This window comes from Glycine max, chromosome 4 (assembly GCF_000004515.6).
Source record: "Glycine max cultivar Williams 82 chromosome 4, Glycine_max_v4.0, whole genome shotgun sequence".
NCBI classification, from domain to species: Eukaryota; Viridiplantae; Streptophyta; class Magnoliopsida; order Fabales; family Fabaceae; genus Glycine; species Glycine max.
Genome location: NC_016091.4, coordinates 4,719,427 through 4,863,605, shown reverse-complemented (window position 1 = coordinate 4,863,605; position 144,179 = coordinate 4,719,427). Strand labels below are relative to the sequence as shown.

The following is a 144,179-nucleotide window of genomic DNA, read 5'->3' as shown; positions in this document are numbered from 1 at the left end:
CATCTCTCAATGTTACCGTCCAATAGAATAGAAGTATCTTAAAACGACGCAAAAGGTACGTTCTATTTGCGGTTTGATTCTCAAAATTAACAACCTTTGTTTATCAATGATTTGGACTTCGGAGGAGTTATGAATCATAATAAAACCAAATCGCCCGCTCCATTGTAGTATTTATTGGTCAATACAGAACCACAATTTTCTTCAATCAAATTTCTTTTTCTATTCAATTAAAGAGCACAACAAATAACAGTGAGTCTCACAAAATATTAGTCTTTTTCAGTAAAACTTAACTAATAAAAGAGAGTATATCTTACCAGCATCTTTGTCCACTAGAGAATGTCCAACATGCGTTGCGGTTTTCATTTCAACCCTTGAAAGCAATAGAGTGTTGCGTTTAATGCAACTTTTCCACACCATGTGCGGTTCCATTCACATCCACCACATTTCTTCACTAGCCTAGATGCCCACCAACCCAAAAGATTCACCGACCAAACCTATCCTCTAAATAAATGTCATAAACACCAACGTGCACAATCACAATGCACTAATAATGCCAACAACCTTCTTAGCCCTTCCCCACTTCCAATTTTCTAAACACAAACAAAACATGATTACTACGTTAAAGTTAAAATTAAATTATTTTAGTAGTTTTTGAGTTTATCTTCTTGTTAAATTCTAAATTAGTCGTCATCTTTTTCTCTCTTGATGTACGGGGAGGGTAAAAAAAACTCACACAAAACAAAAAATAATAACAATAATTCCAATGGACCGAATTGAGTGAATATTTATTACTCCCCGAAAAAAAAAAGCCTAAAATTACACCAAGAACGAGGACCAAGCAGTTGGTGAAATCAAATTAAGTAATCTAAATAGTAATTTTTATGTAAAACAAAAAAAAAACTCATTGTTATTATTTTTCAATTAGTTACTCGTCGTTACCGCTTAGGTGATTGACCTTGTTACCGCGCGGCGCGTTGGGGGCATCGACGACGGTGGCGGCGGACATCTCCATCTGGCAAACCCTAACCGCTCCGATGAGCCTCTCCGGCAGCTCCTCCTCGCTCTGCGCCTCCACAACAAACCCCATATCGATGGTGACGCTGGTAACATACCCCAGCGCGAGGCGCAGGATAGCGTTGGCGATGGCGCTGCTCCCAATGTCCACGTCAATCTCGAAGTAGTTTGGTCCTCTGTGATAGTTGCACGTCAGCGCCTTTCCCAATAAGCAAGCGCTGTAATTCCCCACAGCCTTTTTCACGATCCATGGACCCTTCACGATCCGGTTCACGAGCTTGAACCGCTGGTTTCGGAACGCGTCGTCGCCCTCGATGAACCGGGAGAGGAGCGAACCGGAGGTTATCGGTTCGTCGGTTGAGAAGTAGAAGACCGCGCTGTGATGTTCTTTTCCAGGGACTTGAAGGTTGACTGCGAAGATGAAGCTTTTGAGGGATTTGCCTTGGGCCTGGGCCTGGCGGAGGGCCTGGGCCATGCGGTTGTCGGGCCGGGAGAGGACGTTGTCGAGTTTGGATTGGGATTTGAGCCAGTCCATACCGGAGGGGGAGAGGAGGTAGTCGCCGGCGGGTGATTTCTGGCGTTTGGTGAAATAATTGGGGGAGCGGAGGAGGAAGAGGTCACCGGGAGGGGAGGCCCAGCCGTTGGTGCCGGAGTCGAGGTCGACACGACGGAGGGGTCCGCCGTGGATGGCGTCAGAGGTCCAGTGGGCGGTGGCCGGAGACATAGCTAGGTTTGGGATTGGATGCACGCGGTCGTCTGTCATCTCATGTTACTACTATCATTTGGGATTTGGGTTTTTGCTTTGGGAGTTGTGATTTTGGTTTTTGGGGTTTGTGTTTAGTTACACTGAACAGAACACAATTAATGCTAGTGTTGCTTGCTCCTTTTATTTGTTGTTTAAGAAGAAAATGCGGAAATACCGAAAATAGCCTCGCTTTTCCTGGAATCTACGAGAAAGGCTACACGGAATAAACGCAATGCTTTTTCCTTCTTTCGACTATCACCACTATCACGCTGATTATACAAGTGACGTTTTCAACTTCTGAAAAGAAATTCATATTAGGTATACGTATTAAGCAGAATTAAAAACATCATAAATATAATATTCTTACCATAGTTTTTTTTAATCTATTTTTAATAAATATTCTCTGTTAATAGTGTCTTAATTACTATTAAATTTAAAATCATGAATAGAAGGGTTTCATCCTTTTTTTTCTAATTTTTTATTATAAATAACCAAATTTATCCTTAAAATTAAGAGGCTCTAATAAATTCATGTTTGAAAAATCATAATTTTAAATTTAATATCTGAATATGTAAAAAAATATAACAAATTAATTATGCATGTAATTTAATGAAAAATTAATGTGTACATTTTATAATTTAATATTAAATTAATCTTCAAAAACTATACTTTATTATTAAATTAATCATTAAATATTAAATCCTAATAATAAAATAATCAACATAACTAATTTTTTATATTTTTTAGATTTTTCATCTTTCCCTGCTATAATTTGTCACCCTATTAACTAAACTTTTCTTTATTTGTTGGTGGGTGTCTTTACTGATCCAAGTGGGTTTCCATTTTTTGGGTATATATTAAGTGATTTTCAATGTATGTAGTATATATTGTTGGCATCATTCATAGAATTACTATTATTAATTATTTCTGCATTTTCTTTTTACTTTTTTTATGAGAGAGTTTGACTTTTCTTTTCTTATAAAATTGTGCAAATATTTGAGAAATTTGTTACTGAAAATCAAAGAATGGATATGAAATATTTAATAAATATATTAATGTTTTTAAAGTATTATTTTAATGTGTTATTTTTCTTGTATCGCAGACATCCTGTGACTAATAATAAAAAATTAATTTGTTTCGAGATTTAGACATCATTAAAGTTGATTTTGTTTCTCTAAACAAAATTTTTTCCATCTTAATAATGAAATAAATGATAATATACTTACAAAACTCAAATGTGTTGGACTTTACTGGTTTAATGTGTTTTTTTATTTTGCCTTTCTCCGTGTAAAAAAACAGTTCCTATATTATAAATTTAAGTTCTCATTATTAAATGTGACTATCTTTTCTATTATGCATTTTTTCTTGTAGAAAGCAACTTCATTGTAATTTAACAAATAGTTTATATATTTTAAAAAATTAAATCTCATTTTGCATTGAGGTTTTATAAATTAAATTTGCTTTTACATTAAAATCTTAACTTTAATTAATTTTTAAATGGTTTATATTAACTTTTTTTTTTCAAACCTTATTTAATCGGAATCTAAAATTGTTCTTTTCAATTTTTGAAAATTGAGTTTTTGTTCATTGTTTTTTTTTTTTGCCTTTATTCTTTTTGGTTTAATCATTGATCAGGTTATTAAAGTTATGTTATAATCCACTTGACGCCTTTTGTAAAAAAAAAAAAAGACTCCATGATTTCCCTAAAAAAATATTACTCCACAAAGCATTACTAATTTGGTGCAGCGATCAGCAATATACATAATTCACATTATTAATTATTTCATTCTTTTGCTCCTTTGCACGTGGATTCTGGTCGCATCTTATTCCTACATATTTCAAACTATCTTTTTTCCTCTATAAAATTTGAGAAACTCTTACACTACGTATGACACAGATCTAACACATCATTTTTAACACAATTAATAAGAATTTTATAACTAATAAAATATAATAAATAAAAAATAAGATTATCAAATAAAATTAAATTTGATATTCTTTCAGTTTTTTATAATCTTCTTTCTGATTTTTTTGCTAAATTAAAGATATAGGTTTTTTTTAAAGATAAAGATATAGATTATGACTAGAACGTCTTAAATAAAAAAAATAAAGCCAACAATTTTTTTATAATAAATTTTAACCAATATTAAAATGTGTCAAAAATATTATTAATAATTCTTTTTTATGATAAAAAAAAGCCTAATCACGTACACAAATAATATAATAAAAGAATTATTTAATTTAAATTATTAAAACAAACACATGATTTAAATAAAGGAATTATAAGGACAGTAAATTAAAATAAAAAATTCTTTAAAATTATTTCCTTAATATATAATATTGATGTTATTTATTAATGTTTATGTAAGTCAAGTTTTTCAAAGAAATTTGATTTTATGAAGTGCCTAAGATGCATAAACGGATAATTATTTTGAAATTCAAATTATATTTTCTAAATTAGAATTACAATATATCATAGATATATTTTAATTTTCAATGCAATTTTGCAAAAAAAAAGAAGAAAGTTAAAAAAAAAACAGAAAGAATATCAAATTTACATTTACTTCATAATCTGATTTTTTTTTGTTTTATTAGTTGTTAAAAATGTGTCTAACTATGGGTTTTTCTATATTTTTTTCTGGTTATACCAATTTTTAAAAAATATTAATGTGATAATATATATATATACTTCCAAGTCACAAGCTAACTTAAACTAATGATAAAGCAGTTAGATTCTCATTCATGCACCAGGTTCGTCCGTTCGTTCAGTTGTGGAAGTCTACGTTATCTAATGGCAAATACGAACATTCAGCAATTCAGTATTTGTTTTTTTTTCTATAATAATTATTCATGCATTATTTTTTACATATAATTTTTTTTTGTTAGCATCACATTTTTTTATAAATTTGAATTATCTTTCCAAATTCTAATAGTTAATTGATGACATTACAATTGAATGATTAATTGAATTTTTATACTTATCGTGTATCTCCACTTAGTGAAAAATATATTAATATTTTGAAATATGGGCAAAATAAAAATATTTTAATGTTTATTTAGTATAATTAGCTAAAAATTGAAAAAAAAATAGTAATATATATATCATGCTTAAATTGACTCCTTAGGCAAATTCATCAAACTAACAAGTTGAACCTAAAAAAAAAGGTTATAACCTTTGATAAATTTGACTTTTGCCTTGAATAATAAAAGTTTTATGATATCTCAGTAGTCAAAAGAAGATTAAATTATGTATGTAACTTTAATAATTATTTTATCATTTTATAACTTTGAATTGTGTAATATTTTCTTAAAATTTATTATTGGAATAAAAGTTTCTTTCACATAAATAATATATATAAAATTTCATATTAATTTAAAATCATTTGTTATAATTAAAATTGACATAATATAAATATTTTAAAAATATATTAAAATATAAATAATTTGATTACCTTTTTATTGTAGTTGTTTAATTTAAACAAAATTTGATACAAATGATTTTGATATATATAAATATAATTTAACAGTTGAATTAATAAAAATCACATTTTATATTAAATTATAAAAATGATATAATAATTATCAAGATTACACCACTGTAATTTAATCTATCGTACTTAATTAATTGGAGCATGCATTACACTATAAGTCACTTTGTTATTGTTTTTTTTTTACAAAAATTACTTCTTTCATTTATTTTTTTTTTCTTTTCCTTATTTACCAAATTACTTTAATTTAAATCTTTAATCTCTTTTCCACCATCTTTCATATCAACCTAATAATCTAACTTAATATTCTCTTTTTCCTCTCTTCCTTTCCTTTTCATCCCCAATACTTTCATTCTTTTTCATCTTTTTCCATTCCTCAATATCAAACACATCCTAAATGACAAGCATTTTTATTTTTCATTCTAAGGCTGTGTTTGGTATAGACAAAAGAAATAGAATAGATAGAAATAAAATAAAAGAGTAGAAATAGGTGAGAAATAAAATAAAAAGCATATATATTTGAATGGAAAAAAAAAAGAAATGATAAGAAAGATAAAGATAAGAGTAAAAATAAATAAAAAATAATACAAATAGAAATTTCAAATTTATTTCTCACCTATATGTCTGTAACAAATAACCTTAACTCATTTTTATCTTCACAAATTATTTCCATCTTTCAAAACAAACACCCACTGAATGTTGTAGTTTCATGATAAGTCCATGGATAGTATCTCATAGCAAAGTAATTTAAATTGAATGGGAGAATTTCAATTGTGTGACTCACTAAGACAGCGACACGTATGAAGAGAAAGGATAAAGGATAAAGGATAGAGGATGGAGAGTACATAAATAAAACATCTAAAATATGTAAGACAAATGTTAAGCATAAACAAGAGTATTTATTAAGAAACTTAAAACAAAAATATTTTTATTAAGAATTAAAAAATTATATTATTCATGATATTTTTAATTTTTTTTTATAAATTTTACAATATTTTTAATTTTTTTTAACTAATATCTTAATAACAAGATCTAATGTCTAAAATATTGAAAGCAACAAGCCTAACCGTTGATCAGAATATTTTAGACCACGTGGCACTTCACTCGTGCCGCCATCCACCCTTGACTCTCCCATGTCCCATGGACAAACCAACCAGCTAAGCATGACGTCATTACGGAAAGTTTCTTTGTCTATGCTTCTTTTTGTTTTCTTTTTTCATGCAACCATCGTTCATCATGGCCTTTCTAACATTTTTTAAAATATCTTACATATCAAATTATTTCTAAAAACGTACATATTTCTTCAAATTGTTTTTCCGCACACATATATAAATATTGGGTTTAAGAAAAATATAATGGGTTAAACATTTTATTTTTATAAAAAAAATGATTTAAACATGATTCTGAAACAAAATTAAAAAACTTTATCAATATTAAATTTAAGCATAATTTATTATGCATGTTTTTTAAAAAAGTATACAGTAAAGGATAAATTTTTTTTGGTTTAACTTATAATATAGTTAGAAATTTACAAAAAAAAAACATTTAAGTTGAGGGAATAAACATCTCTAAAATTGTTTAGCTGTATCAACCCATCATGCTTAATTTGGATGAAACTTGTAGATATAGAGGAATATGTCTCAAATATAAATACTGAATGTAATACTCTCAGAAATACAATTAAGTTATTAAGTGATTATTTTATCAACCACAACGCGTGATTTTTTTAATGGAGTTTTTTTTTTTTTATTCTGTATCCTTAGGTTAACGTGAAACTGAGTAATTAGTTACATAAAAACTAATTTTACCAAAACAAAATCTCTAACCCTTTTTCCAGCGAAAGGGAAATAAGATAGAGAATAGAGAGTAAAGCAATGGCTGCAAAAATATATATGTATGTTTGGTTAAAGAGAAATCACAGAAGAGATAAATAAAAGGATGTGAGATTTATTGATTATTTATACTTTATTTCTTACATATTTTTATTCATTTATTTATTTTTTTATATTTATCCTTTATTACTTTTAAATCAAACACATTTATTTTTATTATATTTTTTTACTTATTTCAGACAATTTTATTTGAATATGATAGCACTATTATAAGTAACAAAAATTTTCCTCTCACTATTTAACGTAACTATATTTCTAAATGTCAAACTCGGGACTCTACAGGAAACAATCCCGCACCTATTGGTTATCTTTCCTATTTTTATTCACCATATTTCTCACATATTTATTATATTCTTACCATACATAGAGAAAAGAAATAAGAGACTCCAGATCAAGATGACATAGTATTCATGAAAGATGACATAATATTCATGAGAGATTAATATTTAATATTATGTGCTCTACATAATAAATTATGGTTGCGTTAAAATACTAACCATTAAATTTTTCTTCAACAATTGAAATTACATATTTAGTAATTTATACATGCTCACTTTAAATCAATTAAATTTTATTAATAGTCTACAATCACGAGCTCAAGCCAAACTCTGAAGGTATCACATACAACTTAGTCTATATTCTTCAAATCTACAAAATCCAAAATAGAGTATGGCTAAGGGCACTCCCTCTTACAATCTCTCTCCGACACTCTATTTATAATTGATCGAAATTAATTAAAAATTGTTAACAGATTAATAAGTGTATCAATTTTATCACAAATAATAAAGATTAAAATACTGAGTATCAAGTTCACAAAGAATTTTGTTTGTACTTGCTTTAAATACTCAATTTGTAAAAAGAAGAAGTAGAAGAGAAAATGATTTATAAGTGTGAAAATTAAGGGTAAAAGGGAAAAGAAAAAGATAACAAGAAAAATAAACAATAATTTAAATGAAAAGATAAAGTCAAGATGTGATAATGTTTTAGAAGCAAAGATATCATGATGTTTTGATGATGCTAAAGAAACGCGTTTCTCAAGTTTGATCCAAATCAAGACTCCAAGAAATCCAAGATAAATGATGAAGTTAGTCTTTAGAGTCTTAAAAAGAAGTTTCCAAATTGATGATGCATAAGTTATGGCCAAAGGTTTTTCTCCAAAGCTTTTAAAAGAGATATTTACTCTCTGGTAATCGATTACCAGTAACTGTAATCGATTACTAGTGGCCAAAATGCTTACTAGAATGTTTTAAAATGTTTTTAATATTTTTGAAAGCTTGTAATCGATTACACAAGGCTTGTAATCGATTACCAGAAGTTTTGAATGTTTTAAAACAGACTTTAGAAATTTGAATTTAAATTTTAAAGTCTGTAATCGATTATAAAGTGTATGTAATCGATTACTAGAGTTAAAATTCAAATTCCAAATGTGAAGAGTTACAACTCTTCAGAAAAATAACTCTGTAATTGATTACACTATTTTGGTAATCGATTACCAATAAGGAATTTTCAAAAATAACTCCCAAGAGTCACATCTGTTCAAGAGATTTTTGAATGGTCATCAAAGGCCTATATAGATAACTTGGGTTACGAAATTGCTTACAGAATTTTTCTGAACTGAAATGTCTTATCATCTCAAAAAGGATTCCTTGGTCTAACACTTGCAATTCAATAAGAAATCTTGATTAATCTTCAATTATAATATTTTTCTCTTAAAGAGAGAAACTTCTTCTTCTTCTTATTCAAAGGAAATTGTTTAAGAGACCGATGGTCTCTTAAGTTGTAAGGATTCTTGAACACAAGGGAAGGGTTATCCTTGTGTGGTTTAGACTTTGTAAAAGAAGTTTTACAAAGAGAGTGAAAAATCTCAAGTGAGTTGTTTGAGGACCGGATGTAGGCACGAGAAGTGGCCGCACCAGTATAAATCAAGTTTGTATTTCTCTCTTCCCTTAAACTTTTTTTATTTATTGTTATTTATCTTTTTCTTTAAAGAAGTTTATTTTGAATTGTCTTTTGAGTAATTCATATTAAGAGTGCATTGTTAATCCAAAAAGAGAGAGTGAAATTTTAATTGGGGAATAGTTTTTGCATCTTAATTCAACCCCTCATTCTTAAGATAACTGATGTCATTTGTCCAACAAATGTTGAGGCCTAACATGTCTATCTACCCTTGATGTAATATTAATGTTTTTCTCTATGAACTGTTTTCCCAATTTTCACCCACACCTACTAATATGCTCCCTCGCAATGAAGAACTTAATTTATGTATTCTCTTTCACAAATCTCTTTGCAAAGATTGAACCATAAACAACATTAAGTATGAAGATGTATGCAGAGGCACAACAAAGCCACTATATCCTTACTTAGTAATGCAATATTGAGATGCCCTTTCCCGGTTCTTTAGACATTACCATTTCTCAATGTATAATTCTTAAAAACAGATGCATGGATGGTCAAACCACACAACAGAGATGAAAAGTAAAAAAGAGACAATAGAATTTGAAATTGCATTAATAGATAAGAAGAATTACATTACAAGGGCATTTACTACTAGACTCCAACAAAGGGGGTTTAGCCTCTCATAGCCATGAGAGACTTTACACTTGAGAGACTAATATAAGAAGGGGTTGGATGACTAGTAGTAAGAAAAATAGGAAATGACTAAGAAAAGAGAGGTTTCCCCTAAGGGACAAACTCAGACTTTGGATTTTTTCACTAGAAAGCTCTAAGATTCGGTGTGTCTTTCATTTCTGCTTCCTGGCTCCAGGTAGCTTAATTTTCTCGTTAAATTCGCACTAAGCGCAGATTTGGGCTTCGTTGTAGGCTTTCTACGCACTAAACTTGCAGTGCACGCTAAGCTTATAGTGCGCACTAAGCCTGCAGTGCACGCTAAGCCTACAGTGCGGGCCAAGCCTGCACTGTGCACTAAACGAACTGCCCAATTCTTTCAACTTTTCTTCAAGGTCTTTTTTTTCCCTTTTTACATCAAATTTTCCTCTAAAACACTTGAAATCTTCTTTTTTTGAATTCTCTGCTAATAAAAAATTACAAAGATGTTAATTTCTTTATTATTTCCTTAAAAACAATGATAAAGTAAAGAAATTACACTCATTTATTAGTCAAAATTGACTATCAAATTAGCTCATATTTCACAGTTATCAAAAACATTATTTTTTTGGTGGCTCCTGTATTTAAATTAGAAAAAAAAATCATTAAATGAGAAGTAAAACTCTCTAAAATTAATGAATTTCAATAAATTTCAATGAAGGTTAGAAAGAAAATGTATGAAAAACATTTCTATAAAAAAATATAATGTACTTTTACGACACCCAAGATTATAAGGGACAATTATACCATAAAGAAATCGTTTTCTCATATTCCCTTACAATACAATCTTATATATAAGGACACTTAAAAACTATCTAAGAAATCTTTGACAATAGTAACGTGGATTGTAACTTAGCCACTAGACTTAGACTTTAATGGCAAGATCCATTTTCAATTATCCATCATCTGATTGCATCTGAATGATGCTATACTTTGCTATATTTGCCTATTGCACGAATGTGACCGACTATAATATACACAAAATAAGATGCAAGCCAAATACATGGAGTTGAAAATACATTCAACATGTGCATGTTGGGCAATAACATATCCAATAACAGCTCCTTTTACTGGAACTAGTTGCGTTTTGATTTTGGCTTCCTTTCGAAAGTAGGTTCCTTGAAAACTGAAAACGCTGTACTGTAGATTGCGAATGCCACAAAAATGAATGAGGTGAGGGTTAAGCGCCTAGATATTTTGAGGAAACATTTCTCTAACGAAATCTGTAACTTCAAAACTTAGCTTGACTGTATTCAACGTTAATTATTTTGAGGGATTTGGTTCCTCTAAAGTAAGCGAAGATTAAGCACTCTAGAGAATTGAAGTACTCATTCTCACATTAAAGAAACCAAATCAAAATACTTTTCATTACCTTTGGAATCACATGGAGGCGTACAACCTCTAACAGTACTCGAATTGAAACACTCGCGAAAATCAAATGCTTAAAATTCAGGGTGCACACAAATTACAGGGAATAAAGCAAGTAAGGAACCTTCAATACTTTAACAAGAGAAAGATAGACAATGTCCATCCTCAACAAATCTACTCTTTCATTAATCTCTCCAATATATTTTTCCTCTTTTATCAGAAAAATGTTTAGCATACCCAAAACATTACTCGAGTCACACTCAGCTATAGTTGCAAGTTTTATAAACAACATTGAACCTTATTTCAAACATGTTCATATCCATCTAATGGTATAACTATGGTACTATGCCCTGCCTATAGTCTGGGATTTCCCATTCCATCACGCATGCTTCCTATCATTAAACAATACACATTCATGCAAAAAAAAAAAAAAAAACAAAGGATCAGCTGCTGAATATGGAACCAGATAATCATTTCACTGCTCCCAACATGCTCGCACTATCCCTATAGGTGCTGTAAAATTATGAAGAGGCCGAGCAAGAAATAACAATTACAGGAAATCATTTTAGTTAACCATTTGGTAGATTAAAAAAAAAAAAACTAATCTTCGTCAAAGAGTAATTTACTCAGTAAAAAAAAAAATACTATTTTTTGTTAATTTATTTGTTTCTGAGATATCAAAACGCAGAGGTATACCTCACACAGGAACGGAAAATAAAAATAAAAAAACCAATACACTTACTAAATTCAAAGCAAGCTCTAAAAGAGACCACAAAAAATCATGTGATTAACCAACGCTATGCGTATGAATTGAATCCATTTGCACTAATTAAAATTGTAAATGCTTTGATCGTTATCAAACAAGGCCTATAAAACCAAGATTAAGGACATTTTATAGCTGCTAAATATTTCGTAGGAGGTAAATTAGGGTTCACCAATGAACCTTCTCCTCCTTCAGTGAGTCTTTCTCCTATGCTGCACCTGTTTCTGGGTGGCTAATCTATAAATCCAATATATCTGCAGTGAATCGAATGAACATAGAGTGGTTAGACATAGAGATAAGGGATTTTGTTCTTTGAAATTGAGAGGGATGAGTTGAGAGAAAAATCACCATAGCTAGGACATGAGCTGCTATTAGAAGAACCACTAACAAAGGCACTGCATCCTGGATCCACGGTCGCGTCGGCGTGTGTTGTTCGCGCGCCATTCCACACTGAAATTCCAAAACGCAAAGAAGCGAAACAGTGAGGATTGCACCAAATAGTGTTTACCCTTTCCCTTCTTTTCCAACATAACCCCAAATGAACCCCTCAGAACTACAATGATATACTAATAACTAGGGATTTGATGTTACATATATGCCGTATATTATAATTTTAATTCATCAATTTCAAAATTATTTATGTTTTCAACGGATTTAATTTAGTTAATTAAATAAAATTAAGTGAGTTATTATAAATCTTTTTTAATGTTATTTTTTATTTTTATAAATAAATAAAAAATTACATCTAACGTGGGCCACCTGACCAACTTTATAGGTGGTTGATGGTGCACCATTGGATTAATTTTGTGTCTACCTTATGACAGTAGGCCATCAATACCATATAATTTCTCAACCCTCTTTTTTTCCTCTCACGTCCACACTTTCACTGCCACCGGCAACCCATAGTTGCGTCGCCAAACTCCTCACTCTCCCCAGCAGCCCCATCCCGTTGAGTCACCGCATCACGACCTTAGACGTGATAGTGAATCCTCGCCTCAACTCTGATACGGCGTCTGCCACACCGCCAAGAACCTCGTCGCCCTTGCTCTCAAGCAGCCATTGGCCTCTCTCGCATCACCTCTTCCTCCACTACCTGCCGCTGTCGAACAAGTCTTTGCGCATGTCAACCGCACCACCCTTTGTGTCGGCAAGCTCCTCTCCGGCGTCGGCTCCGTTGCTGGATGCGACTTCTCATGCTCGAGCTCATCAATTCCACGCAGATCTTGATCAGAACCCTCGCCTACGAATACACATTTACGTCGTTGTCGTTCTGCTTGTGATTATTATCCCCTTTGCACTCCTCATCTAGTCTTGTTCGTTCTTTATGCTTTCACTCGCTAGGTTTCACATGAATGTAATTGCGTCCAAACCGATCGGGATTGCTTTGTTTGATGCAACTGATTTATGTGTCTTTGTTGCAATTGCAAGGTTTAGATTGGTGGTGAATTTTGAGGTGTTAGGTTTCATGTGTGTGATATTGTTGGAATCATGATTCTAAATTGCTTGTGTGATAAAGTGTCGCCGGCAAGGGTTTACCTGTTGCAGGTTCAGCAGCGACGTGTCTGTCGGCGTTAGCGAAAGTGTGGACAGGAAAGTGAAAGAGGATGATTGAGAAATTGTAAGGTGTTGATGGTGTATTGTAATAATGTAGGCACGAGATTGATCTAATGGCTTAAAAAAATGGTACCTCTTGGACCAGTGTAGATGCCGTCTTTTCAAAATAGATAAATTTAGTTCCTTCATCTTAGAAAAGAATTTTGTTCTAATTTTCAATTTATACTATATTTATTTATTTTCTAGTAGGTTATAATCCATCTTTGTAAAGCTTCACATGTAGAATCTCAATTCTTGTTGATGTAACTTATATATTTATTAAACAAGTTGACTTAAGTCAATTAATTTTAAGAATAAATTTAAGATGATATTAGGACTTATTTTAGATGTATTAAATGGGTCATTTACATATTAAATCTAAAAGTATTGAGCTTAAGAGATGTATTAGGAAAAAATTAATTTTTACATTGGTAATAAATAGTGTCAACGTAAAATATATAAATTAGAAATAATCTTCATAAGTTAATTTTTGTTATTGAATTAGACACAAACTCATTTTATATTTTGTTTGTCTTTAATCTTCAAGTTCATCAAGAGAAAGAGAGATTGACTAATCTAAAATTTGATTAAGAAGTAAGTAAAGACTAAATAAAAATTATTTCTGTCAATAATAAATCCGAATAATATCCAAATTATTTAATTTTAATTTTAGTATATTGATCACTTATGTCCAATCACTTGATTATATTATATGTAAATGTTACTAGATATATGAATTTTTTTCTTAATTATATTTGATTCCAAACTAGTGAAACTGCAAAATTTATAATAAATAAGAAAGGGTGTATTGAAAAAAGTTTATGGAAAAAAACACCCTTCTTACTATTAAAAAAATTGCAATTGTAAATCATTATTTTCTTTATTCAAGTTTCAAACTCTTATTTTTATTTTTTTTTATAAATTTAGAAGTTTTTATATCTTAAATTCTAATACTACTTTATTTTTCCATTAGAACATATACATTGTCAGTGTACAAATTTAATTCAGAAAATGATTTTTAACATAATATTTTAAATAATTATAAAAGTGACAAGTTTACTGTAAGTAACAATCTATACTTAAATTATAATATAAAAAATTGAGAAAAATAGTTATATATTGATAGTAAAAATTTTTAAATAATTATCCAATCATAACTTATTATATATGATAAATTTATTAATTTTTAAAAATTATTTTAAAACAATTCAAATGATAATTTAAAATTAAATGATAATATAAAATTATGTTATATTATATATTATCAGTGTATAAATATTAAAACTTAAACAAATTTAGAAAGTGAGCTCATATTATGTTATTTATTAAACCAACAACAATTGACATAAATGATAATAATTTATATTTTTTAACTAAGTGATTAAGGGTTCAAATTTTAGTGATAAAATGATCATAATTTTTTTAATTAAAAAGTAAATATGAACTAGTTATAAAAAAATAAACTAAGGTGTAAAGAAGGAATTTATTCAATAGGCACTTGCAGAGGGTTCCATTTGGCATTAGGGCCATGAAAGGTGAAAGGAAAATGTTTTATGAATATTATTAGGCTTTAATATACTTGGAGGGAAAGAAAAAAGAATTATATGATTTATGATATGGTAATATATATATTTGTATCATTGATGAAAGTGAAAACGAACAAACTGCCCAGGTCGTAAAGGGTTAATCCAATCCCAAGAGGTGGTTCGGTGCCAACTGTCAAGTGCCTTGCGTACTTAACACCAGACGTGGCACTTTCCTCTGCATTCAGCTTCGCAAGAAAGTCACTCACTCACCGCTGCTGCTACACATCGAATCAAACCCATGACTTATTGGTCGCAGCAGCTATGCATTTTCTCAAACAATTGGTGTTCACCGTTTTCCCATGCTTTCCACTGAACTTGCTTGCCCTACATATCAATGACGAGGAATGCCTCCGCCGCTCTCTTCCGTCATCGCGCTGCCATTCTCAAGTCCGCACGTACTGTTTCCTCTGATCACTACACCCTACAAATTTTCCCATTTCTATTCAATTTAACTTTAGAATTGAATGGCGCTTAGTTTATTGTACTACTATTGCAGTGATATTTTTTTTCTTCTTCTTGCAGATTTACATCACGAATGTTTCACTGAAATTATCTTACGCAAATGCGTGCCGTTGGATTACCGTTGCTCGTCTTTCTTATGGCACCGCAATTCGTGAGTTGATGATCCGATTAATATGAAATCGAATTTTGGTCCGTTTCATGTTTTATGATATTCATTTATTGTTTGTTCGTCGTGGATGCTGGTGCAGATATTCAACTGGTTTCACCAGCGTGCATGGCGAAACGCCCTCTGCTGAGTATGCGAGGATGAGGAGGGAATCACTGGAAAGTAAATTCGGGCATGCTCTTGGAACTTATAGCTCTAAGAGTTTCAATGCTATCTACCGATTTGGCCCCTTTTTGGCTTTGTACAGGGCAACAATTATTTCATTTCATGTGTTAAGGCTAATGATATGGCAATTATTCGTTCAAGACATGGGAAAACGAGCAGTTAAGGTAACATATTATCTTTTGTCAATGCTTTTCATATTCTTTTGCAGATACACTTGGGGAATGAAGACGCTACTTTTGGTTTGGGGCGTTAGGTTAATTTGTTTAATTTATCATTTATTTGACAAAGAATTAGTCATTGAAGAAAAAAGTTCAGGAGTTATAAGGTTGGCTTGGTGGTTGGAATGGAGGGTTGAAGGGTTTTTTCAATTTTGGTCCCGGTAAGCCTGAACTTACAGGGACTAAAAATAAAAAAAATGGAATCCTAAAGGGACTAAAATTGAAAAAGCACAAACTACATGGATAAAAACATATCATTAATGATTAGATAGTTGGTCATTTTGAGATAAAAGATTTTTTGTTTTACCATTAACTGTCTGACCTTTTGTTCCTTTGATACCTGATGGATTTCATTGAAAACAAAGAATATCAATCAATTTGACCGTTGTTGCAATTTTTTAAATGAAAATTGTAGCCATGTGTAACTTCATTCTATGAGGGGATTGGCAATATAAAAGAAGTCTTTTTACTCATTTTGTATGTAAAGTTCTTTCAAATGTGAACTGTGTATTTGAGCATCATAACAAATACCAAACCACTTAAATTCTTCCATTAACAGTTCTTCCGGCAGTAGAAAATGTGGATTCGTTTTGTTATAATTGTTAGGGAAAACTGCTCGAATGAACAGTGATATATATGCAATTTTTTGCAGTTTCGTGAAACTCTAATACGCTTGGGTCCTTTCTACATTAAGGCAAGTTTTTCTCACAGGCTATTTCCTATTGGTTTCTGCTTTCATCATCTATTCATTCTTTGTGTTACTCTTTTTATACTATATAAATGTTCTATACAGAGGTTAGTTTAAGATATGCACTTTATGTTAGCATTATTTTTTGTTTCTCATACAGTCATGCAACTTCTGCTCTTACTCTAAAATAAAATTTTCTGGTTTCTGTTGTGAAATAGCTTGATGACTGTTTCAAGGGCTTTTGATACGTTTCCTGGATCATAATCTTTATTTTGCCCATTATTTGTTTTAACTGTAGATATATTGTTTCCCTTATCCACTTTTGCCTTTACCATAGAAATGAAATAGTCATGCTTCCAATTCTTATGCTCTTACTCTAGGTAACTTGTGTTTTATGTTATTAGATTTTTTATTTTTTGAGGTTTCATTTTTTCTTTCGTGAAAGCAATTGAATATAGAATTATAGATAAAAAAAGTTTCTCTTATTTTCTTCTTTCCTGCATCGACATTATGGCATTATATATACTGAATGGAGCAATAATTAATATTTAACATATATTAAATATATCATCAGTACAGTTCTTATGTTTGACTTAATCCATTCATGTTTACAGCTTGGGCAGGCATTGAGCACCCGGCCTGACATATTACCAACAGTATATTGCCAAGAACTTGCCAAGTTACAGGTACAGTGACATCTTCCATTATACTTCAGTGCATGTAATCAAATGCTGCAGGTGCATCTATTGACTATTGCTATGCTCTTGTCTTCTGTCAAATTGTATTGATAAAACCTTATAATTTTGTTTTCCGTGCTATAGGATCAAATACCTCCGTTTCCAACTGATGTTGCAATCAAATCTATTGAGAACCATTTGGGTGTTCCTATTAATGAAATTTTTAAGGATATCAGCCCAGCACCTATTGCAGCAGCATCCTTAGGGCAAGTATATAAAGGTGAGTTGCCGACAATAATAGCTTAAGTTTTATTCTGATTTGAATATTTCACATTTGCTTGGTTTCTTGTTCTTAAATTTGGAATTTTAGAATAATATCTACATGTTTGAGGAAGATTGAAGTGTTTACTTTTGTTGCTTCAAGTGTTGCAGCTCACCTGCATTCTGGAGAGCTTGTAGCTGTAAAAGTACAGAGGCCTGGTATGTCACTTTCATTGACCCTTGATGCTTTGTTATTCAATATGATTGGGGGTCAATTAAAGCGGTTTGCCAAGGCTCGAAAAGATCTTTTGGTGGCAGTAAATGAAATGGTAAATTCCTTGATACAGAGCGCAGATTTCTCGTCTGCTTTGTATGACATATTTTTCAGCCAACATTTTCAGAAATATAATATTTTACTTGTGTATGATCATTATACTAGCTGACTATTAGGGACTGTTGTATTTCAGTTTACATTACAATTGCTTTACGTGTTAGTCATTGTAGATTAATGCAACAGGTCAGGCACATGTTTGATGAAATTGATTATGTCCTAGAGGGCAAAAATGCTGAGCGCTTTGCTTCTCTTTACTGTTGGTCTGCAAGTAAGTTCAACATCTGCACCAAAATCGTTTAGTTGCTATTTTCTTTGACGTGGCATGTCCATAATTCAACCATGTTTGTTAATCCCGAATTCAAATTTTGGATAATGCTCAATGCTTTGATCTAATGATATTAAGAGAGAGAAAATGAGAGACATATGATGAATACTATGTGTTATTACACAGCAGTACACATATTTAAGTGTTGTAAGTACAAGGATAATTAAACATAATTACAAGAAATATACTCCCCATCAAGTTGCTTGCTAGATATACAACTAATCCAAGGAACTCTGAATGCCTTGGTGAAAACATCTGCCAGTTGATCGTTTGAATTGACAATGCTAATGGTGATGTCCCTGGATAAACATTCTATCTAATAAAATAAACATTCTATCTCAATATGTTTGGTCTACTCATGGAATATCAGATTTGAGGCTATATGTATGCAAATGCTGGCTGATTATCACAAATAAGTGTTATTTGTGTAACTTCCCCAAATCTCAACTCTTTGAGCGATTGTTTGAAACTAAAAAAGTTTACAAGTGGCCAAAGACATGGCCGAATACTCTACTCAGGGCATAAAACTACTCTCCTCCTTGACCTAGGCTTGGGATCGACTATGAGATCATAGGCTAAGTTTAAAAAATAAAATTGTTACTATGTATAATTACAAAGATAATTCAATTACACATAAGAATATACTGTTACTCTTAACCAATTCTATCCTATTTACATTATTACTACAATTACATTATTTTTAACAGTTGTATGTTGTCACTTAAGGCATTTCCCCTGGAATTATAAAATTTCACTTTGGTTGAGAGCTGATAATTATTTCCTCAAATGATAGGGCAGTGTGTAATGTCTTAAGTTATAAACATTTTTGTCTCTTAACTTGATGAAATAATGCTTAGTTTTTTAGCATGCAATTTAAATTGGTGACTCTTTTCAAGAGGTGGCAATGAACAGACCAACAAATATGCAGGTGGGGTTAAGCAAAAAAAATCAAATTCCGTCAAAGCTCCAAAAATATATTGGGATTACACATGCTCCACTGTGCTAACTATGGAGTGGATAGATGGAATTAAGCTTACAGATGAAACAGGTTTGAATAAAGCTTCTTTGAACCGAAGGGAACTCATTGACCAGGTATAAAGTACACAAGTTTTGTTGGTCACAAGCTTCAACTGTTTACGTGTATGATATATCTCTTTTATGCCATTGTGTGTCTTAGTATGCTTTCATGTTTTTGTAATAGTATTGAATGCTAATTTATGTTATCATCTGTCTACATATTAAGTGCATGATTACTTGAGATGCTAAGCACTGTCAATTGATGCCCCATTGCCTCTTTCTTATGGCTTTGTAGGGATTATACTGCTCTTTGAGACAAATGCTTGAGGTTGGTTATTTCCATGCTGATCCTCATCCAGGAAACCTTGTTGCAATAAATGATGGATCTCTTGCGTATTTTGACTTTGGAATGATGGGGGATATTCCGAGGCATTACCGGATTGGACTTATTCAAATGGTGAGAAATGTCTAGATATTACTCATTTTAAAGGATGTAACTTAAATTGGCTAGTTTTAATTTCCACTAAATTTTACGGCAATGTCTTAATTCCAAAAATATGTTTGAGAAGCTCAAATCGCATTAAAGATGTTAAACTGACAGAAACTAAATTCTGGATAATATTCAGCAAAAGGAATGAAGCTCAGCTCCTTACACCAAAGAGAATATACTCTGATAAAGCAGAAAAATGATAGCCAAAACAGAGAAAACAACAGAAGAGAAAACTAGAAAAAAGCTGGAAGAAAAAGATGAACATAAACAATAGTGCTTGCTCCTCCCATGTCCAGCACCACCTTCACTACCTAAATTCTCAGATACCCCCTCATGTTCCAACCCTTTCCACATATGATTTTCCTCGTCATTAAACTTATCATTCTCCAATTCTCTCCCCCAGTCTTCTCTTGGCAGCTGTCCAGTCTGTTTGGCATTTCCCTCTCCCAACTATTTCTCCGCTCCCTTTCATCAAATTTCCAGTCTTGTGCATTTTTTTTCTCTTCTCTCATACACCAACAGGTCTTTGCTTCTGTTGACCCCATTTTTTCTGATGTTTGCTTCCTCTCTCTTATACGTGGGTCAATGGCTAATCAATGACATAAATTGGCGCTTGACTCATATTATTTCTTTCTCTTCATAAGATGTAATACACTTATATTTTAAGGTTTACATCTAATATGCATGCTTTATGCCAACTTGGCGAATGAGCTTCCTATTTTTGGTATTGCTGGAGAAGAGTCAAAACTCAAAAGGGTGTGTTAGATTTTGACTGCTTTCATTTGCAAATCTCTTACGATCTCTCATAAGATCTGACTTAACTCCAGAGTCATGCTATGCGTTACATATTTACTGGGAACTTTTTTTATGATGCTAATATATATGATATCCTGAAATATAAGAAATCCTTTCATTCATTGGATTCAGACATCAGTTTCTCTTGGATGAAATGTTCCTGTACATGCATTGTCTGAATTTTTTTTTCTTTTAAAGTTTCTCCTCTTCATTATATTACAATATATGGGGGAGATACATAATTTCCTTTGTTGTGTGTGTCTAGTACTAAGTTTTTCTCTCTTTCAGATTGTTCACTTTGTTAATCGTGATTCTCTGAGCTTGGCAAATGACTATCTTTCTTTGGGATTTATTCCTGAAGGGATTGACATACATTCAGTTTCTGATGCGCTGCAAGCATCATTTGCTGATCGGACCACTGAATCTCAAGATTTTCAGGTTTGCTTTGTGTTTTATACTGCTTTTAACTTTTAAGGATCAACTTTGGCCATGTAATAGCTGTAACTGGTGTTGAAAATATATTTTGGTCATCAGCCTGAGTTATCCCAAAGCAGAGTTTTGAGCATTTTCAAATGTCACTTAGAGGGAGGGGGTGACTACAGAGGGAAACACTAGTGTGCACAATTTATGCACTGTTTTGGTGCTTATTGCCAGATGGGAATGCCTAAATTATAAATCTTTGGTGCAATCTATGCTTTGGGATTAAGTTGATCTTATCCTCATTTCATCCTTTTTCTGGCTTGTTTTATTCTTTTTTTTTGTTTTGGTGTTGGGCTTCAAAGCTTCAAGTTATTTTTTAAAGTTAATATTTCATAGATTCATTTTCTGCTAATGTCTTCTACAACAAGATATATGTGTTTATACCTATCTGAAGCACAATTACTGGTTATAATGGCACTTTGTATTTCAAAGTTCAATCTTGCTTTGGATTTCAGGGAATTATGAACCAACTATATGATGTCATGTATGAATTTAACTTCTCCCTTCCGCCAGACTATGCTCTTGTGATAAGAGCATTGGGATCACTAGAAGGCACAGCTAAAGCTCTGGATCCTGATTTTAAAGTCATTCAGAGTGCATATCCTTTTGTCATTGGGAGACTTATTGCAGACCCAAGCCCTGATATGAGAAGAATTCTGAGGGAACTTCTCATTCGTAACAATGGATCCATAAGGTGGAATCGTCTAGAACGCTTGGTATGATCTATCTTGGCTTTTCTACCTGGCCATACAAAATTGTGATGTGAATATGTTCATTCCAGTATTGCTTTAAATAAGCCGATAAGTTATTCACAAGGTTACCAAATGGTAACTGTATCATTTGGGTCATAACGTCTCCAATTAAACAGAATTGTTTGCTATTTAACATTGACATAAATTTATAGACTACTTTATTTGTCCACTGGTACTTGAAAGTTTAGAACCTTGTGGCCCTATATGAATCGTTTCACAGTTACTGCCTAGGGACAATTACATTATTAGTTTGAGAAATGCTAGCAAGTAGCAGCACACTCCATCACACTCTTTCCAATACCCTCTTTAATAATGGGTGAAATACGAGTGGATCCCATTAAACTGGGAATGGAACTTACTAAATAGGGATTAGGGAGTAGACACGCATCATTTAACTAATGCCATTTTTGTTTCATCCAATAATGGAAATAGAGTAAGTTGCTGGCATTTCTCTATTAATTTATGGGTGGAATTATGTTTTTTCTTAGAAGTAAATGTGCTTTATTAGAGTTCAAATGCGTAATTCTTTCGAGTAATTTTTTTAGAAATGCAAATGTGGATCCTTTTCATTTCTGCCTTCAAATTTGAATACTCTTGTGGATAAAATTATTATACAACTTTGGACTGTATGTAATGGTAATATGGATATGGATGTCATTCTTGTTTCAGGTAGCAGCAATCTCTGAACAAGCTTCTGAGATAACTGGAGACCCTAGTTCTGAAAAGTTTTCAAGTTCTTCTGTTTGGAAATTATTTGACATGCATGCTGTTGTTGATTCCACTGAAGATCTTTTATTATTCATATTATCAGACAAGGGTCTTAGAGTGCGTCTTTTCCTTCTTCGGGATATAGTAGAAGCAGCTGATGTGTTTCTGCAAGATGAAGTGATTGATTGCGCATTAAATGAGAATCCTCAAGGCCAGAGGACATTACTATTTGAGGTATTTTCTTTTGTTAAATATATTCTATTCTATATGCGTATGCACATCTCTAGGGAATAAGTAGTTTCTAAGCTCCTCACTTTCCATGGAGGTTTGCTTCCTTATTAAAATTTGGAGAATCCTCGTTTTAATTTTTTCCGAATATCTAAAAAATAAATTATTGTTCTGTCTGAGTTTTTTTTGAGTCTTGTACGTTGCAGGAGCGTGCTATCCTTAGTAGGATTGGAAAAGGCTTTGAATACTTATGTGAGGTGGTGAAGTTGGCGCCAGGGGAGTGGACAGCAATGCTTATTCGGATGGCAGGGAAGCCCGAGGTTCATAAATTTGCTTTAGACATTATTTCAGCTTTAGCTTTGCATTCTAGTCACAAATTACAGGTAGCTTGTTGGCTCTATTTGTCGAGACTTCTTCACAAATTTACAAATTGAGGTAGAAATATAGCCGTTGCACTAGTGAATTAGAAATGGGTGAATGGCTTTTTTGATGCTTAGAAATGGGGAAATGGTTTCCTCTACATTGGCATGAAGATTCCATTTTTTACATCTACACTCGTTATACATGCTTCCCAACTTTTACATCTTTCAGATTTTTCAAAGGTTAATCAAGAATTTTTTATGTAATTTTGCGTTGTTGACGTTTTTTCCCCAACTCGTTTTTTCATTGAACAAAGTGGGGAAATTGCGGAAATTTGGTTATTTTATACCGGCTCGCTACGTTTACCACCTTTGTTTAAATTTATGATTCATTACTGTAAAAATGACGTATTAATAAACTGTTTATAATTTTCATATTAAAATGAGTTTGTTTTTGCCAAACAAAGTGATCGGGGATGAATTATGATTAAATTGATAGTAATTTTTTTTACTATTTCATGATATGATATATTTTGTTATAGAATAATGTAAAATAAAAAACAAAGTTGGATAAAGTTATGACTTAGCATAAAAAATACATTATGGATTTTATGCGATAAATAATAAGTTACAGTTCAATTGATAATTGAGAAATGAGTTAAATCAATTGAATATTCTTAATGTACAACGTATATTAATTTAAATAAAATACAGTTTGGGAAATAATATAATAAAAGTTCGTATTAATACTAATTAGGAAGAATTTGAAACAGTAGTATGTTTCAATAACAAAAATACTCATTCAATCTAAGGATATGTATTTCTTATATTCTGTCGGAAAAAAATACCAGGTTTAATTATTTTAACCATTACTTTTATTTGGTTATTGATCGGGTCTTGTATAGTTCGATTTTGAGGGTTATCTAGATCGATTACTTCACTAATTCATTAGTTTATTGGATTGATTGACCCTATAATGTAATAAAGTGTCCAATAAAAAAGGTTAAAATATATTACTATACGTGGATGATTGGAAAGCCCCACCTCTTACCCCTTTTGTTTGTCGAGAATTGAATGCCGGACATTTAGAGTATGACAAATATATTGGGAACAAAATATAGTAAAATACACGTGTAGAACTAGCAATAGCTTTTTTTTTTTGGTGAATACTAGCAATAACATTACTTAATTGGAAAGAGTAAGCCATCGTAAAAAAAAAATGCATAAAATACATATACGTTTAGGAGATATTTTAAACTGTAAAATCTAGAATTATAGTCGTATCATGATAAAAAAATATATGTACGTAAGTAAGAAAATACAAATTAGAATATAGCTTATTATTTTTAAGTGATAATTATAAATTTTGTATTTTTTCTTTTAAAATAATAATTCGCTTTGAAAGAGTCTAGTAAGATAATTCAAGTTGGTAAATTCTGAAAATGTCAAATGAGATATTTTGTTTAAGAATAGTTGTAAACTCCTATGCCTTTATTTTATTTTATTTTTAATTCTAGAGTTTTGATAAACTCTGAAATTGTCAAACGGGATATGTTTACTGATAACGATTTAAGACAGTACTTTTTATGTTTAACAATACAAAGTTACATTTTTAGCTTGTCACTTATCTCATCTCATGATAAATCCGTGGATAATTCTCAATAGATTCAGTTATACTATTTTGGTAATTTTACAGTATATATATATATATATAGGGAGTGAAGTACTACATAATGTTTTTGCACTAAAGTTATAAATAACTCGAACTTTTAAGAGTGTACAAATGCTATCAATGATATACAAATGTATACCTACACCCCGACTTGCAATTTTGTTCATGCGTTTTTTAAATAAAGCTACCAACATGTTCTTAAATCATTTGAAAATTTAAAGAAGAAGAAACAACTTGCAGTTAATGACATACGAGTTTTCTATCAATCATCAAATGCAAAGTAGGAAAATGTCAAACTAAGTTAGCCAAAGCAGTAATTACTAAGGTATCCGTTCAACTCAAAGATTCCAACGTTTCTGCTTATAGAATTCTTAACCATCAAAATCCAAATCTTTTAATAGGTACATAGGCAGGCAGTGACAAACACCAAATTAATCTCGTACACTAAACGACAACAAAGCCAGAGAATATAAATCCTAACAACAACAATATTCATTCAAGTTCAATGGTATAAAGAAGAACATAAATCTAGGAAACATTAACAAGGAAAGTTATAACAAGAATTGAATCTAATAGAAGGGATTTAGTATTTTATAACATAGTGAATTAAGATACGAATTTTCATCGAGTGAAATATTCACATATAAATTTTAAATGTGTCTAAAATATAATTGCCTAAACAAATATGAGAGAGAGAGAAAAAAATCTAAAATTATTTATAGAAGTGTTCACAATTGAGTTTGATTAAGTTTTTGGACAAAAATTAAGTGAATCAAACATAAAAATAACATGTGATTTAGTTTAAATATAATATCATATTTAAATTAAACCAAATTAGTCTTTTTGCGGTTCAGTTTGAATTTATTTAGCAGTTTTTTTATTTTTTATAAATTATTTTTATATAACTTTCAAAATTATTTGTAATTTGACAACTAATGAGATGAATTGACAAAATGTAAAATTTAATTATTAATTGAGTTGTGACTAACTCTCAAAAATAACATTTACGTAATTATAAAAAATATTTACAAAAGATCATACATGATAACAACTAAATTTTAAACTTCTTATTAATAAAAGATACATTATAAATCATTCATAGTTAATTAGCCATGCACTATTAGGATTATGATTTTATAATTTAACATAGTTTAAAAAATGTCTAATATATATGAGTTGACATATTATCATTATCAAAATTGAGATATAATTTTTGACAATGCGATTTAAGAGTGGAAATTAAAAATAATAATTATAATACGTTGTTGGGTTTGGTTTGATTTTTATATTAAGAACTGAAATTTAAATCAAATTATGATTAAAAAATGTTTTTTTAATGAATAAAGTTAGCAATACTTTTTTTACACTTTTTTTCAAGCAAAATCTTTATGAATAACTCAAATTTATAAAAAAAATCCATTTTTATGGGTTTTATTTCTGAATTAATAATTTTAATTAATTTTATTTAATTATAAAAAAGGGTTAGAGAGAGTGTTGTTAGTATTTTTAAAATATTTTTATCTAATTGGTTTTTTTATTTTTCTTTAAATGAATTTAGTGTTTGAAATGATCCATTAGTTGGATTTTTAACAATCTTACCTTTTCTGCTTTATTAGAGAGAAATGAAAAATTAACTCAACTACCTAAGATGTGGCATATGTCAGGCTTAAAGGCATGTGTTTGGTTGTGCATGCATAGCACATAGGTGACACGTGTCAGAACATGGATGAGTAGATGAGAGATAACAGTGTTTATTTTTGGCATTTGACTAGGTCCCACCGAAAGCTTTGCTCATCCTTGGGCGATGCGTATGCAACGCTAATCTTAGTACACCATCAATCATTAATTTCATGCAATCACCAAACAAAAAAACCTTTGAGCTTCCAAGGAATCACCCAAAAAATATTAATAAATAATTTCCCCTTTTTTTCTAATTGACTTTTCTTTCTCTCATTAATTCTTGTTGACCCAATATTCAAAGTAAAATGTACAATTAATTTTCAAGAAGACTATGATATTATTATTGTTGAACATCTAAAATTGTGCAATTGATTATGGTTGCACATCTAAAATTGTTGAACAAACCAAACCGTGTGATGTGAGTTCCTTGAACTAAAATCAAACAGAATACAATACCCTCTCTCTCTCTCTCTCTCTCATAGATTATTTCTCTTCTCTTCCCTTTCTTAGGTACTCTCTCTCTCTCCTCTTCTCTCTCCTCTCTCTTGTAAGATAATTCTTCCCGAATTCAATCTTGTTCAACCATGGATTCGGCATCTTTATGCCTTTAGCTGTATTATCAATAGCAATATCTATGTACAAAGTTTATGTCTTTTTGTGCAAATTCTGTTTTAGTCCCGTGAAATTAATAAACTTTCTTGGGGTGTTCTGTATTTATGCAGGTTAAAAGTTGGAACTGAGTGATTACCCAACTAATGTTATGATCAGTTGGAAGCGTTGGCAAGAAAGAATACGTAATAGTGGTGTTGTTTGTTCATTTTGGTCAAAGAAATAGTATCTGGGTACCCAGGATATTGTAGTTGTAAGATGGGTTATCTCAATTCAGTTTTGTCATCTTCAAGCCAGGTTCATGTTGCAGATGATGCAATTGTGAGCGGCGGGGGTCTAAGGTTAAATTCTTTCTCAAAAGTCCGTCTTTCTTTATATCAAGAACTGTTTTTTTCTTTTCGTGTGTTTTTTGTTTTTCTCATGTTCTTGCATTTGAGACATACCAGTATTTATTGGTTAGTTTTATTCAGACTTGCTGGTCGTAACATTCATTTTCATTTTCATAATTCCGTTATTTGTGATTCTTGTATTTATATGGATTTTGTATTTGTGATTCATGAAACACGTGTTGGAATTGTGATGATTTCATTGTACAACAAAATTCTTTGACTAGGTCTTTGTTAAACTAGTATGGTCTAGATATGATGATTGTTTCTCTTGTGTTATCATATCGGTGAGCAAAAACTAAAGAATGAGGCCGCATGAGATGATTGTGACACAGTTTGTTTTGATTTGTATTTATAGTCACAATGGAAAATTCAGCTACGGGTATGCTAGCTCTCCTGGCAAGAGATCTTCAATGGAAGATTTTTATGAGACAAGAATTGATGGTGTTGAAGGTGAAATTGTTGGCCTTTTCGGAGTTTTTGATGGTATGTTTATACCTTCCTGTCTTCTTCATCTCCAGGTTGTACACTGATTGGAAAACATGCCAAAATATTGCACGTAGAACTCATGCTATGTTACTCCTGTTAATATGTATTATATATATTTTTTATTATCAATCTGCTTCTTTTCTGGATTTTCCATTTCTTAAAATATTGAGTAACTAAGTCTCCAATGTAACTTATTGCTGTCATATGCAGATGCTTGTGTGCCTGTGCACTTATATTATATAATAGATTGCTAGTTTGTGTATTTTTGTCCTGCATTTTCAGTCTTACCAGCTTTTGTGCTTCTGTTTTCTCAAATATACATAAAATACATGGAGAGGAACTTTTAGATTTGTTTACAGTTGATGTTTTCTCAAATATACATAAATACATGGGGAGGAACTTTTAGATTTTTTTACAGTTGAGGTCTCATCTCACCTTTCACCCCATGTTAATCTTATTGTGTGGATGGTTTGATTAGTCTGTTTGGCTGTAGTGTTATTTTCTGCACACAATGAAGGAAATCTCTTTGAAGGTTTATGATATACAATCTTCCTTTGGGTGTAATTTCCAGATTCTTCAACCTCCTTTTGAACTCAAATTTCTCTTTGTAGTATTCTCATTTGTAACTTCAGAACCTTCATTTTATTCCTCTATGTGAACAATTATAAGCTAAGAGTTATTTTTTGGTTTGCCATCAAATATTTTTCCCCATAAAAATTTATTCTTATAGGAATCATTTCCTATCGGTTAAACCTATTCTTGATAAATAGAAGTAGCTGCAAGTTTCTTGTTTATAACTCCTTCCAGGTCATGGTGGTGCTCGTGCTGCTGAGTATGTCAAGAAAAACCTGTTTAGTAATTTGATCAGTCACCCAAAATTCATTTCTGACACCAAATCAGCAATAAGTATGTTGACTCCTACCTGTCACTTCCAGATCCTTATGTCTGATGTTCTCCGATTTGCTAAATCCAAAGAATAACTTTTTTTCCTACCAAAATTTTCTTTCCACAGCTGATGCATACAATCATACTGACACTGAGTTGCTGAAATCAGAAAATAGCCATAACAGAGATGCAGGATCAACTGCTTCCACTGCTATTTTAGTTGGTGACCGCTTGCTTGTTGCAAATGTTGGGGATTCCAGAGCTGTTATATGCAGGGGTGGTAATGGTAAGGGTGTAAGCTTTATACATATATGCATGCATGCATGCATACATCTATCTATTTATCTTTAGACATGTGTTGTTAATTATTAATTGTGTTGTTATTGAATTTTGATTATTGACAGTTTTTATTGTATAATTTATATGTGTAAATGTGCTTATATGATATGCTTTTTTTAGGATTTAATTACACTTTTGATCCCTTAGATATTGCAATTCTGTGATTTCAGTTCCTAAGGTTTCAATTGTGCTAATTGGGTCTTCCAGGCATCGCAAATGTGCGATTTTAATCCCCCATGTTCCAATTGTGACAATTGGGTCTCCTAATTATCACAATTGTACAATTTTAGTCCTCCATTTATATATTTTATTTCATATATATTAAAAGAAGGATGTTGGTCTATTAAATTAAGGGACTAAAATCGCACAATTACATTTGCGATACCTGTGGGACCAAATTGGCACAATTGAAACTAAAAGATTAAAATTGCACAATTGTGATACTTGGGAGACCAAAGGTACAATTAAGCCTTTTTTTTTAAAACCATTATTGAGAATTCTTGTCTATCCTTTTGAGTCTTTGGTAAAATGGCTATCTTTATATAATTTATTATTGATAAAATATGAAGGGCATTCATTTGTTTTTAAGTATGTAATGTAATGCTAGTATAAAAACGGCATGGGTGTATGCATGCATGGCATGTTCTTGTGCATCTACTATGAGGTAGTTGTTTTAACCTTCCTATGTTTAATATTTACTGAATATTATTCTTCCAATTGTGGTTTCCCCTAGCCATTGCTGTTTCTCGAGATCACAAACCAGACCAAACTGATGAGAGGCAAAGGATTGAAGAAGCAGGAGGCTTTGTTATGTGGGCAGGTAATGTCATCATTAACATATAGTCAGCTTTAGTTTTATTTATTTAATTCTAAAAAGATATAATGTTTATCTCTGTTGATAACATTACATATACAGGAACTTGGAGAGTTGGAGGTGTTCTTGCTGTTTCTCGTGCATTTGGTGATAGACTCCTGAAGCAGTATGTTGTTGCTGATCCAGAAATTCAGGTATGTCTACTATGGTTAGTTACGTCCATTCTTGAATATCTTATATAGTTATGGATTCATCTCAACCTGTGCTCATATAGGGTGCATGGTTAAGTGTACAGTTCACATTGTGTGCTTACAAGATGATATTAAGCAATCTGATTTATATTTAAATGTTGATTAAAAGTGAGTAGTGAGTCAAAGGCACATTTTACTTGAGAAATGAATACTATAGACAATATAGACTGAGCTTCCTACCGTGAGTTTGTGATTATCACTGTTTCTGGAACCTTGAATTTTCTGTAAAATGAGCAGTCACTGCTTCATCATACTGTTTCACTGACATAGGTTGTGACAATTTCAAACACTGATAGACCAATGTGCGCAAACAATCACAAAGGCACGCATGATCAATGTGTAGTATAACAATTAACAAATTGTAGCAGTGATGTCCCCTGTTCTGACTGATCTTCTCTATATTCTTATTGATGTGCCCTTAAATCTTATTTTTCTTTTCTTTTTCATTTGTATATTTAAGTTGCATGTTTGCCATTTTGCAGGAAGAAAAAGTTGACAGCTCCCTTGAGTTTCTTATTCTGGCCAGTGACGGGCTATGGGATGTTGTCTCTAATGAGGTTTGTACTGATGTTCATTTCTTCTCATTGATGACTAAAACGCATCTTCATCATAACCACTAAAAGTAGGAGCAAAATGGAGCAAAAAGGATATAAAAACAAAACGAAAACTCATATATCTGTAAAATACTTAGGTTACAAAACAAATAGAGTCAACTGCTAAGAAGTCTTACTTTTTCCTACTCACCTAAGTTTTTAAGCTTTCTTCAGGAAGCTGTTGCTATGATAAAGCCAATTGAGGATGCAGAGGAGGCAGCAAAGAGGCTGATGCAAGAAGCATATCAGAGAGGTAGTGCTGACAATATCACATGTGTTGTTGTTCGTTTCTTGATGAACCAAGGTGGATCCAAAGAGTTAGTAGCTTATCCTCATAATAGTAGCTCTGCGGGTAAGAATCCTTCAGTAGAAGGTTTGTGTGATATATAGGTATAGGTGAGTTGTGGATCCAAAAGATGCTGAGACTTGGTAAAAATCGGTTTATAGTTGGGTTCCTGATAAGCAATCTAGTAGTTGTGTTGTACTACGTCATGCAAGAATTTATGGTCCTCTTGCATAAAACTATTCATTATTTGTTAGCTAGGAAATGTATGTAAGGAGTGTGACCAGAGTTCTCATTGCACCTGCTCTGCATGTAAACATGGTTCTTTTATTAGTCCATTTAATTTCCTTAGGGTTATTAGTTTATTCAGTACTATTTGTCTATTGTGAATTGTGGCTTGTATTAAGTGTAATATATAAATATAAGGAACACTGATTTTTTTTCCCCCACTTGAAGCTATGTGTAATTGTGTTTATCCGCTTGTGATGTTAAAACTAACTTTAGAATTTGGATGGACGTGAAATATAGATGTGAGTCCATTTGTCGTGTACAATATTATATACGATTTGTAATGTAATCATGGCAAAAAAATAAATAAATTATAATGATTATGATGGCAAAGACTGATTTACGAAACAAGTCAACGACTGGGAGAATCAGAAAGTGGGAGAAGGTGTGAAAGGCACGAGAAGGGTTTAATGGTTGAATTCATTTAAGAAAATTCCAACACTTACGTTTGGTTGGGTATAAAGTGACGGGGGAAGGGAGAGAATTTCGAAATGTAAACTGAATTGAAAGTGGAAAGAAGAAAAGAAAAATTTAGAAGTTTTTTTTTTTTTTATGTTTTTCCACTTTCTCTTAAACTAAACAGAAGAGAAAAAAAGAATTAACTGTGTTTGTTTTTCTCTGTTGTTTTTTCTTTTTTTCTTTTTAGAGAAATCTGAACCAAACATTATTACGAAGCATAACTCAAATATAAATTTTAGTTGAAGCAGACGATAAACTATTGATCATGATGGGGGAATTTCAAAGCACACTGAATCATAAGCTGATAGAAAGTCAATGAATGAAAAACCAAGGAATAGAAGGAAAGAAGCATGATACGCATTTATATTAATTCGGCCCCAAGAAACATTTGGTGCTAGCTCAAGGAACTCGATAACTTTATTTATTATAAACATTATTAGATTATAAGCATTCTTTGCTTTATCACAGTTGTAGTTTTCTTTTACAGTAGGCTCTCTCTAAGCAAAATAAAATATTATTACGAAAGGTTTTAATTGAACAAACATTTATTGAATAAATGTTAAGTACTTATATCATATAAAGCGTTGTTTCTATAATTAAAGGAGAGATATTGTTCAATTGTCTTCATATAAATTGTAAGTTGTTTTTATTAATTAACTTGGAGAATTTACTAAAATAAGTTGAAAATAAGTTATACACATATATATCGTAAACTATTTTAATAAAATTTTCAAACATTTATACAATTAATGCTTATATTACAAAATTAAGTAAAAAAATGCTTATGTATTACAAAATAAGTCCAAATAATAAAATTGTAAATAATCTCTTTCAAATACATCGCTCAAACAAGTGCATTTTCCCTTTCAACCACTCAAACTCTACAATTTTAATCTGATAGAACAGAGAATAATAAGCAGTAGGAGTGGAAAATATTCAAAATAGAGTTATATCATAAGAATAAATGAGAATAACAGCATATTTGCATCAACCTAGCTCTACTCCTCAGGATGTCATTGTTTGTCAAGCATATCCTCCTTAAACTCGTCCAATGTTTAACACAACGGTCACTTCTACATTTCCAATCAAAGTATGATCGTTGCCATGTCTCCTTGCCAAGAACAGTTTTGCTGCATGCTTTTGTTCCAAACAGAAATGAGGATAATGAAGAAAAGTGAGGTAATGAAGTTAGAATCCTGAACTTGTTCACGAATATATGTATATATTCTTGAATTTTCATTCAAGAGTTTGTTGTGGAAGATTCTTTTCGCAAAACTTGCTGCATGCAGATTCAATGGAGTGCATCTGACTGATCCATTTTTGTTCGATTTCTCTGTAATATATAATAACCATTCTAGATTGTTTTGGCAACTAAGAGTCAAGTGAATTAAGCATTAATTTGTGAATATATAAGAATAAGGCTCATTAATCATTAATAAAAAATAAAAAGAGAGAGAGAAAGCTTGGAGGGAATACGTGAAGCATTGGTAGGAGGATGATGCAGAACTCTGACTATTACGTGTATCAGTGACTGCCTGAATTTACAAATTTTCATTAACTCCTACACTCCAACATTAACAAATCATGCATGCATCAATTTTTTTATGTATGTCCTTTTTTTCTTTAAAAATGATGATTATAATGTTTAAAAAAAAGAAAAAGTTCCACCTGAACTGGCATAAGTTCGGAAAGTTAATGTGCTGTGCATGTCAAACTCATGGCGTCTATGCATCATAGATTGTCTTGCTTTTAATAAAGCTGCTTTAGATAATGGTAAGCATGCATGTTGTAAGGATATCGTGACGTAGAACATGAATCACAAAACGACTTGAAACAAATTAAGAAGAAAATTCTTTTCTTAAATTGCTAAACATTGCACACCAAAAATTGCTAAAGATTGGACTTAGGATTTAGTTAAATAAGGAAATAAAGAGAATGAACTTAATATATGGCATTCAATAAAAGAAAAATAAATTGTACGCATGTGATAACACGTACGCATGTTATCCTATCCAACAAGAGAATATATATGCTCAGGTGTGAATTAGCATACTCCATCGAATAGAGAATACGAATTAAAATGTCACTTACTTCGAGTTGAAAGGGATATATATGCTTAAATGCATGAAATGAAGTGATAGGAGATGGACTCAGAAAACATTTCGTCGACAAAGCAACTTATGCTCTTACGCACGAGAGAGAACCAAAGTGTAATCTTCATTGTCATCATCTCCACGATAATAAGTAATGCAAAGCAAAATAAAATGCAACAAACAAGAAAAAAAGAGAAAAAAAATATGTTGATCTTCGTGTTGCGGAAGGGGAAAGAGACATGCATGGAGAGGTGAGTCAAGAGTAGTACTTGCTAATAGAGAGCTTTGAAGGATGAATTAATGAACAAAATTACAAGGCAATCCGAAGCTTTATATGGAGTAGAACATATATTAGTTCTCTACCTTTTTTGGTTTAATACTTGCAATTATAATAGGAATAAATTTGCATGTCAACTTTCATGTATACTAAAAAATGTATCATGTATTCATGCCTTGCTTATCAAGTGATGTACTAGACAAGAAAGTGAATATTATATTAAGTCATGATTTTCATATTACTTTCTGAATAGCTGGAAAACCATTATAAATTTTAAGTCAACTTAATAAGCTAGGTAGTAGGCATAAATTATTAACATTATCATCTAAATTGATTTATTTATATCTTTGACTTTTTTTATTAATACTAGGATACAAGCCAAGTATTCCTAACTAATATCAAAACATTTCTTTTTTGGAAAAAGATTAAGAACACATACTATTTAAAATGCGTAACAATTATCTAATCTTTTTCTTTTTAGCGTTTTGAATACTTAATTACCTATTAAAATAACCTTTGTGCTTAAGTAAGCCATGCTTCTAAATATTTTTGTTCGGCATAAACATTTAATAAACAACTCAAATGAAAAAAAAAACTCAAGCTCGTATATATGTTTTACTTGCACATTAAATCAAAGCTAAGAGATTAATTTTTCTGTAATTAGCTGAAACAATGGCTAAAACTTCACATCGATAAAAAAAAAAAAATTGTTTTTATTCCCGTCCCAAATAAATGAAATTTAGACAAAATGGATAATTGTTTTTAAATGGTCATATATATAGTGAGGTAAGAAGTTGTGATTTAAAAGGTAGAGATTAGAAATTAGAAAATTGGAAATTAGAATTGTGATTCCAATTCTAAAAGGACTTCCAAACATTCGTATAACAAATCTAAGGACCTATTTCAATTTTAAACTTCAATTTCATACCCAATTTTGTATGCTAGCTAGACCTACAATTATTGTCAATTATTACACGTGGTTGATTAAGTTTCTTTAAAATTGATTAGAGTTTGCAAAGTTATTAATTACTTTGTTTAGTCTCATTCGCTCCATCGAACTGTTCTCTTTTTTTCATCCAAACTATTGATTTGTTGCACCCACTTTTCACCATTTAATAAATTATACTAGTTATATACATATGCATGTATTTTGCTAACAAGTAGAGGTGAATACGGGTCACCCTAATTTAATTTGGTCCAATTGGTGTTGATAGCAAAATTGGAGGATGGAGCCGGAGCTCTTGCTAAATACATCTCTCTGTTTGCTAAGTTAACCTTTTTCTTGTCGTTAAATTTTTTGTTACCAATTATACCATTTTAGCCGTGTTTCTGCACCCCCTCTTCACTCACACTCATCCTCCTCCTCATCATCATCATCCTCGTTTTCATCTTCTCCCTACATCCTCTTTCCCCCGTTTCTAAACGTAGGTCACTTCTTCGTTCCAACGAATTCGAGGAGGGGTTGGGTGAGGGAGAGTCTTTTGTAAAGGTTGGTCGGTCGAGGAGGATAGTGGTTGGAGAGAGAAGAACATCTTGGTTTTGGGTTCGGAGTTATGGTTGGGAGTGGGTGGTCGGATGGTGGTTGAAATCGAAAGAGACGTCATTGTTTCTTTTTCGATCTAGACTTAGGATTTCTTTTGATGCATTACACAAGGGAAAAACATGAAACAAAAAGAAATAATACTACTTCTTGCTCCTCTTTTCCACTACGTTGAGGTTGTTTTGTGTTTTTTTGAATTTCTTTAGGTGTGGGATCGACTGTGAAGGGCATAGCGTAGGTAGTGCCAAAGCCGACAATAAGGGCGGAGAGGAGGGTAATGACGACCAAGCTAGGGGAGAGGCAAACTTTGTGATGAGGGAGAAGCTATTATTGTGCGTGGTGACGAGGATGTAGAAACGGAGGATTTAGGGAGAAGAAGGTGAGAATGAGGATGAGTGTGAGTGAAGAGGGGTGTAGAAATAGGATTAAGAGGGTATAATTAGTAATAAGCAAGAGCCTGTTTGCTAAAGCGCCGGTCAATATAAAAAATGAGCTTTTATTTTCATGACCCATGCGCCTGCTCTGCGTAGCTTATATAGTTGGATGAGGATCATACAGTTTAAATTTTATATGTATATCTTCAATTTGATTTACGAGATAAGATGTCCATCCAACTGTCATAATTAGTGGACTAAGTAAATGTATTAAATTTCCTACCGCGGGAATTAGGATCCTATGGATTTTTGTTTTAATTAGTGAAAATTGTTGATATATGTAATATTAATTCATTTCTTTAAGTCATTTGAATTATACAATCTCACACATATATATCTCTGAATTTCTCTCGTTACAATAATTGTGGTATCTCCTTATCGGTTTGAAAATTAAGTAGCTACTCCGTCCCATAGAAACCCTTTTATTTTTGAAATGTGGACTTCCATAAATGAATATATGGTTCAATTATCAAACATAGGCCTGCTTGAATGCAGTTAGCCGACGGAACAAGAAAAAATAACCTCCACATTCATTGATCATTTGATTTATTCCATAACAAAGCTAGCCCATCAGACAAACCCATAGGCTCAACATAATTAATAACCATTAGTTCTGAAATTTCAGTTTGACTCTCTCACCTTTCCGATTTTTTTTCCCTCTTTCCTTTTGTTTCTCATAGGAAGTCAATGGTACGCTTGAGCTTTTTACACAATTGTAATTCTTGAATTCGCCACCACTCAATGTTATTGGTTTAGTTTAAACATTCTCCTTTTACCCTTCTTCAATATTCTGTCATGATTTGCTAACTCCTAATCCTCTCTTGAACTCTCCTTTTTAAGGTTAGGAAGTTGCAAATTCTTATAGCTTTTCTCCTCCTCTCCTTTCAAAACCACTAGCAATTTATTATCCTCATGCAATGGCAATTGCATGCACAAAATAGTCATGTCCTTTTCCAATTATGGCATTGTCCTTTACAAGGTCATTTTGCTTCGGAACAAGTAAATTCTTTTGGGCTCTTGGGCTTTTCTATTATTCTGCCTGAAAAACCAAATGCTATGGGAATCTCTTGTGACAGGAAAAAAATGGAAAGTTCTTATTAATAACATAGTTGCATGAAGTTTGAAGAACGTTCTGGTAGCATTTAGAAGATGCCAGGCTTATTTCGAAATAAGCAATCCAATAGTGAGAGATTTGGTTGAATTTTAAGACATCTAAAATTTTAAGGAATAAATCAAAGCACGATGCAGCCCAACTTTCCCTTTTTACGTTTAATAATTATGGTCTCATTTTCTTGGACACAAACTCTTTACTTTCTTGAGTTTCAAACGCTACACTAATTTTACTAATTAATACGACAATCTAAATTCATATATGAATAGTCTTGAAATGAGAGGGATCAATCTAAATTCCTCAAATCCATTTTGCACGAGTAATGGTGAAGATACCTGTAAAGGTACTTCACGATCAAATCAGCCAAAAAATCTCACACCACACAATCTATCAGAAATCCACTTTTTATATTCTACTTTTCCATTTTTTGCAATTTTTTTTATGAAAGTAATTAAGCAAAACCTTTGATTAACCTTAACAATGACGAAAGTCCGCTTAATTTGAATTCTATAAGACCTAATAAAATGACCTAAACACATCCACTAAATGACCCACAAGCTCAAGTAAATGTTCAGCGTTATTACTGGAGCAAGCCCAACTAAATTATTAACCTAATTAATCTTAATCCGCAATAAAATAAATGAAAACTAAAAAGAAAAAGGAAAATGAAAGTTGAGCTAGCGATCCTTTGTGTTGGTGGTGTCGCAGGGGGACCTAGCCCTTGGCGCAACGTGAGGAGGTTGTTGGTGTAAATGTGTCAATGAATTCACGATAGTGTGTCTGACCCGTGGTGAGGTATGTGTGCGTGTGCATTTTGTTGTAGGACAAGAGAGAATAAGAATGCAAGAGTTTCTTATATTATGGGTGCCAAATTTTGAGTGCTGAAACGTGTTATTTTGAATGCAAGAGAGAACAAAATGGTACAACTGCATGTAGTGGCGGACCTACGTTGGACTCAGCCCTCATTTTTTAAAATTCACTAAATATGTAAATAAAATCTTATATTTTTATATTTTATTTTATTTATATTTATATAATTGAACCTACTGATTTTATTTTTTATAATTTACACCCACTAACTCAGGATTTTGGATCCGCCACCGCATGTTATTTAGTTAGGCAAAAACAGTGACATGTGGTGATTAATGTGTGTGTTGTTAAAATTTGGTGAAGGTGCATCCAAAAGAGTGACACTCTTTTTATACGTGTGAAACAACTCAATACACTATCCCCTATAAGAGGTGGAAATGATTATGAGATTATTAAAGGACAACATATATAAGGGTGATACCCCCACTATCATGTTAGATAACACATAATAGAACTTGCTTGGATTTTTTGGGTCTCTCCAATGTTAAAACTCTTTAAGGTGTGTTCTCTAACATGAACAACTTTTATGCACACTAATAAACAAATTCTAATGAATAAATTATCATGCATAACTTGAAAGAAAAGTGTTAGACTTGATTAAAATATAGCTTAATAAAGGGCAGGATTTTGGTATATATACATAACAAGTGGTAAAATAAGCTTAAAAAAACAAAACAAAAAAAGTTGAACTGGTGACATATTACGCTGTTAAAATTAGATGGACTATTAAAATTAGATGGACTCGTGGGATAACTATCCATCAATTCTTAACTTTTCCTTTTTATTTTATACAAATAAATACCTTTTACATTCTTCCTTAATAATTTTTACATAAAACAACTATTAAATTTTATTACAACAGTCGTTAGAGATTATAAATAATTTTTTAATAAAAAGTATATCATTTTATTCGGTAAAAATTGTACTCCTTTCATTCCAAGATAATTATGGTTCTAGATTATTTTACACATGAAAAAAATGGAAGAGAATAGTAATTTTATAAAATTAACCTATATCATCATCAATATATTTATAGATTTTATTATCTACCATTATAAGAGATATAAATGAAAAAAAGATAATTAATATTACATTAAAAAATTAGAATGACAATTATTTTGGAATAAATTTTTTTCTTACGCAACAATTATAATGGGACACAGGGATAGTATATTTCTTGACTTTTAAGAGCAATGATTAGGTTATGTTGGACAAAACTAACTGAAAGTAGTTTAAAGTTGAAAAATTATTTTATTAAATTATAAGTGTTCGCATAACTAACTATTGAACTAGCTAAAAAGTATAAAATGATAAAAAAAATAACAAAATCATAATTTATTTAAAAAAGATAACTAGAAAATTGGATAATTATATTTGAGGATAAAAATGAAAAAAAAATATCAAAAGCTAGAAGCTAATGTTTTAAAAAATATTATTTCAAGTAGCGTTTCAAAAAATGCTAGTAGCTAATAAGTTGTGTTCGACAAGACATTTCAGTTAATTTTTAAATTTTTTACTAATTAAAAAAATTTGTTTGACTGCTGTACACAAGCTTTTTTTCAATAGCTTTTGACGTTTTCTGAAGTGCTACGAGTAATATTTTAAAAAAAAAAAAACTAACTTCTAAGCTCTATTTTTTTTATATTTTTTTACTTTTATTCTCAACATATTTATCCAATTTCTTAATTATCTTTTTAAATAAATCATGATTTTATTATTTTTCTTTCATTTTACACTTTTTCAACTATCTCAATACAACTAGTTTTGTCAAATACTTATAATTTAATAAACTAATTTTTCATTTTTCAACTAATTTTATTACACATAAATTTTTTTTTAAAATTATTTACTAAACATTTAAACAAAATTTTCAGCTAATAAAAAAAATTAACCGTAATATTTAATCAAATATAACTTAAATGTGTAAGAAGTGCAAATATTTCCCGACACATTATTTTCAATACACTTTTTACTAGTAAAAGAATAAGATAAACAATTTTATTAAAAGATTCCTATAAAAATGACAATAGGTAATATAGCTTTCAAGAACACCTTTGAAGAACATATTAGTCTAAAATATGTTCCAAAGCCACGTTTAATGAAAAGTAAGAATTTATTGTTTTGCAGACCGTTAGTTGAATGATTCACTAAAGAATAAATAAGCATACGGTATCTAGTTAGTTTCAATGGACAGAAGGAAGCATCACTGGAGTGGCCAGATTAAAAAAGAACCCTAATATATCGAAACATGTTTTGGATATAATTTTAGAATTTAATATGTAAAAAGTAGCTCAAAAAAATTCATCACATGATATCATAAAATATTACTCGCGTATTTAAATATATAGTATAAACATATCTTCATAAAAAATAACTCAAATTTTTTTTTTTACATGATGATATTACTCATAAACATTAATACAATACAAAAAAAACATTTTATTTGTTGATTCTTACAAAAAAAAAACTGATGTACTTATCTTGTTCTTAAACATACGCATGCTCTTTATGAGGCCGCGAAAGTCGAAATACGCTCCTCTGCTATATTTACTCACCAAACATACAGCGCGGGACAGCTCAGTCTACAGTGAGGGTTAATACTGTTTACAAATATCAAAGATATGATTAAATATAATCTATGATTAAAAAATATCTTAATCACGTCATGCCAACATCAACATTGCCAGGCTTTCATAAGCTAGATCTGAACGCAGTCATAACCGAAAACGAGGTGCTATTAGCATCGTTCCCTAAAAGCTGTCAAAATTCATCCAAAAACATCCAACAAACTACAAAATCTATCACAAATGTGTTTTTGCAACTTTACATTGCATAATTCAAACAAAAAAGAAAAGAGCATAGTGTATATACAGCAAAAACAACAGCATCATTCATATTCATATAATGATATATATGATTAACATCATAGCGAAATCAACACGACGGAACGACGCCGTATCCAGCCAGAGGGTCCGGGTCAGTGCGTTTCGCAAACCTCCCTTTGATCCTTGGCCTCGCCTCCGCATATGCTTTTCTCGATGCGTAACGAATCGTCTTCTCGAACTTACGGTTCTTCCTCTTCTCCCTGTACCTCAACACTCTCGCCTCCCTATCCGCCGCCGAGAACTGCGCCGTCACCGTCACCGTCACCGGAGGCACCTTGCTGTAGCTGCAGTTCGATGTCTCCGACATTGTGTTCCCGTCCGGCACGACTCCAACCTCCATCGACGACGACGATACCTAAAAAAAATCACAAGAACAAACAAATTTAGGTTAAGCGTTGATCGATTCCGAAAAAATAAAAAGGAAAACAAGTAAACAACAGTGAGAGATCGTTCTTAAGACTTACACTCTGGCTCATCTGAGACTGTGAGAGAGTGGTATTGTACTTGTAACCGTAGGCGAATGGCTCGAAGTTGCTCTGCACGGGAACGACGCCGTCGGCGGTGGCGGAGCTTTTCTGCTCCGCCTTAGGATCCACGGCAGCATAATCCAGATCTATGTAAGGAACCGGCTCGGTTTCGGAGAACAAGTACTGAGAGGAATTTAGATCTGTCTTCGGATTAGGAAGCAGCCAGGAGGCGGCCTCGGCCTCCTCGGTGCTGACGTCAGCATCGGCGTCGGAGAAGAAGCGGTGGTCATCTAGGAAGTTGATCGGCGAGGAGGCCTTGACGGAGTGTACGGACTCGAAGAACGGTGAGACGGGGATGCGCTCGTGGCGGCTGGCGAGGGGGTTGGCGGAGTGGATGTCGCGGTCGCAGGCAAGGCAGAGCGCGGCGGCATCAGCCTTGCAGGTTACGTGCGCCGGGGCCTGCTCGCACACCTCGCAGAGCGCCACGCGCGGGTGGCGCGACGCGAGCTTGTTGGCGGCGTGGACCTTAGAATCGCAGGCGCCGCAGAGGAACGCGGCGTCAGGGCGGCAGTACAAGGTAGCAGTGGCGGATTTGCATGAGTCGCAGAGCTTGGAAGCCATGGTTGGTGGCTCCGTGATGTGTTGTTTTTGTTTGGGAATAGGGTGTGGTGTGGAAGCGATGAAAGAAAGAAGGCTGATTACTTGAAACAAGTCCAAGTCTATCTGGTGGGGCCAGGGAGATCTGAAGAGGAACCAATGGAAGGATGACACGTGGATGAATCTTAGCCAAGTCGATGGTGCAGTAATGGAGGCTTTTGGGTTTGAAGTTTGGATGGTGCGGTGCCATGCCAATGGACCCCACTTTATGTCTTGTGGCTGGGGCTGACACAATTATCGGGCCACCTCCTCCAAAGCTTTTTGGCATCTTTATATTATTATCATTCCCTTGTACTTTTTATTCTCTAAATAATTTTCTAGTATTTATTTCCACCTACCAAAAATAAAAATATACTATTTGTTTTCGTATTAATATACTCTCCGATTTGATGGGGTATCTACTAATAAAGAAAATGGTTTCATATTGTGCATTGATTTTGCGTTGCAGTTGCTGTCACCTTTTAGGGTATGTTTAAAAAACGGTTTACCTTTCCTACCTATGATAAAATCAAGACTAAGGTTGCACATGCTTTCTGTTAATATATATCTTCATTTTAGAGTTAAATAAATTGGTTTTTTTTTCTTTCTCTTATATCAAAAGTATGATTTTATCGTGAAAAATGATGTATGGACATCATTATGTTACTTGTCATAAAAGAAGAGAAAGAGAAAAAAAAAGAGAGATAGAAATATGTTTTTTTTTTCCAATGCTGCCAGAAATATAAGAAATAAGAAACAAGCGGCTAAGCCCTGCCTCATAAAGCAAAACAAAAATGTGGATAGCTAGATTGATCACATACATGATTTCGATTGGTTATTAGGTAATATAATGCAATAATAAGATACATATAAAGGAAATACCATGTGTCAATGGAATATATGTGATATTAAATTATTTACATGTAATTATCCTTTTATCATTAATCACAAGAGCAAACACTTTATTACTTTAGTGTTAAAAAGTTAATTAGTTGTATTGATAAAAAATATTTTTAATAATTTAATAAAATACTATGAAATATGAATTAAATTATGTTTACATGTTATCAATAATTAATGATAAACTTTTATATTATCATATCACTCTTTATGTCATTAAAACTTTCTATTGCATCTATTTTTTATATAGCTTAAATATATTTTTAATTTTTTAAATTAGGGGTATGTATTTTTCAGTCCCTCAAATTAAAATTTATTTCTTTTAGTCTTTTAAACTTGAAAAATGTTTATTTTAATTCTTCTCTCCAACTAACATTTGACATTAGTGTGTCAAAGTACATATTGATTATATAATTTGTGATGGTTTATTGTTGGGATTTTAAATTTTCTTAGATTTCGAAGTCTTTTTACAATCCCGATATGATATGATGTTAAAAAGAAAAAGAGGAAAGGAGGGTGGCAGCTACAAATTGTGGAAAAGAAATAATAGTTCAAAAATTAACAAGTATTAACATATCATATTACTAATTCTAGAGAGATGATTGTGGCAGCTAATGCAGAATATGAAATGTCTTGAGTTTTCCTCATATCAAAATATTGGCATTTTGTAATCCTCATTCCCGTTCAAACAAAATAATAGTGCCTTGTTTTTTTGTTATCAAATTCAGAAAATACCAAATTCACAATCAAGATAACATTTTAATTTAAAAATATAAATTATTCAGTTTTTCAGGACCTATGAAAGAGTCTATATGATACTGGCCGGAAGTTAAAAATCTTCTACAGTAATAAATCACTGTAATTGACCAAAAATCAAGAAAGTTATTCCAACTTGAATAACCCACACCGCCATTCACATCAAACAGTTATACAAACAAAAAAGGTGCAAGACATGAAACATAGAATCCGACGCTCGCCGAGGACCTTGATGTAGTTGTTGTAGCACAAAGGATGAGGTTGCTATGCATGCAAAGTGGTATAGGTTAGATTTTGCACGAGAGTTGTTTGAGGAAATGCGTATGAAGAACGAGGTTACTTATGAATGTGATTGTTGCATTTTTTTTTTTAATTTGTGGCATGCTTTAAAATTTAAATTAAAAATCAAATTATGATGATAAAAAATTACTACAAATTACACATTTAATATGTCATCTACTTGGAAAGATGGACTGAAAAAAGTATTTTATAATTTTAGAGGACTCAAAAAAATAAATTTTAATTTAAAAGACTAAAATAAAATACTATTGTATTTAAGAGACTTAAAACATATTTAAGTCTTTCTTTATATATAACTTTATTTGTATTATTTTCCTCTTGTTTGATATTTATAAAAGTATAAATTATTAATTATTTTCAAATTTTTATGTTAAAATTTGTTATGTTAAAATTTTGAATTTTCATATCTCAATTTTGATTACTTTTATTTTCAACCTTAAATTTTATTGACTATTTACAATGTGAAATTAATTTTCTTCAGTTTTTCTATATTTGCTCATTTCTCTTAAATTTGAATTATTATATTTTTATTTAAACTAAAAAAATACAGTTATAATGTTTGAAATAATTGCTAGTTAAATATAATTTAAAGGGGTGGGGGATCTGAAAATGAAACATAACAACAAACACACCTGCAAAAAAGTTACTTTATATGATGTGTCGTATTAATTTTCTAGACCATGCAACAAAAAAATATATTAACTTTATCTTATATAATTGTTACAAAAAAAATCAGAATTTTCACACAATTTTCAAATTATATATATCATGTTAACCTTTTATAGAAAATGATAGATTGTATAAAAAAAAATATAATGATTTGAAAATATAATAATAATAACAATTATTATTATTACTATTTAAGAAAAATATAATAGAATTCTTTGTTCAAAAGATTTAAAAAACAAACTTATCACAAAGTTCTTTTTACCCCAAAACTTACCCATAGCCTTTTATATTTTTTTTATTATAATATAAACTTAAAACAGAACTTAAGAATTATAAAGCCTGGAGATGGGCTTAAGCAAAGCTGCTTCAGAACTTTAGGTCAATTAATGTCCAGAAAGTATATAGGCTCACCATTTATATTGTCATTTTGGATAATAAATTAGTTGAACCTCTAAGAACCTCGAGTGTGGACTAAAGCTAATAGTGACTTAAAGCCATACGAACCTTTTTCTTTTGTCACAATTTTTTGTTTCCTCCACTTTCTCTTTACTTCCCAATCCATCTATAGTATACTCAATCCAACGCCATCGATTCCACCCAAACTTAAGTATCACTTTCTTCCCATAATTTTCTGACAGCTTCTAGGGTGCACCACTACCTCATATGCTCTATGGTGCACTATTTATAATACCCTTTAGATTAATCACGGTTTATATTTTTATAATAGACTCTCCACATGTGATCACAACTCCTCCTTCACCGATGTCTCTGTTGTGTGACGTCCGTGGAAGCAATTTCTACACTGCCTTTAACTACACCATTGACTACAGGAAACAATAATGCAGGAATAATAATTAAACGGAAATTAAAAAAGCTTTCCTAAATTGGAGTTCGCACGTTGATTTGCTAATGGATTAATTTCCATTCATAAGTGTTCTAATTGGTTGACTTTGTCAATTCATTTGATCTCGATCTATTTTCCTGTTAGTTATGCTCAATTAGATCATTACATTCTTTGCCAATTTATTTTATCTTTAGAGGATCAAACATATTTTTGTGATTTAAAGCTTAAGTTTCCTTCCACATGATTCCAACGATTAAGTTTACTATTTCCTTCTTTCCTAAGTATCCAAGGTTATAAAAAATGGTTATCAATTACGTCACATGAAGAAAATCAATAAATAAAGAATCAAGAACAGAACTTAGTAGAATACCAAAATTATTCAATTAAACATCCATTATCCAATCAAGGGTTAAGCCCCCGGTCTATAAAAAAAATCTAAAGAAAACACTCAAACATAGGGAAAACAAAATCAAAGAGATAAGAGAAGAGCATCCGAAAGAAGAGAAGGATCATCCCCAAGGCTAGAGATGTCACTTCCTATCGACATAACATAAAAGTCTTATGCAAACAATGGACTAATATAAATCTAGACCCCAACAAAATAAAAACATAAAAATTGATTTAAAAAAATTGTCGCAGGTGACATTTCACAAGTAAACTTTGTTTTATGGGTTGCTTATAATTTTGTTGTTTGGTGGTGTTCGAACAAGTTGTAAATTGACTCATGGTTAACAGGGAATCCATGAACTACTTGTGATCTTTGTTGTCTTGTGTCAAGAAGCATTGCATATTGGTTCAGGAGCAGATGGAAATTTATAGGTTGATCGTGAACCTTGTTGTCCTATCACGAAAAGTTCATCTTTTATTCATTTTATTTTAATTCCTTGCATCCAAGCTTCCATTGATTCCTGACACATACTTTCTTGCTCTAAAGCAAACTAATACTTGCTCCTAAAACCAAAACAAGAACCCAAACTGACAAATTCCAAAAGGAAAGAAAAAAACATTGAAGTTAACTATAATTCAACCTATACGAAGAGAAAACATGTAATTTGTCCTAACCAAAAATGCTATACAACATGAATGCATCACCAAGTTACAAGCAAACATTTTTATAATGCTCTAATCCTATAAAATACGAATAAGCTGATTAGGTGAAATTTAGCAGCCGATTGGACTCGTGCCTTTAGTTTGAGACAAATGACAATAGTATCGAATCTTTTCAGTAAAATTGTTAGTGACTATGGTACAATTCAAGCATAAAAACGTCGTTTCCGTTGTTTATAAGTCATGTCATACTTTTATAATTCCATGGCCATCTATGTCGCCTACCTTCATTTCATCCAGCCATATTATATTATAAGGCAACAGCATATATATTAATATATATTACCAGAGTACGTGCAATGCTCCAGCATATTCCCATAGCGCGCAGTTTATATCCTCCATATATCTCATCTTTATAATTAATCCTTGCTTTATTACTACATGCATAAACACGGCCCAATAAGAAGTCTAACATTAGCCAATTAGGACCTATTTATAAGTTTCTTTAGAAATAATTTTAAGAAAAAAAAATAAAGAGATTATTTTTTTTACAAATTGAAATAAGTTTTCCATCAATTAATTATTAACTAATTTATTTAAAAAATGAGAGGATATTCATAAATTAATTAATGATTAATTAATAAATAAATTATTTTAACTTATAAAAAAATATATTTCATTTTTTTTTTATTTTTTTCTTCTAGAAGTGCTTTTAGAAAAATTTATCCAAAATGCTTTTAATGGAAAATAAAGAAAAAGTTGTCGAAAAGGCTAGCCAAATCCACGGATTAGAAGCACTGTTGCAGTATTTCTTTCTTTTCCCATTTATCTTTAGAAGGGTACATTTTCTCCATATAAAAAAACAAAAAGTTGAAGGGATGCATTTTTTGTGATGTATTTATTCACCCAATCCGATTAGAAGTGAAAGATGGAAGGTGGGTAGAAGGCATATATCTACATGTCTTATAAAGATTTGTTTATCGATCAGTTCATGTCTTATAAAGGTTGAAGAAGTTTATTTTCCCTCAAAGGGCTAAAATTTTTTCAGCATAACTTCATTCAATCTGATCATGATAATCTATGAATGTACGTTTATATTCTTGTCAGAGGTCATAGATAACGGTCACTGTGGTGACAAAGCAAAAATGAAAAACAAAACTGAAAGAACAAATATTTTGAGTTTAATTTTCTTTTTTGAAGGTATTTTGAATTTAATTTTTATACACACATCACTAATGTAAATTATCAATCAATTAGATATCACCATCAATATGACTATCAAATAATAATAATAATAATTATCATAAAAAATTTTAAAAAAATATGATGATTTGTAATTATAATAATATTACATACAAATTATACAAAACTATTTTTTCTCGCATTTTTGGATTCAAACTTTGATCAAAGGTAGAAAAATTTAACTACAGGCTGCTTTCCTGCTTGGGTCAAAATTATTCACCTATTCTTTTTGTTTTTATTTTTTCACTTCTTGCTTTTACTTCAAATACTTATTTTTATATTTTATTTTATTTAAGTTTGTGTTTTATTTTATTTTTTGAAACCTTTATAAACAGTACCATAAATAAACAACACAAAAAATTAACATAAATAAAGAAATAAATAATATCATTTATTTTTTCCTTATTTTATTATGTTTATGTTTCATTTTTATTTAAAGTTGTCAGGTGACTTATTACTGTGAGTGATGTGACAAAAATAGCCTCATTTTAATAAAATATTTTAAAATAAATGTGCATAATCTTTGGTTTAAATAATATGAACTCCATTGTGCAATAATTTATAGGTGTATTCAACCGCTTGACAGTTTGATTTATGGTTGTAGAATTAATTTTAAATATATTTTTACATATTTATTTTCATGTCAGAATAAAATTTGAAATTTATGTTTTAAGTTAAAATAACTTTAGATCATTTTTACATCAATTAAAAAATTTATACCGAGTATTATTTTTTAAGTTACTTTTATTCAAAGTTAATCTTATAAACATTCATTCAAATACACATTTACAATATTCAAAATTATGTTAGCAAATTATTTTTTATATTTATACACTTTATTCATATTTTTTTTATTTTTAATATTTTTTATTCTATTACATGATATCATCTCAGTATTTATATAATTTTTTTTTCTCATTCTAGATATCAAATAACACTCAAGTGTCTATAGACTATTTTCTATTCCTTTATAAAATAACCTAAACATTGTAATTGTTTGATTGGAAACTACACACCCTGCAAAGTTTCGAAATGATATGTAGGATTGGAAACAACATTGTAATTGTGGGATCCATTCGCAGCCTGATGCATTAACAAATACAAGACTCTGGCAGCTCTTTTAAATTCTAATTCATCTCGTTTAAATTTACAATTTCCGAACAACAATAGAATACAAACAAACAAGGAAAAGAAAGAAGAGGGAGGGAATGCTAGGAAACAAAGAAAGATGCTCCCCTGTTTCTCAAATCTAGCCCACGATAGAATCATAGACTTACAAACCAAATGACAACTTATTGTCGTGGCAGGCTCTGTTGTTGCGTTGTTTCTTGTGGTTGCGGAGACGTAGGTTGTTGAACAGGGTTTTTCTCTAATTTCTCAGAAGTCACATGGTTTTCGAGGTTTTCCTCAAAATGGTTGGGAACACAGCGAGTAACAGAGGAGGCTTTCGGGGTGGCCAAGAATGTGGGTTTGTCATCTCCGGCCATAATGACGAGAATCTTCTCCTCGTACACCTTAACAGAGTCCTTGTTTGCAGAGTCACCCTGTTTCTCACCAGCAACACTTTCCAAGTCCCTTTCGGCGTTTTCTTCGTTCAGTAACTGGCCGGAAAGTTTCCAGTAGGAGCAGGCTAAGATCAAGAGAGCAAAGGCTATGAGACCGAGCATCGCAGCCAGTCCTCCAAACAGATACGGAACCGGAGAGTGCCACGTCGAGTGCTGAGAATAAGGACTTATGGTGGTGGCTGCGGGTGCTATTGGAGTTGTTGTTGTGGTGGGGATGGTTCTCATTTTGTTTCTAGTGTGTGTGTGTGTGTTGAGAGAAGAGAGAAAGAAGGTTAGCTTGTAAGGGAAGAAGTGGGGTGGCGGGGTATTTATAATGAAAGGAAAGTGGGTTATTGGCTTTCTGTTTTGTGTCACGGACTTGGCCCTGTTTTGTTGTTGCAACATATAACGTGCAGGGTAAGAGTTGCAGCAGCCACAGGTGTCTTAGGAGAACTACAATCTTAAACTCTTTATGCTATTCACCAATTTTCATCTCATAAACACTTTATTAACTTTTCTTATAAATATTTTCAGTTATATGGTTACATGAAAATTATAATTGAAATCATAAATAAACATAATAATAGTTTGCGATTATGTAATTCCAAAAGATATCACTTAACATATGAATCAACTGCTACTAATTTGTTTCGATTAAGTTAGTTGTTTTCAATTTCAATTAAGCTAATAATTTTGAGTTTAAATCTTAAATATATAATACAAATTTACTCCTTTAATCTCGAATATGAATAATAATTTTTTTTCTTAAGTATAAATAAATTTTAATTATTTATGTGTTATTCAACTAGATTATCTTTAAAATATCATTCATTTATTCATTTATTAAGGTTAGTTTTTAAAAATATTTGATCAAATTCCAATGAAAAATATAAATATATATTTTTAATTAAAAATAAGATAATTTAATAAAATTAACTGTTTTTTCCTAATAAATATGAAGTATTTTTTTTTATGATCGATTCCGTAGAAAATATATATATCTAGCGCTGCTGTACACTAAAATCTGCCATGAGATATTATGTAATGATTTTTTTGTACTAGACATGGTTTTGTTCATGAGGGTTTTCTGTTTTGCTTAGAGTTTGCACTTAAATGCTACTGGGGGCCCTCTGTCGGGACTGATTCTTTCACCCCGGCAATTGAGAATGGAAGGACAGGGGAATTTTTTATCTAAAGAAAACTTAAGTATATTTTTTAGATGATTTTGATACTACTTTTCAATTAAATATGAAGGTTCATTTTAGTATTTATTGTTCACTATAAAATTTAAATTGTGAGATTTGTTAAGATGAAATCTTATTTTTTCTTTTTAATTAAATTTAAGGTTCATTTTAGAAAACATTTTTTTTTTGAAAAAAAAAATAGTCTCACCGAGTTCATTATGAGTTTATTTTTGACTAAAATATAATTTTAATCCCTCTTTATAGTAATTTTGATCTCTTAATTTTAAAATTAAAATATTTGATTTTTTAATTTTAAAAAATAATAAATTTTAATCTCCATCCCAATTAAAATGTTGACCGCGTTGACTAACATTAAAATTTTACTATTCGTTATTTTTGTTTTGTTCCCGAGACTTTTGGTATATTTGGAACGACTTATGTAACATGAATCTCATATTCTCTCTCCACCTCCAATACTCTCATTATGAAGAAGTATTTGTCGTTTTTGTTTCGACGTGGTTAATCACGTTAAAGAATTGAAAGGATTTTGATGGGAGTAGCGGTTTGTGATTTGTGGGAGAAGCAATGGTTTGTAGAAGAGTGCATTATGATGTTTCTGACCCAACATTTCTGCAGCAAAGCATGCGCTAACTTTTCAAGATATCAGTAGCCAACCAACTGAATCTGGGAATTTGGAAGTTGTTAAATTTTGAAAAGCCAATTTTGCTTCTTCTTTTGGCCTGATTGTTTGATGAACTCCGGCAGGAGGTCCGGTTGGTCTCCGGCAAAGTCATTTTTGGAGAGGTTCAAGAGACAATGAGGGGAAACCAAAATTAACGTTAATTTTTAACAGTAAACATGTTAATTTGGACGGAGAAACCAAAATTACAGCCTTTTAAAATTAGGACTAAATGTCTTTGGTTCCAAAATCATGAATAATAAAAAATATAAACAGATTAAAATTACATTTTAGTCTTAATTTTTTTCTAAATATATGCTGAACTACTTGAATTACATTTTAGTCTTTATTAAAATTACACTTTGACACCTCTATGCCTTTAGGCCAATCAATTCCCTTACCAATTGATCGTTGCCACTGTGAAAATTCCATGCTTACCGTAACCTATAACTAATTCGAACCGATTACTTTGGATATTTTAACCTGTTCACATTGATGGAAAACTAACCAAACCCTTCAAATTGTCGACTTTGGTTCCTAAATTATATGCTACAAAATCTTAGGATCGTCCTCTGTTTAGTGTCGTCGTAGACTTTCTGTTCACAGAATCAATGTCGTTGTTTCCTCATGACAGCAGAGTGGGGACCTTTAGCTTGAATCATAGATCGGGAACTGAGAGAAGTAAAGGTCATATATAATAATAATTGAATAATATAAAACATGTACGAGATGAGAGGTGGAAGAAAAAGAATTTCAAATTCGAGTAATCACTAGTTGGCAACTTGTGTGTTAACGAGTTACGAGTATGAATGAACTAATTAATTGATAGGGAATTTTTTTTTGTCCGGTACCGTATTTATCATATGATGAACATTCTTGTTCTGTTGAAGCTCTATTAGTTATTGCAACTTCGGAATTATCTTTGCACACAGAGAAAGGGAGGAAGGAGAACATGCATTACAACAGAAGTTTGTGTTTGATGGAGACATGGTGCATGATGTCATTTGGAGAGTACGATTTGCACTTTTTTTAATTTTTAAAATTGTGGGGTTTAAAGAGAATAATTAGCTACATTAATTGATGATATTGCTTTATAGATACCGTGGTAGTATTTAATCTTCTCCACTAGACCACAAATAATGCATCTAGAATGGCATATCTCTAGCGGGATGATGTAATATTTTTCAAGTTCTATCGAACATAAAAATAGAAGGAAAAAAAGAAACTCTTATCCATTTGAGGAGAGCCACCTTCCATTGTGGGGTTTTTTTGGCTTTTGGGTTGCCATCTAACACCACAGTGAAAGCGCACTATGTGCTGTATGATGAGACGTTTGTATAATGAAAGTAGCCACAATCATCAACGAGGGATAAAAGAGAATAAGCAATGTGGGCAAAGTGGAAACAAAGCTGCTGCGGTTTTCCTTTAGTTTCATCATTTGCATTTCTGATTTGATCTTTTTGTATGATGAATTTAAGGGTCTTTATCAATTATATTACCATTGCTGGAACTGTTGAGCACAGGAAAGCCCCCATCATACTGTTGATTATTCACTCTTTGTTTCAGTGTAACGATGAAATTTAGGACTAGGTGCCAATGGTTGTCATTTCCTCTTGCTGCACGTACGAATGTGCTTGAGGAGTATATTCGGATTAATTATCCCATGTGATGTATTAACACCCAATTGATGGTTCGACACTCTGCATAGCACATTGCTCCATTGCAAATTCCCCATTGGTTTTGATATGCAATCGCTCGGGTATACATGATGAGACATGCACGAGAATATATCCAAGTCAAATATGTAACAATTGCAATGGTGAATGCATATGCGTTTGCGTCTATGTGCATCAAAGTTTCTCCTTAGTTCTTACACATTTTTTCTGACTGCCATAGGTTTGTTCTCCTGTTCAAATAGTAAAAATTCTTTTATATATCTGGCTCATGATAAAGAAAAAAAAAAGTTTTATGTAAAGGAAAGAAAACAATTAAATTTCATGTAGACAACTCGTTCGTTTAAGATAATAATTCCCTTAAAAATATAATAAAGATAAATATTTTTATATTTTCCATTTTCACCTTTCTTTTGAAAGAATTTATTTTCTTCTTAATTTTTTTATCAGTTATTAATATTTTACTAATGAAAAATTTAAATTCATAATATTTTTTCTCTTTATTTTTGTCGTCATTTTATAATCTTGTTCTTTTTTTTTTTTAAATCAAGTCAAATATTGCCATCGTACAAAGTTGACTGACTAGTTCAAAAGCTTTCCTTTAGAGCGGCTCTCACTCTTCACTCGTGAAATTCAGTTGGTCATAGGTTGTTGAAGTTAACCACAATACCGCAATAATACGCATGAGGTAGATTTAGTTCTTCCCATGGTCTCCATAAAAGGGGGGACAAGTTTGATGCAAAAAAGAGAAAAATTTAAAACCAATGTCTCATTAAGTATGTACATATTATTCATGCGATTATAAAATATCGTTAACAAGGAAAAATAAATTTAACAGTTTTTTTATTGTTAATAAAAATATAAATTTGTATCATATCACGAAAAAAAAAAAGTAAATTTGTTAATAGATAGGGACAAAGTTTGGGAGAGAACAATGCACAAGAGAGGAAGAGGTAGGGAGATGTGCCAAAAAAAAGAAGAAAGAGAGGTGAGAGAGGATCACGGGACCTAAGATTAAATGTGTGTTTGAATTGCTGGTGAATTAAACTCATCATAATTTTTTGAAATGACAAATAGATCGTGATTGTACGTGTATGATAATTTTTTAGTATCAATCAAACATGCCATAAAAGATTCAAAAGAGACACAGAGAGATCACACCAAATCATGAGATTATGGAAGGAAAAAATAATCTAATGTTATTTGAAATTCTTTCATTTTATAAGAAAACAAATCTCGTATAAATTTTCTATCCTTTTAAAATTTCTTTGAAGTTGATATCTAATTAAATCATTTAAATATATGATATTTTAAATCCAAATAAAAATTATACTATTTTCTTACAACACACTATTAGGTCTTCTAGGTTACTATTTTCTCTATTTTTGTGTTTTTAGTTTCGGCTGTTAATTTAGACCGTTAAACTCAAAAGAAACGGTCAATTTTTTAACGACTAAAAATAGTTAAACTTTTTTTTAGGGATTGAAACAAAAATTGGGAAAACAAAATTTTGATAGTTTTAAAACCACTAAAAAGGGTAAAAAATAATTTTTAAAAAATTTATCACATAATTATTATGTCAACAATAATCATCCACATGACACGTGAAGTTTTATATCTATAAGAATATCTTTGTCATCACTCGATCTAAGTTAATGATAAAAATTAGAATTGAATAGATAAATTTAGGAAAGATAAAATCGACCAAAATATTTTTAAAGAATTTAAAGTGAAAACCCATATGTAATACAGAACCAAAAAAAGTTAATTAACCCTATTTTATATATATATGAAAAAAAAAGGTCAGCACAATTTTGTGCCCGCTGCTCTTTAATTTGTACGTCTCCAATGTTAGTGGGAATATTTGTAAATGCCCCAGGTGCTGTAGTCCTAATTGCAATCATGGGTTAGAGATAATATCATAGTGGCACCATGGACCCAAATTGTGCACTACTGCACTCATTGAACAAGCAGCCATCATGTCTGTAAGCCCTTGTATTTGTTTTTGTTTAGACTAAATTTCATATTTGTCAGTTTTTTCTTTTCTTTTGCCTTCATATTTTGGCTAGGTATGCCCCTTTGGCCGTAAAAGATCACCAGACAAAAATATAAAATAAATGAGTTTGTTACTTTAACTCCATCGAATATAAGTGCGAAACTTTCATCTTGTCTAGTCTATGTATGTGGAGTCCCACTATTCTTTGTTCTTAGACACGGTATAGATAAAATGAAGTCACATTCACTCTCGTCCAGTGGCGGTGGCGTGATATTGGACATGTAAGTATATTTATTTTGGTTAATGGTATCTTCAATGTCACATCGTGAGTCAAATTAAACGGGCTAATTAAGGATGGTTTTGAATTTTGTGTGCATTTTGTCTTTGCCCAACTTAGATCTGCGAATAGAAATTAGCATATTCTTATTTGTAATGCTCACTCTCCACCCCCATTGCCACCTGCACTTGTTTGTCACAGGGCATGACTCTACTTTGTAGCTATTTTCATTCATCCCGTTCAACTATCTGAGCTGTGCCTTGGTGCCACCATGGAGGAATATTCTTCAATGCTAAGTATACTTAGTATCAAAGTGATGGTATGGTTTGCAAATAATCATACTCCTTTAGTATGTTGTCAATGAATGGTGCCATTTCAAAATCTAAATATATATGAAGAGTATCATCAGTTGTTGAAAGATGTTAATTAACTCCTTAAATGGATTGAAGTTTGGAAGAATTAGTCTCTAATTTTTTACTAACTCCGTGTTTGCTATGTGAGAAAATTAAGAAAAAAGAGTGGATGAAAATAATTTTAATTTAAAAATTATGTAATTCATTATCCTATTTCTTTTATTATTTTTTTCTTCAACTAAAAACATCTTTAATTTTTTTTCTTTTTCTCTCATTTATTTTCACTTATCCTTTTCGTTTTCATTCATATTATTTCTTTCATCTCTATCAAATAGGCTCTTGATTAAAAAAAGTATAATTATTACATAGTACATGTTTGATTTATTAGGGAGCTCCCCAAAACAACAATTGAATAAAAAATTCTGTAATTTTATTTCTTAGAAAGTGTACATGAAAATGTATGTTTATTCATGGGACATTAAACTAAACATGCTTGTATATGTTGTAAATGGGGAAGAGAAAAAAAAAAAAGAAAGAAACTAATTGAAGGCTTTTACGAAGAGCAAGTGCAAGTCGCTGATGTCTAATGGCCGGGATGCATATCCCCATATATATGTCTCGCACTTTCATCATCCTCCAACTCAACAACAAACGTACGGATGCAAAGGACGTATCGTAATAGCCTCAATGTCCTTGTTTGCTTATAGGACATAGGCATAGACATGTACTAAAGTTATCTTATTCTGAGGTTTAAAAAAGTATATTTTATAAAAAACATAACTGAGATAATTTTTAAAATTATATTTTGTTTCCAAACACACATTTAGTTTTATTTATTATAAATAAATGATTAAAAAATCTCAAAGATAACCCAATACCAAACATGTCTTGGTAGCCTGCATCACATTTCATGTAGCATCATTTTTAGGTAGGAGGTATACGTCTTCTTCAACCTTGTAAATGTTTGTGGAACATGCATGCAAGTACAAGGAGTTAATGCATGTCTGCTGGCTTTGTTTGTTTACTTAGAGAACAAGCACAAAATATTGATACAATAATTATTTCTTTCTTAAAATGAGAAGGATTATATTAATTAAATGTACAACAAATTTTGTTTCAATGATCAAAATTGTACAATTGTAAAATTATGGGGACCAGAAATATTTTTAATGGTTTGTTTGGTTTAGGAAGGAAAATGAAAAAAAAAAGAGGAGGGAAAAAAGGAGTAGAAAATACGATGATTATTTAGAATGTTTGATATGAGAGAAGGTGAAAGTAAAAAATATTTATTAAATATCTTTAATAAAAATATATAAAATAATGATAATCTTGTCTTTTAAATATAATAAAACACCTCTCTCCTTTTCTTCTCAATTTGGAGAGAAGCAAAAAGCACGACCAATTTTTTCTTTCCGTCCATTTTGTAAAGATACCAAATAAGGAAAGGAAACGTATTTTTTTGTGTTTTAAAAAAATTGAGGAAATTTCATTTTAAAATATATGCAGCTGTGAATATTAATTGATTGGAAAATTAACGCGAACGAGAGATAACAACTTTATAATTAGTTATACATATGCTTGTAATTTATCAAAAGCTCAACTGTTCATATTGCAGTAGGGTTATAAACTTATAATTATACTTCAGATCCTTTAAAATACACTTCTTCATATCAGAAAAGTGAAATCAAATTGTTAATTTTTTTAAAGAAAAGAATCTAGCTAGATCCAAAATAGACAGGAAGTTCCAATTTCTGCATTATAATTAGCACAAACAATCATATAGTTCCTCCCAATTAAGATAATTCCAGTGATTATTTATCAACAGAATATTGTTAATCAGTTCCCGATTTATTAAAGAAATAACTTCTTTTTAGATTTGGAAGCGTGAAGCATATGTTCTGCTTGCGCGTACAACCAGCTTTTAATTTGTTTTTTACTTTAATATACTTAATTAGCTTAGAAAATCTCTATTTTCAATTTAAAATTTTTAATCTCTCGCGCGTTTGTTTTCCATGTTTCTTTTTCCACCGGTCTTTTCCATAAAATGTCTTACAATATTATTATTATTATTATTATTATTATTATTATTATTATTATTATTATTATTATTATTCCAATTGGATCGTTGCTTGTTTCCTTACCCCCTGATTAATGTCAGCATATAAAATTTTTCTGGCAAAAATATGCTGTTGACAATTTTCCTCTTCTTATCTCTAAAGAACATAATCTTTCTTTAATTCATTATGGAATTCAGTAGTCGAGTCTTTTCAGCATATTGACACATGTACTTGTTTAAGCAAAGATTTATTTTTTAACATATATGAATATAAATATAATCACATAACCTCAATATTTTGATTTTATTATAGAAGACTCAATTATTCTTTACCTCCTTGTGACGCAGCTGATTCCATATTCTATCTACCTTGATTGATTAATGTCTTTTACATAGCAAACGTAGCCCAAAAATAAAGAGAACAAAATATGAACAACTTTTGCCTTTGGCAATTGGCATCATGTAACGTCCACCTTGATGCTTCATTTATTAATCGAAATATATTCTTTACCCATTCTATAATAGCCCCACCCCCGGAGTTGAAAATTGAATGCTCTCTAACTTTGATTCTTCAATTTCTTAGAGTCACTTTTATTTGTACTGATTCATGGGTTCAATTTGTGTATGTACTCAATCATTGTTATGAGCTAATCCACCTCAAATCTCTCTCTTTTGAGCTATTTTATTGGATTATGCTCTTAATCACTCATTAACCATAAGTCCACGTAATTAGAAAGGGACGTTATCACATTAACCACTAGAAAAGAAAGCCCCCATATTATCTAGCTAAAAGAAAAAGGGAAAAATCCACTAAGCAAGCTATATCTAGTGGTAGAACCACTACATCAATATCTAGCCAAATTGAACGTGGTCCGATGAAAAAAGGTTCTAGATATTTCCAAATACTCTGAAGATATTTGAATTTGTATGATACCTGGTAATAGGAGAAAGATAATTAGTACAAAAACTCTGTTACAAAAATGCTGAATTTTTAATGCTGAAATGCTACACAGTACAAAACGAAATCAGCTTGCTTAATTAGTTCCCTAATTAGTTGTGTCATTTTTATTTTATTTTAACCAACAATATGCATGATGACAGATAGAGAGATAAGATCAGATCAACCTTCTGAAAACATTCCTTTGGCTTGTAATTGAACCAAAACTGTTTGTTTATCTATAGTGGCATAAACGTCATGAGTATCTTCGTTTCTATTCACAACCTTAATCATTAACAGATCGTGATCAGTAGTAATCTAATAACTATATGGTGACCTCATTCAATAATGACAGTATTCTTATGATAATTAGTTAGACCTAGATATTTAGAACATTGAATATATTTTTAATATCAGCGTCAAAAGTGGATATATATAGCACTATGAAATTTCTTATGTTTTAATCCGGAGTTAGCGTCAAAAGCAATAGGAATTTTCTGTTGCAACGCTGCAAAATTAAGGGAATACAAGTATTGGGTGGATGTGAGACGTACATCATCACTATATTTTTCGCACGTACGCCATAATTACGGATAAGGTAACTAGCACTTCAAGTTCAGGTTCATCCATGTATTTTTTAATGAATTACTATATTAAATACTTGGGGATGACTGAAACAGCCGCTGCAACAAATTATAGTTAACTTTTTATCTTTTTCATTTTCAGAAACTTTATAAAAGTAACAGTCCCTTTGTCTCTCTAACTAGTGAATGGTTTATCACTCCACAATATATAATCCTTAAACCTGAGACTTTTTTTTCTTTATGAATCGTATACACATACACGTATATTGTGTAATAAGTATCTAATATATATATATATATAGCATCAGCCAAGGCAAAAATTAAAATAAGGTTAATTGGAAAAATTCCAAGCTGAATGAGCAGCTATAAGTTTCATGTTCATATATATCTGTCCGCCAACAGGCACACCTGAAGGATCCAATATTCTGGTTGTCTCCCTCTTAGACACAATGCACGCTGAGCTGCACAAAGCTTTTTCACAGCATCTAATTATTCGTCTACGTACATAGTCCTCTTTATCTTCCTTAATTTTATAATTTCTTCAATCATTCATGCTTGTTCAATTTCCAACTTGTAACAGCTTTAATTTGGCATCTCATGCACTCACTTTAGTCAATTCCAGCACGAATTAGTCTCTAAATTCCACCTCGTATCGTATGCATTAATTGATTTGGAATTTCTGTAGGCGTCAACTTGGCTCAAGCAACAAATCTGCAAGTTATCAGAGTGAGTTTTCTTCTGACATTGCCTGGCCATGAACAATGCTGCATGTAAATAAGGATCTATGAATCTCTTGGAACCTTATTGTAAATTTTGAACCATATAATATAATTAGACTTATCAACACGATAAGGTTAGCGTTTGGAGAGAGGAGGATCAACATTATTCTTTTAAGCTTTATTTGTGGCTTCGTCGTGAATATTCTATATAAAATCTGATTTAAGAAAAATTTCAATTAATTGAAAACTATTAATTGATATCACTTTTAATATAATTATTATAAAACACGATAAATATATTATGTATGGTAGTCTTGGGATCAAATGAAAATATAATTATTTTTACATTATCATGCATAAGTTATTTAATTTTAAAATAATATTTGTATTAATTATTATTATATATTTTAAAAATATATTTTTTAAAGATTAATTATTTTTTATGATTCAAAACAGTTTAATTTAGTTTAGTAATTGCTTAATAAAAGGTTGCGAGGGCACTAGAATGTTGGAACAGGCTTGGGCTTACCTGGTTGGGCCTGGTTTCCATTCCAAGTTGGATTCTGTGTTCTGGGCGAAGGCTAAGTCACGTGGCTCTCTTAGAATAAAGTATGCTATTATTACCGGGCCGGTGAGGGAGGTTGAGGTTGGAATAGAGCCACACATAGGGCGAAGAGGTGTCAGCGGGAAGAGGTGCCACGTGTAGGATTTTGCCCTCGCTCATTGCACTTCCCAGTGAGTGACTTGACTCTCTTTCTCACACCTCCTTTTTTCCCCGATGCTAACTCTACAAGCTTCGTCTCGTAAAGAAAATTCGAAAGCTCAATAGAGAGAACTCAATTGAATCATCAAATGAGGACAGTGATTTCGCGCTTGATCCATTCCACGCCTTCCATTTCCAGGCTCAAGTATGCTTTCTCTCTTCTCACTTTTATTCCTTTTTTCTTTTTAATTTTAACCGTTACGTTCCGTCCCGTTATCGTGTCGTTTTTCGTTCTATACTCAATTCGAGACGTTTACTTGTTGTTAATATATTGATATTGATTTTATATTCATATAAATATATTATGACTTTTTTATATATATGTTTTGATTTTTGGTAACTACATGAATGAAATGGAATTGAGCTTGATGAAAGTAACAATGTTGCGCATGATATGCTATGGAGCGTAGTCGGTGCAAATTCTAAGTGTGTCATGAGTTTAATTATTTATTTATGGAATTCACAGTGTTAAGTTCAATACAAATGTGTTTTGAATTGCATGTTGATTGTCTTCATGATTTGTAAATTACTTATTGTGTTTTCCCATTTTTCTTGCGTTGCAGTGCCACGGTAGTGTCAATCAGCGGGAGAAATCTCTGCACAGATTCTAACAAAGTTGATGGGCCATTCAAAGTTGAAGAAGCAGAGACTGTAAATGTGCCTCCACTCCCAACAGAAAAGGTATTCTATTTCTACCAACATAACTGTATGTGAAACATTTGTGTATGCGTTTTCTAACCTATAACTTGTGTTGAATGTTATTGAAGTTGCTTGTGTTGGGAGGGAATGGGTTTGTTGGATCACACATTTGTAGAGAAGCCTTAGACCGTGATTTGTCTGTTGCGAGTCTTAGCAGGTTTGATTTTTTTTTTTTTTTTTTTTTTTGTATTTGTACAACTATCTGTCTATCATGCTTTATGTATTGGAACTCTTAATTGTTACCTGCTTTTCATATTTATTATTTAACACTTTTCTTCTTGTAATGTATCCGCATTGTCATTCACTCTGTGTTTTGCTCCCAGGTCTGGTAGGTCATCCCTGCATGATTCCTGGGCTACCAATGTTGCTTGGTATAAAGGTCTGCATTTTTATTTTTTTTTGGCGTTTTCTTGTTGACAAAGTCTTTGTGGGATATTATGATAGTCTAATATATCTAAACTGTCTTCTAATAATTAGGGAATCTCCTTTCAACTGATTCATTGAAAGAAGCTCTGAATGGGGTCACTGCTGTTGTAAGTTTCCCCTTGTCTTGTTATATTGCCTGGTAAAAATTTAGTTGCAAGTTTCCCTTTAGTTTGTTATATGCCCGGTAAATATTTTGCAGCTAAGAGAAAACCCAAAGCCAAGTTGCTTTTACTTTTTTTTTTTTTTGTTTCTTTTGCTATTACTAGATGTTGCTTTAGATTTTAAACAACTTGCTTGGTGAGGGTCCATTCTTTGATCAGTTTTCTGTGGCAATATATGTTACTTTTATGTCCCATCTTGGGGTCAGCTAGGTAAAGGTGGTTGGAGCCTTGCCTCTATCACTGGTGAATTTAGATAATGTTGATGAGAATGATTTTACAGTTTGGTTGAAAGTCGTGATGCTAACAGATTGGAAGGGAAAAAAGGGAGTGTTTGTGATTGACTGCAAGATAACTTGGCTTGAAAGAATCATAGTAAGCATGCTGCATGCATGGCACTAGCTGACCTAATGTGTCTGAACTTTGTTGCTTAGGATACATAATTATATGTAAATATTTATCCCCTTGTGATGATAGGCCTGTTGTGCTAACTTGTGTTTCTTTTCTAAGATCTCATGTGTTGGTGGTTTTGGCTCCAACTCTTACATGTACAAAATTAATGGGACTGCTAACATCAATGCAATTAGAGCAGCTTCAGATCAAGGTAATTGAGGAATTCACACATCTATTCTTGATAATCTAATTTTTCAATTCTTACCATCCTTATTTTTTGGTTCTACTGCTTAGAGTAGCAGGGCAATGCCCATACTCATCTTTCTTTTTGAGCTTACAATAACAGCAACCGAGCTTTATCCCACTAGGTGGGATTTGTTGAATAGATCAAATGATAAGACTAAGCTTAAGTTTTTTTTGGAAAAAATGTTGTACAGTTAATGACAACTTAATTTCCACTAAAATATTTTGTGAGGGCTATGCCGTAGGGCAAAATCAATCTCATCGATATGGACGGTGGGTAGCTTTGACTAACTCTATATGGAAGCATAGAAACCAGCTGGTTTTCGAGGGCAATCACTTTCAACCATCTAAAGTGATGGATGATGCTTTATTCCTCAATTGGTCATGGTTAAAGACCAGAGAGAAACACTTCAGTATTTCTTTCAACCAATGGTCTTCTAACCTTGTGGATTATTTTAGTTGATATGGGCTGGGTATATTGACTATCTGTATTGGGTTGGATATTTTATCCTTTGTAGTGGGATTATTGGAGGGTTTGTTTTGGTTGGGAGGCGACACTTTAAGTGTCATGTAATTATGTATAATTCATCAGTACTTCTGGTACTGATCTGATATTATTAATAATATATATATATGTTTGCCTTCCAAAAAAAAAAATCCACTAAAATATAAAATCCCTTTTAATGATTAAAAAAAAATACAAATATGAGTGCTAATGTTAGGCTTGTCGAGATCAGAATATCTTCATACTTGGTGGTGTTGCTATTCACAAGTTCTCCCCTATGTGAGTCTAGGAGATGTTTGTATGCTGCATTAAAATAATTATTTAGTCTTCCACAAACATATAGGGGTTAACTGTTTAATCCACTTTATTGCAATCAAAGATACAGATTTATACAAGTGTCTATGATAAAACATTTTCTTACCAAAAGCATTCTATACTCCCAAAATTTTACAAATGGAAATGCCAAATTGTAAACTCATACTGCAAACTTGTTAATTTTTGGGATTATTATTTACCAGAGTCAATATATCAGCTCAATATCTCCTTACCTGTGTCACTATGGCAGTGTAAAAGCTAGCAGCAGCAGCAATAAGTGTGTTTTTCCCCCTGATAGATTACTAGCCACCCCTGTCCAGAAACAGTCATGAGGTAGTTACAGCCGTAGAAGTACAAATACTGCACAAATCTTCTATTTGGATAATTTCGAGAACCCCTGAGAAAAAGTAATGAAAGGAGTCAATGCTTTGTGTCCTGAACTAAAACATATCTCCTGTCATCTAATGATTGACACAGGACAATAAATCTATTAAAAAAAGTTACTACAAGTTATGAGAAATAAACTAACAGTGGCAAAGAGGATTGATGGGAAAAGGATGGATGGTACTGTCAGTGGGGGGAAAGAAAATTTCTTGGGTGGCTGTCACAATTGTCCATCTTATTATTAGAAAGTGTTGGTGTAGCAATTCAGACCAAAACTTTAGGTTTAGTTTTTATATACATGCAATTAACACTTAATTAATCCAGGAATTGCTATACTTGGTTTTAACAGGTCAAATGAAGAAGACTGTTGTCAAGCCATACAAGGCTTAGAAATAGGATAATATATGTTAGACACTGTTGTCCTTTTTGTATTATATAATTATAAGTTTTCTGTTTTGTGAAGCCTCTAGCACTTATTTGTCATGTGTATGAGCTCAGTTATAAATTTCTGTCTCTCTGGCAAAGAAATAGTGCAATATTCAGATACTATTCTTCTATGTTATTTCAGTTGTTTTGTGAAATATGGAACAAGTCTAATGACAGAAACTGGTGTTTAGTTGAATGAATTCAAACATGAATTTATTTTGTCTCCTCATCTAAATTATTGGGTGATATTTAGCCAAGGAGTTGATTATTGGAAACTTTTTGCTGTTAATTGGTTTACACGATTTTTTTTTCGAAAAAAAAAAAAACAAACTGGAGTTGATTTTGTTGTCCAGTGATGTATTAGTGATCGTTTCCTCCTGTAGAGTTCTCTGCCACTTACTGTTGGATGATTTGTCCTTGGTCCCACAGGTGTTAAAAGATTTGTCTATATCTCTGCAGCTGACTTTGGTGTAGTAAATTACTTACTGCGGGGGTATTATGAAGGAAAGGTAATATGTACAACTCTTTATTGTGAGGATATTTTGAGGAATGAATCATTAGTTGATGAACTTTGCCAGGAAATATGTGATGGAGAAGTATCAACACTTTAACATCTTTTGGGCACATTAACTCTTGTTGATAGTTTTATCTTGTTAGTCTTTTAAAATTTACAGTTTACCATGTAGAACAATTTGCTTTCTTGATTGTCTACTATTAACAGAAAAACTTATAACCGGAATTCTCTCTTCAACAGACTGGTACTGAATAAGATACCTTGGAGAGTATCATGTGTTATATAATTCTTGCCTCCAGCTAATTAGCTAAAAATTGAAAGAAACGGTTATACCTCCCTAAATCAATAAATTTTCCTATATAAAGACTGCCTTCCTAACCAGCCTTTCTAAATGATTCTCCTTCTCTTGCTCCTCTCTTAACAGAATTGTTATGTCCTATGTGCGATTGTGCCTCCTGATTCTGGAAGATTCACCTCCTGATGGTTCTTACTGATCAATCTCCTGCAATACCCATCCCTTTCTTTCTTTGAGTGAACAAGCCACTGACATGGTCTTTCCTCAATCTGGGTTGGGTCCAAGTCATTGTATATAACAGATCATTTAAAGAGATACATACTGATTTAAATGATTGGCTGGTTTTCTTCTTGTCACTGCTAATAATGATACTTAACTTCTTCAGTCACTAGTTTGTGTCCTTGTGATATTCTGAAATCTCTCTCTTTGGGCTGCAATCTTTATCATGTATACATGCTTCTACTTCTATGAAATAAAAAAATTGTAAATTTGATGCTGAAATATTTTCTATTGTAATCTCGTGAAATTCTTATATATAGTGTCTTAATTGATGCAGAGAGCTTCTGAAACAGAGCTCCTGACCAGATTCCCATATGGAGGTATGAATTGAGTCTCTTGCATTGCTTCTGAGGAGGTCTGAATTAAATCTAGGCTAGTTGATAATAGGTGACACTGTTCATTCTCGCCAGTTTTTTATTCTCTTTTTACAAACTATTGCAAAGAAGTTTCTATAGTAAAAGGGAAGAAGAAAGTTAAATTTTTCATCTAACAATGAGAAAAATGTGAAGTTAGTCGTGATGCTTGGAATTATGGAGTATTATGCTCGTACATGATTTGACTATTACATGCTTTTTTCAGGAGTAATTCTGAGGCCAGGATTTATTTATGGTACTCGAAGTGTTGGGAGTATGAAGATACCCCTTGGTGTAATTGGATCTCCATTGGAAATGGTAATTTGAAGTGATTCTCTAATATGACACTGACATTACTTTTTTCCATCAGGATGTGCAAATAACTTTGCTCCTTTGATGACTTGACATTAGTTTTTGTATATAACCTGACTAAGCCAATATCTTTATCTGTAAAAGTCTCCCCATCTTTTCATTCTTCATATTTATTACTAGTTTATAGAGGGGATTAGGAATTTTCATGTTCAACAATTTTGGTTGTCTAAGCTGTTTAGTAGTTGATTGATTGGTTTTGGGTGTAAGAGTCCTGAAATTGAAGTTTGAATTCGTCTTCCTCGCCATCAAAGTTCTGACTTTTCTTGAGTATTTGTTTTTTTGTGGTATACGTTCATGGCATATAGCTCATTTTACTTTTATTGGTTTTTTGTTTGAATGTCTAATTCTTGAAGTTGCATTAGTTTGTCCTGAATATCAGCTTAAAAAAATTGTCGTTTCCTATGTCTTTTTACTGTAATTCACTTGAGTGTTTGTAGGTTCTCCAAGTTGCTAAACCATTGAACCAGATCCCACTTGTTGGGCCTCTATTGACACCTCCTGTCAATGTTACTGCGGTGGCAAAAGTTGCTGTTAGAGCTGCTACTGATCCTGTTTTTCCCCCGGGGATCATTGATGCTTATGGAATACAACGTTACAGTCAGCATAAATCAAACTAGAAAATTATCTATATTTTGTTTTCTGGGTAAATCTAATATGGGGCGATTTGCCTCTGAATATCTGTGTTTTAGTATTGTTAAACTGAGAATATTTCTTCATTCCATATCCTTGAGAGAATAAAATCTGAAAGTGCGAGCATGTAGCCATAGATCTACCTTTCCAATTTTTTAACTTCAATACATCAGAATCTTTTTGGCTGATTTCTTTCGCCTTATGTAATTAACCACTTAGGTGGGTTCCAATGCTCGTTGTGTAATTGATTTCTTTTGAAAGATGGAGAGAGATTGTGAACAATGGTTTCGTGAAATCACGTGATTTTCAAAGCAAATAATATAATTCCATTCGAGTTAAGTTGTCGTAATTATATTATGGTTAGCCCGAGTCCATTGAGTAAAGTAGACTGCGTTTGGTAAAGTGATTGGGAATGGAATAATTGATTGGTAAATTGATCCGCGTTTCCTGATTCATAAAATTTGACTGGAAGAGCATGGACCCAAAAAGTAATAACAAATAAAAAGCAAGACTGGACTAATTCCAAATAGAATTCTTCCTGTTAAGTATCGATTCAACAAATCTATCAGTAAATGATTAAGACTTGAATCTCATTCTTTCCAGGAGACCTTAACCTTAGAATTGAACAAGTACATACAGATGCATAAGCAAAAAAAAATATATATTTAATTTTAATAAACTTAAATTCAATTGTTCCTAGGTAAGAATTATGATAATTGCAAGTCAAGCAAACTTCTACGTTCGCATAATTAGGGCACTGTACTAAGTCTTTGGAGACGGGCATTATGAACACGACAGTATATACATATATATATATATATATATATATATATATATATATATATGTGTGTGTGTGTGTGTGTGTGTGGCTGGAGGCCTGGAGCAAAATAAAAGACTTTAATTTGTAAGAAAATTGACTTCCAAAAAAACAAAAAAGGTCAACAGCCAATTTCCTTGTATATCATCCGGAGCGAGGAAGAAGAAAGGTTCACCCTTGACAGCTGACTAAGGTACGGGAAAATGAAAAGAAATTTAAATGAAAAGGAAAGAAAAAAGAATGGTAAGTTGATAACCTTAGAAAGTAGAAAGAAACAACTTTAGAAACACGCTGAGGAGAATAAGTAATTAATTATGTATAAAAAAGCAAGGAACAACTATCGTGGTGGTTGGTGTACATGTTGACCATATATGGTTCAGGGTGACCGCAAATTGCTATAACAGGACCATTAAAACACTAGTTTTCCCCTATACGTACCAACCCTCTCTTTTCCTTCTTTTATGCTTAAATTATCACCATGAACGACTCATTAATTTCAGCTGCGCAAGTCGGTGACATAGACTTGCTCTACAAATTAATTCAGATGCAACCATATGTGTTGGAGCAAACAGATTTCATGCCATTTGTTGATACACCTTTGCATGTTGCAGCTGCTGCTGGCCATGCAAGTTTCGCCACTGAGATCATGAGACTCAAGCCTTCATTTGCATGGAAGCTGAATCCGTGTGGCCTTAGCCCCATGCACCTTGCTTTGCAGAACAAGCATTACAGAATGGTGTGTCGCTTTGTGGACATCAACAAAGACCTTGTTAGAGTCAAAGGGAGGGAGGGTCTCACTCCTTTGCATATTGCAACTCAAACCGGGAGAACTGATCTTGTGGCCAAGTTCTTGTCGGCTTGTCCTGGTTCCATTGAAGATGTGACTGTTCGAAGTGAGACTGCGTTGCATATTGCTGTGAAATATAATCAGTTTCGGGCTTTGGAGGTCTTGGTTGGATGGCTTCAGAGAAACTGCCAAAGACATGCTCAGGACCGGGAAAAAAGAGTTTTAAATTGGCAAGATGAAGCAGGCAACACCGTTCTTCACCTTTCAGTTCTCAAAGGCGTCACACAGGCATGAGGCATATCCTTCAATTCTTTTGTTTTACTTAAAAGAACAAAAGGCGTTTTTCTTTTTTCATTGCCTCAAAAGAGAAGACTTGTGGAAAACAAAGAAGAAAATGTTTTTATAAGACTTTATCATGGAGTTCATTTGGGTTTACAACATTAGCTTTAATGACCCTTTCTATAAGCTTTATTTTTCTCATGTTACCATCATATGTTGCAAAGCGTATCTCATTTTTGTTGATAATTAATTTTTTTTGAAAAATTTGAGTGACCAATTTTAGTGAGTTTTTTTTTTAGTCATATTTTTTTTTTCGTCCACAATGTTTAAATGCAAGATCTTGCTTATTCTAATGTTAATTTATTTAATCATAGGTTAATATGAACCAAAAAAACCATAGTTTAATTTCAATGTTGTGCTTTTGATGTTCTTTGTACAGGCAGTTGGGTTGTTGATAGACAGCAACATAAACAAAAATGCGAAGAATTTTGAGGACTCAACAGCGTTGGACATGGTGGAGATTAATCAAACTACGGCTCAAAGTGCAGAGATCAGAGATGAGTTAGTTAGAGGAGGAGCTTTACGTGGCTTCTCACTAGCTAATGCTCCACTCCTAGAAGAAGAGCTAAGAGCAAAAATCACATTCAATGAGAGAATAGCAATCTTCGTTACTCGGCTCAGAAAGAGAATATCAATCGACACACGCAATGCTTTGTTGGTGGTTGCTATTCTCTTCGTAACAAGCACATACGGGGCAGTAATTAGCCCCCCAGGTGGAGTTTACCAAGGTGAGGGTAGTAGGGTCACAACCTCAAAGAAGACTAGCGCATCATTGCATCCCCGTGACTACGCAACCCCAGAAATTGTAGGAAAAGTGGTGATGAAAATGCAAACCTTCTTCTGGTTCTGGTCCTTCAATACCTTGTCCTTTTATCTATCAATTTTGATGATATGTTTGCTAATGCCACGAGGGCGCATAAGCGTTATAGTGACTTTCCCACTTTCTATCTTTACTGGGTGCTACGTGTTCTCCATGATGGTGATATCACCCAGTCTCAGGTTAAACACTGCCACTGTGGTTATGCCATGCATATTTATAGTATTTTACTGTTGGGGAAGTTGGATATACATTAGGTTAGCCAAAAAACTTAAAGGATACGGTCATAAACAGAAAGACACGTTCAAGTTTTCAGGAGGAAACAGATGGTAATGATATCCAAATTGAAAATTTTTGTTACTACTGTTCTAACAGATTCAAGTTGGGGGATGTTATTGGCTATTCATGAATATTGATGTTAATTAACAATGATATGTGCAAGGACCACATTGGGAAGAGTCAGCTTCGATTTTAATTATTGATTGCAACTTGGACTATACTTAAGTTAATCATAGTGTCCGTCCTTAACCTAGTGACGACCTAAGGGAATTTTTCAATTAAAATAGCTCCCTTGGAAGTGTTGGTGCAATTTCACTTTCCTTGACCTGTACAGCTAGTAGCGGATAAATTCACTCGTGAAATAAAAAAAAGAGAGCGTAATATCGAGGGAAGAACCAGTCCCCGACTAACTAATAGGGATTGAGGCAAGGGAAGCTGCTCTTAAGAACCCTTTAGTCTAAAAAAGTTTCAAAAAAATGAAGTTTTTGTGAGGAGATATATAAGATAAGTTTCGAAAATGGATTTGTAGTATGCTTCTATTTTTTTTTTATCTTTTATTCTTTAATCTTATTAACAAAAAAAGTTAAAGAATAAAAGAATTCTGAACTATTGAATTACAGTATTTTATTTATACTAATTAATTGAGTTCAAGTTCAAATATAAACAAATATAAAATAAAGAAACTTGTGAAAATGCAGGTATACTATCCAAAATAAAACAAAGGAGAATCTAAGTGGGTTCTGTCAAAATGTATCATGTAAATAGATAATTTTTTTTTTCTTTCTTATGTCTTCTTGTTCTTCCTTGCCAGTATAGTACTCAGACAATATTTTTAAAAATAATAAAACAAGAAAATGTATATTTTATAATACAGTATGTATTTTATCTTTATTTTACAATAAAGAAAAAGCAAATATATAATGTAATAATTATATATATATATATATATATAGTGTGTAAATAAAAAAATAAAAAAATATTAAGAATTAAATTGAAAATCATAATTAAATGACAGGTAATGAGAAGGAAGAAAAATAAATAGAATATAGTGTTCGCCTAAAAGATATTATACTTATTGGAAAAATATATAGAGATAAAGAATAATACCATTCTTTGAGCTAAGAGGCAGAAATTGGAGCTAAAAAAAGAATAATATCATTTTTCTAATTAATGTACAATAGAACATACTTTAATTTAAAGTATGTTAAACTTTTATGTATTGCACAAATATTTTAAATATAAGTAAAATATAAAAATGGTTTAATTATAAAAAAATAGTTATGAAAATTAAAATAAAAAATAATATACTTTTTAATTCTTATTTTTAAATTTTTAAAAATTAAATTATAAATTATTTTAATGATAAATGTCAATTAAATAAATTTAAGTTATCGGTTATATTTAATAGCTTAGCTTATACGTGAAGTACTAAAGATAATAAGTTAAATTGTTGTAATTAAGTTTGATAAGTTTCACTATAAAATTTATTAAAATAAGTTAAAAAATATTCATAAAAAGATTATATGTTCTTATAAACTTAATCAAATATGTATTGTCATTTTTAGCTTACGTATTTATATGATAGGCCAAAATAACATTTTTACTTTTAAAAATGTCTCCTAAATTTTGTATATCATTCTTATATTAGTAATTAGTATACAAATAACTAATCATTATATAATCCGAGGCACCTAGTTAATAATTATTAGAAGAGATTCCTGCACTCCCTTCATAACTACAGAAAATTTTTAGGAGATGAAAAGAATATTGTAGATCTATACAACCTAATTAAGCTGGTAGGCAATAACAAAGTTGGAGAACATTATGCATTCATTACAAAACTTTCCTAGGCTTTAATATATTCTTTATGGTCTTCTTTTATACACTAGCTGAAATTTACAAGGTATTGTTCAATACATTCTTTCAGTTTTTGGAATGCCACAGGTTTTGACACAAACGAGTCCATACCATTTGCAAAACACTCTTCAGCACTCTCTGACAAAGCATTTGCTGTCATCTGCATTAAGATGAGATATTTAGACAATGATCATCTACTTCTCAAAAATTAATTTTGAAGAAGAGGAAAATTATTTCAATATTAAATTGAAATCAGCCAAAAGATTGTTTAGCTAGCATTAGTTTTGAGCAAAAACAGCTATTGGGTTACTAGCAGAATTTGAATTAGCAGTTTAGCACAAAGGAACTTATTTGCAAAAATTGTACAAGCAGGAAAATCAAGGCTTCTGAACAAACTATAAAGGATGGAAATAATTTTATAATAGTCTAATACCTGTTTAATTATTTGAATATACAACTTACACATAGAAGTTATTTGCTGAAATGAGAAATAGTGAAATACAAACAAGTACAAGACAGTCTCTGATACTTGTACTCTCTTTTGAACATACTTTTTACTATTCGCTGAAATTTATTAAAAATTACAATTTTGTTGGTCACATTTCTTATTTAATGAGTCAAACTCATGATTTTGGAGTTAATAAATTCTAACCAACAGTAAAGAGGATGCTAGAAAATGTGTTGCTACCCATCCTTTTGCTGATATATTTATAGAAGTTAACATGCATGTTCGGGGTTCTTCTAGTCTAGATAGAGTAGTCACACTAGAGGGAAACAGGAGACTAAGTAGTAAGTACGTACCGCAACAATGGGGATCCGCTTTGTAGATGGTACAGAACATTCACAATCTGGATCTTGTACACTTTGCTCGATTCCAGCATTTCTTGCAGCATCCCAATTGCCTGTTTCCTCAAAAGTCCGAATCAGTTTTGTTGCCTGAAGACCATTCATAACTGGCATGCAGACATCCTGCGAAGTGCAAGCAGCAAATGATTAGTACATAGTAAAACTTATATCAAGCTTAGATTTGTATGGCAAAATTGCCACAAGATACTATTCTGAGATCTCTAGAAATTACCATCAGAATCAGGTCATAAGTGTGACGCTGAACTGCACGTACGGCTTCCACTCCATTGTTCACAACATCTATGCTATGGCCTAATTGTTTCATCATGGACTGTGTCACCATGACATTAATCTTGTTATCTTCAACAAGAAGGATCTTAGGTATTATTGTGGATTTGGTTACTTCAGATACACTGCTGTTTGTAACGCATTGGAAAGTTGTGTTTGTCTTCCCATGACCCTGACATGTTGTTTGTTGTAGTTCATTTGACTTTGCTTCAGACATTTCTCCATTTGACTTAGTTTTTTGGCTGTGACCAGATGAACTAGCCGATTCAGACATCTCTGGAACCTCAACCACAGAAGATGCATCATCAGCTGAACATGTCCCTTTTGACATGATATCATTGGAGGGGAATGAATACAAACTCTCAGAAAATCCACCAAGCTTATGTGAGCTGGTGTAGCCAATTTTGTGTGTTAATAACTTATGTGTCCTGCTAGATCCATTAGATGAGAAAAGAGAGCCCAAAGTGCGTGGTTGGAATTGGAAGAAACTCTCTATTGTATCATCAGATGCAGCATCATTATTCTCCACGTCAGAGAGCTCATCCAGATCATCAGAATGATCACAAGCGATTGAAACCTTGTATGGAAGTATGAAAGTGAAAGTAGAACCATAGTGTTCTTTGCTAGAAACTGTTAGTTGACCCCCCATCAACTCAACCTATTCCAAGTGCAAAGAAACATTAGCAATTTAGCTAGTTAAGAAAACAAATGAAATGTGATTTTCAATTTACCAGTTGTTTGCATATTGCTAGTCCTAGCCCTGTACCACCATACTTTCGAGTGTGGTCTGCACTGACTTGCATGTACCTTTTAAACAAGGTTGGTATAGCATCTTCTGTCGCATTACAACATGGAAAAAATATTCATCTGATGAGTACTTTTTTTCTGTAAGAAAAATCACACTGGTGAATGCAAAATAGAATTCTAAAACAGACAGAAGAATAGAGATCAGGGTTGTGATGAATAAAAGATGAAGTTCACTATATAGTATATACCTGGTATTCCTATGCCTGTGTCATATACATCACAACGTATCCACACTGTTGTTTCAGCTGAATTAGGTTGCTCCTCAGTGTCTCCATTCATTGAGCATTCACTTTTGACAGGAGATCTACATTCTTCATGGAATGCATGGTTTTGGCTGGGATGGTCATCATGTTTTTGACAACCATCAAGAAGATTTCTATCACTGTCACTTTGAGGTTTTGAGAGATATTTCTCTTCCTTTACACCATTCACTGAAATAGTTGAATGGCTTGAAGTCATCTTTTGGATGCATTCTGCTTTTGCAAAAGTAGGCTCTGACACAACATAAAGATTTATTCCAACTTTGCCTTCATGGGTGAACTTGATGGCATTGCTGCAAAATATTAGCAATAATAAATGTTGAGCAACAGAACTACTTTCTTTCTAAATTTTTTGTTTTCCTGTTATATATTATGTGCAGCCAAGTACAGAAGAGAGCACTGCTCCCTCAAAAGAATAAATGGAAATGAAAAAATGCATCATTTATGTGACAAACTAATTGGAAATAAGACTAGCCAATCACGTGAAGCTCAGTACCTAATTAAATTTGTGAGAATTTGCCGCATTCTTAAAACATCACCAATGACCTGCAGTTATGCATGAAGCAGATGAAGTGCAAATAGTTAGCACTAATCAGATGACATTCTCCAGTATTTAAGGACAATAACGATGCTAAATATGCGACTGCATAGGATGCAAATATTACTAAGTCCCCACCTCAATAGGCACATCATCTGCTACATGTCCTTCTAAGGTTAGTATTTTTTGCAATGAGGCCGCAGCGATCTGGAGTACATGCCTGACTACCTCTCTTGGCCTGAACTTTGTAGCTTCCAATTTCATCACTCCTACATAGAAACAGGATTTTGGAGATTGTGTAATATCGGCATCTAAAATGAAAAATCTAAAGAACTTTTTTGTCTTAATCATAATTCATAAGCAACTTCCAAGTTGCTCTCCAAATGATTAACATTATTCTTTATATTATTCACATGTTATATCTCATTAGTAAGAAACAAAACAAGGATAGATTTCCAACCTGACTCAACCTTGGAAAGATCGAGTATGTCATTTATAAGTTGAAGAACCAAATCTCCAGAAGATAGCATGACATCCAGGAGTTGTCTTTGCTCCCAATCGAGTTTCGTGTTAGAAAGAATTTCAGCCATGCTAACAACCCCAGACAATGGAGATCTTATCTCATGAGACATTGTTGCCAGCATTTGTTTTGCTCGCATAGTTTCCTCTATTAAAGGAGGAGGGAAACATAATAAGCTTTCTTACTGTAAAAACAAATTGAAGTAAATTTGATAAATGAGATTTGACTGAGTGATTGAACCTGTAATGTGAATGGTTTTATTCAGTTCTGTTTCCTTGGCTTTCTGAACAGCAATCTCTTCCCGAATCTTTGCCATCCTTTCTCTTTTTCTCACCTGCATTTTATTAAGAAATATAGATATTCTCTTTATGAATGCAAGTACGACGGCCACAACAATAACAACAAAACCTTATCCAACTAATTGAGATTAGCTACATGAATCACATGACGTCGTTTGACTCAGTTAAAAAAAAAGGACAACAACATTTACCTGATCTGTTATATCCATTCCCATGTAATTTATTCCTATTGTCTCCCCTGCTTTGCTAAACACAGGTTCTACATATATCAAAAATGTCTTTGACCCAAATAGTTCTGTCTCAAAAGTGATTTCCCTTTTTGCAGGTAATCCTTTTTCCAAAACCTCTCTCTTAAACTCTTGAGCTTCCTTAACACCAGCTCCCGTGAATATTTCAACATCGGTTTTTCCGATGATGTCCTGAAAAAGATGAATAAGTTAAGGAGCTAAGATATTTCAGCTTGCTTAAAAATCCCTTGCAAAAGAACTAAAAGAGAGGAAACAAGCTTCTTCTGAGTTTTCGGAAGCTTTTAATAGAAAACAATTAGAATAAAACAAATTGATGCAGCATTAACCATATAGCTTGCAACAAGAGTTTCAACAGCAATCATTACCTCCTCTTGTAAACTTGGAAAATGATTATAGATAAAGCAATAGCGCAATTCTTTGTCCTGGAAGAAAAATATCAAGCAGATTAAAAGAGCTCACTATGGCAAGCAGTAACTACATGCTTGTTACTACTCAAAAGTCAAAAGAGTACTCAAAATCTCACTATCAATTTCAAGTCATATAATATGCTAAGATTATTCTACAAGAAAAACTCAATATACTCAGTGATATACCTGATGGCCAATAACAATAGGTGCATTTTGGAGTATAAAATGCAAGAAATTATCTGCCCTCTTCAGTATCTGGGAGAGTTCTTCCACAGGTGAGGACTGCCTTTCAATGTTTGCTATTCTTTCTTGCAACTTTTCTTCGAGTATCTGTTCTCTTTGGATACTTGCCTCCAGCTGCTTCTCTGAATGCAACGCTCGCTGTTTCCAGCACATGACAGTGTCATACTCAGCATCAATCTCACTCCTCTTGTTTTCAACCACAACATCACTTCTCCTGCAAGGTATGTCTTGCCATATACCATCATAAACATCATCCAATATAGAAACTGGACGTTTATCTGCCCCATGTCGTTCTTCCTCGAATCGATGCTCTTCCAATATCTCCAACTTCCTGAGCTCAACATCCTGCCTTTGCTTGCTTAGATTGTCAAGTTCTTCCCTGAGGAGACGCACAACATTGGCCTGTTTGTACTCCCATTGTTTCATTAGGTAGGCCAACTGAGAAGAGCCCTTTTCTGTAAAATTTGTAAGCTCCATGAGGCGCTTGAAATCAACTATAGTTGGCTCCTCTATGATTGTAACCTCCTCTAACATGTCTTGGTCCCTTCCAGGCTTTTCTATGTTAAATTGCTTCCCAACCTCCATTCCAATATCTTCAGGCCACATTGAAGGAACGACCTCAATGTCCATGTCCTTTATACAATCATTCTCCATCTCGAGGAGCATGAAAGTACTAGTCCAAGTTTAATATATCACTATGACCTTTTGCATCATAAGAGCCTGCAAACAGCACATTCGGATGGAAGCCAAAGCACTGCAATATGTTAGGAGAAGATCAGTCTCACATAAGTTAGGTACTAAAGTGCTGGTTGAATAAATTTCTCCATGTGCACTTACAGAAGATAGAAGATAAAGTGAGTTTGCTTAAGCTTTTAAAAAAATAACTTTAAAAGAAGAGTTTTTTTAAAAGAAGATTGAAGATTTATTTCTTAAAATAACTCAAATTATTTTTTTAAGCATAAGCAATTTAGACAAACACATTGAAAAAACAGAAAGTTGTTTTTTTAAGCGCTTATATCATTAAAATAAACATTTATTTTAACAAATAAGCTTAAACAAATTATCCTAAATGAATTGAATTTCTCTCATAAGCTACAATAAATTAAGTTTATCTCGTAAGTTAAAATCAACTTATATGCTTAACTCATATAAAAGTTCTTTCATCTAACTTCTTCAAAAAAAATGGAATGCATAGATTAATTTTAATTTATAAAAATTCAATTCATTTTACCTTGTTATTTTCTTCTCTTAAAAGAACTTATGGTTTTTCCAGACAAACTGCATTGGAATACACATAGAATAACAGAACTCAGTGTCCAGGACAGATAAAGTAAATTGATATGAAAGGGATAAAAATAACTAACTCTAAGTTTAAAAGATCATTTGCATCATTGTATCCAAAAAAGAAAAGAAGGGTCATTTGCAGCCCACCTCAGAAATTAAATGGGAGAATCAAACTCTGAGAAGAATCTCTTCCACTGAGGATTCAAATGCATCACAAGAAAAGTAGCTGATCACTAGAGAGGATAGAGGAGTAATTAGCATATGGAGAGGACAGCATGAGTTTATAAATATGTGAGGTACAAAGGAACAAACTTTAATAAGAAAATTGATAAAAAAGGAATTCCAGATAGGTATGTGCAATAGGGGGTGCAAAATGATGGAGAAATGTTTGGATTTCTTAATTGTGGTTGTGTTTCTTTCCTGTGTCTTGTGAGGCAACAATGCTATGTTACCTTTCAAGGTCGAGAGTTTTCTTTCCTCTGCAAAAAACAAAGTCTCAGGTGTTAATTAAGCAATCATATACTAGTAGAATATTTTGTGATGTTGTTCTTCTTTTTCTCTCGCCCCAAAAATGGATTCAACCGTAGAGAGAGAAAATGGATGTGTATGGGGACACTGAGTTTTTTAAAATCCAGACGAAGCCGTTGCTGTTCCCCGCCATTTCCCAAGTGACGTGGGTGATGCTTCCCATAATGGATGTACTTTTTTCATCACCTCTAATTAAAATAATCATACATCAAACCAATATTTTTTATTTTTTTATTACATCATCATAAATTTTATTATACATATATTTTTTATTCTTTTTTTTAACATATGAAGTGTCCTGTCAAATATATTTCTACTTTCTATTAATTTTGCTTAAAATCCTTATTATAAGTTTTAAATTAAAATTTAAAAGTGTATCTTGATTTTTTATAAGGTTAAGATAAAATTTTCCTTTTATTAATTATTTTTTACAAAATAAATTAAATTAAAATTACTTCTAAAATGTAAGAAAACAAAAGCAATCATCACAAAAAAAAATTGAAAAAAGAAAAAAAAAGGCCCAAGGAATAAACTCAGCCGTGAACACAAATCAAGTCTAAACAATTTTCAAACTTAGCTACAGGAAGTAGTGCCTTAGTCATCATACCAATGAGATTATCATGGGTGCTAATTTTGGCTGTAATTTTAGATGGGTATGCTTGATGCTTCTACACATTTTTGTTATAATGTGGTGAGAGATATTAGAAGTCATGTCGGCTCAAGAACAATCGTATATCCTTTTTGCATATCTATCACAAAGCAAATCAGGTGACAAATGAACTAGCTAAGCACAGCTTAAACATTAGTGTTGATTGTAGAATTTTTGTCAAACTTCTTAGTCTCTGTGTTTGTTGGTTGACTCTGCTTGAATTTTGTTTAGTAGAATTTCTTGTTTGGGAATTTAGGCTGCTTTTGTTATAAAAAAAAAAAACACTTTGGCTCTTTTTTTCAAAAAACTAATAACATGCGTATAGAATATAGTTTATAATTTAAAATGTTAACCAATGTCTCAACGAGATAAGGTTGAAAAAATATTGAAAAGATATTATTATTATTATTACATTTTTATTATAGTTTTAATGCAGTGTTAATAAAAATTATTATTAATTTGTTAACTAATATTTTTAATAAGAACCTCAATAAAAATTATTTTTATAATAGAATATTTAAATAAAAAATGAAATGATAAATTTATTTTATTGTATTTTATTTCATTTTAACTGAATGGCTATTTGCATTTGGCATACTATGAAAAATAAAACATTTCTTTAGTCATCCCCATTAAGTTCCAAGTTAAAATAAAATGAATAAAAGCTGGAGACTGGCTTTTTCTTAATTTTGCCATCAACAATTGAATTTATTGCAAACCAAACAATCTAACAACACTAATTTAATAGCAACTTGCTCGTTTTCTGTTAGATAATGCGATAGAGACAGGCAAATGATTCTATGAAGAAGTATATGGGGCCAAAGTATTGTTAAACTGACCAGGCATCATCCACAAATCCCGGGAACAAAACCTACACCCGTCGTGCAAACTTTGGAAGCATTAATTTGTAGCTAAAACAGCTTATAAACAAAATCGAAATATACACATAGCTTTGGGCTCATATTCTAAAAATTAGTACTCATCACTTTATATTAGAGTTTGTGTTTTTTTTTTTTTATCAATTTCCGAATATCCCCCCAACTCAAGTTACATCCACTTTTGCTAGGTTCACTTGAAAGTCTTGAGGCCTTCTTAAACATTAGATCAGTTTTTTTTTTTTTTTATTTACAAATATCAGTTGTTAGTTTTTCTTAATGAAATAATTCAAATTTATTACTTCTTTTCCTCTCTCATCTCCCTTCATGATTAAATCAATCTTATATTTCCATTATATCAAGTATTTAATTCAAAAGAGTTTAAGTTTTACAGTCAATTAATCTGGAATCATGTTGACTTTTAATATAAGTATGATTAAAGTTAATAAAATGATTGTGTATGATTAAAATGCATCAATATATTTAAATTAAATTCAATTAAATAACTGTTTATTTGCAATAGGAACGTGCAGATGGTCACGATTAGCTACCTGGTACCAATCGAGAGACTATACATAACAACTTAACACGAAGATTTTGCTGGAGAAGAAACTAATGGATATTAGGGGCATGGAAAGGATTCAAATCCACGAAGATTTTTCTTCTAATTTTACATATTTTTCACTTTTAAAAAAATATTTTTTTCCAAATTATTATTTGAGCCGCGTACTGATCCGTTTATTTGCTGACTTCTAGAGAATAAATACAAATTAAAAAAAAAATCATTTATTTCACATATCAAACTTGGCTGAGCTGTTTAAAACACAAATTTCATAAGTTGAATCTTAGACAGACTATATTATTCCTAATGAATATATCATATATGTAGTGGAAAACACCACTCCGGTTTTTCATGCATAAACTAGTAAACTTTCCCTTTGTCCTAACCCTGTGCATGAAAGCGCATATAATTGATCAGACTTGTGTCTATCGTTGTCAAAACATAGGACAATGCTAATATCATTCTCAGTTAATTCTGTTTTTCCCATGCTTTAAAAGGCACAATATTTTTCCTATGTTTTAAAAGGCACGATATGTACAAAAACAATTATAACTGCAACTTGGAGCTAAAGATTGACCATACACATGAACGAACTTAACCATGATTTGGATTTAATAATAATCCAATTAATTTTGTTTTTGGGAATCAAGCTGCGCGAGGGAAAGCAATTTGACCCAAACTTAAGGTTAAGATATACTCGTACAAGCTTATTATAATTTATATATATAAAAAAAAGTTTGATTGATTTTAAATTTTTTTCTTGTGACTGTTTTACTTCAGATGAAACAACACTTACTAAAACAAATATATTCTTCGTATGCATATAATTAATTTAGGTCAGTTCAAATGAAAGAGAGCCTATATATTGAATCACTTTATTCAGAAAAAAGTTCGCTCCCACAGCTGATTGTGCTTGCTCAGACCTGGAAACAAATTGGATCCACTCAATGGTCCCCTAATTCCATTGTTGTGCGTAAACATTAGAGAAAAGTGTTCGTTTCTATAAATAAAAACAAGAAAAGGAGCAGTGATTGTGTTTTGGTGTATTTTAAACCCAAAGAATGATCTCACATTAAGCCAGCCATTAAAATTGAATCATTCTGCATTTTGTCGAAAGCTTCTTCCACTAGTGGTGACTAGTGTTAGTGTAGTAGCTACCATATGAACGCCTTTAATCTACTACTTGTAGATCACGAGGATATATATAGGTATATAATATACTTGTGCTGAATTCCATTATTTAGTGCAAGGAAGTAAATAATATAATTTATTAATATATGTGTGTGTTTTAATTATTTAATTATAATATAAGTTATCTTTTCTTAATAATAATCGAATTAATTATAATATAAATAATTTTAAATTGAATTTAGAATTAAAGATCATATAAGTTGTCCTTTTTAATTATAATCGAATTAATTGTAATTCAAACTAATATCATAATTATTTCAATTACTATTAATAAGGGTAATTTGCATAATAAATAATTCAATTACTTTTATAAAGAATATTTTTTATTGTAATTAATTCAATTTTAATTGAAAATGATAAAAAAAATATGATATGACTCCAATTAAAAAGGATAAAATGTATCTTAATTCATTTTAAAAAATAATTTATATCACTATTAGTAAAAAATTAACACATCAATAACACATTTTTGTTGGACAAAATGTATAATAAAAATGTCATTCCATTTTGTATTTTGATTCAAAAAATATGTGTTCAATTTTGTTATAAGGTGCAAATTCATTACAAAATAGAAATACAATTTTATAATATATTTTAATTCATAAACTAAAAAAACGAGGTGTTAATACAAGGTGAGAATAGTAGTTCCTATTTCTTTCTTGGGTCCTTAAGCACAAAGCACTTAAACCATCAGCTCTTCCTATTTCTACCCCTGCTTTTTAAGTACACCCCCATATCCCATTTTATCTCTCAATTATCCATTATATTTTTTTCTTAAAAAAGTACACCCCTTTTGTTTTTCGAAATATATTTCCAGAATTACATATACCTATTTTAGAAATGTATCTCCAGAATTATGATTCATAGTTCTAGAGATATACTTCTGGAATACATATATATTTTTCGATAAAATATCACTTAAGAATTAAGATGGTTGACGAGAAATAAAAAAAAATGATAAATGCTTATTTTATACCCATGTTTCTTAGTCTTATTTTTATCCTATCATTAATGTTATTTAAATCCTTTCTAAAATTTTATTTTCATCTAATCTTTATTATTCTTTAACCCTAATTTTAAATTATATTTACCATATATTCATTATATAATATTGTGTTTTCATCATTATTATGCAATATTTTGCGTTTTTCTTCATGTGACAATGTGTTTCAAAATACGTTCATCACTAACTTCATGTGACACTAAATTGTTGACATGGGCTTAGATTAAAAAATGAATGAACGCAGTTAAAGGAAAGAAATCATTGTCAAAAGCTTTGTTTTGTAATTAAGGTATATAATATATGAAGTTAGTGATAAACGTACCTTGAAATATAGTGTCACATGAAAGAAAACAAAAAATATTGTATGATAATGATGAAAACATAGTATTATATAATGAATATATGGTGAAGATAGTTTAAAATTAAGGTTTAAGAAATAATAAAGAAAATAAAAATAAGATTTTTGATAGGATTTAAAAAATATTAATGATAGGATAAAAATAAGACTAAAAAATATGAGTATAAGATAAATATTTATCATTTTTTTATTTATTTCTCATCAATTATCCTAATTCTTAAGTGATATTTTATTGAAAATATATACTTATTCTGAAAGTATATCTCCATAACTATAAATCATAATTTTGGAGATACATTTTTGGAATATGTATATGTAATCCTAGAAATACATTTCTCAAAAGCAAAAAGAGGTGTACTTTTTTAAGAAAAAGGACATAATGGGTAACTGAGAGGTAGAAAGGGGAACGTGGGTCTACTTAGAAAAATTGGAGGTATAAATAGTAAGAGCCTAAACTATCTATGGAAAAACATCTGGCCCAGGAAGTCCAATAATACCAGGTTTTGTCTCACAAAATGTCCAATAGTAGATGCTGAGGAAGTTTCTTCGTACAGCTCCAATTTTACTTCCTGCATATCTTTTAAGCTTCCGAAACACATAATCCCAAATGTAACTGTGGAATGTAAAAATTTACATTCTGGAATGTAATTTTTTTACATTCTAGAATAGGTGTAGAAAGAAAATGGGAGTGCAGGAAATAATTTCCTGATTATGGTCTGTAATCTCAAAACAGGCATGCAACGATGATGTTCCAGAACAAACAGAACAAAAGAATTCACTCCTTTCTCATTCATTTCATTCTCCCTCATTATTATTTTTCTTTATTTTCTTTCGGAATAATTCTTTTTCATTACTTGTATGGCTAGATTCAATACTTCAAACGCTGTTAATTTTGATTGAATAAACTATTAAAACCTATAAAAACTGGTAAATACCTTTCCTAATATTTTCCATCCCCGTGTTAAAATAAAGTTAATTATTATTAACTTACATTTCAAAATTGAAGCAAAATGATTAACAATGTCGAATTTCATTTGCCAAAATATCTTGGTTGAAATCTATTTGAGACGAGTGTGAATCTAATTCAGTCAAAATTTAAGACCGGATAAAAAATAATTACAGCTTACCTCTAGCTTGGATTATAAACTAGACATTGGATCATTTCCTCTCACAATAAATAATTAGATATCATCACAACTAATCGTATCAGAGATTTAGGTAGTAATTATATCTAAGTAGTTGGAGAGTAAGGTTTGTCTTATTAATTATTTTCATTTCTGTCCACCCAGAAGATAACAGCTTGTTGGAATTTTCAAAACAATACCTGCCATTTGAAGCTTAGATAAATCTTTATGTCATTCATCCTCAGTATCCACCTTATTATTATGGGATAGCAAAAATCAGCTAAAATACTTATTTTTTAAATGTTTGTCTTCTATTTCTTTTGCAAACTCACCGAATTAGATAGAGTTTGAAACAATAACAATATATAGTTAAATAAATTGTTATATTTTATTTTTTTTAAGTTCATTTTTTTTGTAAAATTAAATATATTGCATTTTTTTATTATAAACTAAATAGGTAAATAGAACACATATTTTATGTTCTATTCTTTTCTAATGCATCTGCAAATGCTGTCTTTAAATACATCAATTAGTTTATTAGACAAGTCACAAAGAGGCGTAGGTGCAACTGTTAACAAATGAGTGAGGCCGTGGAGGAGACAGATCTATTCACTTAATATATAGCTACACTTTTTGTATAACTACTGGGTTAGTTATATTTGTTAAACACTTGTAGAACAAGAAAAAAAAATGAGTTAAGATTTTCTAACAAGTTAAAATTAATTTATGTATAAATTAAAATTAACTTTTAGAAAAAATAAACCAATTTTTTTTTATAAATTAGTTTATATAATTGTATAATAAGTTAATTTTAACTTATTAAGTAAGAAGCTTATTTCATTTTATATTTCTTTTTTTTATAAGTGTTTACGAAGAAGTTAATTTAAACATGACCTATAATTAACTTTTAAAATTAATAGTTTTCGTCCTTATATTTTTGGAAATATCTAAACTTCAATCCTTTAGTCTAACACTTTTCCCTTGTACAAGGACTGAAATTTAGGTACTTTTGAAAATATAGGGGAAAATCAATATTTTAAAAGTTGATGTGAAAAATCGAAATTTATCATTTTCAAATACTAAACACCATTAAACCTATTGAATAAAATGTTGCGTAACTCAATTATTATTAGATTGAGTATATCTTTAAAAAAAATAGATTGAGTATCAAACAGTACATTCTTAAGCTCATAATAAGTGTTTGGATAAATAACTTAATTACATGCTTATTTAATAGGTTTTATCACATAAAAACTTAGTATATTATACATTTGATCATACAACTGGAATAAGCTAAAATAAGCTTTATTTTAATAAGTTACTCCAAGAAACTTGTTGAAACAAATTAAATAAATCTTATGAAAATTATGTTATTTTTATAAGTTCAAAATAAGCTTTTTATTAGCTCTTTCAAACGTATTCTAAATTAGTAAACTAAACTCATCTGATTACCATAGTTTATTTTAATTTTTTTTTCTTATACTTTTATTTTATTTAAAAAATGTATAATATAAACTGAAGCTTTCTTAAATGCTATTTTATTTTTTACAAATATTACTTTTTGTTAACAAAAATTAAAGAACTAATTGGTCTTGAGTTTGGTTGAATTGTTTTAGGTCACGTTTGTTAAAAAGTTCAACAAATTCAATCAAATCTAAATTAAATTCAATCGGTTTGGTTGATTTAACTCACCTACTATCACCATATTTTTAAACACAGTTTAATATTATTTTATTAATTAAAATTTATGGAAAATCCATGAAATAATATTGAAAGCTAGAGGCAATGCAGTCACCAATCTATGAAAAGTTAATAATGATATCTCTTTTCCTACCTCTTCTATATCATCTCTGCATCACAACAAATCCTCGATCGTATATAAATAATTAAGTTTTCCATACCACTTAAAATTAAAAATTATCTGTATATTTCTTTTAATTTACATATGTAATTGAAAAGAGAATAATTACACCTACACTGGAATAATACAAATATACATTTTTACAACAAGTTTATAAATGAAAATTGAAAACATAATACAGTCACTTTTCAGCTTGAAAGCAAATAAGTGATGAGATGCTCTTTGTATTCATTAAAAAACATCCTTTTTTTTTTCTCTCACGATGAATGAAGTGGAAGAAAAGTAACTAAAGAAAGAAAAGAGGTGATGCCTACGGTGAAGTCTCTTAGAAAATGCACAACCAGTTAGGAAGTCAAAATTACATGCAATAACAGGTTACTTACGGGAAGAAAAAAATAAATTTTTTAAACAACACATTTTACTTAAAATGTAGACTTGTTCATTTAAAAGGTGATTTATTATTCAGGTATCCGGTTTGTTCTCTGAAAAGGGAGACTTATTTAACCAGTTTTTTTTTATTTCATTTTAAATTTTTTCTGATAATAGCAAAAATCTTTTTTTTTTCTTCTAATTTCATCAGTTCATCCCTACTTTGCTGGTGATTTCTTTTGTTAATTCTAAATTGGGAGCAACTGAGGTTCAAGAAATAATAACAATAAAAAAAACAAAAACTCCATAAGATTAATCAACAAAAAAACCTAACCAAAAACCAACAAATAAAATAATACAAAAGTAGCTTTCTTCTTCTCAACCTATTTGCTTCTCTAACAATATGAGTCATAATGCACTTTTGAAAAGTAGCTTTCTTCTTCTCAATTTCAGCTACCAGTTCTGCAAACTGACTTCCCGTAAAGTTTCCACTATCAAACAACTTAATAGCCTCCACATTATCCGTTTCAACTATTAAGTTTGTTACCTAATAGTTCCCCACCATATTTAGACCATGAAAAATCGCCCAAAGTTCAACTTCTAAGATTGAGCAATGTCCTAGTCTCCTCGAGTACGCTTGCATGAAAACACCATCGTCATTATGAAGCACTGCACCACACGAAGCTATAGCAGCTATATGATGAAGTGCTCCATCACAGTTAACTTTTGCAAATCCCTCCAAAGGTCTTTTCCACCGCTCTGCTTCCTCAATACTGACATTGATATAATCTGGAGTAAGGTTTTGCTGGAGCTTCTTGTTGTTATTCCAGTCACAAAGAAAGCTCTTAACATTCATGACCACTGCATTAGTGTCCCTCAATTTATTGCGAAATACCCATTCATTGCGCCTCCACCATAAGCGGTCCAAAATAACACCAAAAACAGTGTTCCACATTATATTATGCAGACTGAGTTTTAACCAGGTTTGTAGCAACCCAGTTACCCACATCTTGTTGGAAAAGCAAGGAATTAGGCAAAACATTAAAGGCTAACCATATTTTGTTTACCCACTTGCAGTCCCTAAGAGCATGATGTAGTGATTCTGGGTGAAGATTACACACGGGACACTTATCATCCATTGCCATATGCTGATGCACTCTCAATGCATTTGTAGGGAGAATTTCTTGACAGATCTTCCAGAGATGGAACTTTATGAGATCAGGCCCATCCCAATGCCACACTCCTTTAAAAAGCGTTGAGAACTTGCCATCAACAACCTTATCCCACTCCACATAATCATGGTGTGCTGAGCTCTAGGGGGGCCTCAAACTCTTAATAATTTGAACAATATTCAAAGGAATCTCTTTAGTCATTCGATCCAAGTTCCAGTCATCATTTGCATTAACAAAGAAGCACACTGGAATATTCTCCCTAACATTGGTTTGAATAATCCAATGATGTTTGAGATTTCTAACCCCTGGGACCCAATAATCTTCCCGAAACCGAACTTGCCTACCATTGCCAATCCTCCAAATTAAGTTTGGCTTAAAATGTTCCCAATTCTTTACAATCCCTTGCCATAAATTTGTCCCTTGTCTATGCTGGTCAATAACAGGGAGTACGTCATCCTCACATTTATACTTTGAAGGCATCATTCTGACCCATAAATTGTTGGGTCTCGTACACATATTCCAGCTAACCTTCATCAACATAGCTTGATTCATTACAAATGCTTTCTAAAGCTCAAAACCTCCTTTATATTTAGGGATACATATTAAGTCCCAATTGTGCCAATGAACTTTTGTAGAGGTTGTAGTATGGCCCCACACAAAACCACGACACTTTTTTGTCAATCTCTTCACACGCTGTAGCAGGGAGGAGGGTAGTCTGCATTACATAATTAGGTAAAGCTTAGATCACAACTTTGGTGAAAGTGACTCTACCTGCTAAGGATAACTGGGAAGCTTTCCAATTACTCAATCTTTTGTTAACTTTGTCAAGCAAGAATTGGTAGTTTTGCTTTGAGACTCTGTCATGGTGGAGGGGAACACCTAAGTACTAATCAAGATCCGTCATCCTTTGATAACCAAGCTTATTGGCAATTCGATCTCTAGTACTCTTAGAAAAAAATATTCTGGTCTTATCCACACTCACTTTTTGACCTGAGCTTCTACAGAAAATATACAGGGTGTTGCTCAAACCTTCTGCCTAATCCAAAGATGCTTCTGCAAATAGGAGGAGGTCATATGCAAAAGAAAGGTGAGAGATCTTCGGACCACTTCTTGATAGTTGGATTGGTTTCCATAGACCCTGCTCCACCTCATAATTGATTAAATGGAAAAGTCTTTCAATGCATAAAACAAAGAGGTAAGGAGAAATGAAATCCCCTTGTCGGATACCTCTAGAGGGAGAAACATTTCAAGGGCTTCACCATTCCAAAGCACCTGAAAAAGAGGGAGTAGAAATACAAAATCTTACCAAGTTAACAAAGATGTCCGAGAAGCCAATATCCTTCAGGGTGTCTATAACAAAACACCATTTAATTTTGTCATAGGCCTTTTCCAAATCTATTTTAATTGCCATCCAACTTTGTTGCCCCTTTTTATTCTTCATAGAATGGATCACTTCTTGTGCAATGATAGTGTTGTCACTGCTTTGCCTATTAGGGATAAAGCTGCACTGACAAGGATCAATAAGCTCCTTCATTACCCTTCTAAGTCTAGCAGATAAAATCTTTGTCACAGTTTTGTAAGATACATTGCATAGACTTATCAACCCGAACTGCTTCATGTTTACCACAGATTCCACCTTTGAGATGAGTGAAATAAGGTTAGCATTAAGGGATTTAATTTTTTAGCGGGGTCTTCAAAAATACTCCAAAAAAGGTCACAAAAGAAAACCCCCACCACATCTCACTGTCTTTTATAGAAAACTTACTGGAAACCATCCACACCAGGAGCTTTGTAATTCCCCATAGAGAAGAAAGCTTTTCTGATTTCTTCATTTGTAATTTTCTACAAAAATCGATCCATCTTGTGGTTTCTAATCTCTGGGAAAGCTCCTCTAATAACATAAGGATAGTAAATAGAAGCATCAGTAAAAAGATTAAAAAAAATACTGGGTGACTAACCTTTCTAGAGAGATAACATCTCCCACCCAATTATAAAAAAAGAAAAAAATTATGAAAAAAAACCACTTTAATTGATTAATTATAGAACTTCACGCCCAAAAAATTATGAAAAGACCACAACGACGACCTAAACAATAAACAAATGGAAAATAATCTCATTTATTTATGAATATCCAATATGCTATATGACAACCAAATGAGAAAAAAAAATGAATAAATATATGTAATATGTCATATGATAAGAGAAGAGAGATAAAAAAATGACAATGATTAGATGTTTAAAAATATGGATGGTGATGTATCATTATATGACATGAGGATTTGAAAAGACGAGTGAATGATGACTTCGCAATAGATTCATAATCACAAGGGAACCTTGGAAACTCACGTTTAGTGGATTCCATACACCAAATCTTTGGAGTTGGAACTTGGAGTATCTTCCTTTCCTCCCATCTCTCTTATCATTAAGGACAACAAATTTTTTCCTTAGTAACGTGAATTAAAAAATGTGATGGTTTTCATATTTATTTACAAGTTTAATTTTTTCTAGTAGTACTGCATTATTTTATATATTTATATATAAAGAGTTTATGTGAGTTAGAATTTGGAAAGGCTCATCAAGACCACGGTATAACCTCAAGGCTCATTTGAGTAGTTAAAAGGTAATTACATATCCTTCACTAATAAATATTAATTTAAGGATCAAATTTATATCCACAAAAAGGTAATTCCATTACCGGTGTGTGGACATTAGAATATGAAAATAATTTTTGAATAGTATTATTTATTTTTAAGAAAATAATTTATTATATTTTATTTTATTTTTATTCTCATAATATGTGAGAAGTTTTCATATAAATAAAAGAGTTTAATAATTATATATGGGTACTGTATAATAGTCTTACATAGTCAATCGATTAAAAATATTGGTATTATGAGTTTTAAAATAATTATTATAAAAAGAAATAAATTTATCATCTATAATAACTTATGATTAAATGTTGACAAAATAATTCAATAATATTTAATAAATGTTAGATTTTATCAATCCAATTGTTACATTAAAAAATGTATTAAATTATTTAAAATATAAACCTAATAATTTGTTATACATTATTTTTTAAATGTTTAATATTGATACCTTGTATTGTGAATTAATTAAAAATTATTATAAATATAATATTTAAAATATTTATTATAACATGTGAATTAATTGATGTGAAATTATTTCGCCTTAATTAAATATATTGAAAATATTTAAGGTTTTTTTTTTCATCTATAATATTTTTATCTGATTCGATCAAAAATGTTTTCGGCATAGGAGACTTGTGATTGTAAAAAAGAAAATTATAAAATTAATACCACAGTACTATATTTAAATTTTACTAACATTGATGATTACAAATTACAATGTAAAAAATAAGTAATTAGTAATATGTTCTAAAAACTAATTCCTTAATTTAAAAAGTTATATAATTAAATGTTAATTAGTAAAACATATTGCAACATTACAATATTCGTACAGTGTACTTGGAAACACATTCCTAACATAGATTATCACCTTAAGAAGCTAAAAGACGTAAAAGCTATAATTGAAAGCTTATGTTGAAACGTGGAATATCCTTTAAAATTGAGTACTACCCAAACACGCACTAATCCAAACAAACAGAAAGCACCGTCCATGTGCAACGAATAATTGCTTGTGCTTCGAGAAAGGGAAAATGAAAAAGCAAGATTGAAAGAGCAGGCAAAACAAAACAGAAAACGGCAGAGCACGTCACTCACAACGACATAAAAAGGCCAAGAAAAAATTGAGGTTGCTTAACTCAACTTTCTCTCTCAAGAAACAAGTGAAATGCTCCAATCCAACCTTATTTACATCAAAAAAAAGAAAAAGAAACCGCTTCTCCTTAATCCCTCCCACTTGTTCTGTTTCAGAATTAGAAAACTAAAGAACAAGAAGAGAACAACGGAAACTAAACGTAGTACACATCACTAACTCTAACAAGAAGGAAGGAAGGAAGGCAGAATCAGAAAGCCCTAATCGATTTTCGGTTATTATGGAGAGATGAAAATGAAAAGGCGTGGGATCAGCGCGGAAAGGATAATCGTATTCGTAGATGCTTCTCTCGGGAGGAGTGTCCGATCTCAAATGGATCCTCCAATTCGTATTCTACGCGTTCGTCTTGGCGATTGGACTGCACGCGCTTCTCAAGAACACCGCCTCCAAGTACTTCGACCTTGACGCCACTTTCCACGCTCACGCTATTCCTGGCCTTCTCATGGACCATTCTCTCTGCGCCGTTTGTCGCAACCCCGCCAACAAGAAGTGTTCGCGATGCAAATCCGTTCGATACTGGTTCGTCCATGTTTGTTTGTTTTGGTTTTTGTTGTCGAGTTTTTTTATTTGATGGTGTTGTTTGTTTTTTGTTCAGTGTGTTTGTGTTTCTTTTAGCTGAATGGAAAGGAGAATTTACACTTTGGGTTGGTTTTTCAGTTCACAAGCATGCCAGCAGATGCACTGGAAATCCGAGCATAAGGTGAGATGCAAGGAGTTTCAGGGCAGCAGCACCAGTGTGATGATGAATTTGGCTCAAACTGAAGTCACTAATCGAGTTTTCAAGGCTTCTTCTGCTGCTGTGAATAGGAGTACATGTACTTCTTCAATTGCCCTCATTCCTGAATGCGGTCGTGGAACATCCAGGACTATCAAGCAGCCTAAAAGTGTAAGGGCCTGTTTTTTATTGGCTAATGTTAGTTATTAGTATTGTTAGTTTTTGTTCAAGGGGGAATCCGAATCCACAACCTCTCCCCCCTTCCCTTCTCTCTTCACCACTACACCGACCTTATATCTCCGTGTAAGGGCCTCTTTGATTACTAAGTTGTAAAAATTGTTTCCAAACCAAGTATTTTAGAAACCAAAATACTGAAACAACTAGGAGATGTTTGCTCATTCTCTTCTGTTATCTTTAAAGTACTTTGTTCAAGTGCTTAGGAGATGGCTGTTTGTTGTTGTATTTTAGAAAATAGAAAACTGTTATTCAAAACAGTAGACTAACAACACCAAAGTTTTTCTCTCTCTCTTTTTTTTTTAAAAAAAAATTATGAATATATTGGTAAAATTACATGATACATTCCCTACCAAGTTGAATCTTTATATATTTTAGTGCCTTTTGTGCCCAAATAGTTTGTTTTTGGTTTTCCAGGTTCTCTTTCCTTATGACGAATTTGTCAAATTGTTTAACTGGGACAAACCAGGATTTCCTCCTTGTGGACTCTTAAATTGTGGAAACAGGTTTGCCTTTTATTGCATGCTACCATTGATAGATTGCAATGAGAGGGTTCTGGCGGAATTTAACTTACATTGCAAATTTGTGCAGCTGCTTTGCGAATGTGGTTCTCCAATGTCTCTCATTCACAAGGCCACTTATTGCCTTTCTATTGGAGAAGGGTCACCACAGAGAATGTAATGTCACAAATTAGACCTTTTCATTCTTGGTGGACCTTGGTTATTCCTTGTACTTACCTTGGTTAGATATGCCTTTTCAGGCTGCCATAATGATTGGTGCTTTCTGTGCGAATTTGAAACCCATGTTGAAAAAGTAAGGCTAAGTTCTCAGGCGTTTTCTCCGATGAATATTCTCTCTCGTTTGCCCAATATCAGTGGCACACTGGGTTATGGAAGACAAGAGGATGCTCATGAGTTCATGAGGTTTCTTTGTTGTTGAAGCAATGTTATTTGACTTTCTATAGTGAAATTTGCATCGACTATTTGGAATGGTGTCTATCTTATAATTAATTTGGTATGACACTAAAGGTTTCTTCTCCCTCCAATATTTTATTGCTGTTGCAGGTTTTCCATTGATGCTATGCAATCTGTTTGCCTTGATGAATTTGGTGGAGAAAAAGTTGTCCCCCCTAGGAATCAGGAAACAACCCTTATCCAACACATTTTTGGTGGCCACCTTCAATCTGAGGTTAGATGACTAATCAGACTATAATTGAAGTTCTCTGGTTTGAGTATGGACACCTTTTTAGTCTGTTGCCATTTTGTGCATAATAATGAAACATAGTGACAAAATGGTATTGTTGGCAACTCAGCATGAAATGATTAGATGATGCTTTCTGCGTTTACTCTTCCAATCTCATGAGCCGAAGAAGTTAGTCCATCCTAAGAGGCCCTAAGAATAATAGTTTAGAATTATTATAGCAATATAGTGATTCTTGCTGATACTGCCATCTGTCATGTTCTTCTTTTTCCTCCTCAAAAAAAATAGGTGATTTGCACCGAATGTGAGAAGAATTCAAATCAATATGAAAATATGATGGACTTGACTGTTGAAATTCATGGAGATGCTGCTTCCTTGGAGGAATGTCTAGACCAATTTACTGCCAAGGAGTGGCTTCATGGGGATAATATGTATAAATGTGATGGGTAAGTTTTCTTGGAAAAATATGTAAAAATTATTGTAAATAAATTATTAACACTAACATGAATGTTAGAATATATAGTCAACCATCCATATTTGTGTTCATTAAATTATAATTACCCGTTATCGATTATTAGGCTAGAGAATAGTTTTTGGTCTGCTGAGATTATGGTCTAATTGATTGTAAACCAATCAATAAATAACAGAACTAATGTGTAGCCTAACACACAATTTCTCTTACTAATTCATTCTTTAAATAACCTTAGTGTTTCTTAACTGAAAAATACTTTTAAAATTAATTGAACAGCTGCTTTTGTCCTGTTTATACCAGAATTCTTAGTCAATTTATTTCCTATTTAAAGGTGTCTTAGTTATTTATTTATCTTCATTTTGATGTGTGTGTGTTCTGTGACCAAGGCACTAAATTTGGAAAGTGATTTATATATAGGGAACTTGTATGGTAAAAAGTTGCTATGTCATGAAATATAGAATTCAAATATTTGCATTTGATAATGTGCTTTTGTGTCAGGCAGGTTCTGTCTTAACTAAGTTATGCTGTTTGCAGGTGCAAGGGTTATGTCAAGGCATGGAAACGTCTCACAGTGAAACAAGCTCCAAATATTCTCACAATTGCCTTGAAAAGATTTCAGGTCTGAGTAATTTGATCTGGATGATCTTGCCAAGTTGTTGAGAGATGTTTTAAGTAATATAAATATCAGTTCTTATGATTTGTTCTAATTTTGCCTTCTTGAAATGTGCCTCGAGTGTAAATTGTATGGGTGTTAGTTTACCATGACTATGCACCATACTGTACGATTACATTATTTCTTTTTCCTGCTAGTACTTATAAAGGATTGAATACTACTTGAATGTTTTTTGAATTTGTCAACTTTTCTCATGATTTTTCTGGGGCATTGTGAACATGCAGAGTGGGAGGTTTGGAAAGCTTAACAAGAGAGTAACTTTCCCTGAGACTTTAGATCTTAGTCCTTACATGAGTGAAGTTGGAGATGGATCTGATATTTATAAGCTATATGCTGTCGTAGTACATATTGATATGCTGAATGCTTCATTTTTTGGTCATTACATCTGCTACATCAAAGATTTCTGTGGAAACTGGTATAGAATTGATGATTGGAAGGTAAGTTTCATTGTGTCTCCATGCAGCTTTGAACCCTTTCTTTTTTGTTTACTTAACTCTCTGGTGTACTTGAAGTTTAAGTATTCTTATTTGGGTTGAATTATATTTCTCAGGTCTCGAGTGTGGAATTAGAAGAGGTTCTTTCTCAGGGTGCATACATGCTGTTGTATAGCAGGTATTCTTGTAATCATGAGTTAAACAGGCGACTGCTCTCACTCAGACATTATTATTCCAGAATATATGTGCTCTCCTATCTTTCATGGGGGGGCCTAAATGATGAGATACCCTTTGAACTTAGGCTAGCCTGATTTCTGTCATTTAAATTTTCTTTCAATATAATAATATCTGTTTTGGATGCTTATTTTGTTTGACATTTAGCATTTTAGGTTTAATTAAGTTCTCTTTTGATTAGAATTAGGCTTAATTTTTCAGTGCAATCTGTCTTAGGCTTATTGCTTGTATTACATTTCACATGGGAATCCTGTCCGCTATGCTTTGGTGATGCATTCTGTTTTAACTTGTTTGCTTACATGATTTGAGATTGTGTGTATACTTTTGCTTTCCCATGTGTGTTTAGTTTTACAAGATTGGACATTTTCTTTGCTTACATGATTTCTGTCTTCAATCTTGGAAGCTTGTTTAAAGTAGTTCCATAGCCCAGTTCCTTGTGAGATTATTTATACCATCTTTGTCTGAGGTCTGATAAAGAATGGTTTCGATAGTCAAAGCAAGGGCAAATACATTTAGCTTTTGTGCACAATAGTTTGTGCCAAATACTCTCTAATGGAGGTAATAGCCATGTTACTTGATTTGTTCCTGGACAGGGTTAATGCTCGACCATCAGGACTTCAAAGTATTGAATCGTCAGAGACAGCAGAAGTTCAAACAATCAAATCGGAGGTGCCTCCTGGCCCGACTGAACAAGCTGAATGCCTCTCAGATATGAAAACTGAGACTTACAGTGGAGGATGCGAGGCTTTTCCATTTGACAGTAGTCTAGAGTTGAAGGTTTCTTGCTGTGAAAATGTGTCTTTGACCGAAATGAACTCTGAAGTTAAAAGAGAGCAGTTCAAGGATGTGGACATTATTGATGTTGCTAATGAGTCTTTCTGTAATGGTGTTGAATCATCTTATATGCATGATTCTGAAGCTGTCAAAGATTCGGGGGATATAGATTCCAACGGATCAAAGACATGCTCTTCTTCTTTAGAAGAGATTTCAGTCTGCATGGAAGAGCAAGATGATAGTGATATGGCTAAGTCAAGCCCTTCTTCATGTTTGCCTGATGGCTTTTCTAGTGTTGATAAGGATTCTTCTGTTTCAGTGGATTATCGAAACACAAGGAAAGATTCAGATTCAGACCATAAAGATGTGGTTAAATGCAAGGTAACTTCAAATGGCTTTGCAAATTATAGCAATGGATATGCCAGTGCAAATAAATATGATGATGTCCCAGTGGAAGATGGTGATGGTTGTTTTTCCACTGAAACACCCTCAGCTAAAATGCATCAATTGAAGGAGAGATTGGCTTCTGAAAATGCTGAAGTTGACAAAGGAAATGGAGTTAAGAGAGTAGAAATATCAGGGAATAAGTTAATAATTTAGGTGCAGCTGTTTTTGTCATTTGTTCATATCAATTTGATTATCCCATCATCGAGAAGAAAGTGGTGAGGTGGGAGATTTTTGTCTGGGGTTTCATTATTTGCTGGAATCTTGGATCTTATTGTATCATTTTTACGTGGATTATCTCATTTTATCATTGAGAATATAACTCCTTACTCTTGATTTCTCTCAAGTCAAGCAAAATTTTCGCAATGTTACCCTTTAACCTCTATTTGCAATTTGCGGCCCTAATCTAATTCTTAACACGTGTCCTCCCCAAAAAATGGCAATTGGTAATAGTTGTCAAAAAACTTAGTTGTTAAATTTTAAAAGTGAATTGATTTTTTTTAGACTTGAGGCACATTTACATTATATTTTTTAATTTTACAAATATCTTCTTTTTTGATAGATGAAATATTTTATATTTGAGTTTAATTTAATGTAAGCAAACCCTTTAACAGTAATTATGAATATTGTCCTAAGAGCATGCTTTCTTTCTCTCTAGTTTTCAGTGCCGCTAGCAATTATCGTATATTGCATTTTTTTTAAGGAATGTATGAATATTTTCTAATCTAGGTACAATTTGAAAATGTTAGAGAAAGTAAAGAATACAATCATAATAAAATTGTAATCATTTAAATAAATAACAATAAAAATATAGGTAGTTTAGATTTATGAATTAAAAAATTAGAAAAATAAATTAAAAATATAAGTGACTGTATTTCTGATAAAAAGTAATTAATATAAAAAATAACTGTAATTAAAGTTGAGATTCAAATAAATAAAAATAGTTTTTAGTGTAAAGGGAAACAATGATCATAATCAATATTTTTATTTTTTAAAACATACAAACATGTGTTAAATGATGACAATATTACATATTCTCCACACAAAAAATATACTAAAAGATTTTATCAAGTTTGAAAAATAATGACTCAGCCTTTGTCTGGTAAAGAAAAATAAGACGGAGAGGAAAGAAATAAAAAAAAAAGTGAAAGTGTTTGATAGAAAGAATGAGAGAGAAGAGAAATAAAAATGTATAAGAATCACTAGTTATTTTTATTATATTTTGATTTATTTCTTTCTTTCTTATTTCTCTTGAACCAAACACGGTTATTCTCATTTTATTTTTCACTCATTTTTATTTAAACTACTTGTTAATTATACTGAGAATTACAAAGAGAGAAAAACCAGCTCTAAAATTTTTGTTCATATTAAATTTAAAACAAATTCAAGGTAAAATTATTTCTTTTTAAGAGTGTGGAATATAAATTTTGAAATAAAAGAAAAATAGTTTGTCAGAGTAATTTGACTTATTTCTATAAGAGAAGGGATTAACTTACAAAGACATAAATTATTTGTTTTTTTGCTAGCAAGGAAGCCGGGGCCAATTACATTAAACTATAATGAAGAAAAGAAGCTCCTACAAAATCTTCACAAAGAAGCTCCTATGACACCAGGTGGTTCATCATACACTATCATTTCCTTCTCTATGCACATCATGAAATTGCAGTTCCAATGGTCTTGCTAAAAACTCCTAACACTTCTTATATGTCCACTGTATGGATGATCCATATTATCAGTATTAACATTGTTTCACAAAAAAACAAATTTTATAAAAAAATACTGATGATGTTTTTATTTTATTTTATAATTTATATATATTACCCTGTTTCATTTATAATATACTATGTTTTTTAAGAGAGTATAATATACTACGTTTGAATTATATAAAAATACATTAATTAATTAATAAAATATTTGACATTTATGGATTATTACCAGCTCTTCCGGATGAAAATGACGAATACCTGATTAATTTCTATAAAAGTCTATCTTTCTACATCAAAAGATAATTTGCAAAAAGAAAAAGACGGAAAGACAATGCACTGTTATTTCAGTTTACTTCGAAAAAGACAAGTAACATAAATTCTGTAAGATATTGAAAGAGACTAATAACTGAAACGTGTTTCTGATTCTGAGAAGGCTTTTATTTCTATTTATTACCATAATATCAATAAGTTAAAGCTTATTACCATAATAGCAATGTCCTTGATGGTAACTATTTTTTCATTTTGCACAGCATTAAGTAAGAGTATTTTACAACCATATAAAACGAACCGAAAGAAACGGCAACCCCACCGATTTTAAAAGTGACAATTTATATGTAAAAAAAGACTAATGTCAACAAGACTTATTTGTATAATGTTACTCTAGATTCATTAAAACTTAAGGGAGAAATGATCTGAATAATTTGGAGTTAGTAAGAAAGTAAATAAAATTTAATTAAAAACTATTTTCTCTAAGGATCAAATTTAAATATTATTTAAAGGATTTAATTTTAACTTTAACATATTAATATTGTTTCTAATGATGTGATTGATTTTGTATTTTTTTTTATTGGAATGTTGATTGGGGTGAAAAAAGAAAGGGGCAATAGACAAATGAGGTTGCATCATGTGAGGAATCGAGACAAGTGCATTGCTGGCTTTGGGCGTGTGAGCATGAAAGCACACGAGGAGGTGCAAAAGATCTCAATTAACGGCTTTTATTATAGTATTTCAATATTTTTCACCCCACTAATGTAATATAATGGAAACTGGTTACATTGGACAAAGAGCATTGACTTGTAGTAGTTGTAGTAGCATAGTAGGGTCCGTCCGATGAGAGGCAAAAGAAGACAAAGATTCGCTTAACGAGGAGCCAAAGGAACCGGAAATAGAGGGTTGCCACTTGCTTTTTTGCTTTGCTTTGGGAGCCAAAAAACCAAACCAATCACACATACAAAACAAAACCCACCACCCTCTCTTCCCCTTTCCCCTTTGACAATTTTCGTTTACTCTCCCTTTCTCTTTCTTTTAGGCACTGCCTCACACCCTGTGTGTGGCGACGATTAAAGTGTTTACATGTGCCAGCAGTTTTTTGTTTGTGTCTGTGTCATGTCATGTGTGCTCTCTACTCACTGTTTCCATTTTCTAACCCCCCCGAATCCAAGGCCTAATTAGATTCCTTGGAGAGTATAGTCATTAGTCAACCACTTCCCTTCTCAATTGCTACTATACTGATATTCATGTACCATAATACCATAAACTATTATAGGAAGTTATAAAAGTACAACAACCACTTATGATTTCTTTTAGCACAATGATTTAGAAAATAAAACAAGTTTTTATTAGAATATGTAAAAATGTATTCTTCTATAATTTTAAAATGTGCTCTCATGATTTTTAATAAAATTTCTCATTTTAATTTGTTCAAGAATTATGTGAATTATTAATAACATGTTTGGAAATGATTTTCAAGAATATGCGAGGTCAATTTTTGAACCTATCAATACTGGCTTCTGCATCAATTTGAGAATTTTACTTGAAAATAAAGGATATGTGCATTATAAACTGTTGTTCAAACACACAATAAAGTAAATTTTTAATTTTGATTGGAAAATTACACTACTGGTAGTACTTACAATACTATATTTATGTTTTGATTATAGAAAAAATCTCTTAAGATGATGTGTTTTTGGTTTTATTCTCTAATTAAGTATAGAGTTTTACTTCAATAATTTATATAAGAGAAGATGTTAAAATTTACAAGTTAATTGTGACATTTTTGTTTTTATTTATTTAAAATCAACTAATATTATGTTCTATTAGATAATATTAATGGAATGAATTGATAATGAACTTTTAACATCTAATAATACTACATTATTTAGATTGAAAATGGTGTAAATTTACTGCAAAAGTTTCCAAAGAAAAACTTCAATTCTAAGTTAAAAATAACATTATAAATACAGAAGAAAATGCGTCTAAATTTTGTCAACGATTTGATATATTATATATACACGTAGTTACATAGAATAGAACACAAGAGATTTGACACTAAGGAGACCCGTGTGTGAGTTTGTGTTGTGTGGTGTGGTGTTAAGTGTCAACCATCCAACTCCAACGAACGAAGCTTCCTACTGTTTCAGCTGCCTTGACCTTTTTCAATTCCCCCATCTCCCATCTTAATATCAATTCAAAACACCCTCCAATCCAATCCAATCCAATCCAACCCAACCCAACCCAACCCCATCTCTATCTCTATCTCTTGATTCTGCAACACTGCCACGCTCTTGTTTTCCTATCCACAGTACTCTCTACACTTTCAGTTCTACAATACAAGGTACCCTTTTATTTCTTTCTTGCTTGCTTATGTTCATCCTTTTAATATGTGTGTGCCCTATTGACTGCCATTTACTTCTAGTCCCGGTGTGAAGGTGCATGATTGTTTTTTTGTTTTAAGTTCAAAGAACACTGTGAAGGAGGGTATTTGACTGATTGAAGGGGTGTTTTCAAACTTAAAGGTTTCTTTTTAATGGGCTCATACATTTATATAACTCTTTCCTAGCACGGCAGAGTTGCAATTTTTGCTAGCAAGGCTGAACAATCGTTATGTTGAAATTACTGTCATTAGAGTGGGGGAGGGAGGAGCTTGGGGAGCAAAAGGGTCGTGATGTTCTTGATTTTTGGCCTAGTAGATTCCTTTTAGATTATTACTTATTCAAGGCCACTTTTTTTATTTTATATATATATATATATATATATATATATATATATATATATATATATATATATATATATATATATATATATATATATATGGTTCGATTTGGAAATCTTCATTCCCTTTGTTTTGGCTTCTGAGATTAGTAATTTAGTACCGTAGGCTTTGGAAATGGAAAAAAAGCTGATTGCTTGGTAACATCTGATTTCTTTGTGTTTCTCCACAGATTGTTCAACAATGGAATGTAATGATCAGCATGTAAGTGTAAACTTGAAGAGAAAATCACCAGAAAATGGAGAACGTGTACTCTTCAACACCTTTTCTCTTGATGACCTTAATGAAGATCTCTTTGAAAGGATACTTTCATGGCTTCCAACTTCCACATTCTTTCGCCTGAATTCTGTGTGCAAAAGATGGAAATCAGTAGCTGCTTCTGCCAGTTTCAAGCTTGCCTGCTCTCACATTCCCTCAAGGGATCCTTGGTTTTTAATGGTTGCTCCCAACCTTAACCAATCTGTTATCCTTGACTCTGCTGAAAGCACTTGGAAGAGGCTAAATCACCCCCCTCTTCTGCAAGAAGAATCTAACCAAGATTGCGTGCCAGTTGCGGCATCCGGGGGTTTGATTTGCTACCGTAAATCATCAGGAAACTTCATTGTAACCAACCCCGTGACAGGTTCTTGTAGAAAACTCCCTCCACTGCAATTTGCCTCACAAAACCAACCACTCAATGCCATTGTGATGAGCACAAGTTCCAAAGACCAACTCTCCTTCAAAATTGTGCTAGTCTTTGGTGAACTTCCAAATCTCTTGTTTAAAGTCTACAATTCAGGTTCTAACTGTTGGGAGGGTGAGACAGCATTGAGGAGAAAGACTGAAGACAATTCCATTGAATATGATTCCACTGATGACAATGTTGTGTACTTCCTCAGCAAGGCTGGATTTGTTGTGGCGAGCAACATGCAGAGAAGCCCCTCTAAGCAATTTTCATCTGTTATTACTAACAAAGATGGTCAAGAGATTGTCTATTTTCTTAGCTCCTCAGGGAATGTAGTAGCTTGCAATTTGACATGCAAGTGCTTCTTTGAGTACCCCAGGTTGTTGCCTGTTTTTAGTGAGTATTCCATTGATGTTGTGGAATGCAATGGGGAGATGCTGGTTGTTTTGTTATCAGAATTCTTAGAAATTGCAACTCTTAGGGTGTGGAAATATGATGAAGCTAGTAGAGGGTGGCATCAGATTGCAGCAATGCCTGCAGCAAATTCTCATGAGTGGTATGGGAAGAAGGCAGATATTAACTGTGTTGGTGCTGGTAACCAAATCTTCATATGCTTGAACTCCCCTGAGCTATGCACTTATGTTGTGTGTGATTTGGAGACCAACAAGTGGGTTGAATTTCCAAAATGTTGCATAAATGGAGAAGTCATAGACTTTATGTCTGCCCTTTCATTTGAGCCTCGGATTGAGGCTTCAGTGTGACAACAAAATGGCCTTGACTTTGATGATATTTACCATCCTTTTATAGTTCCCTTAGCACAAATTTTCCTATCAGTTGTAGTTGTAGTTGTACTTTAATTGTTAAAGCGAAATAGCTAGCTAGTGGAAGAGATGGAAACTAACAATGTGATTGATTGCTAACTGAGATATTTATTTTCATTGATTATTTAGGTGTATATTGTTTTCAGTGATGTTACTTTCACAGCATAACCATGTTTATGATACTTTTCATTTCTGTTGGCCTTACCTCTGATGTGAAGCATGTGTTAGTGAACGAAGTTGACGGGTACCTGCTTCACATGGGAAAACAGCTAGTTCTCTAAGCAAGCTTGCTTCTCTTTTATGTATTCCTCTATATGTGGCATACATTTATTTGGAACTTTATGAGTTGATTCAAAATGATAAAGAAAAAGTGTAGTTGCAACCAGACGGAACCAAATTTCATACGGTGACTAAAATCTGTTGGAAAAAAATAAACAAAAGATTACCTGTGTTAAATACCATGCAATGTGCTTCAACAGTTTATGACTATATTGGAAGAAGTTATGCCATTCGCACCGGACCCAAAACTTTACTTTCCTGCATTATGAATCCTTAAGGTTTTTTTACCATTGTATCTTCCTTCATTGAGCGTAATGATTTCCAAATCAACTCAAGTTAAAAATGGTGGAAGTTCATTCTCAATCATGGACTTCATTGGTGGTTCGGGTTCTTTGTTAGTGACCTGCACATCACTAATACACATTGAAGCCTCATAAAAACATAAAAGGATTGGTGGTGGCAATAAAAACATGAGATGAGAACAACAGTGGAATTCGAGGAACAGTGGAGAATTTTGTTGATTATTACGAGGTTTACAATATGTATGAATTTTTATTTTAAAAAAAACTAATATTAAAACGGATTGAGATCTATTTGACATAAGAAAATTTTCTGCTTCAAATCTGCCCACATGATCAGAGTAATGTATTATTCATTATTTAGTATGTCAAAAACTCTCATATTTGGAATTGAGGTCAATAATAATTTATAAAAATCCTCTTTTCTTAAATCATTGATGCATGAATAAAACCATGACAGGTTATCGACCATTGAGCCGAAAGGGTCATCGGTCGTTGATCCCCAAAGCAAATAGTACTACGAATGCATTAACTTATTCAATCCACTCAGGTATCTTTTAATAGATGGTGCCTAAAACAGAGGAATAATATATAAAAATTATCAATGGTTATTTCCTCTACGTTGCTTAGTTGTTGATACTTGATAGTATTATTTTTAAAATAGCAAATTTTTATAAGTAATATCGATCCATTAATATTTGCATCATGTGTCGTGTTTGATATAGTAGATGAAGGTTTCTTTTTGCTGGATGTTGGGGAATGATTGTCCGTCATTATGTCATCATGAAGATCCAAGTGAATGTTTCTTGTTCAGTTTTTTAAGTGGTTGATATATTTAGTGCAGACGGGTTCAATTTTGCTAATTTCTGAAAGTTGTTTATTTTGGGTTGGGGGTGCTGCTTTTACAGTTGTACCGATTCTTGTTAATACTTTTTAGGTGGTCACTTCTTGTGTTCATTCTATTTCTTCTGTTTAATAAAATGTTTTGCCTTTTAAAAAAAACATTAAAAGAGTTAAATATTTTTTCAAAAATCATCATCATAATATGATAATTTTCTCTCTTTTTATAAAAAAATATTTATTCGTCTTTCTTATTTTATTCACCAATATGTGTTATTCTCTTTGTCATTAATCTTTTACCTGTTGACAAAATGTTAAATAAAATTGATGAAGATAGTTTAATAAATTATTTCGAATCTCAAAAAATTTAGATAACTTTTATGTAAAATCATAATAACCTTAATAAATTATTTATTTTAAAAAATCTTTAAATTTACTTTAAACTTAAATAAACATTTGGTGGTGCTAAACTTCTAATAATTGTATTTGTAACAGCGCCCAAATCGGACAGTTTTTCTTCCCTTGCCCCTTGTGCACATTTGCCAAATACTTAATGACACTGTATTTGTATGCTGTTTTTAATATTTGTGGCATTTTGTGAAAGGGCTTAGCTGGCTTCCATTCAGCTCAATGTCCCTAAAAGGCTAAAACCCACAATTTTGTCAATGGTCTACTTAAGTCATTGGAGTTGCTATTTGCCCCTACAAGAATTGCTATCGATCCCTATTAACTTTAAATTCCATGGAAAATACCGTTTTACCCCTCAATACAAAATCACCACACCCTCTCTCTTCCCCCCTTCACCTTTGTTGAAATATACAACAAAATCACAATTTTTTTTAAAGTTGAAACAAATACACAATGAAAACGTGATTTCACATATAAAATTTGAAGCAAAATCATGATTCTCTTTCAGATTTTGTATGAAAAATCATGTTTACATTGGACTTTTAAAGTTAAAATGAATACACAAAGGAAATGTGATTACATGAAAAATGACATTTTTGAAAAAGAAAAAGTTACAACCACTTGGTAGGGGGACAATAACGTTATAACAATGGTGTTGGGACCAATAACAACTCTCTTAACTCATTGATCACTTTAAGTTTATGGCTGCTCTCAAAATTCAGACATTAAAATTAAATCTAAATATTATTTTTTTCAATAAGGATAAGGCATATCCTATACTAGAACTTATATCATGTTAAAATTCACAATTCTTCAATTCAAGCGTTCAGATTTTGTCCAAAATCTACCGCAATTTACAAAAGTTGGAGAACTAGTTGGCCAAAAAAATTAAGAATTCAAAGAACATTTTTTTGTAAAAAAAAAATCAAGAACAAACTTTCTCTAACAACAAAAAGATATGAAAGAACAGGAAGATGAGAAAAGGAACCTTTCAATTGCCCATTGTTGTCAAACGATTGTGTTTAAATGAGATGCAATCTTTTCCCTACTGTCTTAGTCTCCTTAGTCTTAGATTAAAATTGTTGGAATTCAATTCTAAATGATGAGATTCAATCAATCAATCTAATTTCATTATGACACGCAATCATCAATCTTTATCACATGTTTTCCATTCATTCATGTAGAGAGAGAGAAATTACTGTACAAAGATGAATAGAACCCCTTTCTGTTTCCATACTCAAAATCATGATAAAAATTAATTGTGAAAGTGTACCTGGATTAACCGTAATGGAATGATGATGAAATATTGATTAGAAGACTAAGCGTTCCTCTTACAAATGGGGATCATTATCCCAAATTTGATGATTATAATTTGGCCCCTCAACAAATTATAATATTACTGATGTTATCTACACAATTAATCTTTCATGACATATATGTCCTTAGCCATACTTTTATATTGATTAAACCACTCTATTATATAATGATCCTAACTCATTTAATTATGTGATATATATATGACCAAAAATTGCTAACAAAAATATCTTAAACCCAATAAATTAATTGTTAGTAAATTTGTCCCGATTACAAATGTTAAAAATTATTTATTAAATCATTCAAAGTAGCTTATAAGTAAATTAAAGGAGCTTATAAGCTCCATAATAGGCTTATCAAACACAAGCTAAGGCTATTGTAATAGATTGATAGCAAACAATGGCTACACATCATGAACTGAATACATAACATGTTAAGCAGTATGATTAAGCAACCTTCAAAGGCCAACAAACAAACTAAACCCAGCCCGCTTGGATAGCAATGTCTATCATGACATTGACATTGACATGGTAGTGATGTGTGTTGCTCTTTACGTTTTATGGTCGTACTCTTTGGAACTAGTTGCATTATTTTATGCATAAAAGCTTAGATATACACCATGTTGAAGAATCAAATGCTTGAAGATATACCATACATCAAACCCATATTCTATCATTTTCATTACTTTAATCTTACTGCATCAAATGCTTGCATATTTGTACCATACAACATTAATTCTAAATTCTCTAACACTTACAATATTAAAAATAGATGATTTTTATTTTACTAACACTGGGAACAATAGCAAACTAGCATAAGGGATTGGAAACCGAAACAACCTTCATAAACTCCTCATCAGATTCCAGAGCGCTCATTATATGTGGCAAAAGGCCCACTTCCAAATCGATGCTTCCCCCTCCTTCACGACCTGGGTATGATGTCACTTTCCCATGAAATTTGTTGGCATAACCACTTCTCACTGCTACAGCTTTCCCCATTCCAAACTCATTTCCATACATGTTGAACCTGGGTGAGCTACTTATCAACACATCGTACGGATCCATGGGCTGACCAATTTGATAGATTAAAGGACACTGTAACCACTTTTTGAGTGATTGCAGAACCACTTTGTCGTTATGGTTTGTAACAGCCAGGTGCAACTTCCATGCAGCCCATCCTAGATTGTTCTCAAGTAATTCCCCTACTGTTGTTTGTGCATTCAACCTACTTACTGAGTTTCCAAAGTATTGCTGAGGCAAAGGTGGTTCCATTCTTGTTCGATTGTTTGCGGTTAACCTGCAACTTGTTCTTTGCTCATAAGGTAGGGAACATGCACGAGTTATGCATCTCCAAACAAGTGCTGATAGTGACTGGAATGAAGAGATTTTTGTGGTATCGGATTCCATGTTGGCCTTTGCTTTCAGTCTTGCAATAGACTCTGCTGAGAAGTGGAAGACTCTCTCCCTCATCAAGGGTGCTTCAATTCTGCTGATAAACTCGTCATGATGTTTGAAAGGAAGATTTATTGGTGGAGCACAATCATTCGGAAACCAGCGGCTGAGAATAGGTTGGTGTGAAATGGGAACATCAGTGTCGTGCCCTTTAGCATGAGCTTGAAAGATCTGAGACCATGTATTGAAGAAATTCCAATAAGAGGTGCCATCACCGACAGCGTGATTCATGGAACAACCTAAGAAAACACCATCAACTATTTCGGTGACTTGGATGGACAAAAGGGGCATGGTGTGACCATCATGGTTGACTGCTTTGTGGTGGTCAAACAATGACTGAACAACGAGTGGGACGTCAACGGGAGAGAGGATGTCAGATATGGTCATATCCAGAGTTGCATAGATGAATCTGGCTCCATCACTGTTTTTGGAATCAACAGAAACAGCATAAGAAGGAGGGTCTTGGGATTTTTGGGTGACAAGGCGACCAGCCAAAGGATAAAAATGGGAGAGAGTGAGAGAAAGAGAGTGTTTGAGCTTCTCCAAGAGATTCTCTATGAAATCATGTTGATCAACAAGAGGTGTGGGTTTCTTGAAGAGTAGACCCTTCTGGATATAGTGCTTAGACAACATAACAATATCCCATTGTGTTAAATGACATATTTGGTTTGACACTTGGGTTAAACCATGTGGTTTGACGAAGCATTCTGAAATGCGTTGAACGACAGGGGTAGTAGTCATGAGGCAAATAGGGGCACAGACAATTTAGATTTGTGTTGCAGACTGCTTAGAGATGTAGTATTATTAATTTTCTTTGGGAACTCTGAACCAAATAAATAGTATGGATGTACATATGCAAACTCTTAAATAGAAAAAAGCAAACGCCTTTTCGAGATTTACTTGGAAACTTGTACTTATTAAAATAGCGGAAACTCTTAAATAGAAAAAAGCAAACGCCTTTTCGAGATTTACTTGGAAACTTGTACTTATTAAAATAGCGGAAACCGGAAAGGTATTAGAGAATGACCGGGGGAGGAGAAAGCAAATGCGTTTTTGAGTTTGCTACAAAACTCTGCCCATTACAATATAATTTAGAATCACACCAAATAAAGAATATAATTTAGAATATTTTGCTTTCACATTTTAAATCGTGCTTTTTAAGGAGTTATTTTTTAATGATCGAGGGTGCTTTTATGTTAAATAATATTAAAAGTTACAATTATAGGCCTCATAAAATTTATCCAGATTATATAATACTACTAATGTTTTTTTTTTTAAGAACTACTTATGTTTCTTATTGAGTTTAGTTTATTATTTTGAGATTTACTAGTAAACTCTTGGAAAATGTGACGTTGATTAACATTAAGGTGGAGCAGAGTAAAGGTATCTTTTTAATCTTGAAATGTATTTTTAAAATACACATATGAAAAACTAATATATATATATATATGTAATATCATATGTATTATAATTTTTTTGCATTTAGATAACAAAACTAAACTTGTATCCATTAAAATAAAGTTCAAGTTTTATGCATATTGTATAGTTTTTTTGGGGTACAAGGGATTCTAGTATACATACTGGCTACATATATAGTACATATGGTACATTGATAATGAGTCTTATACTGGGGTGAGTTATTTTTTGTTGATTATAGATTGCTTTTGTTGCCTCTGGGTAAAGTTTCTATGGCTACAACCCGTGTTATATTTGCAACAGAGCTATTTGGCGAGTATGATGGTTACTATGTTGTGTGTATTTGGGTACTTCTGGTACCCGCTTTGTATGACTCTTTTACTCCCTGATTGTATATATTGCTTTGTTTTGTCAAGAAAAAAAAAGTTTTATACACATTAAAAAATATTCTAAATATGATTTTAAAATAATTATTAAAAAATTGATAATTCTGCCATATATATTAATATATGATTGAATAATTATACAATAAATTCATTTTAATTAAATTATTAAAACATTTTTAAATGAGAAAAGAAAACGTAATTGAAAATAGCAAATTCGTCGAGTGTTCAAACGCACACCCGTCTTTTAGCATCTCCCTTCTTTATAGTTTGGGTTTCGCTAATTAAATAATTAAAATCGGTCTTCGTTTTAATGAAGATAAATTAAAGAGAATATAATATTTTCTATTACTAGCTGTTTTAGTTAGAGTAATTAATAAGAATTGAGTAATGATATCTTTCATTGTAAGAGCTTCAAAAAATTTCAGCAAAAAAAGAACTTCAAAAAATAGACGTCATAAAATGAAAATACGCATGTTTAAATGAGAAAAAATAGTTTTAAAACTTATCTCTTTCAAAAAAAATAGTTAAATTTGTTACACGACGGTAGATTAGTTATTTGTTCATTTGTTCAAGAATTTTGAATACATTCAATATTATTAACTTCTTGAATTTTTTTTATGGAATTTCTGTCATATATAAAAAATGATATATTGACAGGAAATATTTATATTTTATTCATTCAAACTCAAAACTGATTGATCTAATCTTCTTGGTAAGATGTTAATAGAGGTAAGAAATATTAAATGATACATTACGTACGTATGAACATTGTCGATCTGTTATCATAAATTATGATATATTTTTATAATAATTATCTTTAAAGTCATATTTAAAATATAATTTCGAAGGAGAAGAAAGCAAATGCGTTTTGGAGATTTGCTACTAAACTCTGCCCATTAGAATAACACCAAAAAATGAATATAATTTAGAATATTTTGCTTTCACATTAAAGACACGCTTTCAAGGAGTTATTTTTTAATAAAATTGTTTTGATCAGCTTTATGTTAAATAATATTAAAAGTTACAACTATAGGCCTCATAAAAGGTATGAAAGAATTATTGTTGGGAGGAGATATGACTCTTATGAGTGCTACTAGATTTTTTGGAAGAATTTTAAAATCTTAGTGATCGATCAAAATACTCTTTTATAATTATATGCATAAAAAAAGTTATCCAAATTATACCCAAAAAAAAAGTTATCCAGATTGTGCAATACTACTAATATTGTTTTTTTTTTTTTTGGAAGAGCTACTAATGTTTCTTATTGAGTTTAGTTTATCATTTTGAGATTCAGTAGTAAATTCTTGGAAAATGTGACGTTAACATTAAGGTGGAGCAGAGTAAAGGTATCTTTTTAATCGTGAAATGTATTTTTAAAATACACATTTGAAAAAAAAAATATATGTATACACGCAGTATTTTATGTATTATAACTTTTTTACATTTAGATAATAAAATTATAGACTTGTATTCATTAAAATAAAAGTTTTTATACACATTAAAAACTATTCTAAATATGGTTTTTAAAATAATTATAAAAAATTAATAATTCTAGCCTATGTATTAATCTTTAATTGAATAATTATATAATAAATTCATTTTAATTAAATTATTAAAACATTTAAAATGAGAAAAAAAAACTTATTTGAAAATAGCAAATTCGTCGAGTGTTCAATCGTCTTTTAGCGTCTTCCTTCTTTATAGTTTGGATTTCGCTAATTAAATAATTAAAAGGGGTCTTCGTTTTGATGAAGATAAATTAAAGAAAATATAATATTTTCTATTAGTTATTTATTAAAAATTGAGTAACGATATCTTTTGTGTAAGAACTTCAAAAAAATCAGCAAAAAAAGAACTTAAAAAAATCTCATAAAATGAAAATACACACGTTTTAGTGGGAAAAATAGTTTAAAACTTATCTTTTTTAAAAAATAAATAAATAGTTAAATTTGTTATTCAACGGTAGATAAATTATTTGTTCAAAAATTTTGAATACATTAAATATTATTAACTTCTTGAAAGTTTTTATGACTTTTTAATATTTATTTTTTAACCATTCAAACTCAAAACTGAGTGGTATACTCTTCTTGCTAAGATGTCAATAAAAGTAATAAATATTAAATGATACATTAGGTATGCCAACATTGTCTGATTTGTCATCACAAAGTATAGCGCCATCAAAGTTATAAATTTATTATGGCATTTCTCCATCATATTACATGGAAAGTATCGGTGGGGTACAATCACTGTTCTTCTATCTTTTTTTTTTTTTTTAAGATACACTGTTCTTCTATTTAATTTAACTATTATGTCATAAAGTCAGTCCTGCAGCCGCCTCAATAGACTGCCAAAAATTTCACATACACGAATCTGAAAAATTCTGTTGTTTATTCTCTTCCATTAAAAAAACACATATCGGTAAAATAAAATAAAAAAAAAATCTCACTTTAGTAAGTAGTGACACCCTCTATTTCTACTTCTAACAAGTTTAGACTTCAGTAGGAAATCTCTAAATCATGATTTGAATAAATGTAATAAAAAATAAGTTTTTGACTGAACTATAATTTAGGATGTAGTACTTTTATTAACTATACAATCTATACAACAACTTAAACTTTTTTCGATCTTATAGACATATAATCTTTTTTATTTTTTTTTCTAAACATATAATGTTTCTTAATTAGAGAAATAAAAAAATGAAACATAATTTGAGTCACAGCTTTTGACTGATACTATAGTTTCGTATTGTCCCACATCACGTTGCAAATGCTATATCAATATAAATTTTTCTTATATTTAAATATGTTTTTTATCCTTTAAAAAGTGAATTTTTTTATTTGATTTTATTATTTTAACTTTATACATATAATAGAGAATAAAAATACATAATTTTCTAATTTTAAAAAAATAGAAATTAATTTTAAAAATATCACATTTTAAAGGATAAAAAACATACCTATGCCTTATAATGTAATGTATTAGAATCTTTTTAATGAGTCGTGTTACATTCAATTGCAATCTTTTGATCATGCGGAAAAAAAAATTGTATTTTTCTTACATAAAAACTTAGGGAGGATGGTATTCTACTCCACTGCAGAAAAAATCTTTAGACTCAAAAAATATTGATAGAGATATTATATTTATCTCACTTCAAAGAAACAAGTGAAGAAATATGTAAATTATTAAAGGGATTGAAGTTTAACTGCAAAACATAAACTCTTACTATTTAAAGAATTAGGGTGTGAGTGCTCTTGAAGGTTGATGTTAACTGGAGTGCAAAATAAATGAATGATCTTTATGTTGCATGCGAGAAAAGTTTGGTGAAATCAAAACATCAACATCTTCCTTATATGTGTTATACCTATTTTCTTCCCTTGAACTGTTTGATAAGATACAAACATGAGATTTATCAAAACCAAACAAGGAAGTGCCTAAAATAGTGAGAGTCTTTGATGGCGTTATTTTATCAAAACAAAACAAGGATTTAAACATTTGAAGTTATTTATCATATGTAATTATGTACAAATTAATTGATCTTTCAATGACAAAAATGTCCATATAAGTTGAAACTCCTGCGAACTCCCTCCTGTTCATACAAGCTAGTGATCATGTATTACTAGACAGAGATGTTTGTAAATTGTAATGATCTCTTGAACATTCATTAGAAGATTAAGAGTGGGAGGAAAGTGAACACGATGGATGCATTTTACGTTATAGTAATAGTAATGATTTCTTGCGGTTAGTAGTCTTACCATCATTGGTAAGTATCGATTCTCCACTTAAACCCTTTTAATTTATTTACAAGATGTCAAGATCAGTAATAATATATAAATACATAATTCAGTTTAAGTTTCAATATTTATTGCCTAGTTGGTGTTCAAGTTTAACACTGTCGAGTACAGGGGAAATTAGCAAACTGCACTCATGAACTCCTCATCTGATTCCAATGCGCTCATTGTATCAGGAGAAAGGCACAATTCCAAATCAATGCTTCCACCTCCTTTATGGCCCGAGTATGATTTCACTTTCCCATCAAATTTGTTGGCATAACCACTTCTAACCGCCACCCCTTTCCCCATTCCAAATTCATTTCCATACATGTTGAACCTTGGCGAACTACCCATCATCACACAATACGGGTAAGAAAAAAACGACCAATTTGATATATGAAAGGAGACTCTAACCACACTTTGAGAAAATCCATAACACCACTAGCATTATGGTTTGCAAAAGCAAGGTGCAACTTCCACGCTGCCCATCCTAAACCATTCTCAAGCAACTCCTTGTCGTGGCTTCACCACTCACCGCTTAAAGAGCATTCTGAGGGCCCTCAGAACACCCCCCACCTTGTTTTCCTTGCTAGCTGATTCATCTCCCAACAAAGCAGCAACCTCGTCACGACACAACCCATAGTCTGCCCGATCCTAGCCAATTTATCAATAGTACATACACTGAAAACACTCACAACAAAATTCTTAAACTCATTATCTGTTTGAAAAAGATTCAATACGTGAGAGGCTCTCCAAAACCTGACGATAAGCTTGTAGTGCCACTCTTAGGACAACCCTAGTGAGTCTTTTCAGTACAGCCTACCATCATTTGGCCTAACCAAAGCTGACTTCTCATCGGTTGGGTTGCAACAATATTATTATTCGTTGCTGGTTCAGATTCAATTAATATACCTGCGTTAATCAAATGGAGAAGAATCCCAGCAAACAAAACATCCTTTTGGAATTAAAGAACCTTCATTCAACTTTACACAGGAAACTATGCCATGTGAGTCCACGTTAAATCTCTTAACCCTGAAATTGCAATCATAAACATAGTAACTTCATCTCCGGTTTATAAAATGTATCCCTCGGTAGTGTCTCGTTAATTCCAAGACCAGCTAATAAGCTCCCTGCTGATCCATCATCAGCAGGGTCTTTCAGGAGCCCTCTCGGAGCTCTTTTGAAAACCCTGATGATCCCAATGATGGTCATATTTGACTTCAGATGTTTCTTCATAACCAGAGGCTAGGGTTTGCGAGCACCAGGTTCTCAGCCTCATTAGAAGGAACACTTGTACGTTTCTCCATGAATTCAGCAACTTCCCTTTCCAAGCTAGGTACCCTGATTAGTGATAACAATAGGAAAGGTCTGGTTAGACTCAGAAGCAGGGATGAACAACGGCTTATCCTCATCCTCGTGATCGGAAACATTGTTGCATGTTAAGGACCCCGTCCGTTGGTTCAATAGCACCTTCCTTCACTTGAATTAATTGAACAAACATGTCGGCAAGTTTCTTAGCGGAAGGTTTCATGGAAGAAAATTTAAAAGGGGACGTGAAAATATGGAAGAAATAGTATAAGTATACAAATTAAGAGAACGAAAAAATTTGCTATCCAAGAGAACGTAGGACTAGTTTAAAGGTTGTGCATGCCATCCATATACATATAGTCTCTTAATAGATTTATTTCCTAGGCTACTATATTAATTAAGTGCAACTTTCGATCTAGTCACTTACGCGTGATGCGCTTTTCTCGTGTAATGCATGAACTTTGTATTTCCCATGTGCATTAATTATTATTATTATCATTTCCAAGAATTTAACAAAATTTATGTACTACTCCTTTTTAATTACTAAAATGTCTTAGTGTATACGTAGTAGAAATAAAAAAAGACTCCTTTTTAATTAAATTTTAATTTAAAAAGTACTGTACAATAAATTTTCACGGTGCTAACTAAATAGTTATAAAAATATTCTATTTTCACGGTGCTAATAAATTTTAGTTAAAAAAGTACTGTACAATAATTTTTACTTTCAATAATAGGGTCTTACTTACTAAATGAATGCTTATTACAGTAGTATTTTTTTTCATTTCTTCTTTTGTAATAGGGTCTTATTAAGAACATTGGTTAAGAAATTTAAAAATAAAAGTTTTTATTGGAAATCATATAGAAACATATTTAGAAATCTTAAAAGAGTGTAATTTTATGCATTTTAATAAATGTATAAATTAATAAAAAAAAATTAGGTGAAAAGTGAAGATAAAATTGACAAAAGAATAATTAATGCTAAATTAGAAAAATTATGTCTTTAACCATTTGTTATTAGAAAAAAATCATTAAATTAAATATTTGAAAATATATTAACATATCACTGATTTGAATGAAATTATGTTTGATTTTTTAAAACAAATTAACTTGAGTTTAAATCTTATATATATATATATATATATATATATATATATATATATATATATATATAATTGGTTGGAAAACTTTACCTTGATCAATTAGTTTTTCTGTCATAAATTAGTTATCAGCAAAATAAATAGATATTAATTACATTAATAAGATGTAATAAGATGGTAATAAAATATATCTAAAAATATAAATACTTTTTATTCACGATAAAAAAAATATTATTTATAGATGCTAAAAATCAACGTTAAAAATTTAAGTTAACATTTTTTAATATGAAGACAACTTATTATTATCTATTAAATAATAAATTCCATACTAATGAACGAAAGCGAAACAATTAAGGAAGTGTTTGGTTTGGTTGTTTTCTGTTTTTATTTTCACTGAAAATAGAAAATGATGACTGAAATGTGTTTGGTTGGATTTCTGTTTTCATTTTCAGTGAAAATATTTTTCCAAACGAACCAAAAACTAAAAACAATAAAATATCGTTTTTAGTGTTTTATGTTGAAATCAGGAACTTCATATTAACTAAAATGAAAATGCGGTGGTAAGGAATATAATTTTAAGTAAATCTAAAAATACATTTCCTTTTGAAAACGTATTTTCAATGTTTTTATTTTTTGAAAATAGAAAACAAGAAGTCAAATCAAATATGTTTTCAGAATTCTAATTAATCTTTTAAAAATAAAAACAATTTTCAGAAAATGAAAATAAAAAATAAAAATACAAACCAAACACACCCTAAATTAATATAAATAAATGATTTGGGTATTAATTAGAGATGATAATATGATAAAAGAGTACTCGTTTCAATGTAAAAAAAAGTTTTTAACAAATTTCTAGACTTTAACACTATGTTTGGTTGATTAAGAAAAGTAAAAAAAAAAAATAAAGAAAAAAGAAAGAAAGAGAAAGTAAATAAAGACAATAAAAAATGAAATAACTTTTTTAGTTGTTTTGGTATGAGAAAAAGTAAAAAAGGAAGGAAAGTATAAGTTTTTCCCCTTGTTTTATTGGATAGAATATAAGAGGAAAAATTGTATATTTATAAAAAGATAAACAAACATTTTGATTCCTAAAAATACAATTCATTATAATTTAGGTATCTGAAAGTATTAAATTTAAAAAAAATTCCTAAAAATATAATTTATTTATCACTTTAGTCTTAATTACTGTTAAAAAATATTTTGTTAATTAAACTTAATACCCGTGTTTATGTAACATACTACCTGTCTATGTAACATATGCTGGTATATACATAAATGATACATGGCAATTTATTGTATAAGTGATATCTGAAAATGTGTAACAGTTTAGTTAAAAACCAAAATGCTAATAACTGAACCGTAAGTCAATTATCATCCTCTTGGCAAAAGATACAATATTTTGTTGTTGGTTTTTATTGTTAAAAAGACATTTTCCTTTCACAAATTATCAACCTTTTGGCCTCCACAATATAACTGTGACGTAAATGAACTGTGCACAAGGTTTTTCTTTTAGATTATTTGTTGGTACATAGAACCATAACGGAGAATACATATCGAGGGAAAAAAAAAGTCGGCGCTGCATTGCATCTCATCTATATATATGTTGTTCTTATCGATCATATATATCCTTATGTGAAGAGGATGGGGTATCAAAAATCAAATCAATAGCTATCAAGAATGCAAAAGTACCTTTAATGCTTATATTTCACATAAAGATCGTTTTTTCTAGAGTTTGATCGGTTGCAACTTGCCATTTAATTTGAAAACCATCGCCTAAGAAGGAAAAGATCGACATCCAATATACTTATTCTACATTTAGTAATAGAATATATATAATGTTTGTATATCATTACTGGTGTAAAAATATGAAAAGGATCCTTCAACTTGGTACTTAGCTCCCAGTCACACCTCTCTATCAATGTCAATGAACCTTGTTCTCACACCATTCCTCTAATGAGACTCCACTCCCTTTTATTATTATCATTATTATGAAAGCAAATGGCATTGCACGGCAGGAGGATACTGCTGGAAGAAGGAAAGGTGGCTGCAGATTAAAACAAAACACATATAAGTGGTCCCACCACCATGCCTACTTATAGTTGAAAGTGACCCAACAATTTGGGCGGTTAATTGAGGGAGACAAATGGTGTGTGCCTCTGCATTCCAATTCATAAATGACTATTAAATCTTGCTAGCTATCACATAATCACACCACCATTAATTATAGTAATTGGTATATTTACTCCTTCTCCAACCCAAGTGGAGACCACTTTTTTATTTCAGAGTTCAAGTTCAAGGGACCTTTCATTTTTGCCCTCCCATCATCTTTTTCTTACCTCATTAGGGTTAAGAACAGCGGCCATATACTTTCAGGAGTTCTTTAGTTTATATTTTGCATGTCTTCGTTCTTCGTGATCAGTTTTTTTTTATATCATATTTTAACTTTTTAAATCATATAATTTATCATTTAAAATATATTTTCTAATTATTTAAAAACTTTAAATTGATTCTTTTTTATTTTTTACATTTAAGTTGTTTGTGTTATTAAATTAACCGTTTTTTTTATTTTTACGTTATTTTTTTTCCATGTCAAGTCTCTATTGTTTGTATCAAATTTATGGAGCTTGATGCCTTGATGAACAAGAATTAGATTTAGGGGAGGAATTTTCCCCTTGCAATATGATGTTGGATTTGAGGATGTACCTATTTAATATCCAACTGTGCTTTAAATAAAATTGTGGAAGGAATTATGCCATGCAATATTATTCATTAAATTACAAAGTTGCATTTTTCTGTCAAAAAATGTTGTACACAATTCTTTAAAATTTGTTATATCATATATGATACAATGACATGTTTGTTAGACCAAGTTGAAACAGCACGAAATATAATGTAACTTTTTTTTTCTTTTATTATGCGGTTTTTGAAATTCTTTTAAATTCTCTTACATCAACTAATTCTTATTACCCTAAATAAAAATCAGAGTTTTGAGGTTGTAGAGTTTAAGCGTCTTTCTTGGATAACATGAAGTAGCATGAGAGTAATAATTTGTGTGAACACACTCCCTGTAGTGACATTGACTTTTGCTGCATCATTTTAATCTTATTACATAAACTCATGGAGATATACAATATTAAAAAGGACCAAATGCTTAGAGCTGTAGTATGATACATTGAACCCTTGTTGCCTCAAACACTTGCGTATCTTGCCATTAGTTGCCATGTAGTTATGATAGTTTTAGATTATTTGACACTACAACAAAATTGGCCATGGAAATGGTCGATGTAAAACTGCAAGAATTTTTTCTGACAGTTGTTAAACTATAAATGTACTTTTGTCACGCATTATCATCGTAGGCGCCCCTCCTCTTGACTCTTGTTCATTTTTTATTTTTTTTTTTATTTCTCTTCTCTTCTCCCCCTTTTCTCTCCCCTTATTTTCTTCATCTTTCTTCCTCCCCTCCTTTTATTTCTCTTTCCATGAAAACCAACCCCAACTTACTTTACGAATGTAGGTCGGTAAAAAGTATTAGTAATTCATTTTTTTAGCTTTTATCAGACTGATTTTTTGGTATTTTTTTATTATTAGTATATTGTATATAAATTTCGTAAACTTAAAGCAAATTTTCGTCATACTATTAATAATATTATATAAGTTATTACCATTAATAATAATAAGATTTTTTTTAAAATTGTGCATCAATTCAATAAATAAATAAAAAATCAATACATGCCATAGTTTAATTTCAGTGTATGTATCTACATGAGAGTTCAAGACATGGCCTGTGGTGAGTGGTGATTCCTTTCCTGACGTTCCCACGTGGCAACTTCAATCCGATTGGAGTATGGAGCCGTAGACAACGTGGCATGACCAGTGGCATCATTTTCAGTAAAATCAAAATAAAAAGAAATAAAAAATTATTGATATAATTAATTCAACACTTAAATCTTTTAATTATGATCTAAAATTTTATCACAACTTAGAATATAAAATCACAATTAAAAGTATAATTTTATCTTAAAATTGAGCAATCTAATCAAAACAGATTAATTAAATAACAAATAAAAAACTTTAAATATCTCATTAAAAAAATTAAATATTCAATTTTGAATCATCACATCACATCAATTCCGTCACCACCTGCACTTGGTCTCACGGGATGACCCCTGAATCAGCCAGCGCCCTTGATATTTCTCCTAGTACAATACTATAATTATTAAAATAGATTAAATTACTTTTTTCTATCTCTCTTGTTAGATTCAATTTGATATTTTAAATTTTTAATTAGAATATTTTATTTTCACAAGTTTTAATTAAATATCTTATTTTTTAAGGATAGATTCAACTTAATCTCATTTTTAAAATTAAATTTGTTCTCTCTTTTAAAATATTAGGAGTTTACGAAAAAAGTGAGATTAAATTAAAGTTATTTTAACAAATAAATGATGTAATTGAATATTTTAAAATAAAAAGATCAAATTCCATTCATTAAATAATTTTTTTGAAAAATAATAATTTAACCTTTTAAATAAGGTTGCTTATTATGAGAAACTCTAAATAGGATTGTCTAATTTAAGAATTTTTTTTTAGGTATAACCGATGATTTTCAGACAAAATAAAATTCTTTTAAAAAATTAATAGATTAAATTTTTGTGTTAAATACAATGAAGATTAAGACCGTGTTTGCCATAATAGAAAGAAAATGATAAATGAAATTGATTTTTTTTTTTCATTTTTCTCCATTCAAATAAAAATACCGTTATTTATGCTTTTTCTCTATATTTTTTAAAACATACCATAGAGTCCATTTTTAAAAAAAATTATTTTACGATTTTAAAAAAACATTTTTTAAAAAAGTTGTTCATATTTAGTATGGCATTTTATATCTGGTCATAAAACTATACTACATACTAACAAATCAATTCACCACATAGGCCATTTAAAAAAAATGTAGGGATTAAATTTTCCATGAATGGATAGTTTTGTTTAGTGACTAAATAAACTATTTATTTATATTTTAATATATTTTTGCTCCCTACAAAATGAATATGTTTTTTAAGTTTGATTTTTGTAAATTTTTTTTCATATCTCTAAAATTTAAAGTGATTCATTTTAATAAAAACCAATGATTTTTTTATAAAGAGTAAAATAAATAAAAAAAGCTTGCTAATTTTTCATCAACTAATATTCTAGATTAATTTATGTGAACCACTAAACGGGCCTAGATAAGTGCTTGCATAGCACTGTTTTATGGGCAACAAATAAAAATCAGAATAGTAAAGATGCTTTTTTGACATAAAAAGAGGGTTGGGGCGAAGGGGAAATAGCAGGATTGGAGGGGAGTGCCGTGCGGTGATGTGCTGAAGGTGAAATTAAATGTGAATGGAATCGAAGGTTAAGAGAGAAGAAGGAAAGTGGGAGCGTATGATTCGTGAAAAAAGGCTTTTTTATCTATCTACTCTGCACCTGTGTGTGCTGGGATTGGCTGAACTTGCCTACTTGCCTTTCCTTTCCTTTCCTTTGGTTTTATCTCTGATCACAACTGAAAAAACAAGAGCACACGAACCCACAGCCATCCTTTTTTCTTTTTTTTTTGCTGTTATCCAAATCTCAGAACAGGCCTGTAATGTTTCTCTTATCCCTTTCTCATTTCCATTTTCACTTTTATATTCGTTTAAACCTATTTCATGTTTTATTCTAATAATATAGCGAGTGTTAGGATTGGTAACTTTTATTTTAGCTAAATAACAATTTCCTACATCAGCAAGTGATTATTATTTTATATATGAAGGTTATCGTGTGGGATGGTTTGTATGGTACCGTTGAAGTTGTTGCAACTTGTATTGTATGATGATTGTCTTTATGTGAAATGTCATGCCCCCTCCTTGTGACGGAGTTCAGAAGTTGCATTGCATTATTATTTAGGACAATAGCATTTTCAACTAGTCTCTCAGGTGTCTGCCTCCACTCTGGACCAATTACGGGTTTTTACTATTAATCCGGGAGTGTGGTTAGTGTCTAGTGTAGCATAAGTTCACTTACATGGTGCTGGACCGGAATAAGAATGTTTAAAAATCAAGTATCCCAATTTTTTTTACTGCGGGAATCGAAGAGAGTGTCAGGGGATTTATAACAATTCACACACCTTTGCTCAACCAATTGAGCTAGACCTCCTTGGCAAGTATCCCAATTTGATAAATGCATTTAGGTGCTTAGGCTTAGTATGTACTAATACTACTAACAGATGTAGCAAGCTATAACTCTTACCTAGGAGGAATTATTATATGGTTGGGTTGGGGTTATCATAGTCTTGGACACATAACTGGGTTTTATTAACTTATTCTCCCAGATTAAAAAACTCAATTATGTATCATATGGAGATTAACCAGGAAATCTACTAATTTCTCCTTACCTAGGGTTTTATTGGTCGGATTTACCTACTTGAAAGTGAGTAATCTTATTTGATAAAAAAGAAATTAACAGTTAATATTCTAACACATGCATGATTTGTTATGTATGTACACATAATATTTACTATTTTACAGTTGATTTTTTTTCATCAACAATGAAAATTATTCATTTTTTCCTTTTAAGTGGGTTGTTCACATCCGTTTTGACTAGCCTAATGATACAATGAAAAAATATAGAAGCCACTGTCATTTTTAGGTAAAATAATGAAACTGAAAATTCTTACTAGGAAAAGGCTGACCTTAGCTAGAAGAGTACACATAGATACAGTTGAAAGGAGGAGGGAAATGGGGATGGAGTGTTTTTGTCTTTAATAAACTATGCGTTTGTCCAAGTACTCTGTTCCCTGAATAAACAGATGGTATTCAACTTGTTTAAACAGAAAATTTGGACTTTCTCTCCTTCTGCCATGCAATATGTAGAAAATATAAGGCAAAGTTATAACAGTAATGAAGATTTTTCACTTGTTCTGCTTAGGCTCTTGCTGACGTTTTAGAAGTTTGGTCCCATAATACTTGCAGTTGCAGACAAGGTACCAAAATACCAATAATTGTTCAATGCCATAAGTACCCCTCTGCCTTTGCCTATCCTCTTCCATTTCAGTCTTCATGAAAAATGGTAGCTTTAAGACAGTAACTGAATACGTCAAACATCTATCCGTATTGGACGCAATAATTTGATTACTCTTAACTGTATTTTATATTTTTCATTTTTTTTAAACTTTTATATTAATGTAGATGGGAATGTCACAATAATTAGATTGATGATTAAATTTTATTATGTCTATAATGATTCTTACTAAAGTTAAATTGGGTTGAAAAGTTTTTTGGTAGGATTGTATTGTTTGATTATGAGAGTGGATATTTTTTTGGAATAACAAGTGTGACTGAAGAAGTTTCACATTAGCTAGTAATAGGCATGCTGGGAAACTTGTAAGTGAGAGTGAGAGAGAGAGAACCACAAACCTAATGTCTTAAGGTTTTGGGTTAGATGTGGTGTCAAATTCAATTGTGTGGTTTTCTTGTGGTCTGTTGATGGAGATGTCCCTTGTGTTTATGAAACTTTTCCTTAGGAAGGAGCAATCATGTGGAAGGGACTCTCACTTAAGGGATATATTGTTGAAGTGAAAAGTATTGAGAAAAAGTCCCACATTGAGTAGAAATGAGCAAGTTGATCTTCTTACATATAAGAAGGACCCACAAATCTAATGTCTTAAAGTTTCTTTGGGTTGGGTGTGATCTCATGTTCACTTGTGTGGTTCACTTGTGGCATGTACTGAAGATCTCTCTCATATTCCTTGGCATATGTTTTAGGGTACACATTGTCACATTGAATAATTCATGCCTATAACTATTGCAAAATAATTCACAAATCCAACTTCTTCCATGCTAGTTCATTTATATAATTTTCTTTTCTGCATAGGTATGATATTTCTAATTCTTACTACAAATACCATATGTTAGATATAAATCATAAATTTGTTCATGATTCTTCACCTAACCATTTCAGCTTTTTATAAGGTTGATCTTGAATATGGTATTAGAGTCTTTATGATCAAGTAGTCGAGAGAGGGTTGATCTTGGTTTTAGAAGCATGTAATATTTGATGCTATAAAGGATCTATTGGCCACAGTTACATAGCATGCAACTATCCACATTGAATTTGTCTTTTTTGCAGTAAAAATGTGCAGTATTTTGTTCAATAAAGTAGAACTGCAAGGAAGCTGAATTTGGCATGTTAAGGTTTGTATTACAAAATTTGTGTTGTCAATAAATCATTTACTATACTAAATATTGCATATTTTATAGTAGCAGATCTGAACCCTACCATCTTATTATTTCAAATATGCTAAATTTTAGTACAAAGTAAATTGTGGTTGAAAAGAATTTTACTTACTAACATAAGCATTTAAAAGAGTTGGTTTTTTTAAAAATATATCTATTTTGTCCTAACTCAGTCAATTTTTCTCCAAAAAAATTTACACAAAAAGTTTGAGCTTTCTTAGAAGTTTCACTTTCTTTATGAATGGAAAGATAGGGATGAAAACCAATCAAACCTTCTCCATAGGACATTATATAGAGAGAAATGAATTAAAATCATTTTTCCTTTTACAATATTAACTCATCTTGCCATGAATCACTAAGAGTTTGGAACCTTGATTTATGTTTGAAGCTAATACAGCCCAAGCTTTCATTTGGAGTTTGGACAATGATGCTCAATAAGATTACTATCATCAACACATTGTTGATTCGCTAATGTAACACAATTATTGCTTCTAACTCATGATTTTTGTGCAAGGCTCTTTCAAAAATAGGCTCTCATATATTTTGGGGAAGGTTTCGCCATTACTTGTGTTTCTTTTAAAGGATATCAGTACCTTATGTAATTAGTAATTAATATTTAAGTTGTCCTGCTTAAACACACAAGGAGGAATGTAACAAATAAGAAATCTTATTATGAGAAATGAGAAATACAAATATAGACTAGATAATATTTGAATGATAAAGATTAAAAGAAAAAAAGCACATGACTTTTTCAAGTGGTTATGTGATTACCAACTTTTCACCTTGACCATTTATGTATGGTTATATGACTCAAACTTATAATTTTCATTTTTCACAATAAAAAGGGTTTTTATTTGAGATGCCCCCTATGTATATTTTCAAAATAAAAGTTGCATAAGGAATCTCCATTTTTACATTGTTTTGTTTTATTTTAAGATTTTAGAAAATGTTAGTGTCTATCTATTTTGAAAGTTTTTCATGATATGTTTCAATAGTTTCTGAGATTAATGAAGCTAAAACTACGTTAATATCATGTTATTCTTTAGTGTATCTTGTTAAAAGGAAGGCTTACATTTTTAAGAGCCTTTATTTGTCCATATACATTGTTATATTCTGTGGTTATGGTTCTTATATCTCTGTTTATGTCTTTCTCGTGCTGTAATTTTTCTTTGTACTATACAATTTTTCCAACATATCTTCTAGTGGAATGTGAAAACTCAATTTGTTATGTTGATATGCTATAGAAAGCTATTAGAAAGACCTTGTGGTGTAGAAGAAAAAAGCTATGTAGCTATTCACGGAAGTGAAGCAAGTTAGTGTTGTTGTTGAGGATATGGCATGGTGAAACCAACACACAGACAAATTCATTTAAAATTTATTTAAAGCAGGTAATAAATTGGTAACAAACGTAGTTTGCCTGAACAAGGAAAAGTCCAATATTTCTTTGTAGACTAAAGTCCAAAATATTTTAAAGGCCCTAGGCTGTCCCCAACTATTTATAACGCTCATGAGGCCATCCAGGAGGACCAAGACTTCCTTCGGATCACTATCTGCCTCTGCATTGTGTACTTTGTCCCTCAGAATTGTAGGAGAAGACCCATTTGATTCCACCAACTTATCACCTTTCTGAAATCTTTTTAGAGGGAAGTTGATACCTAGCCACCCATAGATGAGGTCTATCCTCTTTAAAGTAAGAAGCTAAAAAAAAAGGAATGGAATTAGATAGGCTCAGTAAGCTTGAAGAACCTCCTCTCTCTGGTGCTTGCATTCGTGGCCTAGTGAAACAACTAACCACCTCTAGAACAAAACACTTCATGAACCCAAAAGACCAAAATTGTGTTGTGAACGGTGGTGTTTCCCATGGTCAAAATTCAACAAAACATGGCAAAGTTGCAGATGCTCGTCAGGCACAGCAGTCCTCACAACCCCAACAACAAAAAAAACAAGTTAGAAGGAGACTCCACACCAGTAGGCCTTATCAGGAAAGGCTTTTGAATATGGCTGAGGCTCGGAGGGAGATTGTCACTGCCTTGAAATTTCACAGAGCAGCTATGAAAGAAGCAAGTGAACAGAAGCAGCAACAGCAACAAGCCCAAGAACAGCAGCAAAGGCCATCAGTATCACTCCAGCCATCCCAGTTCCCAAGTTTTAACCAAGATGGAAAATTTAAGTCTAGGAGAAATCCTAGAATTTATCCAGCATGCACAACCAATTTTTCTAGTTACATGGACATGGATGATTTATCCCATTCATGCTTATCCCAACGTCCTCCTTTGGTTCCAAATTCTTACACCTGGCCTGCTGCTTCCCAAATTACTCCACCTCCCCTTATGGCTGAAAACCCCAATTTCGTACTTCCAAATCAGACTTTGGGATTGAATCTCAATTTACAAGATTTCAACAACTTAGATGCTACCCTTCACCTCAATAACTCATCCTCCTCCTCCTCCCCCTACTCATCTGCAACCTCATCTTCTGCTCCACTGGAGCTTCCTTCTGTTGGAATATCACAGGGAGAGGGGCTTTCTTCATTGGTGGATACTATTGAATCCAATGCCGCAACCCAGGTCACTGGAGGCTTACACACAGCCATGGACGATGAGGGTATGGCAGAGATCAGATCATTAGGAGAGCAATATCAAATGGAATGGAATGACACCATGAATTTGGTCAAATCAGCTTGTTGGTTCAAGTACTTGAAAAACATGGAACATAGGGCACCTGAAGCCAACACTGTAGATGTTGCATACAATAATTTTGACCAGCTTCTGGAGTTTCCAGCTTGGTTGAATGCGAACGATAGCTGCTTAGAGCAGTGCTCGGTGGATTATTTTCAAGAGTCTTCCTTGCCTTGGTAAGTTGAACATAAGTTTCTATATTTTTTATAATGAATTTTGTTTATGAAGTACTTTTGTTGTATCTCTTATTAAGGAAAAGGAACTGGGCAATCTGCAGTTTGTTGGAGTGTGTTTTTTAAACAATGGGGGAAATTAATTAGGTTTCACTTTTTTTACTCACAAAGATTCAATCTTTTCTCCTCCTACAGAATTAGAAGATCTATTTTGCTGTTATTTTTTTATGAGTTATTACTGTTATTTTAATTCTTGGTAGGATAATTTTGTACATAACTTCATTTTGCTCTTTCTTCTTTTGGATCTGACGGAGTCATTAAGTATCCTAATACCTAGTGATACTTAGACTGTGATGTGATCTAGTCGGCTCAGCCTGAACTTTAGATTGAGTTCAACTGGAATATGATTAAACAGCAAATATCCTTCAAGTTGAAGTTGCTAAACGTGTTTATGGAGCACCATTTTGGAGCCAAAATTCCTGGTAGTTTTTTTTTGGTCAGTCTATTCATGTTCGAGTCTGATATTGATTGTTTTGAAATAGTTCTTTCTTTAGCCAAACTCGAGTAGCTTGGAGAGTTGGAGGGCTTTACAGCCCTATGTAAAACCTGTAAAGGCAATCTTCTGTTTTGTGTTGGTGTATGAATTGTTCTTGGTCATGTGAACGCTGTCAAGTTATTATGCTTCCTTCTCTGTGGGCTTCTTGTAGGCCTAGTGGAACAGTCAATTTGTGAGGCTTGGTCCAGTGGATTCTTGATGCACATCATGGACCATGTTATAGTGTCAGTGCATATATTATTAGTGTTTATCATAAACTGGCGTTCCTAAGAATTTATCTATTATGTTAGACGAGTTATGGGCTTTCCTTGTAAACGTTGTATTAGTTTGACTAACCCATAATAGCTTATCGGTATAGGAAACATCTTATGAGAGGAAACATCTTATACGAAGGATTAAAATTTAATTTTAAAAAGTCATATTTTTTAAATAATCACATTATATTAAATTTTAACTGTCTATGTTTTAGTTATATAATTCTCTCATTTATCTTCTTTTCATACGATATGCTCTATATATATATATATTATTCTTATATGAATTGTGGCGGCGTACATCCAAATAGTGAATGACTTTTTGGTCTTGGACTATCCAATTATTCCAATCTATATATGCTTCATACTAATCATTTTTCTTTTTTTCTTGACTATGCTACTACACAGTTTGGATATTGGAGATATTGAAAGTATGGATGACGATTGGTTAGCGTGACAACTACAAGGATAGATAGTTTTCGTTAAGTCAATCCTGTGCTGCTCCCATTTTTATATTTATTTCGGTAATTGGGGTTATCGGGCACTATCATTGTAATCATTTTAGTACCCCCCTCCCCTTTTCACTGCTTTTATCTATTTTTGAATAATAAATAAGGGCTTGCAAAATATCAGTAGAGGCAAGCACCATCAATGAGTGATCTACATTTTTTGCTCCCATTGCTCCTGTTATCACAATGCATGTTGAGATATTGAACAATATCAATGTGTAATTCTCTTTTTTAAATTACGAGTGAAGAAAAAGTAAAAAAAAAAAAAAAAGAACACAACGGTGGACGTGGTAGATCTCTTTAGTCATTGTAAGACTTGCTTTATTACCCTACTAGGACAAGTCTTCTCCATCTTCAAAAGCAAACGAAAAGGAAGTAAAGAAAATAACACAAAGGAAAAGCTAAAGTAAGGCAAAAGCAACCGAGACAATGCTGTACAAAAACAGGCTTTCCAAAGGAGTTTATGACCTCGGTTCACATCATATTTAATCTTTGAGCTGTCTATACAATTAAAAATTCAAATTTTAAGTCATTAAAAAAGTTTCTTAAACCCGACATCTTCACTTATTTTTGTAAATATGAATGTACAATAAAAATATAATATTATTTTGTGGTCAGTATTAATACTAAAAAAAGGGTGAAGTATATTAGCAATCCTCATTATAATAATATTTTAAAATTAGCTTGTGCATTGTAACAAATAAATCTTTTATACAACTAAAATGTATAATTTGTCATAAATAAATATTTAACATTAAATTATATTTTAGATTTATAATAAATAATTATTGATAATTTATTTTTAAAAAAAAAATCAAAGTCAAGTTAAAATTAAAGATGTTGGAAATGATATATAGGAGACAAAAAGTTAAATTAAATTGTTCAATTGGTATTAAAAACATAAAATGGTACTTGTATTTTAATTCCTTTTATAACATTTTTTGTTATCAACATATTAAATTATCTAAAACTTAGTAATAAAAAATACTTCTAAGAAAAGAAAAGAAAAATTCTTAATTATATAATTGATTCATTAATTATTACAATTTTTAACGACATAGACTATATAAAGTATTGTGAAAATATATTAATAATATTTATTCATAGTTAACAATATTTTTTAAATAACAAAAAAAAATTAACAATATTTTGACTAAAACAAAAAAATATTACTAAAAGTCACGTGTGTAACAACCAAGGCTGAGTTGGAACAAGGATGCCTTTTACATCAACATATATATGACCACGATTTGTATTGTTTCTCATACTGAAACAATGAAGTACGAAGGTGGGAATAATTAATATTAGTGAGACAAGTTACACATTAGTGTTCAGTTAGCTTTTCTGTTAATAGTGATATGATATGTTATGACTGCTATATTAGTTTGGCCATGTGTCTATATATGTACCATCTTCTTTTACAAATAATGCACGTAATATCAGTTTATTTTTCTTCTTCAATCAATAAAAAGATAAGAAAGGAACAGTTTTAGTTCTTTAGAACTAGATCATCATATTAAAGATTCATATTGACATTGTAGAAAGCAGCATGCTAAACCAAATTACTTTGATATAAACCAAATTACAAGATAAAATAATTGATTTAGCTATCTTACACATATCTCATTTGTTATAATTCTCTGATGCTTAATAACATTGGAAACAGTTAAACAGAAACACAAATAATCTGTCACCCGACAGTGGTTACGTGAACGTATATGTTCAAGATATGGAGGTGGATTGATAACTAAAAACTAAGCATAGTGATCCAATTCATTTTGAAGAAATTTGAATGTAAGAATAAATACTACCTTATGTTCACAACAATTTTTTCACCATCCTGATAGAAAATTTTAATTCCTTTACAACAGAATTTTTGTTATCAATGTATTGAATTACCTAAAACTTAAAAGAGGTGTTTGTTTCAAGTTATAAAATTGTATTTTCAGAAATTATATTCCTAGGAATGTTAAGATTTGACAATATTATTTTCATTAACATGTTTGCTTGTCATTAGAAATTTTAGAAAAAAAATTATTTAATTATTTTTTTTAATAAAAGTGAAATAAGAAATGTGAAGAAAAAAGTAGCGATGACTAATTATTGTAGAAAATAACTTTCATTCTCATCAGAATGCAAATACCATCTCTTATATGAAAATAAGAAATAACATAAACATGTGTGTTTTATATTTTTGGAAATCAATTATTCATGAGAATATTTTTACAAAACTTATGACAATGTGATATTCCCAAGTACACCTTCCCAGGACTTAGCAGAAGCGCCTCCAAAAACGGAGAAGCGATACTCGCCAATGTTATGTTTTTTGGTTCATGTATCTGTCACTTTTGAATTGATGTACTTATCTGATACTGTATAAAATAAGAAGTCTAAATCATGTAAAAATCAAATGCAACTAATTGGAAACATTTAGGCTTTAAGAGAAATAGCACTGGGTTCTAATAATCGGATTATGATTTCTGGTTGAAATGCAATTATTCTTTTTCTTAGTGATTAGAAGTGATGTTCGCCATTGTTGAATTGATGAACTCATGAAGTATGAAGTTTAAATTGTGTGAAAATCACATAAAACTAATTGGTACCCCTTTAAAAGAAACAACAGTGACTTCGGATATTTTTTTTTGTTTTCCAAAAAATAAAAAACTTGGGAATCACCGTCAACGTTTATTTAAAAAAAAAATCGAAAAAATTAAAAAAAGATAAAGAATGATCTACGATTTGAGAAAAATAATTCGGGAGTCATTTACATACGGGGAAGGTGTTAGTACTCCACGCATCCGTCATGAAGATAATAACCTTTAATCAAGTGTGCTAAAAATAAAATGACTTTTAGTTATTTATCTTCCCTAGAAAACATGAATTATATTTTGTTATATTATTTTTTTATTTAGAAAGGGAAATCAAAATTTTATTTTTAGAAACAAAATAGATTTTATTCTATTTTTAGATTATTTTTTTTGGGGTTGACAAGGGATTTGCCCTCGCTTCTATGTATCCTCAGGTGCAATAAGGAAATCAAACTTATGTAGTTCTTTGTAGAAAAAACGTTTGTGTATTGAGTTGATTTTATTTTATTTTATTTTGAAAGATTTTGGGTTTTGTGGTAAACTTTATAAAATCAAGTAAGTCGCAAACTTAACATGATATTCACAAGATTTAATGACACTTTATCGAAACACTGTCAAGCAAGTCAGAGACCCAACATGAAGTGCATAAAAAAAGATATTTGAGTGATCATTTATTTGAGAATGTTACCTTTTGGAAAAGACTTTAGTTTTGTAGTAAACTTTATGAACTTAAACAAGTCGGAGACCTAGCATGTCATTCACAAAATTTACTCACACGTTATTAAAATATCACCAAGCAAGTCATACACCCAGAATGGAGTGCACGAAACATAAATGAGTATTAAAGAATGTTAATGCGGATTTGCAAAAATAAAAAAATATTTTACAGAGTGCTACGAAATCAGATAAATAGAATGAAAATGGAAAGGGATAAAATAGAAGTGGGGAGTACACTTAGTAATCAAGGATGTGAAATTAAAACATGAGGGAAAATAAAATGAATAATGAGATATTTACAATGCATTATTAATTAAACTAACTAGCTAGATAATGATTAAAAAAACACATTGAAGAATAAAATAAACGATAGAGACTATAAAGAAATAAAATAGAATAAATAACTATCCACTATTATTTATAATTTATTTTATCTTCCTTTTTTTAAAGTCAAATGGTTGACTTGAACTTTGTCAACACTGACTGAGTGCTGACATGACGGGCCTAGTCATCATCCTAAGTGGTAGGAGTGCACATATAAATAAAGGAGTGTAACCATAAATTTTATTTTATTTCAGACTTCACAAAAAAATGGGTTAGGCCCAAAATGAAAATGGTGTATATGTGGAAAAAGTTGGTGTATATAGTAATTGTACATTTTATTTCAGACTTCGCAAAAATGGGTTAGGCCCAAAACAAAATAGTGCATGCATGAAAAAATGTGTTGTGAATAGCCTTTCTGTCATATTAAAGACCGCAGAAAAATGGGCTAGGCCCAAAACGAAAAAAGGTACATGTATTAAAAAGGAGGTGTAAGCCGCAATGGTTGTTTTTTTTAGGGTTGGGTTGGAACGTATCAGGGCGACCTGACCCAACCTGCATTTAGGCATCGGGGTTGAAACAATCCTAGATGACGTAAATCCCAAAACGGCGCGAGACATGGGGAACCACCACGAAGGGTGGTGCGCCTTCCCCCGACGCCACTGGCCGGCGATTCGAGACCGCCATAGGGGCGGTGGTGACACGACGGTGATGGAGGCATGGTGGCGCAACCAAAACAAGACGAAAGGACAATCGTAGGTGACTACGGAACGTGTGAACAAAAACTAAACCAAAACACAATAACAAATGAAAAAGCGTGATTCAATCTACAGGAAACTTGCGGGCGGCCATGCCCATCGGCAAGATAGTATGGAACGAAACAACATCACGAAAGGAAAAAAAAAACAAAGAAGACAGAAGAAGGAAGAAAGAATAAGAGAAGAGAGGAAGGGGAGAAGAAAGGAGAAGAGAGAACCCTGAGAATGAGAGAATGAGGGGATTGCCTTCATACTCCTTTCCCATTTTTGACAGAAATGACAAATGGTACTATCGGGTTGGTTCATTTTCTTTCCTTGGGACCCAAGCCTCCTCTTTGCGTCTCCCTTCATATACCTTTCTCTTTTTTCCTTTTATACATTGTTGTCCCCTTTTGATCTAATGTGCTCTCTTTGAAAGGCTAATAGGCCACAAATTTTTATTTTTTATTATTTTATTTTTATTTTTTTAATTTTTACACATTCTCTTCTTTCTTTTTGGTTGTTTTCTTTTATTTTTTTATATTTTTTTTCTTTTCTTCTTTTTTTTCACGTTCTTTTTTTTCTTTTTCTTTTTTGCTTATTCATTTTTTTTTCTTTTCTTCTCTTTTTTATTATTATTTTTTATATGTTTTCTTTTTTTCCTTTTTTTTCCTTAATGTTTTTTCTTTTCTCTTTTTTTTTTCTTTTGAATCCGGATAGAATTAAGGTTGGAATGAAATGAAATGTTTATATTTAATTAAAATTTTAATCAAAATTGTTATAATTCTTCACTTTATTCTGTAAAGTTAATATCTCCCTTTTAAATTCTTATGAAATCTATGTCCTGGAATTTAAACAAAAGTTGACCTTCAAATAAATCAAGAAATAAAAAACTAAAAAGAAAGCCATAATTTCATTCATTAAACTAATTAGGGATCGATCGTTTGTTTATTCATAAGCCTAATTCGAGAAAGTAGACAGATATCAGCAAGTGCGATGCTATTCTTAAGTTGATGCATATACACACTAATGCCATTGTTAGAAATGCTTTTTAAGGTTTGGATAAATAGACAAATGCATCCCGGATAGTCTAATATGGTGGTAAATTTATTTTTTGAAAGATAAAAAATATAAATTTAGTTTTTAAATGTACAATTAGTATAACAAATTAGTAATGTCATTAAATTTGTGAGATCATTTTATCATTAAATTGTTATGTTCAAAGATAAATTTTATAATAGGTTATATTTTTCAAAGACAAATTCAACATTAAGTTACAAAATTTAAGCATCAAATTGTCATTAAATTATATGCAGGATAAATTTATCGCACTTCTTTTACATGACTATAATTTTTCATCTTCTAAACAACCAACAACAAATTTTCAGTGCCTCACACTTCATGAATAAATTTGACTATTTGACCTTAAGGTTTCCATGTAACCTTGCCATCAAATTGCAGCAGAGCGATGCGAAATATCATGTCATTACTAGTAGTAAACACAGCAGCACAATGTTTTCTACATTACGGAGGACAATGATTTTGATCGTTCCATCAACATCTCCCAAGTGAATGAAGTTGTTCCATGGTTTTTAGTTCAACAAGAACATTGCTCATGACATCAGTTAAGCCCCCCACACATTGAAGAACTTCGGCACCAGGTCTGTCTTTGACATAATGACATTTCCTAAGCTTTTATGTTTCCGGATAGAACCCATGAAGGCTTAATTTAGCATTAATTAATAACCTCACTTATGGTTATGATAATAATGGCATCCAGAGCAACTTGCCTCACTGTGCTAAGGGGTCTATTGGCCATAACTGACTCATTGGTATGGCCAGCTGCACATAGAGAAGTTGAGATATTAATCAGCTATGCTAGTTGTATTAGTTAGTTGAAATTTATTAATTAATTTTATTGTTAGAAACGTTTATCAGCTGTTAACTGGCTCTCAATAAGTTTTATAAATAGAACATGTAAACACTCCTATTTGCATATTCTTTCACATCAATCAGTAAAATGAAATATTTCTGTTGAAGTTCTATCTTATTCTTTAAACTCTGATTTTTGGCTTCATTAACTTGAAATCACTTATTATCTATTCTCAGATTTTTTATCATACCAATGCCAGAAAAGGAGTTTGATTTGTAATTGATAATATTAATTGATTTGGGTCAAATTGGGATAGAGATCGGGAAGTTGAATTGGTGCAGGTCCAAACATTCATTTATAACACTAAAAAAAGTCTCTTCTTGAACGGTTAAGAGGTGGTTTCACTTTCAAAATGCAGGGCCACAGTTTTTTAAGTGAACGACAGGTTAACGGATAATGCTTCCATGTCCAATCAGCCAATTAAAATATTAATTAATATTCAGGCAATATAAGCTAGCAAGTTGGTTCATCTATAATTCATAGTTCATAGTATAATATAAGCCCACCTAAGCAGTTGAGGCAGAGCAACTAAACTAAATAAAATATGAGACATGTAGTGTAGCATTGACTATAGGTAATAGCCATCCATCAACTTTGATATCAATCATCCTATGAAGAGACAGAGAAATTAAACAAGGAGGCAACCATATGCCTAATGAGGAATTAAAAGTATAGAATTTCAAGCCAGGAATAATAAAATGAGAAAGAAACAGAAAGCAGCTGTAACATTTTAAAGACCAACTTAGAACTACCCTTATTGATCCTAACCATAGCTTTCACATGACCTCACTGATAGATTCATAATACTAGTGCCTTAGAATTTTGCTTCAGTTGTTGAGAGGTGCAGGATATCTGTTGATGCAATCAAGCCAAGGGTTCCTAGAAGGCTTGGTAACTCGGCGCATGGCGCGCCAAACCACGCTGTTGCACTTGAAGCCTGAGCCAAATGCGAGTTGCCAAACGCGGTCTCCTCTTCTCACACTCTCTTTTGCTTCCATGTAAGCCAACTCATACCAAATGCTGCTGCTAGAGGTGTTGCCAAAGCGGTGCAGTGTCATCCTAGATGCTTCGATGTTCTTGTCACTCAGTTCTAAGTTCCTTTGAAGCTCATCAAGAATGGTCTTGCTTGCAGCATGAACACAAAAGTGCTCAAAAGCCAGTTTGTAGTCAGGAATGTATGGCTTCTTCATTGAGGGTGAATTCCCATCATTTTTGCTGCCAAATAAGTGCCTCCACACAAGGGTGCTAAAGAAGAGAAGCTGCTCAGAAAAGGGTAGCACCAAGGGTCCTAGTGTGGTGATGTTGGTTTTTAGAGCATCACCACCAATTTCAATTAAGTCTTTGCTGATCTTTAGTCCCTTTAGTTTTTGCTCATCTTCCTCTTGGTACACACACCTGCAGATATTTATTATAAATCACCAAAAAATTAAATTTAAGAAAATAATGCTGATTTAATTATTACTAACAATAGAAATGATGAAACAACTTGGCAACTGGTGTGTCTGCTGAGTTAATAATTAGACGGTTGGCAGATCGAACTAAAATGTCAACCCTCTTAAAAATACACTATGACATCTAATAAATTTAGGGGATGTTTTTGGCTCAACTTTATCCAAATTTTGCAGCAACCTCCAGTTTTGCCTAAAAAGCAATCTCGTTTTCCATTTAGGATTGGTATATATTGACGAGAATAAAGTCTCAACCTAAAATCTCATATAAATTACCTTAACCAAATATTCTACTATTAAGTCAACCTTAACAAGTTATTTAGAATTGGTCAACTTATACACAATATTTTTGTGGAGGATTAAATTTACTAATTACATGTTTTTGGCTGACCGATAATATATAATATATACTATATAAAACTATTTCAATATTTTTTTTTTACAACAGGTTAAATATAAAGGACCAAGGTATTAGTCAAAGAAGATATTATAGAAGCACTTAAAAATCCAATTAGGGGCCAGGATCATAAAGGTATATCCCAACATCCTTATGCCGTGCTCGATCAATTTATCTATTAAAAACATCTGTCCATGTTATCACCTATGTTATTTTGAAAAATATTATCTACACATTCTTTTTAACACATATTTTTTATTGATAAAAATTTATTAAAAATTATAACATATTATATGAGTTTTACTCCTATAACAATAAATTTCACTCATAATTTTATAATTTGTAGCAAATTTTAGTCAATTTATAAAAACATTAAAAAGAGTGTTAAAAACTACACTATTAGCTTATTGATGTAATAGAACTTGCCAACAACGAAATTAATAGCTTGTTTTAGATTAGTCCAATATCTGTCACATCGAAAATTAATCAAATTTATGAGACTTTAGAAGAAAATGCCGCACATAGATAATGAAACACTCAATAAGAGAATATTACGTTGACACACGTTAGTAATTTCCCTGCATAGCTCAACCCCAAGAAAACTCAACAAGCAACACACCAAACCAAAACGACAAATTAAAATCCCAAAAGCAAAGCCGAAAGACAAAGGTTAGTGATAGCCTGATTCGATAATATACAAGAATCAATCTTACATAATAAAAACATGGAGATAGGTGAAAAAATAAAAGTAATTATTTGTGATTTTGCTTTCACCATGAAAAATTAATTGATCATAAATCTAATCCAAACATATTAGAAAGCTAATTACGAACCTGAAGCTGCGGTCATCGGCACCCTTATGCGTGCGAACAATGTGTTCAAGGCGGTACTTTGCGCGGCTATAGTCCCTTCGACGGTTGGAAAGCAGAACCGCGGAACACCCCATGCGGAAGAAGCTATTCGGGATAAGCATAGACCTATCCTTCCCCTGGTACCAGTTGTACCCCACCATCTCCGTGCTCACCACCACCGCGTAGTTATTTGGGTTCGCCTGAAGAATGTCCTTGGCCAGGTCCACACCAATGATCCCGGCGCTGCAACCCATTCCTCCGAGGTTGTAGCTCAGAATGTTCCCTCTCATCTTGTAGTGGTTTATGATCATTGCTGAGAGCGATGGTGTAGGGTTGAAGATGCTGCAGTTTACTACTAGGACACCCACGTCCTTTGGTCGGACGCGGGTTTTCTCGAAGAGCTCGTCGAGGGCTCCGAACATTACCATGGAGGCCTCGGCCCGACCCTCTTTCATCGTTGCGGTGTTCTCGGTGGAGGCGATGACGGCCTTCGGTATATAGGTTTCATCGCCGATTCCGGAGGACATTAGCATCCTCTTCTGGAACTCTAGACTTGCTTCGTCGAACTTGCCTGATTTCCTTGCCACCTCCATTAACTGCTCCCTTGACACCTGCCATGCAGTACAATGCATATTCATCCATTAGTATTTCTTAAAATGTGCGTGTAAGGTGAGACTTTTTCTCTTCTTATATAGATTATTTTAGTCTTATCTCTATATCATGTGAGATCCCCCACAGCACAGTAATTCAACAATCACCCACTTCACACCAATTATATCCAAGTAAACTTATGTTTAACTTTGTTTCCCGAGAATTTGAGTCTGCAAATATTAAGAGTTTTTCAGTTTTGCTTTTTGAATAGAAATTGGAAGTCTCCCACTTGAAAACTAAACATAGCAAAGGTTAATTAACACAGAGTTTAGATGTAATTCTTTTAGTATTTATTGTTTTTTCATCAAAACTCTAAAGTTTCATGTCAATAATTCAAGTAGCAAAGATCTAGCTTAATGATTAGAGCAAATTACACTGAAATCTTCTGAGTTTCATCAAATTTTTTCTAATATTTTTTTATTTGTTTCCACTCTTATACTAATCTTTCTTAATTGTTTGAAATAAATACATTCATCCTCCTCCTTATATTATCCAAAAACACACATTACATTTGTGTACCCCTATCAAGAAAATAGTTATAGATGTTAAAAAATATATGAAATCTTGTACAATCTAAAAAAAAAACCTAAAAATGTTACTATAATTTCCTTTGAAGTTATTATAATTTATTTAAGAATTTTGTTTGAAAAACAATGTAAAAAACACCTAACAAATTACATCTGAGTGTTGACCATAAAACTAGTCCTTGGTCAATTATTTGGGTTTGAGAGATATACTACATCAGTTAAAAACTTCAAACAACAACTAATGCATTTAGATTAACTTTGTTTCAATAAAGATTTATAATTGACATACTAAAAAAACATGTTTGGTAAAACATAAGTTTGAAAAAAAAACAATAATCTTATAGTTTCAATAAAGATTTATAATTGACATACTAAAAAAACAATAACCTTATAGTTTCAATAAAGATTTATAATTGACATACTAAAAAAACTATTTTAAAATTATTTTTAGGTTAAATTACTCATTTAGTCCCTATATTTTCATGATTCTTACTTTTTTAGTTCCTATAGTTTTAAAGTGATATTTTTAGTCCTATAATTTACATTTTAATTCTCTTTTAATCCCTGTAATTTTGAAAGTGATCTTTTTAGTTTCTATAATTTCAGGATTCTTACTTTTTTTGTTTTTATAATTTTCAAATTATAGGGACTAAAAGAGAATTAAAATATAAATTATAAGGAATAAGAAGGACATTTTTAAACTACATGGACTGAAAAAGAACTAAAATATAAATTATAGGGACTAAAAAGATCATTTTCAAACTAAAAGGTAAGAATCATGAAATTATAAAAACCATTTAACCTTATTTTTATCAAACGACTCAGACAAAAAAAATATTAAACTACAGAATTTTCCCATTCAAATTACTTGACTTTGTTTCCATAAAGATTTATAAGTAAAATACTAATTAATTAAAAAAAACATTGAGTTTGAAAAAATCATTATTTTATTTTAAAATTCTTTTACCATACTACTTTATAAACTGAAAAGAAATTATTTTTTAAAATAAGGTGAATGAAATGTATTTGGACTAGTAGTATGTATAACTTTACTTTTGTGTGACAAAATTTAATACGGATCCGGACGAAATTTAAAGCTAACCAATCAAATGGTCGTGTTTAAATAAACCAAAAGAAAGAGAATACCATTCAATCCACCAATCACGTTGAAAATTCGTTTCGGTATAATCAAGCATTCATGAATGAAATAATCATTACTATCATGTTTCATAATAGACGTGTCCTATGAATATTGAGTAAGAAAAAATAGAAATATTTTTATTGAAAGATAAATATATTATATCGATATTTTTATATAATTTATATAACAAATATTTTTTTAAAAAATTCTTTAATGAATGTCGTTAGAAAACTGGTTAGGAAGACGTTGGTGTATTCAAAGAAAAAGCAAAAGCATTCTTTTTCATAAACGGTAAGGAGTAGTACCTTGAGTTCGTCATCGGGTTTATAACATGCAAAATCAATGAGGTAAATGGGACGTGGCCTCGACATGAAGTAGACGGACAAGGTGAAAACGAAGACCCCAAAGGAAGCAAGAACCGTAGCAAGGTCGTAACGCGCGTCTTCCCAAAGCTTCTTCCATAGGTCCTCTTTGCTGAGGCTCCCAACCTCAGCACTAAACACCACGAGAAGAACGGGTATGGTGAACAAGTATATGCCATGGTTTATGAGATAATGGTAACCCAATTTCACGTACTTAAGGTTCACCGATTGCAGAAAATCCGGTAAGCGCCTCCTCACCCTCACAGAGAATGTCAACGAGCCAGCGTTGGGTCCCGACGGTTCAATTCCACGATTCACAATCTCCGCCGAGAAGAGATCACGTTCATTATTAGCCATGGCCGAGGAAATAAGAGCTTAACAAATAGCAATATCAATATAACTATAGCTCTATATGCTACCTATATTATGAGTATTCTTGTTGATACTCACAATGTGTGTGGGATTGGGATTGTGTACATATTTTTATACTACCAAATTGATAATACACGAGGTGGGTGGAAATCAGTTAATGCTAGCACCTAATTGATGTTTGTGTAGTTGAGACTTTTCAACAGACTTAATTTCTTCATTTAATGTAAGTGGGTGTGCATGAGTTATAGTCCTAAAAGGCGAGGGAGCGCTATGCTAGCTATCCACTGTTTCTAACTTTTTTTTTCTCTTCTATCCCTAGCAATATCGTCCTCTTGTGTTAGGAAAAATTGTTACATTTATATCCACGATCTAGTTGTGTCTCTACTCTCTTGTGTCAACAATGAATGTTAGATCTAATTGGTCACACAAGCTGGCGCTCCACGTGTACATGCAGTTGGTACAGTTGCCTTCTTTCATATGGTTACCTTTATGCAAAAAAAAACAAAAAACTTATCAATGTTGACAACTCATTCTCTTGTATATTTTCATTAACAAACTCTTTATTATCACTTAAAATTATCATATATCACAAAGTTATAAATAAATAAGAAAGGTAATCAACAAATTTCACTACATAATAAAAAGTGTGTTAAAAAATATTTTTTGCATCTCCTTTAGTTTGATGATATAAGGTGTGTTTGGTATAAAAGATAAAAAAATTAAATTGAAGTAAAATATAAAAGATATAAATTTCACATGAAAAATATAAAATTTCTCTCATATTTCTTTCTCATCTTAAACCAAAGGCAGCCCTAGCGAAAATAAAATTGTTTCATTTGTTTGTTATGTTTCAATATCCATAATAATTTATTGTAAAGTGAGGAAATGAAAAAGGAGTATAGATAAAAGAGAATTTAACTAATATAAAATACAAAAGATACAATAAGAAATTATATGAGGGAGTATGACATATACTAGCTAGCTGTTTCAAAACTTTAAACATCAAATAAAATGAGACGTATGGAATATGTTACAAACATCATTTTTGAATCCATTTAGCATTTGACTAGTTTTGTTTTGTCTTGGTCGATCTCTGCCTAAGCATGCAGATTGCTACAGCTGATAAATGTGAGAAAGAATTCAGATCAGCAATGTTTGATAAACTGATCCTTAAGGTCACTAAATGAAGAGCATTATTAATTAGAAAAAAATAAGCAATATTGTTAGGATACGGTTGAAATCACTGTACATAATGCAGAACAATAAGTGTATACAAAAATTGAGGTTGTGTTGTAACACAAATATAAATGTTCCAACGCTAATCTTATGGCGCCAGCAGCAAGAGAACGAAATGAAAGTCACGGTTGAGATTGGAAGATAATAAGATGTTGATGGACTAATGGTCAATTGGTCACCATGAATAATGATATTTATTAGATATTAATTCAATGAAAAAAGTTGTAAAGTTTTTTTAAAAAAAAATATTGGCAAAGTATATGTAATATCACGCTTAAGCTTAACTATACAGATAAATGAATGAAAAATTTAGAGGGCAGCATAGCAGGGCCCAGAGGATAACCCTAACCTGACAACATCAGTGACATCACAAACAGTTCAGAGTGACCTGTAATGTAAAATAATGCGTCTTTAAGAAGCTGAGCAGAAGAGAAATTGATTGTATGTTATGTTTGGGCTTTTTTTTTCATAAGTATATTTTTCGGAAATAATCATCTTTAAAGTTTGGTTAAATACTAAATATAATATTTTTAATCACTAAAGCACGTGAAATTATTCCACTTTGCGTAGTGATTTAAACATTAATTCATTTCGTTGTAAAATGTTAGTCTCTTATAGTATTAAACCCAACTTCCATTTATTTGAAGATATCCACGGGTGATGCATGTGATTTTTACTGACACTGTGGTGTGGGTACCATACACGTACACATAACACGATGATGGTTATGTTGCAGAAGCAGCTGCGTAAATAATTACTCGATCAATAGTTGTTCAGTGTACGTATTGGCTACTACTGCCCTGTATTGAAGAAACTGTTTTCATGATACAACTTACATGACAAGTGGCTAACTGAAGGGAGAAAAACAAACACGATTGCAACTGCATAACCCAAAAATGCCATAAATTCTCATGTGCTCTTGGGCCAAGACAAATTGCTGTTCTCAAATATTCTTTTTTGAAACAAAAAAACATTTATTTCGAAAGTAACTTTTTAAAATAATTAAAAAATTAATTTGTTTTTTAGTTTCTATCAATTTTCTCCAAAATTTTAAACAAAACAAATACATTAAAAATTTGAAAACTATTTTTTAATAAAAAAAATAATAAAGAAATTAAAAAAAACTTTTCTATAAGAGTCCGTGAGTTTTCAACCAGGCCCCATACAAGTGCCAACAATATTTGTCTTTAACAGCTCAAGGAGCAGGTGAATCGTGAACATAACAATATTTTTTTTTTAAAATAACATAACAATAAATTTTGCATCAGGGTGTTAAACTGAAAAATTGGATGAATTCTAAATCTAATCAATGGTTATATTAAAATCAAAGTATTAATCTATTTATGAACAGTTAAATATGTACAAAGTGATCTAATTCAATATACCAATGATCCGTTTAATAAAAAAGTCATCTATTATCATTATCCATTTTTATAAAGTGATAAATGTGTCCAACCCATCCATTTAAATAATATTATATTTATTTTGAAAAAAAATTCTAAAATAAATTTCAATACTTATACATATTTTTGTACCCAAACATTGTAGAGCAGTTAAGAATCCATTCCTTAAAGGTTTATGCTTAACCAATAAACTTTGGATTATTTGATCCAATAAATTACAAATTATATTAGATAGTTCATTATCCATCCAATAACAAATTAGAATCTATTCATAAAAAAATTAGAATCCAATGTAATCAATCCATTAAATTTTATTTTTATAATTTGATGAATTAATTAAATTTATATAAAAATTGATTGCAGATGAAAAATGAATAAATGGATTAAATTGTCATCCCTAATTTACATAAATGATATATAGGTTTTGCTGAGGAGTAACGGCCAAAAATACTTGTCTAGAAATTAAAAATGGAAAATATTTAAGAAAAAAATAAGGTATTTAATACACAGAAAACTTAACAAGATATTTTTGTGTGAGATAATAGAACTTAACAAGTTTTATTCAAAATTTACACATCGCAACTAATTAAATTTGGCATTAATGTAATATATGTTAATTAAGGGACATGTGAATGGTGATGCAACTCGTAATTAATCAAGCTATTTTAAGTGTTGTTTTTTTTTGTAAATGATGTATTTTAAGTATTTTAGCATAACTCATATAAGTGTTCAAATTTAACAAAAAAAAAAATTAAATGGTTTGGCCAAGAACGTACTCGACGTGTCATGTGAAATATATTACACAAGCAGGTCCAACACAGGCATATTTATGAAGATGCTGCAACAAACATTGCCTTCTAAAAGAAGGGGGTAAGGCAGATACGATACTTATGATTTGGGGATACATAATACACCCATCTACCTTGGAGAAACACTGATCTTCCTTCATCAACTTTGATAGTGACAGACAGCTTGGTAAGCAGATGACGGATAACTGAAGACAATAAAAAGAGGGATAAAATTTTATATAAAGATAGGCCTTTTACTTAGATATATCATGCATAAATCTTTTAGAACGATGATCATACACGTCTTACAAAGTTTTTTTTTTTTTTTCATGTTCTCAGCTTCAAATACAACATTTTTTTTGCATCGGCTTTGCCAATTACTATCTTCCACCGGCACTGTACATCTTGATCTCTTTAATTCTTAAATTTATTAGATTTTTGTTTCACTTTGAGTTTGTACAAAACGTCATTTTAATATTATGCTTTTGTAAAATGAGAATAAAAAGTAAAATTCCTTTTTACAAAAATTAAATGTTAAGTTAAAGAATTTATAGATTTAAACAGACAATTAAAAAGATGAGAGTACATAGAAGAAACCAAAAATCCAACCAATAACAATTTGACTGTGAATCGTCATTGCTGACCCACTGGTAATCTTGGACTTGTTCATTAAAGAGCTTGTAACGCTTTGAACAACACATGACGATCAATCCACAAGACAAAATTATGCAATTTGCTCAATTTCTTTCTTGTCTAGTAATCAAATCAACACAACTATAACAACTTTATTCAACTAGGCTTAGATCATCTATTCATTGGACTAGGTCATAAAACTAAATTCTTAGATATATTATTCATTATTGAATCTCTTTTGATATTTTTCTCTAATATTTGTGTGTGTTTATTTTCTAACTTTTTAACTGAAATTAAGAATTATGCAATTTATTCTTTTAATTTGTACTCTTTGCATGTTTCCCAACTATGTTAATTAATTTTTTTATCACCTTCTCCTAGGTAGCACATCAATTTTTTTATGTTTTCATATTTTATCCTTTTCCTTATAGTCATACATTCATCTTAATATTATCATTTTTGTTACTTCTTTTTTTTTTTAATTTTGCTCATATTTTAAAACGGGTAAAATGTGGTTTAGATCCTTCAATTCCCTGTCAAAAACAATTTTACTTTCTATACTTTAAAAAGGAGGGTTTTGGTCCGCATTTTTTTATAGTTCGTGAATTTCGATTTCCTTTTGTCCAAATAAATGAACCATCTCTACTGAAACAAATACAAATTCCATGAAGCAAACAAGTTCACGTCCTAGACTTTTAGGCAAATATTAAGGTTACAGTTGGCCCTATTTATTTTTAACTTTAAATTCACTTTTAAGTTAAGGCTCAAAATAAAAGCTCAAAAA

General features: G+C 31.5%; 14 protein-coding genes and 1 long non-coding RNA gene across 17 annotated transcripts; 7 read left to right on the top strand and 8 right to left on the bottom strand.

The window, feature by feature from the left end:
* Positions 1–314: 314 nt before the first annotated feature.
* On the bottom strand, positions 315–1,882 carry LOC100800245 (protein ENHANCED DISEASE RESISTANCE 2-like). Its single transcript, XM_026128173.2, has one exon. It carries the CDS (start codon positions 1,775–1,777, stop codon positions 926–928), a length of 852 nt encoding a protein of 283 aa, XP_025983958.1. The 5' UTR covers positions 1,778–1,882; the 3' UTR covers positions 315–925.
* Positions 1,883–11,895: 10,013 nt separating this feature from the next.
* Positions 11,896–13,931, bottom strand: LOC100798668 (uncharacterized). The gene is made up of 2 exons (XR_413795.4): positions 12,223–13,931; positions 11,896–12,128 (listed from the first exon to the last, which is right to left on the bottom strand). It is a non-coding gene; the product is annotated as an uncharacterized lncRNA (long non-coding RNA).
* Positions 13,932–14,983: 1,052 nt separating this feature from the next.
* LOC100811652 (uncharacterized protein slr1919) lies at positions 14,984–23,365 on the top strand. Its single transcript, XM_006578045.4, has 14 exons — positions 14,984–15,448; positions 15,576–15,666; positions 15,764–16,010; positions 16,717–16,758; positions 17,367–17,438; positions 17,574–17,709; positions 17,862–18,019; positions 18,208–18,292; positions 19,278–19,441; positions 19,662–19,823; positions 20,940–21,089; positions 21,587–21,847; positions 22,553–22,825; positions 23,026–23,365. Exons 1-14 carry the CDS (start codon positions 15,388–15,390, stop codon positions 23,251–23,253), a joined length of 2,130 nt encoding a protein of 709 aa, XP_006578108.1. The 5' UTR covers positions 14,984–15,387; the 3' UTR covers positions 23,254–23,365.
* Positions 23,366–26,866: 3,501 nt separating this feature from the next.
* LOC100797070 (probable protein phosphatase 2C 59) lies at positions 26,867–31,628 on the top strand. 3 transcript variants are annotated; one of them, XM_003522288.4, is made up of 9 exons: positions 26,867–27,040; positions 27,253–27,480; positions 27,884–28,011; positions 28,822–28,920; positions 29,027–29,185; positions 29,972–30,058; positions 30,155–30,246; positions 30,786–30,860; positions 31,071–31,628. In XM_003522288.4, the coding sequence occupies exons 2-9, from the start codon at positions 27,398–27,400 to the stop codon at positions 31,284–31,286; spliced, it is 939 nt and encodes a 312-aa protein (XP_003522336.1). In that variant the 5' UTR covers positions 26,867–27,040; positions 27,253–27,397; the 3' UTR covers positions 31,287–31,628. The 3 variants fall into 3 exon arrangements, with proteins under 3 accessions (XP_003522336.1, XP_006578107.1, XP_040870759.1); XM_006578044.4 differs by lacking the exon at positions 26,867–27,040 and adding an exon at positions 27,044–27,077; XM_041014825.1 differs by lacking the exon at positions 26,867–27,040 and adding an exon at positions 27,076–27,166.
* A 9,340-nt stretch (positions 31,629–40,968) lies between these two features.
* LOC100794431 (zinc finger protein CONSTANS-LIKE 4) lies at positions 40,969–42,314 on the bottom strand. The gene is made up of 2 exons (XM_003522287.5): positions 41,601–42,314; positions 40,969–41,491 (listed from the first exon to the last, which is right to left on the bottom strand). Exons 1-2 carry the CDS (start codon positions 42,222–42,224, stop codon positions 41,186–41,188), a joined length of 930 nt encoding a protein of 309 aa, XP_003522335.1. The 5' UTR covers positions 42,225–42,314; the 3' UTR covers positions 40,969–41,185.
* A 6,694-nt stretch (positions 42,315–49,008) lies between these two features.
* Positions 49,009–49,841, bottom strand: LOC100305509 (uncharacterized). The gene has a single exon (NM_001249453.2). It carries the CDS (start codon positions 49,785–49,787, stop codon positions 49,290–49,292), a length of 498 nt encoding a protein of 165 aa, NP_001236382.2. The 5' UTR covers positions 49,788–49,841; the 3' UTR covers positions 49,009–49,289.
* A 10,796-nt stretch (positions 49,842–60,637) lies between these two features.
* LOC100791278 (uncharacterized protein At1g32220, chloroplastic) lies at positions 60,638–66,890 on the top strand. The gene is made up of 10 exons (XM_003522285.5): positions 60,638–60,907; positions 61,326–61,443; positions 61,530–61,618; positions 61,785–61,840; positions 61,939–61,994; positions 62,556–62,649; positions 64,741–64,820; positions 65,677–65,719; positions 65,979–66,070; positions 66,562–66,890. Exons 1-10 carry the CDS (start codon positions 60,852–60,854, stop codon positions 66,739–66,741), a joined length of 864 nt encoding a protein of 287 aa, XP_003522333.1. The 5' UTR covers positions 60,638–60,851; the 3' UTR covers positions 66,742–66,890.
* Positions 66,891–67,614: 724 nt separating this feature from the next.
* Positions 67,615–70,282, top strand: LOC100790227 (ankyrin repeat-containing protein BDA1). The gene is made up of 2 exons (XM_003522283.4): positions 67,615–68,646; positions 69,077–70,282. The coding sequence occupies exons 1-2, from the start codon at positions 68,050–68,052 to the stop codon at positions 69,845–69,847; spliced, it is 1,368 nt and encodes a 455-aa protein (XP_003522331.2). The 5' UTR covers positions 67,615–68,049; the 3' UTR covers positions 69,848–70,282.
* A 1,316-nt stretch (positions 70,283–71,598) lies between these two features.
* On the bottom strand, positions 71,599–77,948 carry LOC100811117 (histidine kinase 5). Its single transcript, XM_014774484.3, has 13 exons — positions 77,538–77,948; positions 76,050–76,860; positions 75,822–75,878; positions 75,400–75,627; positions 75,150–75,243; positions 74,850–75,056; positions 74,528–74,658; positions 74,348–74,397; positions 73,780–74,144; positions 73,516–73,619; positions 72,729–73,442; positions 72,452–72,619; positions 71,599–71,810 (listed from the first exon to the last, which is right to left on the bottom strand). The coding sequence occupies exons 2-13, from the start codon at positions 76,770–76,772 to the stop codon at positions 71,679–71,681; spliced, it is 2,973 nt and encodes a 990-aa protein (XP_014629970.1). The 5' UTR covers positions 76,773–76,860; positions 77,538–77,948; the 3' UTR covers positions 71,599–71,678.
* Positions 77,949–86,457: 8,509 nt separating this feature from the next.
* Positions 86,458–86,865, bottom strand: LOC102666861 (uncharacterized). Its single transcript, XM_006578983.1, has one exon. It carries the CDS (start codon positions 86,863–86,865, stop codon positions 86,458–86,460), a length of 408 nt encoding a protein of 135 aa, XP_006579046.1.
* A 3,834-nt stretch (positions 86,866–90,699) lies between these two features.
* LOC100810577 (ubiquitin carboxyl-terminal hydrolase 18) lies at positions 90,700–96,406 on the top strand. Its single transcript, XM_003523615.5, has 11 exons — positions 90,700–91,399; positions 91,538–91,766; positions 92,247–92,335; positions 92,421–92,506; positions 92,590–92,752; positions 92,894–93,017; positions 93,318–93,475; positions 94,036–94,120; positions 94,399–94,611; positions 94,725–94,786; positions 95,436–96,406. The coding sequence occupies exons 1-11, from the start codon at positions 91,161–91,163 to the stop codon at positions 96,214–96,216; spliced, it is 2,229 nt and encodes a 742-aa protein (XP_003523663.1). The 5' UTR covers positions 90,700–91,160; the 3' UTR covers positions 96,217–96,406.
* A 3,671-nt stretch (positions 96,407–100,077) lies between these two features.
* LOC100786481 (F-box only protein 13) lies at positions 100,078–102,482 on the top strand. Its single transcript, XM_003522279.5, has 2 exons — positions 100,078–100,380; positions 100,988–102,482. The coding sequence occupies exon 2, from the start codon at positions 100,999–101,001 to the stop codon at positions 102,238–102,240; it is 1,242 nt and encodes a 413-aa protein (XP_003522327.1). The 5' UTR covers positions 100,078–100,380; positions 100,988–100,998; the 3' UTR covers positions 102,241–102,482.
* A 3,610-nt stretch (positions 102,483–106,092) lies between these two features.
* Positions 106,093–107,796, bottom strand: LOC100810046 (uncharacterized acetyltransferase At3g50280). The gene has a single exon (XM_003523614.5). It carries the CDS (start codon positions 107,630–107,632, stop codon positions 106,250–106,252), a length of 1,383 nt encoding a protein of 460 aa, XP_003523662.1. The 5' UTR covers positions 107,633–107,796; the 3' UTR covers positions 106,093–106,249.
* Positions 107,797–120,121: 12,325 nt separating this feature from the next.
* On the top strand, positions 120,122–127,459 carry LOC100808969 (myb-like protein I). The gene is made up of 3 exons (XM_003523612.5): positions 120,122–120,491; positions 123,014–125,974; positions 127,190–127,459. Exons 2-3 carry the CDS (start codon positions 124,833–124,835, stop codon positions 127,236–127,238), a joined length of 1,191 nt encoding a protein of 396 aa, XP_003523660.3. The 5' UTR covers positions 120,122–120,491; positions 123,014–124,832; the 3' UTR covers positions 127,239–127,459.
* Positions 127,460–134,145: 6,686 nt separating this feature from the next.
* On the bottom strand, positions 134,146–139,661 carry LOC100778487 (3-ketoacyl-CoA synthase 10). The gene is made up of 3 exons (XM_003522274.4): positions 138,907–139,661; positions 136,265–136,893; positions 134,146–134,981 (listed from the first exon to the last, which is right to left on the bottom strand). Exons 1-3 carry the CDS (start codon positions 139,318–139,320, stop codon positions 134,414–134,416), a joined length of 1,611 nt encoding a protein of 536 aa, XP_003522322.1. The 5' UTR covers positions 139,321–139,661; the 3' UTR covers positions 134,146–134,413.
* Positions 139,662–144,179: the final 4,518 nt, after the last annotated feature.

Excerpts from the sequence above, each read along its gene's own strand:
- LOC100800245 (XM_026128173.2), bottom strand. The coding sequence starts at position 1,777 with ATGACAGACGACCGCGTGCATCCAATCCCAAACCTAGCTATGTCTCCG.
- LOC100811652 (XM_006578045.4), top strand. The coding sequence starts at position 15,388 with ATGACGAGGAATGCCTCCGCCGCTCTCTTCCGTCATCGCGCTGCCATT. Across the intron at positions 18,020-18,207 it reads TGGTGGCAGTAAATGAAATG|GTCAGGCACATGTTTGATGA; the intron begins GTAAATTCCTTG and ends TTAATGCAACAG. Across the intron at positions 22,826-23,025 it reads AGAGGACATTACTATTTGAG|GAGCGTGCTATCCTTAGTAG; the intron begins GTATTTTCTTTT and ends TGTACGTTGCAG.
- LOC100797070 (XM_003522288.4), top strand. The coding sequence starts at position 27,398 with ATGGGTTATCTCAATTCAGTTTTGTCATCTTCAAGCCAGGTTCATGTT. Across the intron at positions 30,247-30,785 it reads TTGCTGATCCAGAAATTCAG|GAAGAAAAAGTTGACAGCTC; the intron begins GTATGTCTACTA and ends GCCATTTTGCAG. Across the intron at positions 30,861-31,070 it reads GGGATGTTGTCTCTAATGAG|GAAGCTGTTGCTATGATAAA; the intron begins GTTTGTACTGAT and ends AGCTTTCTTCAG.
- LOC100794431 (XM_003522287.5), bottom strand. The coding sequence starts at position 42,224 with ATGGCTTCCAAGCTCTGCGACTCATGCAAATCCGCCACTGCTACCTTG. Across the intron at positions 41,492-41,600 it reads AGTCTCAGATGAGCCAGAGT|GTATCGTCGTCGTCGATGGA; the intron begins GTAAGTCTTAAG and ends GATTTTTTTTAG.
- LOC100305509 (NM_001249453.2), bottom strand. The coding sequence starts at position 49,787 with ATGAGAACCATCCCCACCACAACAACAACTCCAATAGCACCCGCAGCC.
- LOC100791278 (XM_003522285.5), top strand. The coding sequence starts at position 60,852 with ATGAGGACAGTGATTTCGCGCTTGATCCATTCCACGCCTTCCATTTCC. Across the intron at positions 60,908-61,325 it reads CCTTCCATTTCCAGGCTCAA|TGCCACGGTAGTGTCAATCA; the intron begins GTATGCTTTCTC and ends CTTGCGTTGCAG. Across the intron at positions 61,995-62,555 it reads TGAATGGGGTCACTGCTGTT|ATCTCATGTGTTGGTGGTTT; the intron begins GTAAGTTTCCCC and ends TTCTTTTCTAAG.
- LOC100790227 (XM_003522283.4), top strand. The coding sequence starts at position 68,050 with ATGAACGACTCATTAATTTCAGCTGCGCAAGTCGGTGACATAGACTTG. Across the intron at positions 68,647-69,076 it reads TTCTCAAAGGCGTCACACAG|GCAGTTGGGTTGTTGATAGA; the intron begins GCATGAGGCATA and ends TTCTTTGTACAG.
- LOC100811117 (XM_014774484.3), bottom strand. The coding sequence starts at position 76,772 with ATGCTCCTCGAGATGGAGAATGATTGTATAAAGGACATGGACATTGAG. Across the intron at positions 75,244-75,399 it reads GAATGGATATAACAGATCAG|GTGAGAAAAAGAGAAAGGAT; the intron begins GTAAATGTTGTT and ends AATAAAATGCAG. Across the intron at positions 74,398-74,527 it reads CAGATGATGTGCCTATTGAG|GTCATTGGTGATGTTTTAAG; the intron begins GTGGGGACTTAG and ends GCATAACTGCAG.
- LOC102666861 (XM_006578983.1), bottom strand. The coding sequence starts at position 86,865 with ATGTGGAACACTGTTTTTGGTGTTATTTTGGACCGCTTATGGTGGAGG.
- LOC100810577 (XM_003523615.5), top strand. The coding sequence starts at position 91,161 with ATGCTTCTCTCGGGAGGAGTGTCCGATCTCAAATGGATCCTCCAATTC. Across the intron at positions 92,507-92,589 it reads GAAGGGTCACCACAGAGAAT|GCTGCCATAATGATTGGTGC; the intron begins GTAATGTCACAA and ends ATGCCTTTTCAG. Across the intron at positions 94,787-95,435 it reads TACATGCTGTTGTATAGCAG|GGTTAATGCTCGACCATCAG; the intron begins GTATTCTTGTAA and ends GTTCCTGGACAG.
- LOC100786481 (XM_003522279.5), top strand. The coding sequence starts at position 100,999 with ATGGAATGTAATGATCAGCATGTAAGTGTAAACTTGAAGAGAAAATCA.
- LOC100810046 (XM_003523614.5), bottom strand. The coding sequence starts at position 107,632 with ATGACTACTACCCCTGTCGTTCAACGCATTTCAGAATGCTTCGTCAAA.
- LOC100808969 (XM_003523612.5), top strand. The coding sequence starts at position 124,833 with ATGGAATTAGATAGGCTCAGTAAGCTTGAAGAACCTCCTCTCTCTGGT. Across the intron at positions 125,975-127,189 it reads CAAGAGTCTTCCTTGCCTTG|TTTGGATATTGGAGATATTG; the intron begins GTAAGTTGAACA and ends GCTACTACACAG.
- LOC100778487 (XM_003522274.4), bottom strand. The coding sequence starts at position 139,320 with ATGGCTAATAATGAACGTGATCTCTTCTCGGCGGAGATTGTGAATCGT. Across the intron at positions 136,894-138,906 it reads AACCCGATGACGAACTCAAG|GTGTCAAGGGAGCAGTTAAT; the intron begins GTACTACTCCTT and ends ACTGCATGGCAG. Across the intron at positions 134,982-136,264 it reads GCCGATGACCGCAGCTTCAG|GTGTGTGTACCAAGAGGAAG; the intron begins GTTCGTAATTAG and ends AAATATCTGCAG.